General features: G+C 40.7%; 3 protein-coding genes and 1 non-coding gene across 6 annotated transcripts; 2 read left to right on the top strand and 2 right to left on the bottom strand.

Moving 5' to 3' along the window:
* Positions 1 to 23,496: 23,496 nt before the first annotated feature.
* On the bottom strand, positions 23,497 to 133,589 carry Cul4b (cullin 4B). Its single transcript, XM_057760539.1, has 23 exons — positions 133,505 to 133,589; positions 70,902 to 70,976; positions 64,082 to 64,255; positions 62,821 to 63,357; positions 60,458 to 60,573; positions 49,918 to 50,021; positions 49,221 to 49,290; positions 47,935 to 48,008; positions 47,028 to 47,190; positions 46,766 to 46,855; positions 46,384 to 46,466; positions 45,617 to 45,684; positions 44,273 to 44,391; positions 41,866 to 42,058; positions 40,490 to 40,594; positions 39,600 to 39,710; positions 38,555 to 38,640; positions 36,938 to 37,045; positions 35,868 to 35,981; positions 34,813 to 34,918; positions 33,445 to 33,617; positions 31,857 to 32,009; positions 23,497 to 25,673 (listed from the first exon to the last, which is right to left on the bottom strand). The coding sequence occupies exons 2-23, from the start codon at positions 70,960 to 70,962 to the stop codon at positions 25,578 to 25,580; spliced, it is 2,904 nt and encodes a 967-aa protein (XP_057616522.1). The 5' UTR covers positions 70,963 to 70,976; positions 133,505 to 133,589; the 3' UTR covers positions 23,497 to 25,577.
* On the top strand, positions 101,572 to 112,305 carry Mcts1 (MCTS1 re-initiation and release factor). Of its 3 annotated transcripts, none has more exons than XM_057760537.1 (6): positions 101,572 to 101,868; positions 103,013 to 103,165; positions 103,719 to 103,816; positions 104,544 to 104,677; positions 110,366 to 110,433; positions 111,622 to 112,291. In XM_057760537.1, the coding sequence occupies exons 1-6, from the start codon at positions 101,858 to 101,860 to the stop codon at positions 111,701 to 111,703; spliced, it is 546 nt and encodes a 181-aa protein (XP_057616520.1). In that variant the 5' UTR covers positions 101,572 to 101,857; the 3' UTR covers positions 111,704 to 112,291. The 3 variants fall into 3 exon arrangements, with proteins under 3 accessions (XP_057616520.1, XP_057616521.1, XP_057616519.1); XM_057760536.1 differs by lacking the exon at positions 101,572 to 101,868 and adding an exon at positions 102,263 to 102,489 and having other exon boundaries at positions 111,622 to 112,290; XM_057760538.1 differs by lacking the exon at positions 103,013 to 103,165 and having other exon boundaries at positions 111,622 to 112,305.
* LOC130868782 (U6 spliceosomal RNA) lies at positions 123,790 to 123,894 on the top strand. The gene has a single exon (XR_009056583.1). It is a non-coding gene; the product is annotated as a U6 spliceosomal RNA (small nuclear RNA).
* On the bottom strand, positions 129,196 to 133,635 carry C1galt1c1 (C1GALT1 specific chaperone 1). The gene is made up of 2 exons (XM_057760535.1): positions 133,505 to 133,635; positions 129,196 to 130,996 (listed from the first exon to the last, which is right to left on the bottom strand). The coding sequence occupies exon 2, from the start codon at positions 130,989 to 130,991 to the stop codon at positions 130,035 to 130,037; it is 957 nt and encodes a 318-aa protein (XP_057616518.1). The 5' UTR covers positions 130,992 to 130,996; positions 133,505 to 133,635; the 3' UTR covers positions 129,196 to 130,034.
* Positions 133,636 to 144,179: the final 10,544 nt, after the last annotated feature.

Genomic DNA, 144,179 nt, shown 5'->3' with positions numbered 1-144,179 from the left:
AGTGAAAGATGAGAATTTGCAGGTCAGCTGTACATGAAATATGTGTGAGAAACCACAGATGTGCTACAGCCAGCGCAGCCTGGATAGCCAAGGCTGGCGGGGGAGGGTGGGTGCCGGGATTGACACACGGAGGCTTCTTTTCAGGTGGAAGAACAGCAACCTTTATTTTGCCCAGCAACCTTTTATACCTCTACTCCTTCTGTGGAGACCCACTGGCCAGAAAGAACACAAACATCCTTGTCAATTACAGACCACAAGGAAGTTCCGCTGTCAGTCAGGGGGAGTGAGGGCAGCTGGATCGCAACAACATGGACAGGAAGTAGTCTGACCGCTCTTGAAACAGTCAGTGCTTGTGTAATTTATTTATGGTGCAAATGCACACTTAATTGTTTCACTAATTGATGCTTTTTAAATGTTGCAGTAAATCACCTTAGCAGTAATGATCTCGAATAAATGAATGTACATTCCTGCCAGGCTGTGGTGGCACACGCCTTTAATCCCAGCACTCAGGAGGCAGAGACAGATGGATCTCTGAGTTTGAGGCCAGCCTGGTCTACAGAACTAGTTCCAGGACAGTCAGGACTACACGGAGAAGGCGTCTCAAACCACCCCTTCCAAATGAAGCACATTCTTACAGGACTGAATTTGATGATGTGTGTGTAACATAAAATTATCTGTTGATATCTTCCATTCAAGGAAGTCATGGAGATAAAAAAAATGATCACAGAAAACCCAGAACATAAATTTGCTAAAAATAATCAAGATTTATGTCACAAATCAGTGGCTATTTCAAGACTGTGCTCAAGGATGCAGTTGAGATATACGAATTTTCTCCCATCAAACGATTGCTCCAAACTCACCATGCTCTTTTCTTTCTTCCTCACTATGTTTTTTTTTTCTTTCTTCCCTTCCCTCTTACAGAGTCTCATTACATGGCTCAGGTTGGCCTTGGGTTCTTATTTTGGAAGCAAAGCATAACTAAATGTTAAACTAAAGTTAAGCTGACAACCTTCCAATCATTTCATCTACTTCACCTCAATTTTAATTTTTTAGCAATCTTTTTATTCATGACCACATGGATGAAACTGGAGATGGAACTAAGAAACCAAGCCAGGGACAGAAAGACAAAAACTGTCTGATGTCCCACATATGAAGACTCTATAGAGTTGGCCTGGAGTTGGAGACATAGCTCAACTGCTCTTCCAGAGGACCCGGGTTTGATTCTCAGAAGCCATGTGTTGGGTCACAACCACTTGTAACTCCAGTTTTGAGGTACTCAATCCCCTTTTCTGGCATCTCCGGGCACCAGCTCCCACATGGTACAACAGACATACACACAGGCAAAACAGTCATACATACAAAATTAAAAATACTTTTTAAAAATTAATAAATAAGCCGGGCAGTGGTGGCACATGCCTTTAATCCCAGAACTTGGAGGGCAAAAACAGGTGGATCTCTGTGAGTTCGAGGCCAGCCTGGTATACAGAGCTAGTTCCAGGACAGCCAGGACTACACAGAGAAACCCTGTCTCGAAAAAACAAAACAAAACAAAAATTTAAAAAATACTGACTTCAAGGAGGTTGAGAATAGAATGGTGGTTCCCAAAGGCTGATGGGAGCAAGGTATGTGGGTTGGAAGGAGAAATGCAGATAAACGAGTACTAGAAAGGAACAAGAGGTTCAGGTTTTTGCTGTTGATCACCAGGGTGACTGTATGCACCAATAATGCATCATCCATGCCAGAAAGCTAGATAAAAGCATACTGAAATATTCTTCATAAAGAAATTGATAAACATTGAAGGAGACAGATGTGCTTAGCCTGATTTAGATATAATAGCATGTACCACAATATAATACAATGAGCCATAAATGTATATGATTTTATGGTTGTAAATATCATACATATTAAAGATTAATTTTATGCTGGGCAGTGGTGACACATGCCTTTAATCCCAGCACTCGGGAGGCAGAGGCATGTGGATCTCTGTGAGTTTGAGGCCAGCCTTATCTACAGAGAGTTCCAGAACACCTACAGCTAAGGCTGTTAGACAGAGAAACCCTGTTTTGCAAAACCAAACCAAACAAACAAACAAACAACAACAAAAACAAAAAACAACAACAACAAAAAAAAAACCAACATGACCAAAGCAACTTGGGTAAGAAAGTGTTTATTGCATCTTCCAGCTTCTAGTCTATCATGCAGGGAAGTCAGAATAGGAACTCGAGGCAGGAACTGAAGTAGAGGCCATGAAGGAGCAATGCCTACTGGCTTGCTCATCCTGTTTTCTTAGGCCAGCCAGGAGAAACCCACCCAGGGGTAGGTAGCATTGCCCACAGTGAGCTAGGTCTCTCACATCAATCAACAACCAAGAAGACATGCCACAGGATTGTCCACACGCTGATCTGGTGGGGTCTTTTCTCCATTAAGATCTTTCTTCCCAAATGATCCTAGCTTGCATCAAGTTGGCATAAAGAGTAGCCAGCATTAGCCAGGCCATGGTGGCACACACATTTAATCCCAGCACTTGGGAGGGAGAGGCAGGCACATCTCGGCGAGTTCGAGGCCAGCCTGGTCTACAAAATGAGTTCCAGGACAGCCAGGGCTATTATACAGAGAAATCCTGTCTCAAAAAGCCAAAAACCAAACAAATAGCCAGAATGTCTTCATCAAGAGTTGAATTAAGTTCCTGTGGAATCTATTTACACAAGGGAGAGTTCTAGCCGCAAGGAAGATCTAAAATCAGGAAAGCTGCATAGGAACTTGTTCTTTGGACTTCTTTGTTGTTGTTTTTTGAGACAGGGTTTCTCTGTGTAGCTTTGGAGTCTGTCCTGGAACTCCCTCTGTAGACCAGGCCGACCTTGAACTCAAAGAAATGCACGTGCTTCTGCCTCCCGAGTGCTGGGATTAAAGGCGTGCGCCACCAGTACCTGGCTCTTCAGAATTCTTAATAAGTAGGTTGTTTGTATATGTGTATATATGTATGCATGCATGCACATGTGTATGTATTATGTGTGTGTGTATATCGGTGTTAGGGATAGAACCTAGGACTATTTTGGTTTTTTGAGACAGGGTTTCTCAGTGTAACATGTCTGACTGTCCTGGAACTTCCTCTGTAAACCAGGCTGGCCACAAATTCAAAGAGATCCGCCTGCCTCTACCTCCAGAGTGCTGGAATTAAAGGCATGTGCCACCACTACCCAGCTTGGAACCTGTTGTGGAATATTCCTTTACACTGTGTGAAGATGTGTCACTGTGATTGGTTTAATAAAAAGTGAAATGCTCAATAGCCAGGCAGGAGGTATAGCAGGGACTTCTGGACAGAGAGAACTCTGGGAAGAAGAAAGACAAAGTCGCCAGCCAGGAGGAAGCAGGTTGGGGAGCACAGAGTAAAGGTAAGCCACATAAAAGAATGTAGATTTTAAAATATGAATTCATTTAAGGTATAAGAACTAGTTAGTGAGATGGAGAGATGGCTCAGCAGTTAAGAGCACTGTCTACTCTTCCAGAAGTCCTGAGTTCAATTCCCAGCACCCACATGGTGGCTCACAATCATCTATAATGAGATCTGATGCCCTCTCTGGCAGACGGGTATACATAGAGGCAGAACACTGGATAGCTAATAAATAAATAAACAACAACAAAAACCAATGGGACGTGTTTATCAACCCTTCACCTCTAAGTCAGGAAGAGAGGTGGAAAGCTACAAAAGCTGGAGGATGGGGAGAGGCGTTATGAAGGGCTGTCTTCTAGCCATGACACGAACACTGTGCCATGACTTCCCAGCAACTGTGGTGACCTGCACACGATCGAGCCACACAGAATTCCAGACTAATGGTGCATGTGCTCCCCAGGCTCCATTCTTTAAAAAAAAAGAAACAAGAAAAAAAAACTAGTTAGCAACAAGCCTAAGCCAAGGCTGAGCTTTTGTACTTAATAAGTCCCCATGTCATTTTTTTGTGAGCTGGTGGCTCAAAGAAAAATCTGTCTACAGAAACTTAGGATTTCTTACATGCTAGCCAACAACTCTGACACTGAGGAATATCCCAGCTTCAGAACATTATATATAACACAACTTTCTCTGCAAAAATTTGTGTCCATATTACCATTGTGAGAAAGGATCAAGTGATTACATCTTCAAATGAAATATAGAAAGATTTTTTTTGGGGGGGGGCTTTTTTCGAGACAGGGTTTCTCTGTAGCTTTGGATCCTGTCGTGGAACTCACTTTGTAGACCAGGCTGGTCTTTAACTCACAAAGATCTGCCTGCCTCTGCCTCCTGAGTGCTGGGATTAAAGGTGTGCGCCACCACTGCCTGGCCATAGAAAGAATTTTGTCCAGTGAGCTTTATGGAGGGGCGTGTTGCTGGAGAGGTGGTTAAATGGTTAGCAGCACTAGTTCGTCTTACAGTAGATGTGATTTTCCTTCCCAGCACCTACATCTAGGCTCACCACCATTTGTAACTTCACTTCCAGGGAAGAGATGACATATCTCTTTTTGACTCCTATGACCTCCAGGCACACACATGGTGTACATGGATACACGCAGGCACACATGCATGCACATAAAATACTTGAAAATAAGTAAATAAACAGAGTTGCATGAAAATAGTTGTTGAAAGGTGATGCTTTAAATAGCACGTCCCAGTAAGAATATTTGGGATCCCACTCGGGAGACAGAGGCAGGTGGATCTCTGTGAGTTCGAGGCCAGCATGGTCCACAGAGTGAGTTCCAGGACAGCCAGGGATACACAGTGAAACCCTATCTCAAAAAAAAAAACAAATTAAAAAGGACTATTTGGGACCTAATGTTTATACAGTTTAACATTTAAAGACGTAATTGATAACAACTTCTCTTTTACATAATTTACAACTTGTAGGGTACCTCAACACTGTAGACACTGGAACATAGAAACTTTGTGGGCATCTGATGGCTCTTGCCTTCTATGCATGAGGACCTAGGTTCAATCCTCAGCACCAACAGCAAAACAATTAAAGCCCGGTGTGGTGGCCCACAATGCTTGTGCTACATTAAAGCACATTCACAACAAACAAGAGTGCACCGACGGATGAACAGATAAAGGAAATGTGGTACATCTGCCCTGTGGAACATAATTCGGCAATAAAATAATAAAATCCTAGCGTTTGCAGCAATATGGATGGTACTAAAGCGCATTATGGTAATTAAAATAAGTCAAGCATAGAAAGACAAATATTGCACACTCCCATTAATGTAGAGGCTAAAAGTGGAGCTCACGGAATGGAAGGGGTGCAGTTACACCAGCCTGGGTGGGAGGTGGGGAGGGGGAGAATTTGAAGACAATCCACTCCATTCAAGTATGCCGTTTACGTGCTCTGAAATGGCATGTTGTACTCCATAACTATGGCCACTAGTCGTCATTTAAAATGGTAGAATGGATGTTTTAAACGGTACAGTTTACAGATATAAGGCAAGGGAAACTAAATAACTCTGCAGTCATGTGTGTGGCTGCAGGATCAGAGGCAGGACCATGCATACACTGAGCAAGCGTCCATCTTCACCTGCTCCGTTTATTGAGAATGGGTCTCACTATACGGCTCAGGTTGGTTGACCTCAAGCCTGGCAGTCACACATGCACAGGTGCATGTACATGTGCATGCACGTAGAGGCCAGAGACCAACCATGGGTTTTGTCAGGAGCTAACCATGTCATTTCCTTGAGACAGGTTCTCTCACTGAGATGTGGGGCTTGACAATTAGGCCAGGCTGGGCTGGCCGGTGAGCCCCTGAGACCTTTCTGTTTCTCCTTTCCCACACTGGGACGGCACGTGTGCACCACCATGCCCACTCTCTTAAAGTGAAGATCAAACTCAGAGCCCCATGCTCATACATTGGGCACTTCGCTGAGACCCAAAATACCAGGGATACATTATCAAAGATAGGCCTAGGAAGCTGATCAACAATGTATATGCAAGTAATTAGTCCACGTGGCATATCTTTGCTGGGTGTGCTGGCACACACCTGTAGTCCCAGCATTCAGAAAAACTGAGGCATGGGACTGGAAAGATGGCTCAGAGGTTAAGAGCACTGACTGCTCTTCCAGAGGACCTGAGTTCAATTTCCAGCACCCATATGGTGGCTCACAACCATTTATAATAAGATTTGGTGACCTCTTCTGGTATGCAGACATACACAAAGGCACTGCATATATAATAAATAAATAAAATCTTTATAAAAAAACTGAGGCAGAATAATGGGTTCAAGGCTCAGCCTAGGCTGCGTAAGAGGGCCTCCTCCACTCCCGTGTGCATGCGTGCACATGTGAGCACGTGTCCCAGAGCCTAGAGATATTCACAATACACTTCTATTGTAAGATGTCTTTGTCCTCAATCTTTCAAAAGTACCAACACAGCTCATGCTCCATATGTACCCCCACACACACACAAAAGTCGTCATATAAACAGAGACCTTTCCCAAAAGAAAAGTCCCAAGATTTGGAGGCCTGGGATGTACGTCTTTGTCTTCACTATTACCGTGCGGCTTTCTCCTGCCATTTCCAAAGTGCCAGGGCTTACACTGGTTGTTTCATAAAATCATTGCATAGAGTGTTTCATTAATTTGGAAGCATCACACACAAACGAAAGCGGAGAGACTACATATCCAATCACAAATATTTTGCATAATTTGGAGGCTGAGCATTAAGCATCAGCATTGATTGTAGAACTTGTCTGAGATCTTGCAATGCTGATGTGTCATTCTGCATTCCCAAGTGACCCCAGCCTTTCTTTTTAAAAAAAAAAAAAAATTATTATGTACATAGTGTTCCACCTGCATGTATGCCTGCAGGCCAGAAGAGGGCACCAGATCTCATTACAGATGGTTGTGAGTCATTGTGTGGTTGCTGGGAATTGAACTCAGGTCCTCTGGAAGAGCAGCCAGTGTTCTTAACCTCTGAGCCATCTCTCCAGCCCCAACCCTAGCCTTTCAACCCCACTGAACAGAAGAACCATTGCTGGTGGAGCACCTACGATATTCTACAGCACTGCAATATTCTGAAGAAAATACTGTTGAAAAGGATAGCCTGTGGCATAAGTGGATTTGGCGAGTCTTTTTGATCATTCAGTCCCTTTAATGGATAAAGACTGTCAAACAGCCAGTGTGCTGATGTTAGGACAGCTACCTACTGGGAAGGGATTCTGATGAGCATAGTCTTCTAACAGCAGCAGTGATAGTAAGAGACACTGGCTGAGGGCTGCAGATAGTGAGGCCTGGCGCCATGCACCTCATACATCCTTACATTGCATTTCCAAACAACCCATTGAGAGACTCGCTTTTGTTAGCCTCGAGCTGAGTATGAGAGCAATTGAATAGCTAACCTAACATCAAAGAGTTAGAAAGCGGTAGAGTGAGACCAAAGCCCATGATTAGGAGGACTGGGAAAAATCTTGTTCTAACTCAGATACTGTGGAGTGAGGGAAACTCTAACAATAGCTATGGGATTGTAAAACTATTATTATTATTATCTTGGTTTTTCGAAACGGTTTCTCTGTGTTGTAACAGCCCTGGCTGGCTGTCCTGAAACTTACTCTGTAGACCAGTCTGGCCTCGAACTCACAGAGATTCACCTGCCTCTGCCTCCCGAGTGCTGGGATTAAAGGCGTGCGCCACTGCCATCTGGATTACTGTAAAATTATTGGGGGGGGGCGTGTATGCCACAGTGCACATGTGAAGGTCAGAGGGCAATCTGAAGAAGTCGGATCTCGTTCTAGCATGTGGGACCCGGGACTGGTCAAACTCAGGTCGGCAAGCTCAGCAACAAGTGCGTCTACCTCTTGATTTATTTCTCATTGGCCCTTAAATTTTGAAATATTTATTTTGGACCCAGGTTGGATTTTACTATATTGTTATATAAAGCATCTTTTCAAAACGGAAACCTTTTGTTTAAAAATAACATTTATATATATTAAAGATAAGGCTGTCTGCTTAAACACTGTAGTCAGGACTAGGGAGAGCTGGCTTAGCCATTAGGACCGCTGGCTATCCAGAGGACCCAAATGGCAGCCCATAACCATCTATAAATCCAGGCCCAGGAATCCTATATACTCTTCTGGCCTCCACGGGTAACAGACACATGTATACATGCAGGCAAAACTCTCACACACATTTAAAAAAAAAAGAAAAAGCTTTAGGAAGGGACTGCAGAAATGGAAGCATGGTATCTTGCTTGTAGTGACTTGAAATCACCGCCAGAGGGCGCATTTCCCATATTTCGAGTCTGAGCAGAAAGGCACAAGAAATAACAAATTTCAAAGAGATTGGAGAAGAGGGAAGAATGTCTCTGTGGCGGCATGGTAGTGTTTAATGTATTAAAGCCGAGGGTAACAAATGGTGAAGATAAAGCAAGGCCAACTAGGATTATAACAATATATAAAATGTCTCTTTCTTAGCCAACAAACTAATATCAAAAAGAAAAAAATGAAAAAGTCTTAAATGCATAAGAGTAAAAAGGTCAACACAACAGTTAGTGTAGTGGCACATGGTTGTACATAACATGTAAACAATGGTATATTACAATTATATGCATGCATATTATATGTGAGACCAAGTGTCTAACGGTGAAAATGTCAGCTTCATATAAGAAGAAATAAAGTAGAAATAATTACTTGTCGAACACATATGTTAGGTATTTTATGTCCCCTATTTAACAAAAACCTATAATACTGGCATTCTTAGAGTCCAGTCCTCATTTTACTGTAAACTGAGTCTTAAAATCACAGATGATTTGGTTAAGTTCCTACTAGTTCCAAGTAGGAGAGTCAGCCGCAACTGTACAGGACCTTTCCCACTTGTCTTTGGCGTCTGCTCCTCCGGGAAGTCTCAGGGCTGGGTGGACTTCCTTCAAGTGTCCCTAGCTCCCCATCATTGCACCACACTGCCCATCCTCTCATTTGTGCCCCTCTAAGCTGCAAGTTGGAGTGGAGCAGAGACTAGCTCAGACTTCTTCCCACTGTCCTCCCCGACCCTGGCTGTGTAACTGGCATGAATATTCAAATCGTTTTTCTTCTCTCCCTGCCCCAACCTTGTGGTCTAGATCTGGGATAGATTCTAACCCTCTTTGAGACATTTCTTTTTTATTCTCTTGAGACAGGGTCTCACTATGTAGCTTTGGCTAGCCTGGAACTATGTAGACCAGGCTGGCCTTGAACTCTCTTCTGCCTCGGTTCTCAAATTCTGCCTGCTTCTGTGTCCCTGGTGCTGGGATTAAAGGCATGTGCCACCACACCCAGGCAGCAGTCTCTGCAATTGTTTATGCTCACTCTCTGAAGACTGCTACTGGAATATCTTGAATTCGAGAGGCAGGACTAATACTTTTTGATGATCCACATCCTTAACACAACAATAAACTCAGTGAATTCCTCCCAACATGCAGTCCTTGGCCCTATTTACACAGTGCTAATTAAAAAAAATGGCCACAGGTTTTTGTTTTCTGAAGCAGGGTTTCATGGAGGCCAGGCTGGCCTCAAACACTATGTAGCTGAGGATGACTGGCGTGGGAGGTCCTTCTGTCTATGTGTTACTTTTATTGGTTAATGAATAAAGAAGCTGCTTGGCCTCTGACAGGGCAGAATAGAGCAAGGTGGGAATTCCAAGCAGAGATAGAGGAGAAAAGAAGGCAGAGTCAAGGAGACATCATGTACCTGCTGAAGGAGACAGAGGCCTCGGAACCATACCAGTAAACCACAAGCCTTGTGGTAAAATAGAAAATAATAGGAATGGGTTAATTGAGATGTAAGAGACTCCTGAGCTAATAGGCCAAGGAGTGTTTTGATTAATAGTTTCTGTGTGATTATTTAGGGTCTGGGCGGCTGGGAAATGAACAAGCAGTCTCTGCCTACAGATGACCTCATATTCCTGGTTGTCCTTCACCTCCTAAATATTGGGATTACAGTGTATGCCACCATGCTATTCATGCCTTCTCTAAAAATAAAAGTTCTGACATATAACAATGGACTAGAACACACACATACACACATGGGGGAGAAAGGGAGTTAATCAATAAAAAAGTTAGGTGCCTAAAATCAACTCACTTTGATATTTATACTACTTCCAACTTAAGAGCGTCTTGCTACGTTTCAGACTGACTAAGAAACATAAGCTTCTTGTGGCTGGAGAGCTGGCTCCGCAGTTAAAAGCACTGGTTGCTCTTCTGGAGGACCTGAGTTTGAATTCTAGCACCACATGATGACTAACTACTGCCTATAACTCCAGTCCCAGAGAATTTGAAGCCTTCTTCAGGCCTCTGTGGGCACCAGAGGCACCAGGCATGCAGAGTTTACACAAACATACATGCAGGCAGAACACCCTTACACAACATACACATACCATAAACTAAATAAGATAGCTCATAATTGCAAGGCCACCACTCTAGAGGCTGAGGCAAGACTGCTGCAAGTTCAAGGCCAATCTAAGCTACAGAGAGCCTGTCTACACAACAACCAAAAAAATAAAATATTAAACTGTGAGAAAGGTTTTCTCTATATATTAACAGGCACATGATGTATAAAGATATAGTTTGACGGCTAGCTTTGTGGTGCACATCTGTAATTCTAGCACTTGTAAGGTAGATGCAGGTGTGATTATAGGAGTCTAGCCTGGGCAACATCTGGACACAGTTTTAACAAATGTAGTTTGTAAAAATAACTTTAAAGAGGAAGAATGTCTACTAACACAGTCATTGCTGGACTAGCTGGACCACAGCCTGGAAGCCATTCTACTAAATATTCTAAATATAGAATCAATATGCATATCAGTTATGTCCCTCTGGAGAACCCTAATGAATACAATCACCTTTGATACTATCTCCAAGACCTACTACTACTTGATCCCCGATCTCTTGAAAGACTGTATTCAGTAAGTCTCCTTACCAGGAATTCACTGACCATCTTGTGAAAATCCACACCGGAGTCTCAATTCAGAAGTCCCAGGTACCTGCTGTGGCTACCAGGTGTGGGGTTTTTATGCAAGAAAAATAAAGTGAACTAAGCCTCTTTTTTTTAAAAAAAAAAAATAACTAAGATATACACAGGAACATAAATGAATCAAAATTGTATTCTAGAAACAAACCAAGTGAACGAAAAGGGAGGAAAATTTCCTCATCTTTCCCTAGGTATCTCTCCGGTATGCAACAAGCAAGCACTATTACATACCTTTTTCCCTTGCAAGTCAGCCGTTTGTTATAAGAATTCACCCAAATATGAAGTATAAAAGGCAAGCCAGGCATGGGGGTGCACTCCTTTATTCCCAGGCAGAGTGAGGAGGATCACAACTTTCAGTCCAGCATGGTCTACATAGCTTCAGGCTAACCAGGACTGCATAGCAAGGCCTAGTCTATGAAGAATACAGGGAACACTATTTCTATTCCTCTATAGTTTTGGGTGATAACAATGGCATCTTTAGGGCATCCCATTCAGTCTGGAGGTTGCCAGAGCCCTAAAAATACTGGCAGGTGTCAAGAGGTCAAAATTAATACTAAACACTTCCCACTTAAGACTCTGCTTACTGTGATTGCTTAAGAAGCCAAATCAGACTATCATTAGGAATCATTTCAATTGCTCTTTGGCGGGAGAGCAGCCATGATTGGTTTTATCCTGGGTCGCTGAGCTATCCAGACTCTGGTTTCTGGCCATTCAGGCAGTGTCAGGTGTGGGCTCCCTCTGGTCACATCATTGCCTGACCACTCCCGCAAGTGTTCCCAGCACATCTTGCATTCAGGACAATTTGTAGGTCCAAGGTTCTATGACTGGGTTGATGGGGCTCAGAGAGACTGGCATGACAATCATGGACCCTGTCTGGGTCTGAGCTAGGTCCTCTGCATATACCTTATTGTTGTGTAGCTTGGTGTTCTTGCGGGACTCCCAACATGAGAAGTGAGGGTGGTCTCTGACTCTTTTACCCGGACTTGGGACCATTTTCCTTCTACCAGGTTGCTTCTTTCGGCCTTGAAATGAGGGTATCTAGCCATATTGTAACATGTTACGCCATGTTTGCTTGATATCCCTGGGAGGCCTGTTCTTTTTTGAAGGGAAATTGGGGGGTTGGAATGCCATGTACGAGAGAATAATGAGTGAATAAATAGATAAACCAAAGGCCAAAACAGCTACCAGCACTCAGGAAGCAGAGGCAGGTGAATCTCTGATTTTGAGGCTAGTCTGGTGTATATACTAAATTCCAGGCCAGTCAGAGCCACAGTGATACCATTAAAAAAAAAAAAAGCAGCAAAAACATATTGCTTCTTCCTTTCCAATTTTAGATTATCAGGAAAAAAGCATTTGTAAAAGTTAATTCCTTGGTTTGAGAGAAACCATTAGACTAGCCAGTATGTCGTGGCGCACACTTTTAATCCCGGCACTTGGGAGACAGAGACAGGCAGATCTCTGTGACTTTGAGGCCAGCCTGGTCTATAGAGCAAATTCCAGGATGGCCAGGACTGTTACACAGAGACGAAAAAAAGAAAGAGAAACCGTTAGATTAATTGTTGTCCCTCCCACCAAGAAAACCCCAACTATTCCTTTTTTTCTGATTTTTTTGTGTCCTGAGCGCTTACTTGGCTTTGTGTCAGGGCACACAGGTTATCAGGCATGTGTTATTACTAAAAGACCAGTCAGAACTATGAGTCATAACCACTTTCAGCCAGCATCCTATTTACTACTGAGCCTCTAAGTCTCTTTCCTTTTTTGGAAGAAGTGCAAGACGTTTGGCAGGGCTATATTTTTGTACCCTCTGTGGAGAGAGTCCTTTTGTATTCTAAAATGTTTGGTTTACGAGCCAGTTGACAGGTATATCTGTTTTTTTGTTTTTGTTTTCTTTTTTTTATTTTATTTATTATGTATACAATATTCTGTCTCTGTGAATGCCTGCAGGCCAGAAGAGGGCACCAGACCTCATTACTGATGGTTGTGAGCCACCATGTGGTTGCTGGGAATTGAACTCAGGACCTTTGGAAGAGCAGGCAATGCTCTTAACCTCTGAGCCATCTCTCCAGCCCTTGTTTTCTTTTTTTGGTTTTTCAAGACAGAGTTTCTCTGTGTAGCTTTGGAGCCTGTTCTGGAACTCGTTTCGTAGATGAGGCTGGGCTCAAACTCAGAGATCCACCTGCCTCTGCCTCCCAAGTGCTGGGATTAAAAGTGTACACCACCATCACCCAGAGCATAAGGTTTTGTTTTGTTTTGAGACAGGGTTTCTCTGTAGTTGCCTATCTAGTTTAAAACAAGTTCACTATTGCTAGCTATGTTTTTGTTGTTCCTCATTCTGCAGCTTGGGTTGGCACTCACTCCTGAGTTTTTACCTCATTCCCCAAGCACAGAGATTACAGGGGTAATCATGCCTAGCAACTTCATACTCTGAGTGTCCCTCCCCTGAGAAGATTATCAGTTAGCTGAAACCGCCCTCCATACTGGGGATCAAACTCACGTTAAGTACCAGCGAACTCCATATACCCTAGGTTCCCACACTCTTATTGAACTATATACTGTTTGCTCTGCCAACACTGCCACACATTTTGTGGGCACACTTTTATGAGAAACATCAGCAACTCTTTCAGGAAATTTGAGCTCTCTCCAAAATTAATTCCCATAAGAGCTTTTCCTTCAGCCTAATTCCGATTCTCCTCACTCTTTCTGCAAGTCTCAATCTTCAAATCTGTTCAATTGGATCCCCATGGACTCCCCTCTGAATCTCCAATACCTCCTCCATCCCTCTTGCTACTCCTCTCAAAAAGTTTTCCTCCCCAGTCACTTGAACTTTAGGCTCTTTTGCTCATAAAGGACTTGGGTACCACGAAAACTACCTGAAGCTGTAAAGAAAAACCAAATCCGAAACAGACAATACATGCTAATTCACCTGACTGTGTGGAGCCATTCTGACAGCTCTTAGAGCTCCTTGGTCACTCCTGGGAAATCTGGTTCAGATCCTTCCTAAGACTTACCACGAGCAACACACAGCCAGGACCCTAAACTCCTTATAAAGGGATAATACTCCTCAGAAGGGCAATGCATTTTTTTTTTTTGAAAACTGAGCAAGTCATTTCTTACAAACATAGGTAAAAAGCATTAGCCCTGAGCTTCTGTATGCTAGAAGCAATTTAAATTCTGCTATTTTTTCCCTAACTACTATGGAAACCCGTCTGATCTCTGCATCTGCATGTGTTGTATGCATGGATTTTCTACCTTGGATTGGTACTGTCAAAAGTAATTTGTAAATGAATCCTACTCAATTGTCTTAAAGCAAAACAAACATACTATTTTCTCAGAAAACTACAGGAAAGAACCCAAATGCTTTCCAAGTTCACATGGCTTTAGCAGTCCTCATTAAAAATGAATACTGTTGGTTTATTTAGCCCGAGCAATGGAACCCTGTAAGTGTGGCAGGCATGCCTCGGTGCACGGCTGTGTTGAATTTGCTGTAGCGTTATCAGTATCAAAGTGATGCAGATCCCACAACTTTCATTCTACCTGGGTTTACAGGTTGAGTCTAAGTTCTCTGAAGACCTGCAGACTACTTTGTCTGACGACAACACTAGGAGAGCTAACCTCTGGGACCGCCTTCAGTTTCGCTTTATTTGCATGTGCACAATGCATTGCACATATGTCCAAACGCATGTGAAGACTGGTCATCTTAGGTGGTTTTCCTCAGGGGTTACAAACCTTAATGAGACAGAGTCTCTCACTGGACTGGAGTTCACCAAATAGATTAGGCTCGCCACTACTTTACCACCCCAGTGCTGGGAGTGCAACACCATACCCAGTTTTCTAAAGGGGTATTAGGGATCAAATTTGGGATTTGGGTACTCACATTTGCAAGGCAAACACTTTACTGAGTCTCCGCAGCCCATTAAGCGCTTTTAATAGCCATGTACTACCAACCTCCACATGTAACTTAACACTCTAGTGACTACTAAGCAAAACTCTTGGAATGTGTCACTAAGCATAGTGGCCTCTCATTTCATCAACCCTAAAGTTTAGAATGCTGTGGCATCTGAAACCTATTAAAAAGGTGACTTCCCTGCTCAGCTGTAGCCCACCTACTGGATGCCTTCACCAGTGGACTCAGTAAGTGCGTTTATTTATAACATTTCTTTTGTTCAGTGACTGTAAAAGGTCACACAACCTCTTCCACAGTGAAAGAAGTTCCTGGGAATAATATACTCATATCCCTTGGCCATGGTCATTTCTATTTTGCTCAGAATAAACCATTTTCTTACTTCTTATAAAGAACTTATATAGTTACCTCTAGATGTTTAAGATTTAAAGTATACATGCAACCTAAAAACAAATGTATAATGTAAAAATTCAGTATGCATTTCTTCAGTAGTCAGAATCTATTAAATGTCTGTACACGCATACACACACATGAAAGGAACTGCTAAAGGTGTTAATGAACAAAAGACATGACATAAAATGAAAAATGACTGAAGTCCTTATCTTATTGGTAATTATTTTAAATGTAAAATAATTACTTTCATTTGCAAAGGTAGAGACTCTGAAACTGGATTTGAAAATATGATGTAACTATCGACTGTCTACAGACACAAACGTGAACAGAAAGTGTAGGTGCAGAGACAACATATAAACTGTAAACCGACGAGAGCTAGGCTATCTCTAGCAACTTCAGATAAAATATGTGTGAGTGAAAACTCTATACATTATATGACATAAGGAATGACACCATAAGGTGAGGAGTAAATCCATCAAAAGGATGGAATTATTATAAACATAAACATCTATCCCAAAATACACGAAGCAAGAATTGATAGAACTGAAAGGAGAAATGGTATGCACCCACAGCTAAAGATACCCAAGATTTTAATGCCCTACAGATGGAAGAGAACAGGGACAACAGTGAATGTAAATGATTCAAATCTATCTGCCTTACTATTCATAACATAGAACACTCCACCCAAAACAGCACGCTCGCTACTTACGTATCTGCAGAACATTCCCATGCTAGCTCATTTGTTAGGCCATACAAGTTTCAAGGTTACAAAGAATGAAATCAAACATAGTACTTCTTCTGTCACAAGGTAGAATTAGAAATTAAGGCAAGCGGGATGACTCAGAAGATGAATGTTTGCTGCCAAGACTGACAACCTGAATTGGATCCTCAGAATCCACTTGGTGGAGAGAACCAAATCCTGCAAGTTGTCCTCAGACCTCCACATATGGGGCATGGCACATGCATGCCCACACATATACAGATAAAATCAATAATAAATTAATAAAAATGTAATGTAAGGTGATACACACACCTTCAATCCCAGCAATTGGAGGAAGAGGTAGACAGATCTCTGTGAGGTTTTTTTTTTTTTTTTTTTTTTTTGGTTTTTCGAGACAGGGTTTCTCTGTAGCTTTGGTGCCTGTCCTGGAACTAGCTCTTGTAGACCAGGCTGGCCTCGAACTCACAGAGATCCGCCTGCCTCTGCCTCCCGAGTGCTGGGATTAAAGGCGTGCGCCACCACCGCCTGGCTCTCTGTGAGGTTTTAATGCCAGCCTGAACTAGATAATAAGTTCCAAGTCAACCAAGGCTACATACAGACACACTTCCTCTTGCAAAAAAAAAAATTAAGAATTTGAAATTAGAAATAAGTAGAAAATTCACACTATATGGAAATTAAACAATTTTTTCAACCAATGAGCTAATCTAAAAATTAATTTTAAGATAAATGCAAACAAAAACCAATATAGCAAACTGATGGGATGCCCCAAAGAAATGTTGAGAGACATCTGTTAACTGTAAATATCTATACTACACAAAATTTCAAATCAATAAGTTAGTTTTATATAAAATCCAAAACAATGGGGGTGAGGTAGAGATGATTCAGTCAGTAAAGTGCTTACTGCTCAAGCATGAAGACCTGAGTTTGAATCCCCTGAACTCATGTAAAAAGCTAGATACGGCAGAATGCATATAATTCCAGTGCTGGCCAGGTAGAGCCAGGAGGAGCTCTGAAGCTTGCTGGGCAGTCAGTGTTGCTGAATTAGAGAGCTCAAGGTGTAGTGAGACCCTGTCCCAGAAACCAAGAGCAATAGAGGAAGATATCCAACATTGACTTCTGTTTTCCACATGTGAACACACACACACATGACACTGGCACACATAAGAACACATACATGATATGCACACATCAAGAAACAAAAACAGAAGGAACAAATTAAACCCAAAGACAAAGATATAAAATAAATGAAAAATTAATACAGTATAAAATGCAAAGGCTCTAGCTACCAAACCTGATGACCCGTGTATGATGCCCAGAGTCTACATGGTGGAGAACCAACATCGACAAGGTGTCCTTCGATCTCCACAAGCGAAATGTTGCATGCACAAACACGTGTGCATACACACACACACAAAATGAATAAATAAGTGTTAAAGGATTTTTTTTTAATACAGAGTGGCAAGTGGCTGAAGTAAAGCCACAAGCGACTCAATTATGTAACCTCCCTACTGAGGAGGGAGGCAGAGGCTGAACTACCTCAAGTTTGAGGTAAGTCTGGGCTACAGAGTGAGTTCTAGGCTAGCTCTGTGAAACTATAAAGACAAAGAAAAACACTCCTCCGAAAAAAAAATAGAAAAAATATCAATTGAATCTATTTACCAAAAGAAAAGTCCAGAATCACACTGCTTCTCAATGAATTCTATTAAAAGGAAGGTATTGATATTTAATGGCCAATTTTTCTCTTTATCTTCCAAATATTAGAAGAACAGACAGAAGCTCCTATTATGAAGCCAGTATTACCTGGCATCAAGGTTGCAGTAAGCACACTACAGGGCTGGTGAGATGGCTCAGCAGACAAAGGTACAAATCTGGTGAAGTTCAATCCCTGAGACTCTCATATTGGAAGAAGAAAAGGGACTCCTGCAAGCTGTCATCTAAGGTCCATCTAAGCACCCTGGCATACACATAACCCCCACCAAATATTACAAAATACTTTTAAAAATGAATACTACAAATATTTCTTATGAACACTTAGCAAAAATTTCCAACACTAATAAGCAAAACCATACCACCAGAAAAGATTATATATCCTAGGTGGCATTTTACTAAGGCTAGAAGGATTGTCACATATACGAAAAGGAATTCAATGTAGTACACATTAACACGTGAAAGAAAGTACCACAATTATCTCAATTAATACAGAAAGCTAGTTGATAAAGGTCCATGTGGTGTAATGATTAAAAATCAACTCCAGGTTGGGCAGTGGTGGTACACACCTTTAATCCCAGTACTTGGGAGGCAGAGGCAGACAGATCTCTGAGTTCGAGAAATCCTGTCTTGAAAACCCAAAATCAAACTCCACGGGTTGGAGAGATGGTTTGATGGTTAAAAGCACTGACTGCTCTTGCAGAGGACCTTGGGTTCAATTCCCAGTACACACATGGCAGCTCACAACTGTAACTCCAGTTCCAGGAGATCTAATATCCTCCTCCAGCCTCTGCAGGTAAAATGAAAGTACATGGAGCACATGCCAACAAATACACACATAAATATGAATAAATCGTTTATAAAATGAAACTCCAAAAACTAGGACTAAAAAGAAACTTCCTATTCTCATAATGGGTGTTTATGAAGGTCCCGCAAATTTATCCACTTTACACAATTCTATTGAAAGCTGTTTGAGAAGATCCAGTTACACACTAGACTTACATAAACAGGCAAGAGAAAAAAAGCACACCCAAACTAGAAACTTTTTGTAGATGGTTAAGATGCTAGAAATAAAAACCATCAAAATATATTAGCACCAACAAATCAACAAAAAATGGAAGATACAAACTAGTATATAAAAAAAATCAGTTGTAGATGGCTAGATAGATTGGCAATGCATATATAAGTTCAGAAGACATTGCATTCATAAGGCCATTAGAGTAAAATATTTAGGTGTTTAGGGAGTAATACAAAACTTCACATGGGAAGTACAAATCTAACTGAAAATTTAAAGCCCTAAAACATACATCTTATAATCATTAGGAGACTAAAAAAATACTAAGATGACAATACTCTTCAAGACATTCCTACCAAGAGCCTTTTTCAGAAATGGAATCACTCCTGCTAAAGTTCACACAGAATCATCTCGAAAAGAACAGGTGGAACTCATACAACCTGACTAAATCTATTACAGAGCTACAGTAGTCAAAACAGTGTAGTATTAGTATAATAATTCAACAAACATATAGACTCAGCGGCTGTAGTGATGCACCTTTAATCCCAGTACTTGGGCGGCATAGGCAGGTGAGACAGGGTTCCATAGTGAGACTCAAAAAATGAAAAACTTTAGACAAACACCAATCCAAAAACAAAACATCAAAAATAATAAAATAAGATGGGTGGTGGTGGCACATGCCTCTAATCCCGGTATTTGGGAGGCAGAGGCAGGTAGATCTCTTCAGTCCAAGGCTAGCTTGACCTACAGAGAGAGCTCCAGGACAGCCAGGACTACAGAGAAACCCTGTCTCAAAACAAAACAAAATCCTGAATGAGAATTTGCCAGCCATTTTTTTGGGATACCAAAAGCAAAAGCAACAAAAGAATAAAAAAAAATAGCTTAAGTACACTTCATTAACTACTTTTGGAATGGTGAGAGGGCTCAGTAGGCTTAAGGCACTTGCCAAGCCTGATGATGTCAGTCCCATCCCTGCTATCTCCACAGGAAGGATGAGTATGAACTCTTATGTTTTTGTTTTGAGGCAGGACTTCTCTCTTTGTAACAGTCTTAGCTGTCCAGGAGTTTGTTTTGTAGTCCAGGCTGGCCTCAAACTCACAGAGATCCACTTGCCTCTGCCTCCTGAGTGCTGGGATTAAAGGTGTGCAGGCATGTACCACTACTACCTGGTGAGAATCATACGTGCCATGCCACGTGTGCACATGCACACACACACACACACACAAACACAAGTGTAATAAAAAGCTAAATATTTCTGTGCAAAGGATAGAGAAGAAAACTTTTAACTGGACAAAATATTAGTAAACTATTGTATTTGATAAGAATCTAGTATCTGAATACATGAACAAGTCTTATAATTCAGTAACAAAAGAGAGACACCCTATTTGAAAATGGCCAGTGTGGAGACATTTAAGAGAAAAGCTACAGATAACAAACAGAAGGTATGAAAAATTATTAGTTATTAAGGAAATAAAATCCCACCACACACCAACTAGGACGGTCATAAGACAGTAGAAATCGGCATACACTGAAGAGGCTGCAGAGAAACAGGAACTCAGATGCTACTGGCAGCATGGTAATTCGAAGAACAGAATCACCACATATCTCAGCAGTGTCGTTCTGTGTATACTCTCGAAAGATTGTGAAACAAGGAATTAAACAAGTGTGTACACGATCCCAAAAAAGTGAAAACAACCCACTCTTAAGAATTACTTTCTAAGTGAAACCAAAGGAAATCGTATAGTCATCCGCCTGGATAGGGGAAGTAGACAAGATTGCCAGGCAAAAACTGGGAACTTGCGGGTGAGGGGGCTTGGGGCTAAGGGGAAATGGGATGAGAAACGTGAGAAGGGGAGGATGGGAGGAGCTCGGGGGATTGGGATGGTTGGGATATAGGAAGGGTGGATACGGGAGCAGCGAAGTATTTATCCTAACTAAGGGAGCCATCTTAGGGTTGGCAAGAGACTTGACTCTAGAGGGGCTTGCAGGTGTCCAGGGAGATGTCCCCAGCTGGTACCTTGGGCAACTGAGGGAACCTGAAATGATCCTATCCTATACTGATGAATATCTTACATATCACCTTAGAACCTTCATCTGGCGATGGATAGAGATAGAGACAGAGACTCAATTTGGAGCAACGGTCTGAGCTCTTAAGGTCCAAATGAGGAGCAGAAGGAGGGAGAACATGAGCAAGGAAGTCAGGACCACGAGGGGTGCACCCACCCACTGTGACATTGGAACTGATTCATTGGGAGCCCACCAAGGCCAGCTGGACTGGGACTGAATAGGCATGGGTTGAAACTGGACTCTCTGAACATGGCGGACAATGAAGGCTGATGAGAAGCCAAGGACAATGGCACTAGGTTTCGATCCTAATACATGAACTGGCTTTGTGGGAGCCTAGCCTGTTTAGACGCTCACCTTCCTGGACCTAGATAGAAGTGGGAGGACCTTGGTCTTCCCGCAGGGCAGGGAATTTGTACTGCTCTTCGGTATAGAGAGGGAGGGGGAATGGAGTGGGGGGAGGAGAAGAGGAGTGGGGATAAGGGGAGGGGAGTGGGGGGAGGGGGGTAATATGTGGGAGGAGGGGAGGGAAATGGGGAACGGGGAGCAGGTGGAAATTTTAATTAAAAAAGAATAAAAATAATAAAAAAAAACGAAAAAAAAGAATTACTTTCTATAAACAGTATGGTATATATAACATATGTGTATGTACATGTGAATGCCCATACACATATATGTAAAATTCAGTTATAAAAAGGAATACCTGACATGTACATGGATGAACCTTGAAAAACATCATGTTAAATAAAAGAAATCCAACATAAGCAAGTCATAATTCCAGTGGTGTAAGCTATCTAGAGTAGGCAAATCCAGATGAAAGGGGTCAGTGGTTTCTGGGGGCTGTAGAAGATAGTGGAAAATAACAGCTCCATAATGGGTACTGAGCTTCTTCCGGGGTGAGGAAAATGTCCTGAGACTACAGTGATGATAATTGCACAACAGCCAGTACACTAAATGTCCCAGTTGGATATTTCTAAACGGTCAATACGGTAAATTTTAGCACAATACAAAATTAAAAATAGAAAGTTAAGAGAGATCTTATTACAGGAATTAGAGGGTAAAAAGATGGTTTCGTAGCTTGCAAAAAAGTATTAAGTTCCAATATGTCTAATAGCATACATCCTTATATTCTATAGAAAAAAATCTTATAAAATAAGTTGGGTTTTACTGTGCTAGACATTACTTCTAAATATTAGCTCTAAGTGGACAATGTGTCCATTCAAAAGAAGTAATATACTTTATTCTAGTAGTAGGAAGAAAAAAATACTGAGCAAAGTATAATATTTGAACCAGATAACTATTCCAATGTAAAACAGGGGGATTGTTTTTTTTTTCTGTTTTTTTTTTTTTAAACAGTGCTTCACTATGCAGCCCTGGCTGGCCTGGAACTGATAAAGAGATCACCTGCCTCTGCCTTCAAGTGCTGGGGTTACTGGAGGGCATCACCTACACTTGACCTAAACCAAGGTTTTTGTAAGCAACTGGCAAAAATTCTCTAGTGAAGCATTAGAAAAGGACATTTTATAAAGTATAATTACACAAACGTTCCATTACCTTTGGGTCCTTCTTTTTTTTTTTTTTTTTTTTTTGGTTTTTCGAGACAGGGTTTCTCTGTGGCTTTGGAGCCTATCCTGGAACTAGCTCTGTAGACCAGGCTGGTCTCGAACTCACAGAGATCCACCTACCTCTGCCTCCCGAGTGCTGGGATTAAAGGCGTGCGCCACCATCGCCCGGCTTTTTTTGTTCGTTTTTTTTTTTTTTTTTTTTTTTGGTTTTTCGAGACAGGGTTTCTCTGTGGCTTTGGAGCCTATCCTGGAACTAGCTCTGTAGACCAGGCTGGTCTCGAACTCACAGAGATCCACCTACCTCTGCCTCCCGAGTGCTGGGATTAAAGGCATGCGCCACCATCGGGTCCTTCTTAAATGGTTTTGGCAGTTTTATGTAAATGGGACATTGAAATATGCAGCATTTTTGTCATGTGCAATATTAAACAATGTGGTCATTAAAACAAATACAACTAATGATGTGTGAAACAAAACACAGTAGTCCACAGCTGTACTCTTAGCACTTAAGAGCCCAAGGCATGAAGATCATAAATTAAAGGCCAGCCTGGGAAATGCAGGAAGACTGTCTCAAAAAAGAGAATAAGACAAGATTTATCGCTACTAGGATAGAAAATAAACTTGTCAATCCTTTAGATATACATGACTACATGGAATAAACTGTACAAACACACATGTAATAGGAATTTCAAGTCTATGGAAAGATGACATGTTAAGACCATTCAGCAGACTCAGAAACTGAGTTAGGAAAATACTGAGTAATATCTGTGATATGTTGTTTAGAACAGAAACGATTAAAAAAATATCAAGCAAGCACTGTAACAAAATAAGTACCATCTCTTCTTCTCCTTCCAAGTCCCATCTAAATTACCTTCATACTGACATGAAACTGCTCACTTTGACAGTTTGACTGAAAAAAATGTTTATACTTGTGCTTGATTGCCACTAAACTGGCACTAATTGTCTACTTTTAAGAATGCTGAGAATTTTACTATCCTTTGACTACAACCTCCTCCATAGTATCTCAAAACTACTAACAAAATAAAGAGAAAGTATAAAAATAATTGAATGTGAACCGTCAAATGTGAATTAAGGAAGTCCTTAGGAAGACTTTGTTTTCTAGCTTTACAATTTTCTCAATATTTGGAGTTTAAAAATCTTCCCTCAGAAACTTTTTTTTTAAATAAAAGTTTTATTGGAGAAAAATAGAACCACCACATACACAGGGAAAAAAAGCACAAAAATTCAAGTGATACAGAACAACTGAAATTCACAATTATCCAACGTAGTTTGCCATCACTTTTCAGTGTCTTAACCAGCTTCCCTTAATAGTCTGGCTAGTTTTTCAGCTGAGACAGCATCAAATTTTCAAAGAATTAAGAACCTCAGAAAAGGGACCCACCTTCAAGATAATGAAGGTGGTTATCAAGAGCCTCCTAGTAGAAACAACTCCACCTAAAAATTCTGTAAAAGTTAACTAGTGAGTGATGTAATAGTCTCCATACCCCAGAGACCAACAGGGATGAATTACAACACTGATGTTGATGGTCCAGTAAACAGAACAGCCACATTTCCTTGTCAGAAGAGCTCCTGTAAGGAAATCAGGGAGGAGCTGAATAAAAATATACGAAATAGCTGCTCAAAAAGAATTGGGAAGTTAGTTCTAAATACTATATATAGTCAAACAGTGTGCAAGTTGATGCAATAAAGAGAAATGGGCAACTTAAAGTACAGACATCTGGCCACAGGTCTCTGAGAATTCAAGAAAACCATCAATAGTAGACATAAGATCTTGGTTCATAAGATCTGTACCGAGTTGAAGGTTCAGACCTAAGCAGCTCCTGTAATGGCTTCAGAAAGACAAGGACATATGCTGGTGAATGAAGCACTGAAGAAGTTCTCATTTAAAAGCAAACACTAAAACTGTCTGCTTCTCTCCAGTAATCAATTCCCTTCATAGAAATGGAAACCAGAAGGAAAAGCAAAACCCTCTGGTAATGAAGGGAAGTCTTTTACTCACATTTTGAATGTGAAGAACAACACTTTTGTTATTTTGTGTGTGTGAACAATTTGGGGACATTTCCCTGAAAAAGCAGGTGTCTAGTGGCTATGAGAACTCTTCAATTCAAGCAATTAAAAAAAAAAAGAATCCAGGACTTGACATTTTCAAATAGGGAGTGTATAAGGGAGACAAGGGAGAAGCATATATAGAGTTTCTGCAAGTCAGGAGATGGATGAAAGTTAAAGCTTTGTTTACCAACAGAGAGGAGATGCTTCCAAAAAATCCCACTTCAGTAGAAAAAACTGGAATGCAAACCCTAGGAAGCCTCTAATAACTGACAATTGGCCCAAGTTAGAGACAAACAATCCAAACAACATTTAAAGATTGAAGCATGATGAAAAAGTAGCTGGTGATTTTTGTTCCTGTAATCTACAAAACAGGTTGATTTCGGTCTTCTGTGATTTTAATAATGTATTCATTTTTAATAAAAAGAACTGGATTTCCCCCTTTTACTATGCTCTTCTAGTGCAAGGTGGTCAGCAATTTTTCTATTTTATCTATTTAATAAGTACCTGTTAATCAGCTCAGTAAATTTGGGGCTAAGTCACATGTACACATCCCATACTCATAAATGAAAACCTTTAGGATGTGACTATATAAGGTATTATGGAAGTAACTGTCACCCTACTTGAAAAATTTGTTTCCAAATAAGGTTTCTTAACCAATCCCTTCAGTGTAACAGAATGCCAAAGCAACAACAACTTATTTTTCTTTTCAAGGGAAACCACAAAATGGGTGAACAAACAAGTCCAGGGTGGTTTTTCTATTTGATAAATACATCCAGAACTCTGTACAGTAAATAAAGTTTGCATGCAGTTTAAGTATCTTTAAGTGATTTTTAAGCAAATAAACCTTTTGCTTCATTGATGATGTATAAGAATCCCCCTCCCCCCTTTTAATGGCCATAGGGATCTCATCCCCAGTTCCAAAAGGAATCATGAAGACCAGGAACTTTCTTAAAGAGTTTTCTGCACATCATACTAAATAACATGCAAAGAGTTCAACAACATTCTTCTTAAAGATTAAGTATTACTCTTTAAATGGGCATGTTAACCACTGAGAAAAGTCCACGCAACTATTTCCATTACACTGTTTCATTTGGTCATTGGAAGTATAAAAAAAGTCAAATAACATGAGATTCAACAAGTTAGTTTATCCAATGGCTATGGCATATGACAACAAATGTTCCAAGGCCAACATTCTATGCAATATAGTTGTACTGGTTTGGGTTTTCTTTATCTCTTTCCATGTAGTCCCGATCAATTAGGGATTCTATTCTCTTCTTTAGATCTGCAGGCTGTAAGAGAAAACATATTTTCAATTCAAAGATCATAATCACCAGTATAAGCCCATCTACCAACATCCCATCAGAAAAGAGAACAAGGGCTAGGAATAATTGAACAAAGGCAGGCAGATTGCTGTGAGTTTGAGGCCAGTCTGGTCTACAGAGCAAGTTCTAGGACAGCCAGAGCCACACAGAGAAACATGGTCTTTAAAAAAAATGAGGGGGGAGCAAGAACAAAAGCAGGTATGGTGACACCTGCCTATGACCCTGCTCAGGAGGTTGAGGCAGGAGAGTCACAAGCTTGAAGGTGGTCTGGAGTTTGTCAGTCAGATCCTGTCTTAATCCCCCACCAAGATGTTTATTTATACACTATATAAATATTATAATATCATACTTCTATCATATCATTATATAATATTTCCTACTACTTTATTTTCACCATGTTTTTAGATTTATTTTTGTTTTGCTTGCATGTTTGTCTATGCACATGTGTGTAGTATCCATGGAAGCCAGAAGAAGGTGTCAGATCCTCTGAAGATGAGTTAAAAAAGATGTATTGGCCACCATACATACTAGAAATCAAACCCAGGTGCTCTGAAAGTACAATCAGTGCAATCAGTGCTCTTTCTTACTTCCTTTCTTTTTTATTCCTCTGAGTAAGAGCCCTAGCTGTCCTGGAACTCACTCTGTAGACAGGGTGGCCTAGAACTAACGGAAATCTGCCTGTCTTTGCCTCCCGAGTGCTGGGACTAAAGGCATGCACCACCACTGTCTGGCAGTCAGTGTGCTTTACTGCTGAATCACCTCTCCCAGTCCTACTTTTATTGAACCATCTCCAGCCCCCTACTTTTATTTTAAAAATATATTCTGAGAACCAGATAATTTCTATAATAAATACAAAAAACTCAACTCATAATTTCACACAGGAACACATTTTTTTTGTTTGGTTTTTCGAGGCAGGGTTTCTCTGTGGTTTTGGAGCCTGTCCTGGAACTAGCTCTTGTAGACCAGGCTGGTCTCGAACTCCCAGAGATCTGCCTGCCTCTGCCTCCCGAGTGCTGGGATTAAAGGCGTGTGCCACCACCGCCCGGCACAGGAACACATTCTAAGTTAGAGAATGGTGTGGGAAAATTGTCTGTATTCTGTCAACCATGTTTTAAATAAACGCTGATTGGCCAGGCAAGAAGTATAGGCAGGAAAAGCAGAAGTAGAAATGATGCAATGAGAACAGGAAAATTCTGGGAAGGAAGAAGCTGATTCATCCCACTCCTGCCCAGACCACCGAAGCAGCAGGATGTGATCTGCCCCAGCTGAAAAAGGTACCAAGCCATATGGCAAAAATAGATCAGAATAATGGGTTAATATAAGCTACAAGAGCTAGTAAGAAGCTTGACCTAATGGGCCAATTAGCTTTATACTTATTACTTATACTTTATAGTTATAGAGATCTCTGTGTGATTTTCTTTGGGGCTTGCCGGCTGTGGGGTACTGGGTGGGACAGAAACCCCAACAAGCCAGTCCCCTTCATGTTACAGAATGGCACCCACGTGAATAACTGCATTCACAGAAAGCCTGAAAAGGCTTGGGATAAGACTAGAGTAAAGCATTTCAGTTTCAGCAGGAGCAGGAAAAAAGCTGCACTGTTTTAAAATGCCAGCTTTCTGGGCTGTCCTGTCAGGGAAAACGCTGACTCTTTCAAGCAGGTGGTCCCGACTATGGAGCTATGGATACATTGTTGCAGCTTGCTTCCTGGCAAGGACCTTGAAACGTGTTTATGGACACACTGTTGCAGCTTGCTTCCTGGCAAGGACCTTGAAACACCATAGAGTTGTGACAATTAACATGGCTCTGGCCAGAACCTCAGCCATGATTGCTTAGTGAATTAAAGGCTCATGTGGTCAGAAAGAGATATACAGTAAAGAGAGATTCAAAGAGGAAGAAAACCTCTAAATGGTTTACAGTGTGTCAAAAATATATACAGGCTAAAGGTTAAAAGTTCTCAAAGTGAAAGAAAGAAAAGAAAAGAAAAGAAAAGAAAAGAAAAGAAAAGAAAAGAAAAGAAAAGAAAAGAAAAGAAAAGTGTAGCTGGTTGTGGTGGCACAAGTCGGTAGGATTTGCCTGGGAGGCAGAGAAAGACAGATCTCTGTAAATTCAAGGATAGCCTGGTTTATAGAGGGAGTTCCAAGACACAGAGAACCTGTCTCAAAAAGCCAAAAGTTAAAAGTAAAAATAAAGAAATAGAGGTTAAAATAAAACCACGTTAAGATGGAAAATACAGAGAGAATCTTGATACTGTATGCAATTATGCTCTCTTTAAATTGTCTGAATGCTGAGGAAGGAGCAACAGCTGCTAAAAGATATTTGCTTATAAATGCTGAAGAATTAATCTAAGACAGGTGTTTGAAAATATCTTGACTTCAAAATTGAAGTCAAAAGGTATGTTACTTTGGAGAAGAGATTTTGCTTTTGTTTCCACAGAAAATGAGAGGCTGTGGATTTATTTAGAGTTAAGAAAAATCAACTTTGATAAAGGAAGACCACCTGAGAAATCTCTGGCAGGAATAGATGGCCCAGATGTCTGAGTTCTTCATCCAGAACAGGTTCAAGACTGCTGCCTGAGATGATCAAGGCTCACAGGATACTTCAGTCAGGACTTGATCATAATTCTAAATTTTCTTTAGGTCCCCATGAGATTATCAGCGCCCCCAACCAGCTGGAAGTAGCCTGGAATATTATGCCCACATTCCCAAAAAATGGACTATGGATATTTTCCTTTTTTAAAAAAGAGGGGGAAGTGGTGCAGGAGAATTATCTGTATTCTGTCAATCATGTTTTAAATAAACGCTGATTGGCCAGGCAGAAAGTATAGGCAGGAAAACCAGACAGGAAGTAGAAATGATGCAGTGAGAACAGGAGAATTCTGGGGAGGAGGAAGCTGATTCCTCCCACTCCTGCCCAGACCACCGAAGCAGCAGGATGTGAGCTGCCATCTGAAAAAGGTACCAAGCCATATGGCAAAAATAGATCAGAATAATGGATTAATTATTAGAGCTAATAAGTAACCTGACCTAATGGGCCAATCAGCTTTATAACTTATAGAGATCTTTGTGTGATTTTCTTTGGGGCTTGCCGGCTGTGGGGTACCAGGCGGGACAGAAACCCCAACAAGCCGGCCCCCTTCATGTTACAAGAGAAACATTATTTAGTTCAATAAAGATACCTTGAAATGGCGAGTACATCATTAACTCAAGGTAAAAGCTAGTTATCCAGTTTTTATTTTTATAAATTGAAGTTAAAACCATTACTAAGCTTTAAGTCCAAGAACTCAGGAAGCAAACGAAGGTAGACAGATGTGTGTGAGCCTAAGGCCAGCCTGGTCTACATAGTGAATTCTAAGCCAGCCAGAGTATCATACCAAGATCCAAATTAAGACCCAAGTCTCAAATCAAGTTAAATTTAATTAAATGCAGCTGGAACACTGTAGTGTACTTCTATAATCCCAGCAAGTGGGAAGCCAGAAGAAACAGGATTGAGAGTAAGACCTGCTTGGGGTACACAGTAAGACACTGTCTAAAACAGACAAACAACAAAAACACATAAAATTAAGTAACTAAACAATACAAACAAATTTAAAAATGTATAAGAGAATTTATTACATAAACTAAATGAAATACTAGACGTAGAAGCATAGGCCTATAATCCCAGCTACTAGGCTGACTGAGAAATAAAGACTGTGAGTTCAAGAAGGTTGGCAAAAACAAAACAAAAGTGGATGAGACTTTTTCTTGATGGTATATCACTTGTCTAGCATATGCAAGGGTCCTACGTTATATTACCCAGCACCAAACATCCATATAACTACATGAAATTTGATAAAATATCACATTAACTCACACCTATATATTTCTGGCTAACTATAAATTTTAACTACATATACAAGTGATTCGGATTTCTGAATCATGTAGTTAGTTTAAAATTTATGACAATTGGGGCTGGAGAGATGGCTCAGAAGTTAAGAGCACTTAACTTCTTTAAAAAAATTATGACAATTTAGAGCTGGGCATGATGGAGCATGCCTATATTCCTAGCCTCAGCTACAAAGGGAATTTGAGTCTCACCTGGGATGTATCAAATTCTCTCACAAACAACAACAACAACAAAATTATAGGGCTAGAGAAACTGTTTCAGGGAATATTAATGTACACTGTTCTTGAAGAGGACCCAAGTTTGGTTCCAGCACCCATGCCAGGTGGTTCACAACTGCCTGTAACTCCAGCTCCAAATGGAGCTGACACTTCTGTACACAAGTAAATACCCACAGAGACACATAATTGAAAATAAAATCCTTTTAAAAAATTATAACCATGCATTGATAATTATATGCATTGATAATTATACTCATCACTTAAATAAAAAAAGCTACCGTGTGTGTGTGTGTGTGTGTGTGTGTGTGTGTGTGTGTATGGCATTCTTTTGTATGAACAGGTGACTGACTGGTTCTAGAAGCCTGACATATCCAAATTTGCTAATGTTCAGATTTTTGCATATAACTTACTGCTATCATCCAGTACAATTTATAATGCTTTCAGCCAGGTGTACTGACACACACATACAATCCCAGCACTGGAGAAGCTGAGGTAAAAGGATCGTGTTTTTTGAGGTCAGCCTGAGTTACAGTCAGACCCTGATATAAACACACAAATATTTTCACATCACTTACAATATCCAAGATTCAATATAAACATATAGAATTTTCTTATACTGTTATTTATAGTTCAAATACTGAAGAGGAAAATAATGAATATTCAATATTGATGCAACTTTTTCTTAAGATGAGAATCTTATTACATTACTGAGGCTGATCTCAAACTCATGGGCTCAAGTGCTGGGAGTAAAGATGTGCACCACTACCACTTGGCTTAGCTAACGCATTCTTAAAGGATGTTTGTTGAAGTCACAGATATAGAATCAATGGGTATGAAGGTCTGATTTCCAAGTCAGTCTTGGAACACAGTAAGACTCTAACTCAAGAACAAAACAGAAAGCAAATAAGAAAAATAGGTACATAAAATTCCATTTAGTAACACCAAGATTTAAATATCAAATGGCTTTGGCTTAGTTATGACCTAAGTTATAGAGTAAATGATCTCCTCCATTCTAGTATCAGTAAGTGCTCTTGCTGGAGGTAAAATGATTAGGCGAGCATGTAAGTATACTATTGAGGAGGCAGTCTGAGGTTTGAAGCAGCATCCTACCTTCTTAGAAGTAATAGCTATTACATACCTACATGCATACCAAACTTAATACTGACAGTTTTATACTTCCCATCCCATTTAAGCTCAAAGTAATAGTACGAGTTAAGTTTAATTATCAATTCCAAATGAGTTCAGCAATATTAAATGACCTAAGTTGCCAGGAATCTTAATAGCCAGGAGCCTATTATTATTACAAAAGTTTAGAAATGTTTTTTATTTTGCTTTTTGATACAGGGCTTCTCTGTAGCTTTGGAGCCTTTCCTGGAACTTGCTCTGTAGACCAGGCTGGTCTCAAACTCACAGAGATCCTGTCTCTTGCATCCCGAGTGCTGAGGTTAAAGGACTGCACCACCACCACCCAGTTTAGAAATCTTTTAAAATTTGGAAAATAGTACAACACCTCATTGTCTAAACACCTTTATTACTACTGGACATTAGCACTGGAACATACCAGTGTATAGACCAATTTCAGCTTACTAGAACTATTATTAGACATTTTCAAAAGACACTAAAAGTACTTTACCACTAAGATACACCCAGCAGCCTCTTACAAATTTGAGAAAACATTTATATAAGGTAAACTAAACAAGATATAACTCAATCTAATAACCATATATGTCAAATGCCAAGATATCTTCAGAAAAGAAGATTCAAAAGATAGGTAATAAATTAACTTTAAAACTTTCAAAGCCACATTTACTCACTAAACTTTCAAGTACGGGGGGAGGAGGGTTTGTAAATTGTTTCCCCAATTTATCAGTTGTATACATATATCAACAAAAGTTCTTTTGGGAATCACACGCATGGTTATAGAAAATAAATACCTGTCATTCCAAATGGCTTTAAGCTTTTCATCTATATTTGCAAGATTAGGGTCTAGAATCAAATGTATTCTCTTTCATTTATAACAAGTCCACTATGGAGACAGAAAAACACCTACTTTTACTGGAAATTTTAGCTGATTGTAGACTTCTGAAACAAGAAGATTATGGCTAAGTGTTTTCCTCATCTTCATAATTCGGACAATCGCAGCATCAATTTGGTATTGTCTATCTTGAAATACTCTTTCTGTAGTGCTTGCTTGTTCTTCAACCTAAAAAAAATTATCAAATGAAGTCAAACTTAATTATTAACACAAACTGTACATTAGGGACTTAACAGTGTTACTGTTCTAAAGGCACTCTGACTTATCTAAATGAGACCTTATAAATACAGACGCAAGAGGAAAAAAACCTTGACAAATATAGCTCCATTCTGTTCTAATCATATTGCCCTGTACCAATAAAGCAAAGCCTATACAGATTAAGAGAAAAACACCACCTTTGAGAACTGTGGTGATAAAGACTCAGTTGGTCGAGTACCTGCCTACAACCATGAGGACCTGATTTTTAAATTTAGATTTTCATGAACTCATGTAAAACCAGTTCCTTGAACTCAATACCTAGCTGGCCTAGCCTAATTAGTGAGTTACAGGCAAAGAGACCACCACAAGAAACAACAAAGAGGCCAGGCGGTGGTGGCACACGCCTTTAATCCCAGCACTCGGGAGGCAGAGGCAGGCGGATCTCTGGGAGTTTGAGGCCAGCCTGGTCTACAGAGCTAGTTCTGGGATGGGCACCAAAGCTACAGAGAAACCCTGTCTCGAAAAACAAAAATAAAAACAAACAAAAAGAAACAACAAAGATAGTTCCTAAGGAATGATACTGGAAGTATCCTCTGGCCTACCCTAAAATTTAAAATATTCATACCCACTGAGCCAAAAAATTTACTTCCATAAATTTATCTGAAGAAAAAGATCAAAACAAAAAGAAACAAACAAATAAAAGCCAGGCGGTGGTGGCGCACATCTTTATTTCCAGCATTTGGGAGGCAAAGGCAGGGAGATCTCTGAGTTCGAGGTCAGCCTGGTCTACAAGAGCTAGCTCCAGACAGGCTCCAAAGCTACAGAGAAACTGTCTCAAAAAACCAAAGCAAACCAAACCAAACAACAACAACAAAAAAACCCAATTATATCGACTTCCAACCCTATTAAGTTGATTCCCCAATAAAAAGAAACATAGAAGCAAATACTGAAACATATTACTTTAGTTAATAGTAATGGCAGCATTAAAAAATTAAACTGTGGGACTGAGAGATGGCTCAGAGGTTAAGAGCACTGGCCTTAACCATATGGTGGCTCACAATCACTATAAAAAGATCTGGTGCCCTTCTCTGGTGCACAGGCAGAACACTGCACACATAAATAAAGAAATAGATAATCAATCTTAAAAAATTAAACTGTAAATTCTGGGGCTGAAAACATGATTCAAGTAGTTAAGAGGGCCTGCACCATAAATTCCCAGCACCATTAACAGCCATTCCAGCTCCAGTGGATCCAATGCCCTCTTCTGACATATGGGCCCCAGGCCTGATGTGATGCAGAGACATAGACAGGTAAAACACTCAAGCATATAATTTTTCAATCTGTAAATTTCTTCTATAAACAAACATAAACCTAATATAGTAGGATGAGAGCACAAAAGCTTTACCGTTTCTTTCATTTGAATTTGATTGATCTTAATCCTGAATAGTTTGTGTTTGAAATCATCATTACAAATGAATTTGTCACCATCTTCGATATCTTTGCCTTTTGGATTTTTAGCCAGAACTCTAGCTTTGCCACAGGCTAGTGACTGCAGTGTTCTCCTTAATTCTCCATCCTCTGAAGAAATAATGGTTAGTCATTTATTTGTTAGTAGCATGTAGAACACTAGATTCAACATCAATTTAATTTTTACACATTCTTTATTAAACTTTTTCCCTCCCCCAGGTCATCAAAACCTGCTCTTTGTGCTATGCAATAACATTTTTTTCTAGTTGTCTTCTAAAAGCATTTATTGTCACGCTATGAGGACAACTACCACAACTTGTGACGCAACATTTCCCTTCTCTCAGGTAAATGACTAAAATGACACAGCACTTGGCTATTTTATTATCACTCCAGTATGCTGTATTCTCCATTAACTCTCTGTCTCATTGCTAATGATACTACTACTAACCTAACCTAATGAAAACCCTGGAATCATCTTTTAAGTCTTCCTTCTCCTTCATTTCGCTATGGTTCTAGTAATTTCATTTCTGTTAGAATCATTCTAAAAGAAGCCCCTTAGGACTGTATGCCAGAATTATCTCTATAGTTTCTAGACGAGACTCTTTTTTTCTGTTCCAGATGGCTTGCCCTATCAATGCCAGCTAAGTTGCCCAAATAGTTTATTTTTTTTAAGTTATATACTTTGAGTCACTACAGCATAGGCTTTAGCTATATTCATTAGTCTATCTCTACATCTTACCTACTGAGTTTTAGAGCTCACCATTCTAAGCTACAAACTTTTCATCTTTCTACCTACAATGCCCAAGTCTTTCTTACACTATTTCCTTTATTTCATATGTCTTCCTTCCAACCAAAATTTGAAGGCCCAACTCAACTCCCACTGCCTTCCACAATCTTGTTTCTCTTAACACACTTTTTGTTAGCACTACATACTGATACTTACTGGTTTTGAAATTATCAATACAGAGGAGGGAGCTGTAGAGACATCACACCACTGAAGAGTACTTTCTGGTCTTTCAGAAGACCAGATAGATGTCAGCTCCCAGCACCAACACAGTGACTCACAACCACCTACTTCAAGTTCCAGGAGATACAATGCCCCCCCTTCTGGCCTCAACAGGCTCCTGCGCATGTGTATTATACTCACACAGGTTCACAACACACACTTATAGAAATGAATGAATCATTTTAAAAAGGTCTACAGGAGAGGATTACTTCCTGGTATTTCCTTGAGCTCTGAACACAGTGACTACAACACAGAGCAGAGAACTACAATTGCTTGCTACTTGACAGATGCAATACAAACCTATCCCGGTAGCTTGCTTGATCTCTTCTAAACTGAACTCCTCCCCTTCATTAAACATTAGCAGCACCAGGGTTTGAAAAAGAGAGACCTGAAGTTCTTTTTTGCCCTATTAAAAGAAAAGACAGAAGTTAGCCTAGAAATCAAAAAAAATCTTATAGGAAAAGCATTTTTAAGATTTATTTAAAATTTTTTTCATTTTATATACCAACCACAGTTTTCCCTCCCTCCTCTCCCCCTTTCTCCCCACCTTGCCCCACCCAACTCCTCAGAAAGGGCAAGGCTACCCATGGGGAGTCAACAGGAAAAGCATTTTTAATTAGTGAGTTAAAAAGCACAGATTAACAGTACCAAAACCCTGCTTCAGGTAGCAATAAAATGTGCACTTTGAGGTTTAGGTATGATTCCACAGAAAACAAGGTGAAGGATTAGTTTGTCTATTAATGGGTTTTTAAATAATCCTTATTAAAACCAAACAAAGTAATGAAAATAACTCAGTCCTCTGTGTATCATTATGAATATTCACGATAAGCAGCAAGGAATTGCTATTCTAAATGCATTTGTGAGACAAGCTTTCATGTAGCTCACACTAGACTTAATTGCTTTTTAGCCAAATAGTGTTTGAATTCTCAATCTTCCTGCTTCTATCTCCCAAAGATTACAGCCCTGTGCCACTAGGCTCCACTTTCAAATGGATTGTGACTTGGTTAAGATCAATAATGAACAGCCGTAGGAATTTTATTTAAAGATGGACATTGTTTGCTTTAATCTCCCACTCTGTTCTCTAGCATCCAGTAACATAATTTCTGACAAGATAACGTGAACTCTACATCCACAGCTACACAAAGATTATTGCTTTTAATTTTAGAGAAGAGCCAACTCAATTGTTGAAAAGGTGATCATTTTAAAAAACACACAAAGTTATAACAAACTATCACTGTTGCCATGTGGTATCACAGTCACATTTATAAAACAGCAGCCTGAACCTTCCAAACAAGGGACATGACTTCCATATTAAAGATGAAGGCAGAAATTAAGTTTTGGGAATATCCACTTACCTCTTTAAATTCAGCTTTTAGCACACAGTGTCCCAAAGTTGACTGCCACTGGAGTTTCCTGCCACTGTGTTTGCCTAAGTAAAATGTCTTGAAAATTTCCTGAAGCTTTACCATCTAAAGCAAATAAAAATAAGTGTTTCTTTAAGCTGCATCTGCAATACCACCTTCAGTACTTTTTAAAATTTATTATTGTCATAATCATGAAGGTCAGAAGACAACTTTCAGGAGTCAGTTCCCTTCTTCCACTTTGTAGCTCCTGGGGATTGAACTTCAGAGCTGAAGCTTTGGTGGCAAGAAGGTGTCTTCACCCCTGGGCAACTTCAATGACTTTCCTCTCACCTCTCTTAACCCCATCTGAAATAACTTCTCATAGCTTTCATGATTATCCAGTAAGTATCCATCACTTTAACAGGGCTTAGCAATTTTTACACTCTTTTAGCTCTTCTACTCTATTTAACCATTCCTTCACGTCTGGTGACTTGGGCTTCCATTGATTCTACTGATTCCCTTCTCTCGCTTCCGCTTCTGCCCAAGTTTCTTTTGGAGGTCCTCTTCTTACTATCTATTAAATGTGAGCCTTTCTAAAGTTCAAGTTCTGCCCTTTCTCCTCATCTTCACCATGTTCTTCCCTTATTGAGGGAAATCTACTCTCTGGGCCGTCCAAGATACTTTCATAGAGGACTCTCTGTATCTTTCTCTAACCTTCTAGGTTTTGGTCCTGAGTGGGACTGTTTCCAAGGCATTAGGGGATACTCAATTATCCATCATATTCACCAGTCCTGCCTTAAGGTGAAATATGGGCAACATTTTTTAACAGCTAGGAAGATTAAGGGGTCATAACCTAAGAAATAGATGAATTGGGGGAAAATAGCACTAAATTTGGAAACATACTTTCATTAATAATGTGCTCAAGTGAACTTGGAAATTGAAGTAAAAGAATAAATTATTAACACTCATTCTGTTGATATGTTTGCTAATGGAAGTCTTTAAAAGGCACATATTTTCAAATGAAAAGCAGAAAAAAGTGTGATTTCTATACCTACAGCTTAGTCTGAAACAGTTACTCTTACCTCTGGTGGCAAATGGACCTCCATGGGTACATATGTTGGCCAGTAACCCATTGTCAGGATATTCACAGTTAATTCAATATTGCCAGGTACATTCTGGTTCTGCATATACTATAAAAAGATCAATATATACACTGAGATCAACATATATACCAAGAAGTATACATGTCATACCATAATATTGACTTTTTTTTGGTTTTTTCGAGATAGGGTTTCTTTGTAGCTTTGAAGTTTGTCCTGGAACTCACAATGCAGATCAGGTTGTCCTTGAACTCAGAGTTCTCTGCCTCCCAAGTGCTGGGATTAAAGGCGTGTGCCACCACTGCTCAGTTTGATTCATTTAAGAATTTCCTTATTCTAAAAATATGTGTGAATACTAACCATCCTGAAAATAAAGTCAATTAACTATTAAGACTTGAAGGTTACACAAAATGGAGTAGAAAAATCTACAGATGGCTACTTTGATATACTGGCATACAAAAATCCCATGAAAACATCCTAGGCATTATTAACTCAACTTCTCACATATAGCTAGGCTGTTACAGAATCTCTTATCCATTCTTTTCCCCCAAGGCCACCTGTAGTCCCCACCTCTGGAAACCCCTACATGGATTGGAACACCTTGCAGCAACTCCCATTCCTCACCCCCAGCCAGCCCAAGAGTCTGGTTTTTCAGATGTTCCATTCCCTGTTTGAAGGTGGTGACATTAAGTGGGAAAGGAAGAAGAGGAAAGGATAATCCTATTTGGCAGATACTATAAGATCCATGAACCTACTGACTAAACTTTCTTGAGTCCTTCAGTTTTATTTACCACCTTCAATACAATGATCAAGAAGCCATTACCGAAACTCTAAGAGTATAAAATCTAATTTGCCATCAATATTACCTAGTTGTTGCTACTGCTGCTATCTGAGACAGGGTCTCACTCTATTGCCCTTATCTATTTCAGCATTCAAAGCAGCCGAAGCTGCAGTTATAAAAACTACATCTAGCTATGTTCTTAAAATATTTTAAAATAGCCTTCTATCAATTCAATGTCTTCAAAAACTATAGCTTCAGCTTCTCACCCCAAATGTCCCCAGAGGTATTATATACCACCTCCACCTTTTATCACCTCGCCTCTCTCCCATTACAAGCTCTGAACATGCAAATCCTCCAACTGATCAGACATCAAAAAAAGCGCCCAATCTTATAGTCTAGCTACAGTTCTTCTTACGCTAACTTTAGTCTAATACATTATTTTACTTGTATTTCCGTCTGTCTTAATTTTTTTTTTTTTTTTTTTTTTTTTTTTTTTTTTTTTTGGTTTTTCGAGACACGGTTTCTCTATAGCCCAGGCTGACCTGGAACTCACAAAGCTCCATCTGCCTCTGCCTCCCTAGTGCTGGAATTAAAGGCGTGTGCCTCTACTGCCTGGCACTCTAGATATTTATTAAAATTAAATCCTGACTTAGGTCAAACATACTTACATTTTTTGATGGTCTTTTTCTTCTACTGTACTGTTTAAGCTGCTATGAAGTTATATATGTTTCTATTTATCCTCATCAATATGGAGTGCCACAAAAATTTAACTCAAATATCCTTAAGTTCAAGGAATTAAGACTTTAACTCACTTTTACCTGTTTGAACTGAATCATGATGTCTTTTGAAAGTTCCATGTCTTTAAACATCCCTTCAAGCTTGCTGGTGAATGCAGCTCCACATTCTATTGAAGATGTTTGTATAGTTATAATATTTCAAGTTAGTACAAGCAAAAAATTTAAAAACTAGAAAATAAAATGCAAATCTTACTTGGGCATAAAATATGACCTGTAACTTTTGGTAAGAATGAAAATTCTTACCCCCAGCTGGTGCCCTAATTCAGAGGCAAACTCTTTAATCCTATAGCAAGCAACCTTATCCACTTTCAGGTATTTCAGGAACATTTTATACACACATACAGAAGAATAATTCTTTATCTTTAAAAAAAGTCAACAATTTTGGACATTAACAAGAGGCTAGGATCCTCATAAGCTCATTTAAAATTTATGGGTTTGTGGGGGGGGGTCAGGGATGTGTGTACAGGTGCAGGTACCCATTCATGCATGTAGAAGTCAGAGGACTGGCTGTCCTGCTCTACCACACTCTACCTTATTCCTTTGAAACGGAATCTCTCATTGTTTTCTAGGAGCTCAGTTGGTGTCCAAGAAGCCCCAGCGATCCTCGTCTCCCATTCTCACCTAACTCCTAGTCACAGGGGTTACACATATACACATGGCCTTTTTACCTGGGTGCTGGGGAACTATTTATTTCTCAAGACAGGGTTTCTCTGTGTAATAGTCCTAGACATCTTGGAACAAGCTCTCATAGACCAGGCTACTCTCTCAAACTCAGAGATTCATCTGCCTCTGCCTCCTGAGTGCTGGGATTAAAGGTGTGCACTACCACCACCTGGCTTGCTGGGATTTAAACTCAGGTCCTCATGCTTGTGCAGAAAGCATTCTTACCCACTGAGCCACCCTCCCCCTCCCCCGCCCTCTTAGTTTATGTTTTCATCATGTGTATATGAATTGATTAACAAGAAAGCAATCAGTGAAAATAGTACAATTAATCCAGCATTTCCCTCAAATATTAAAGAAAGGAAAAATTGAAATAATAAAAAAGGAAAGAGAATGGCAAACATACCATGTTTCAGTTTAGACAGCATTGATTTTTCAGCATCTACAGATGCACTCTTGCCAACTAATAGGCGTTTGGCTAAATCTTTCTTATAGAAGGCCTCAAAAACATCTTTGCCTATATTAAATAAAAAAAATAACACTTATGATAAGCCAAGTAAAGTTTAACAAACGGGCTTCAAAAAGCTTAATCACAGCACCTCGAGTTATTTTACTTTATACATTTCATTCAAGTTTATTAAACTTAAGAACACTGGAGGTCTATGCCAGACATTTCAAAAGTTATTTACTGTAAAACTATTAATAAAAATATTAACTTTTCTTCAGAAAAAAACTTTAGTACACTGGTACTGGTTAGCACCAAAATTCAAGAGATTTAAAACAAGCAGCAAAATCCCAGTTTTTTAATAGTGCAAAGGTCAAAGCCCAAGGCAATTTAGTCACATTCTTCAACTATTTTTTTCCCTTCAGTTTTTCGAGATAGGGTTTCTCCATGTAAGATGGCTTTCCTGGAACTCACTCTATAGATCAGACTGGCCTCGAACTCAAGAGATCTGCATGCCTCTGCCTCCAGCGAGCTGAGATTAGAGGCTTGTGTCATCACTGTCCAGCTTCCTCAACCCTTCTTAAGGAATTAAAGATATGCAATGAATAAAATGCAACCTCCAGTCCCTAACAATCTAGATCCTCTAGGAATGCTTTATTTATTTTGTTTTTCATTTGTTTTGAGACAAGGCCTTACTATGTTGCCCCAGTTGTCCTGATTCTAACTATGTAATCTATACATCAATGCTTCCTCAGCTTTCTGAATTCTAGACTACAGGTATCTACCACTATGTAGCTCAGAGAACTTTGTTTTAAAAGAAAAACATGAAAGCAGTAATAACCAACACTTACCATAGATAAATCTAAATATAATCATTATTTTATCCAGCATTTTCTCAAGCTCTTCATCTGTAGCTTCTTTATTGCCAGCACGAAGTTTTGAATCTACATACTTAGCTAAAATGGAGAAACAACATTGCTGTTTAGTGACCATGGGTGTCTAAAAGGTGCTGAACACTACAATACCAAATAGGACTATAAAATACTGATGGAGGTGGGTCTTGTATCTATCTGTTGCTTTCATTGGTTAACTAATAAAGAAACTGCTTGGCCCTGATAGGACAGAAAATTAGGTAGGCGGAGTAGACAGAACAGAATGCTGGGAGAAAGAAGCCGAGTCAGACAGTCGCCATGATTCTCCCGCCGGACACAGAGGCAGGTTAAGATCCTCCCTGGTAAGCCACCAGCTTGTGGTGCTACACAAAATAGTAAAAATGGGTTAGATCAATATGTAAGAGCTAGTCAATAAGAGGCTGGAACTAATGGGCCAGGCAGTGTTCAAAAGAATACAGTTTCCGTGTAATTATTTCGGGTGTAAAGGTAACCATGCGGGCGGCTGGGTGCTGGGAACACAGCCCCGCCGTTCCTACAACAAAATACTCTTCAGCTATATGTACATGCATTATATACGTTTCCTATATAAGGGAGATCAAGTTAACTATCAATATCATGGGGCTACTAAATACCACGACCTAATAGCATTAAGTCTGACAATAGACAGAGTATACTTTCTGGTATATGTAGCTCTGTGGTAGAGTACTTGCCTATCATGTACAGGACTCTGGGTTCAAACCCTAGTACAGAAGAGAAGAGAAGAGAAGAGAAGAGAAGAGAAGAGAAGAGAAGAGAAGAGAAGAGAAGAGAAGAGAAGAGAAGAGACAGGAGAGAGGAGAGAAGAAAGAAGAGAGAAGGAGAAGGAGGAAAAGGAGAAGGAGGCAGAGGAGGAGGAGGAGGAGGAAGAGAGAGAGGGAGAGAGGGAGACAGAGAGGGAGACAGAGAGAGAAGAAAAAAAGAAATTTTACACAGATGGTCAGCATTTTTAAACATTACTTAAATTTCAAGCGGCCCTTTTCCTGTAGCTGTAACTAGAGACCTTTGAAAATAGTACTCTGCCCCATTTATAAATCACTATAGGCTTGGAAGCACAGAATCAAGCTTGATCACTAAAAGTAAACAGGGTCCAATGTTCTATCTCACAAAGAAAATATATTTTGTTTAACACGAAGGCTTTGAGAATCTATTTAGTTTGAAGGAATTTATATCTTACACCCATGTCCTTAGAGACAATTTCAGACTTGGTATTACTACCTAAGCAAAATCAAACATGTAAGATATAGGTATAATATGGTTTCACCTCAGAGTAAATGTTCTAAGACTGTGAAACATACCTATCAGTTCAGCTGGTTTATTTGGTCTTTTATTAATGAATGTTTCAAATGCTTCTTTCATAGCATTGATAAATTTTTCATTTTTCAGAAAGCAGGTATCAATTATATGGTCAACTTTATCTTTAAAGTCCAACAATTCTTGAACCATGGTTTTATCTTTTTCAGGATTAATAACAATAGTACTTCCAAAAGCCTGAAAATGAAAATGGAATAATGAGAATAATCACCAAATCATATTCTAAGTTGGCACATGTATTTAACAATCTTAAAAAGGTAGAACTGTCTTTGAAGGAAAAACACCTAAATAGGCAATACTTACTCATAAACACAAAACTAAATAACCATTGGGTACACATGATATCCTAATGGGGTGTCATAAAGACTCTAGAAGCTTTTTCTTATTGTTAAGGAAGTCAGATCTGTACTTTTAAACATAGGAATGTGATGAGGAAGAGAGGGAAGAAAGATGTGTGGTTCAAACTTGTTAGGCCCTAGACTTTATTCTAACCAAATGACTGCAGAATGCTAACAATCCTTTAATTTCCCATATTCACTGATTTAAGTCATAGAGCTAGAAATTCCAACCAATATCACTCAAATTTTATTGCTGATATGTCACACAGCTACATTCCCAGGCTGATATTTCAAATGTTTTATTTTTTAAAATTCCTTCCTTAAAACTGAATAGAAGACCCGGATATCAATCCACACACCTTCAAACAATTGATCTTTGATAAAGAAGCAAAAAATATCAAATGGAAAAAAGAAAACATATTTAACAAGTGTTGCTGCATAACTGGATATCAACCTGCAGAAGAATGAAAATAGACCCATATCTATCACCATGCACAAAACTCAAGTCCAAATGGATCAAAGACCTCAACATAAAGCCAGCCACACTGAACCTTATAGAAGAGAAAGTGGGAAATACACTTGAATGCAATGGCACAGGGAATCACTTCCTAAATAGAACCCCAGCAGCACAGACACTGAGAGAAACAATTAATAAAGGGGGCCTCCTGAAACTGAAAAGCTTCTGTAAAGCAAAGGACACAGTCAACGAGGCAAAACGAAAGCCTACAGAAAGGGAAAAGATCTTCACTAATCCCACATCAGACAGAGGTCTGACCTCCAAAATATACAAAGAACTCAAGAAATTGGTCACCAAAAGAACAAATAATCCGATAAAAGATGAAGTACAGACCTAAACAGAGAATTCTCAACAGAGGAATGTAAAATGACTGAAAGACACATAAGGAAATGTTCAACATCCTTAGTCATCAGAGAAATGCAAATCAAAACAACTCTGAGATTCTATCTTACACCTGTAAGAATAGCCAAGATCAAAAACACTGATGACAATTTATGCTGGAGAGGTTGTGGGGAAAAGGGAACACTTCTGCATTGCTGGTGGGAGTACAAGCTGGTACAACCCTTTTGGATGTCAGTGTGGTGATGTCTCAGAAAATTAGGAAATAACCTTCCTCAAGACCCAGTAATACCACTTTTGGGTATATATCCAAAGGATGCTCAATCGTGCCCCAAGGACATGTGCTCAACTATGTTCATAGCAGTTTTGTTTGTCATGGCCAGAACCTGGAAACAACCTAAATGCCCCCGACCGAAGAATGAATAAGAAAAAAGTGGTACATTTACACAATGGAGTACTACACAGCAGAAAAAAACGACAGCTTGAATTTTGCAGGCAAATGGATGGGGCTAGAAAACATTATTTTGAGTGAGGTAACCCAGACACAGAAAGGCAATTATCACATGTACTCACTCATAGGTGATTTTTAAACATAAAGCAAAAAAAGCCAGCCAGCCGGGCGGTGGTGGCGCACGCCTTTAATCCCAGCACTTGGGAGGCAGAGGCAGGCGGATCTCTGTGAGTTCGAGACCAGCCTGGTCTACAAGAGCTAGTTCCAGGACAGGCTCCAAAACCACAGAGAAACCCTGTCTCGAAAAACCAAAAAAAAAAAAAAAAAAAAAAAAGCCAGCCCACAAACCACAATCCCAGAGAACTTAGACAACAATGCGGACACTAAGAGAGACTTACATAGATCTAGTCTACATGGGAAGTAGAAAGTAGAAAAAGACAAGATCTCCTGAGTAAACTGGGAGCATGGGGACCTTCGGGGAGGACTGAAGGGTAGAGGGGAGAGGCAGGGAGGGGAGCAGAGAAAAATGTAGAGCTCAATAAGTATCAATAAAAAAATAACTCTTCCTCTCCAAGAAACTACCAACTGCCAATAACACATCAGACAGAGGTGGCCTTCATGAGCTTCTTTGAACAAATAAAAAAAAAATCCTTCCTTAAAAATGCATTTAACAAGAAGTGCTGATATTCTTGGTATATAGATTACAAAACATTCAAGAGAAAACTCAACAGGTAAATGGTTAATACCTTGATATACTCAATCCACTGCTGTAAGAGAACCTGAACTCCACCTCGAACTCTACTGAAGAGCTGATACAGAAGAGACAGATCTTGAATTCGATTTTCATCAAGAAGGTTATTTAAACCTGGTTTGAAACATTTTGGCATTAAAATAAGAGAATCAAAAAGTGAATAAAATTGTCATGCATTTTAATGAAATATAAGTTGAAATTACTATTATGATATATTGGTCTAAACTATATTAAGTATATCCTGTAAGAACACTAAGCTTTAGAAGTTCTTGGCTCTACAATGCAAAGAAACACACCACACACACACACACACACACACACACACACACACACACACACCGAGTTTGAAATGCAAGGAATACCTTCCTTTACTGCATTCTTACATGTCCAAATTGCCACTGTTTCTCTTTTTGCTTTGCAGTACTTTGGATGAACTCAGGGCAACTCATATACACTAAAATGTTTTATCACTGACTCAGTCCACCCAGCTCAATTTCTTGACTGGTGTTAGTCAGCAGAACTCTGTTCTCAGTTCCACTTTCAGTCAGGAAACTGGCAACAACAGAAAGTTTAGCACAATGAACAGGGGAAAGACTCATCAGTCTTCAGAAATGAATTACATGCTCATCAAGTTTTAGGTTTTTCTTCATTAAATTCAAAATTCTTTGATAAACTTTTGGTCAAGCTGTTTCCATAAAATGATTTTGAGCACTAAAAACTTAAAACTGCTATACAAAAAACAATTCACAAAACATTCTCCTTTCTTTCTGATGCTTAGTTATTAATAAGCAGTTTTTACTAATAATGGCTAACTGAGACAAACAGTTCTGAGACCATTCTTCCACCACTGATTAAGATTAGGGAGACAGAGGCAGGTGGATCTCTAAGTTGGAGGCCAGTATGGCCTACAAAGTGAGTTCTAGGACAGGGGCCTACAAAGTGAGTTTTAGGACAGACAGAGCTACACAGAGAAAGTCTGTCTCAGAAAAAAAAAAAAGACTAGGGTGTCACATGTTAGGGATAGCATTTATTTGAACTTTCTGAGCAGACTCGATGGTGACCGTATCTAGTTTTTTCATTTAGATTTTATTTTTTTATTTTATATGTTAAGAATTATGCGTTATTTCTTATGTTTTGCCTGAATGCATGTGCAGTGGGAATGCCTGGTGCACAGAGGACAGAAGAGAGTATTGGATCCCCTGAAAACTAGAATTTTGGAGGGTTGTAAGCTGCCATGTGGGTACTGGGAACTGCTAGAGTCCTTTGCAAAAGCAACACATGCCCCTATCCACTGAGCTATCTCTCCAGCCCTAGTAATCTTTTACAAATTGCCAATTACCTTTCTGAAGTATTGCTGTTAAATGTTCACCTAGAAGTTGTTTCTCAACAGAAGCAATTAGTGACTTCCTAAAAGGAGGAAAACAGAATTATTGAGATAGGTTCTTTCTGACACTTCAAACTTCTAGAGAAAAGATGCCAAATATTTCATTTTACATTAATTTTGTCATTTCTATCGTATGTGTCAATTTAATAGTGCTGAAGATTTATTTTGCATTATGCCTAAAGAAAAGTAATGCACATTTCAGAATTTGCTCAAAGTAATGTTTTTCAAGGTCTTGCTGTGCCTAGCTTTTTCCAAGTTTCTCAGCTTTTTACTAAGGTAAAACAGTTATCTATGCTGCTTAATGGAACTACTTGGTTAGTAAGACTGAAAAGTACAGAAGCAGTTTCTCTCGGAACACCCACTTACTGAGTTTTAATCACTAAAAAGATTTTAAAAGCCGGGCATGGTGGTGCATGCCTGTAATCCCAGAACTTGGGAGCTGGCATGGAGGACTGTGAGTTCCAGGGCAGCCTGGGTTTTACTGAAACTCTGCATCAAAAACACCAAAAATTTTAAAGATTAACCCCTAATACTATTTAACACATCCAAACAATAATCAAACCCTTGATTAAGTCTAATTAGTTTAGGTAGATAATAACTTGAAGTTTGCATTATGAAAACAATTGTTAAAGATTAAGTCAGACCTGAAAATTGTTACTAACATGTTTAAGATGCTTAAATTGCTTTACCAACAGTTTTAAGACTAAGTATGTAATACTTACTGGGTGGTCTGATCTAAGTAAGTAATAAGTCTGTCTGCTTCTTCTTCTAGGCGTTTATTAACATGATGAAGATACTCAGGAACCTACAAAGATAGTTTTTTATATTATTGTTTTCCTCCCCTTAAATCACTCAGAAAATGTCAAGTCCAAAAGATCCAGGGATCAGCCCCGTCAAATGTGACAGGGTAGAATCATATGTAAAATTAGAGGTAGAGTTATGATCCAGAATTCTGGCCTTTAAGAAGAGAGAAAAGAAAGGAGCACCTAAGTGAGAGAAGAGCATTACAATGTTGGGAATATAAATACAAAGGGAAGTTTGTGTTCTACAATGTAATATCTAATGTAAGAGGTGGTGGATTTATTAATCATGATTTTTAAATACCTCTCTTTCTTGCATTAACTTTTGACCTTCAGCTGCATAAAGCCGGTTAGTTTCTTCTAAAAATCGTTGTTCAAAAGAGTCTTGGTAAATCTAGGAGGGAAAAAAATCAAAAGTATTTGTTTAGTCATTAAATATGGACTGAATGTCTTCCATCTCATCTGAACTCTATTTGAACAGCACTCTGACTGTAGATTTCAAACTTCAAACTCGGAATAGGAATCAGACTCGCAGGCAGCACAGTTGAGTGCTAAGTGTAACTTACTTGCAAATCAGAAAGCATACTTAAAAGGCTTCGAAGTAAACTTCTATCGATTGCTTCACCATTCCGCTCTCTCTCAATCAAGAGAAGGATGCCATCAATTGTTTTCGTTTGAACTTTTTGATCACTTATAATATGAGCCCGAAATAACTCTAATCCCATGTCCCTAAAATTAAAAGAAAAAAACATCATCTAAACTGGCAATACAATGTCTGAACAGGCTTAGTTAACTTATCTCATGTTAACTGGAGCCCCAGACTTCAAAGCAGTGATTATAAAAGAATAAAATCCACATTTAATTTTGAGCAACATTATGAACGCATACAGGAAGCTCATTTTGTCTTTAATGGGAACTGAAACTGAATTCCTGGCTTCCTCTATAACTTTTTTTAGTGTCTTATTTCCTCTGGTGGCTACCTTTTCTCAGTCAAATCAAAGATAAAACTAGTTCAAAGACATAAAATAATTTTCACTCTACTGGATTTGAGTAATTTATTTGGTCATTTAGTAAGTGGCTTAAGAACTTGAAAGTCAGTGAATTTCAATCATTACTGTAAGTATATGCTAAACACCTGATAAGGGACCAATTCATTCTATTATTTTATTTTCACGAACAGACACACTTTTCAGTATACAGTCACAAGTAAAAACAAACCTTAAATGACCAGCAATAACAAGATTTGGGCACAGAAATTCGATAGTAAACTAATCTTCATACTTTACATATAAATTTCATACTCTATGACTGAAAGTTAGCTTTCTACCATATTAAAACAGGCAAAAAGAAAAGCTAAAACTCAAATGAGAAATTTTAGGAGAATATTCTGAATGCATCTTGATCTCTTTCGTTATAATAATGTTATATAATATATAACAAATTTTTTTCATAGTAATTCTCTGGCATCCTTACCAAATGGAGGGTAGCATGGAATTTTGAAGAACGTAAGTTCTATCCAGAAACAAAAAAATGCTCCTGATCATTATCTGTCAAAAAAAAATCAAGCAATTTTTGAAATTTTGAAACTGTAGCTCTTAATGAGAATTGAAAGATTTTTATACTAAACAGACTATCCAGCATTCAAATAAATACCTCATATATTTATCTTTAAACTATTGTATTAATCTAGACAACAGAAAATTAAGATGGCCCTCTGATGTCTTTGTTACTTAAGAAGTAACTGAAAAGGGAAACAAGAGGTAATATTGGGGTGCATGCCTACAAATCCAGCCCTCAAGAGGCTAAGGCAGGAAGATGTTGAGATTCAGGGCAGCATGGGCTACACAGTGAGAGTCTATCTCAGAAAAAAAAAGAAGGAATCCAAGGTATAGTTAGTTCTTCCTTAGCAGCAGTGCTGGGAGGTAAAACTGTCTTAAACTATACCCATGGCATTCAGGGGGGTAGGAAATGAACTTAAAGACTTCTATTTACATTAATAGAATAATACCAGACTAGGGAAGATGAAGAAATGCATCATCTAAATAAACTAAAATACCAACTTTTATAAGTAGCCAAATAATCTATGGGGATATTACCAATAAGACTAACAGAGGAAGATTAAACTTTAATGAGAAATAATTCGGGGTCAATAATTCAGAAAAAAAGAAAGGAAGTCAGGTGTGATGACTGATGCACATAATTCCCAGCACTCAAGACATTGAGGCAGCGGGACTTGCCATGAATTTGAGACGGGCATAAGCTCCATAGTGAGTTCAAACTTGTCTGGTTACAGAGTAAGACCTAACCTCAACACAAAAACTGCTATCAAGAACAACAAAGACTCTAGAATGGAAATCATTCTGAAATGTTTACCTATAATTTGTAGTTTTAAAGTAAAAATCTAACCCAAATCAGCTTCCAATTTAGAAAAAGAACAATTATGGAGCGCCTCACGGCTACAAAAGTTTTTATTCACCTATTTCTTTGGCAACAGCGTCTTACCATGTAGCCCAGACTGGCCTAGAATGTATAATGCTTCTGTCTCAGCCTCCCAAGTGTTGGAACTCCAATTGTGTGCTAACACTTCTGCCCATAAAGGCTTTTTTCTATTACTATACAGTGCTCAGGATATATGCCAGGGTATCACTTAGGCTAAGCCAGTGCTTTACCACTCAGCTACCCGATAATTCCTTCAACAAAATTGTCGAAACATTCTAGCACTTGAACTTGTTTGCAATGAATTATGTAGTACAACTTACCATTTGCCTACAATGATTTTGCCAGCATTTATCAATCTTTTTTAGAAAAAGAACACTATCCAATGAATCCCTGAGACATATGTTAAGGATACTTTAAAGTGTTTCATACAAGCAATATGTATACCTTTTGTCTTATTTGTTTTAAATATATAATACCCATAGAACAAATGAAATTAAATAAATTATAGAACATAATTCTATTCCTTAAACTCAGGAAATTAGATCCCACTTAACCTGTCTTTAAATCTAGTCATTTTTAAAAAAAAAAAAAAGATTAATAACGTATACATTATTCTGCCTGCATGTATGCCAGCAGGTCAGAAGAAGGCACCAGATCTTATTATAGATGGTTGTGAGGCACCATGTGTGTACTGGTCCTCTGGAAGAGCAGCCAGTGCTCTTAACCACTGAGCCATCTCTCCAGCCTGCTAAATCTAAACTTAAACATTATGTTTTCTGTTTAAGATTTCCCTCAATGGAAATCTGACAGAACAAAAGGTTAACAACAAGAAATTTTTACTTAAATAAATATCACACATGTAGATTTTGACCCTAATTAAAACTGAAATTTCAAAACTTTCCTTTTTTCCTTTAGAAATAAAAGAACAAAAATAGTCTACCAAACATAGGCATTCCACTTCCAATAGAGATATTCGAGAAGAAACAAATTTAAGATATTCTGTTTTGAAAAGGATATTCTCTAAATTGATGAATCTGTGCTTTGATGTGATCTTCACAGATCTGTCTCAGCTGCATATACAAATTTGCAGAAATCTTGTAAGAACAAAGATTTTCTACAGCCTGTAAGATAGAATACATAATTCATTACGACAGGATAGAGGAGGGGAAGGGGTCTCAATAATCACATGAAGTCATTATTTTGTTATATGCTACATCAGCTCATTGAAAATCTTATCCTTTTTTAAAAAACAAAAGTATGATATTAACCCAGGAGGCTGAGGCAGGAGGATCAGAAGTTTGAGGCTAGCCTGAAAAACCTTAGTCACATATACACACACAAGCACATACCCCCTCCAAAATAGATACAAAGTAAAACAAGAGAATATACTAATGTGGGTAAAAAAACCGTTTCACTACCAAGGTACTACCCCAAAATGTCCACATTTGTATGCTTATAATTGTTATACCAAAAGTGAAGGATGAAGGGAATCAAGTCAAGTTCTTCTCCATGAGGATATCCAATTCAGAGTGACTACTACATACAAATGCTCTCTTATTACAAATGATAATAGTTTTCATAAGCAGAGCATCACTAAAATTTAAAAATAATTTTGGCTGTTGTTTATGTATGAGATGGGCCAGAAACAACTACTATAACTCAATCAAAACTTACTTATACTTCCTTGGATTTTCCTGAATATAATAAAGAAGAAATTATTGCTAGGAGGATTAAAATTAGTATGATATAAATACCATGAAATTTTCTCCAGTGTTTCAATTTACAAACCGTTTCAAAATAGGGGCTACAAATTGGGCTTAGTGGTTGAACACCTGCCTACCCAGTTTGAGGCCCAAGAGTTCATACTCTGAACAACAACAAAAAGAATGCATTTTTCCTTCATTAGAGTACTTGAATTTATCCTCAAATCTTAAGAGGACAAGTTCAGATTCTCTGTTTCTTACTATGTGTATCAAATCAAAAGCCTTTCAAGTTTAAAACAACAGGTATGGTAATGGTAACTCTGATGTTACTCCATAGTTGGTAATGTTCAAGAGTACACCAAGATTCCTTTCTCACTATAACACAAGACAAAATTCCATATTAAAAGAGACTTGGAGGGTCCAAGTTCTATTGGTCTGAAGGGAATTTTGTAAATATGTAGCTAAACGTCATACTGGTAGAATTCAAGTCCAGTAATCAAGAAAAAAAAAGAAGAAACTGCCGGGCAGTGTTGGTGCACATCTTTAAATTCTAGCATTTGGGAGGCAGAGGTAAGCAGATCTCTTGAGTTAAAGGCCAGCCTGGTCTACAAAGAAAATTCCAGGATAACCAGAGCCACACAGAAATCCTGTCTCAAAAAACAACAACAAAACAGTTTAAAAAAGAACCTACTTATTCCACTAGAGAGAAATCAGTAAGCCTCTGAAGGAGAGGGTAGACCCATCAGATTTAACAGCTAAGGAGAAACAGGAAAACTGAGTCTTCCCTGAGAACGACTCGGTACAGTCCATGTAAACCTAGGGTTAGGTCACAGATGCCTAAGGGTTCCCTTGCTTCTTTCCTGTGCTCCTCTATTCACACTGGTTCTAGATGGGGTGGGTGTCCTCCTTCTTTCTTTATAGTACTTCTTACTGTATTTAAGCTCTTTATGAATGACTGACTCATTTTCTCAAGCATTTCTCATTCCCTGCTTAGGTTGTCAATATGACATAATATATACTTCATCTTTTCTACTTTCCTTACTTCTGATACTTATTTATTCCACTTCCTTTTGTGTTCTCCTTTATCTCAAAAACCAGTTCTTGACACCTTTATTTATCCTCTCCCATAAGATACCACATTTTCTGTTACTATTCAACTGGGTACTGCTTCTTCAAAATCAGGTTACTCCTTTCACTGCCACAGATTTGCCTAATGCTTCCATCCATCACACTACACTGACCCGCCACTAAATCAATAACTTTCTTTTTAAGCGTATACCCGTCTCCTTGACTTTACTTATCACAGAGTGATCACAGAGTCATAAGTTATTTAATAATTTGAGTTTCAAAGTATGTGTATGTGTTTATTTGAGAGAGATTGCAACAATACAAATACATCCTGCATATTAGAAGGGACATAATCAAAAAACTTTAGTGTGAGCTAAGTGTTGTTACAAGAATAATCAGAGATAAGACTCCCTACAACAGTCTTTAGGAGAGATGATGTGGGAGAGTCTTCTGTTTTGTGTTGATTTCATTGGTTAAATAAAGAAACTGCCTTGGCCCTTTAATAGAACAGAAAATGAGGTAGGCGGAATAAACAGAACAATGCTGGGAGAAAGAAGCCGAGTCAGGCAGTAGCCATGATTCTCCCACCCGACACAGACGTAGGTTAAGATCTTTCCTGGTAAGCCACACATCGTGGTGCTACACAGATTATTAAATATGGGTTAAAGCAAGATATGAGAATTAGCCAATAAGAGGCTGGAACTAATGGGCCAGGCAGTGTTTAAAAGAATACAATTTGTGTGTTGTTATTTCGGGTAAAGCTAGCCTTGGGGGAGCTGGGCGGCAGGAAGCGGCCCGCAGCTCCTTCTACAGAGAGAGACATGAAGAAGTCTCCAGAAAAACGAAGCTGAGCTTTACATGCAGTCTCATTTATGATTAGCTGAAAGGTGGTAGAATAAGTTTCAAGTGGGCTAGGGTAGTATAACTCAGTGGTAGATTGTTTGCTTAGTATTCATGAGGTCCCAGGTTCTCAACCTAGCAACCTAAAAGATGAGGGTGTAAACACAGGGTCTTTGAAGGTAGTCAGGCATAAAAAACAAACATTTAGCAAGCTTTTAACCCTTATTCCTCCAAATCCTAGCCCCTATCCTCCCAAACCCACATATCAAATTAAAAGCACAAAATAACCCACTCCAACCACTTGCTTGAAAATAATATATACACACAGAAAATGAAATGTGCTTCATAAACAAAGACAGTAAGAAAGAGAAAGAATTCCCACCAAGGCGCCGAACTCTTGCCATAGGCCTGTTAAGTTAGGTATTATTTTTCAAACTTTTATATTTAAAGAAAGAAAAACAATTGGCTGGTGAGGTGGCTCAAGCCTATGCCCATGACTTCCACTGATGAACTGACAACGTTATCCTCTGACCTCTCTCTACAAGCATTCTGTGATGTTCCTCCTCCTACGCCATCATACATAGAGGCATAAACAAATTAAAAATTAAAGTTTTTTAAAAAAGACCTGATTGTGGTAATTAAAGTTTTTGAAAAAGACACCCGGTTGTGGTGACACATACCATATCGCTAAGTTTAATAAAACAAGTGACAGCTAGCTAATGCTGGTGTGGATGTGGAGTAAGGGGACAAGTATGTAGGAGGCAGAGGCATGTAGATCTCTAGGAGCTCATGGACAGCCTGATCTATATAGTAAGTTCCAGGCTACCTAAGGCTATACAATGTGATCCTGTCTCAAAACAAAATTAGAAAAAGAGAAGAGGGCTGGAGAAATGGCTCAGTGGTTAAGAGCACTGACTGCTCTTACAAAGGTCCTGAGTTCAATTCCCAGCAACCACATGGTGGCTCACAATCACCTGTAATGAGATCTGGTGCCCTCTTCTGGCCTATAGACAGGATACTATATAAATAAATCTTTAAAAAAAAAAAAAAAGAGGGCCGGGCGGTGGTGGCGCACGCCTTTAATCCCAGCACTTGGGAGGCAGAGGCAGGCAGATCTCTGTGAGTTCGAGACCAGCCTGGTCTACAAGAGCTAGTTCCAGGACAGGCTCCAAAACCACAGAGAAACCCTGTCTCGAAAAACCAAAAAGAAAAAGAAAAAGAAAAAGAGAAGAAACTAGGTATGGTAACAAATACTTGAAGGTCAGCACTCGGGAGCCTGAGGCAGAAAAATCTCAAGTCTGAGTATGAGTACAGCTTTGGCTATACAGAGTAAGATTTTGCCTCAAAAAAAAAAAAAAAAAAGAGAGAGAGAGAGAGAGAGATAATACTGTAAAAGTTTAGCAATATGCAGCAATAAAATGCAAAATATCTTTTATATTTGGTAAAAAAGGGTAAGATACAGAACAAAGTACTAAGAATTTGCAGGAAGAAAATAAACCATAAAATGAAACTTAAGATTGTTTTTGTTTAATCCTTTTTACATTGATGTGTAAGTTTCCCCCAATCCATCCTGCAGGAAGCTCCTTTAAGCAGAAAGGTAAACAACTCAAAATAGCTTCTGGAAGTCCCTGAAACTGACCCAATTTATTAGGCCCTTCCCTGACAAAGTGTACAATAAAAGCTGAGTCTAAGACAGAAGGAAGCTGGGCTGCAAAGACTCTGAGACTAGATCAGCTGGGATTTAAACCAATAGAGGTTTCTGGTAAGGACTCTGCAGGCTGTGAAGTGTGCTCCAGGCTTCCAGCTTTGTGAGTTGTCTGTCACACATGCTGGGCTGGGCTTTGGTGATATGAGTCATTTCTGCTCCTGTAAGTAACCCCAATAAAACTCACTGGTTCAAGCCGGGCGATGGTGGCGCACGCCTTTAATCCCAGCACTCGGGAGGCAGAGGCAGGCGGATCTCTGTGAGTTCGAGACCAGCCTGGTCTACAGAGCTAGTTCCAGGACAGGCTCCAAAGCCACAGAGAAACCCTGTCTCGAAAAACCAAAAAAAAAAAAAAAAAAACTCGCTGGTTCATCAAGCTGGACTTTGGTGGTATTCATACTTTTTTCTATCATGGATTCCTTATCTGGCTCTCCCAGAAAAGTTTTGTCACACAACAGCATGTAGCAAACAGTGCTTTAATAAGATCAAAAATTATCAAGGACCTTCATTTCGTGATTGCACATTTTAAAAATGATCAGTGACTACTAATAATTCATGAAAAGATGGGAGAAATAGGCCAAGCAGTGGTGGAACACACCTTTGATCCCAGCACTCAGGAGGCAGAATTAGGCAGATCTCTGTGAGTGGGAGACCAACCTGGTCTACAAGAGTAAACTCCAGGACAGTCAAGGCTACACAGAGAAACCCTGTCTCCAAAAACAAACAAAAAAATCCAAGGAGAAATATGTAACAGAGTACGATCTTAAAAGTCATTAATGGGGCAAGTCAGATGTGGTGCTCATGCCTGTCATCTTACACTGAAGCAAAAAGATATCATGAGTTCAAGATCATAGTGGGCTGTGGAGTTCTATGTCATCCTGGGTTAGAGGGAATCCCCATCTCAAAAAATCCAAACAGGGCTGGAGAGATGGCTCAGTGGTAAAGAGCACTTGTTGTTCTTGCAGAGGACCCAGGTTCCATTTTCAGCACTCACAAGGCAGCTCACAACTGTCTACAATTCCAGTTCTAAGAAGATCTAATGCCTGTTTCTGGCCTCCAAGGACACTGTAGACATGTGGTACACAGGTAATCAAGAAGATGAAACACCCATATATATTAAATCTTAAAATACAACAAAATAAACAAACAAGTGATAGCAATTAAATTTTGAAAAACAAATAGCTAGCTATCAAAACTGTTAAGAAATTTAACTTTTCTTAGTTTCCAAAAGATCAAAAAAGGAATTTTAACTTTTCTCCTATAATACTGACTGCTTGAAATAACCGCATTTTACAACTAATTATAATCTATACTGAGAGATGCATAATTTGCTTCTAGTCTTCTGGTCCATCTATCTATAGACCAGAATAGAAAAAACATTATATTTAAGATCTTTTTCACAAAAAGTTCACCAGAATTCTTATTAATGTCAGAAACAATCTTCATCAGAAATGAAGTATAGACTAAGCCAGCCCAGTCAAACAGTAAGACCCTAACTAACAGTGGGAGTCTGTCTCAAATAACAACCAATCTTTATTCAAAGACAGGCTAATCAACCCAAACTAGTGCCTTTAAACATAGCCCTATTTATAATAAACCAAGATCAAACAAGCAAACAAAAATCCCACCCAAAGTATAAAGCATAGCTTCACTCTCAAAGGATTTCAAGATTGTTAAGAAAGGCAATTTTAAAATTCAGGGACAATTATCATTTAAAGTATTGCTTTAAAAACACAATAGGCAAAAAAAAAAAAAACAAAAAAAACAATAGGCTAGGAATGTGTTAATCCCAGCATTTGGGAGGCAGAGTTAGGTGGATCTCAGTGAGAACACCTACAAAGTGAGTCTACAAAGTGGTCTACAAAGTGAGTGCCTGGATAGCCAGGTATTTGTCAAATAGTGAGATCCTGTCTTAAAAAAATTAAAAATAAGGGCTGGAGAGATGGCTCAGAGGTTAAGAGCACTGACTGCTCTTCCAGAGGTCCTGAGTTCAATTCCCAGCAACCACATGGTGCCCTCTTCTGGCCTGCAAGCATACATGGAAAGAATGTTGTAGATGTAATAAATAAATCTTTAAAAAAAAAATTAAAAATAAAAAGCCCTGTGTGGTGGTACACATCTTTTATCCCAGCCACCTAACTCTTCATAGTGAGTTAGTTCCAGGACAATCAGGACTATGTAGAGAGACCCCGTCTCAAAAAACCAAATAAATAGTTAAGTTAAAAAACAAGAAGACAATATGTGTTTACTGAAAACATGATGGAAACATTGTGCTAAAAATTAAACAATATCTCAGAATAATCTAAGGAACAGTCACAAAATAAAAACTTAAAAATTGTATTTTGAGGCAAGGTCTCCCTATATAAATCAGTCTTCCTTGCACTTTAAAATCTTCCTGCCTTAGCCTCTGAAGTGCTGAGATTACAGGCATGTCCTACTATTACTATGTACTTGTGACTTCAGGACAAAAAAATGCAACAGCAAGTAAAATTAAATACAAGAAAGCAAAAATAGGGGCTGGAGAAATGGCTCAGAGGTTAAGAGCAGTTATTGTTCTTCCAGAGGTCCTGAGTTCAATTCCCAGCAACCACATGGTGGCTCACAACCATCTGTAATGAGATCTGGTGCCCTCTTCTGGCCTGCAGGCACACATGCAGACAGAACACTGTATACATAATAAATCTTTTAAAAAAAAGAATGCAAAAATGTTGTGATCCAGCTGCCCTCACTCCCCCTGACTGACAGGGGAACTTCCTTGTGGTCTGTAATTGACAAGGATGCTTATGTTCTTTCTGACTCGTGGGTCTCCACAGGAGTAGAAGTATAAAAGGTTGTTGGGCAAAATAAAGGTTGCTGTTCTTTCACCTGAAAAGAAGCCTCCGTGTCTCAATCCCCGCACCCCCCCCCCCCCAGTCTTGGCTATCCAGGCTGCGCTGGTTGCAGCACAAAAATACACACAAAAAAATTAGGTATGTTCTTTAAGCACGCAAGGAATTAAAATCAACATATCAAGGATATCGTCAAATCAAAAACTCAGGGAAAATATTTAAGGTGAATAAGGGCTCATTAATAGCTACAATGAATATATGTCATGAATTGAAATATACAAATACCTTACTGCAATTACACTGGCTCTGCACCAGCATACCCAAATAAAGACTGCATATACAAATGGAAGCACAGGGTGGCTGTTCCGATAGTTTTTTCCCTAAAGCTGTTATGAACACTGCTGTACAGTGGGTATTTAAGGTGCTGTGGTGTTATTAGTGAAGCAGCACAGTAGTGGAAAATCAATTGGAGTTAACAATAAAACATCTTAGTTCGACTTTCCCTGTTCAACAGCCAATAAGTAACTTTGGGTGGGTTATTTAAATTCTGAGACTCAGTCTCCTTGTTGTTAAAGTGGTGCTAAAAACTATTATTTTATATATTTAAGAGTATAATGCTTTAAATGAACTACTAGAAAATGGATCTGCTTTGCAGGTTTTACCATACACAGTATATCGACCCCACAGACTCTTTAAGACCTTTCTCACTCTAATTTCTTAATTCTACTTTTGTTATTTTACAATTTGGGAGGCATGTCTAAAATATGCCCAAAGAGCCAAATGAGGAGGACTTACCCTACTGTCACCACCAGCTGACATTTATACAGCATCTCTACCTGCTGATGACTGCTGTGTTAGGCGTACACTGACTAATTTTCACAGCAACAGAAATCAACGATCTCAATTTAACTTAATGCAGATTTTAAAAAGGTATACTGTGGTTTGTAAAATATGTGACGATAACTAACATCAGATCAATTTGTATATCATAGTGTTTCATTAACGTGTTGTTTTCTTTTACAAATATCTTATTTGATTATTAGATTAGCGACCCAGAAAAAAAAAGACAAGGCAGGTAGTAGCTTGCCTGTTTTATAGTGGAGGAAAGTAAAGCTGAGGGTGCTTATTTACTGCTTTGTCCAAGATTTAAAAGGCAGTCACAGGCCGGGCGGTGGTGGTGCACGCCTTTAATCCCAGCACTTGGGAGGCAGAGGCAGGCGGATCTCTGTGAGTTCGAGGCCAGCCTGGTCTACAAAGGGAGTCCCAGGACAGGCTCCAAAGCTACAGAGAAACCCTGTCTCGAAAAACCAAAAAAAAAAAAAAAAAAAAAAAAAAGGCAGTCACAGTGAAAATTAGATCCAAATGTGGCCTCTAACTCCCATGGCAGAGTTTGTCATCAACAGACTCACACTCTACAACTAAAACACAAAAAATACAAATGCTGAGATATCGAACATTAATTTCTTACAAGGTTACTAAACAGAAGTTATTTTTAAATACAAATGGCTGATGATATAAGGAAAAACAACTTCTTAAATTAGTTGTGTCAAAACTGCAGTGAGGAAAACTCTTGGAAAATCAGGAAAAGCAAATAACCTCAAGTTAAGGTATTGGACTATATATAGTTGCTGCTCATTTCTGAAGTAGACTGACAGATGGAAAAAACTCAAAAAAAGTACAAAAAGCTACTATTAAGAAAGAATGAGACTGGGCGGTGGTGGCGCACGCTTTTAATCCCAGCACTTGGGAGGCAGAGGCAGGTGGATCTCTGTGAGTCCGAGGCCAGCCTGGTCTACAAACTGAGTTCCAGAACAGACTCCAAAGCAAAAGAGAAACTGTCTTAAAAAAACAACAACGATAATAATAATCCCAGGCAGTGGCATCAGACACATTTAATCCTAGCACTCAAGAGGCAGAGGCAGAAAGATCTCTGAGAGTTCAAGGTCAGCCTAGTCTACAGAATGAGTTCCAGGACAGTCAAGGCTATATAGAAAAGGGGAAAAAAAGAATCAGGTAGGCCGGGCGGTGGTGGCGCACGCCTTTAATCCCAGCACTTGGGAGGCAGAGGCAGGCAGATCTCTGTGAGTTCGAGACCAACCTGGTCTACAAGAGCTAGTTCCAGGACAGGCTCCAAAACCACAGAGAAACCCTGTCTCGAAAAACCAAAAAAAAAAAAAAAAAAAAAAAGAATCAGGTAGGACCAAAGAGATGGTTCATCTGGTAAAGGTGCTTACCACCAAACCTGCAAACCTGAGTCTGATACCTAGGACACCCATGGTAGAAGGGTTTAATTTCTGCAAGTTGTCCTCTGACTTCCACGTGTGACGCAGATGTGAACTAACACCCAGTCTCTCTCTCTCTCTCCTCTCTCTCCTTCCCTCCCTCTCTCTCTCTTTCTCTCTCTCATATACACACAATTTTTCTTTAAATTAAGTTCTTTTTTTAAAGATTTCTTTATTTATTATGTATACAGCATTTTGTCTGCATGTATGCCTATGGCCAGAAGAGGGCACCAGATCTTATTATGAATGGTAGTGAGCCACCATATGGTTGCTGGGAAATGAACCCAGGAAACTCAAGACCTCTGGAAGAACACAGTCACTGCTCTTAACAACTAAGCCATCTCTCCAGCCCTAAATTAAGTTCTTTAAAGGAGGTGAGGGGTGGCAAGATGGCTCAGTAGGTAAAGGCACTTACCATCCCTGGGACCCACAGGGACGAAGGAAAGAACTGAATCCCCTAAGTTGTCCTAAGACTTCCACACATGGTTTACCCATACACATATACACACAGAATAAATGTATTTTTTAAAAAAAGAATAAGTCAGAACAAAGGATGTGAGAATGTGAAGAGCTGCATGTCTTGAGGTCGTTCTCAAAGATGGGTAACAGAACTAAGAAAGAATGTCACAACAGAAATGACATCCCACAGAAAATACTTCTAGGATCTCTGCTATAGCGTTATAGTCTAGCTCATACCTTGACTATACCAAAATTTAACTGAGTCTTATCAGAAGTGCCCAATTATGTATCCCCAGTTTAAGTAAGGCTATGTGCTGTGACCATAAAATGGAAGGTAGCAATTAACTAGTAATGGACCAAAGAATCTACTACAGAACATAGTTCAGAAAGTTAAAACACAAGGGTATGGAGAATGGATCGGCAGGTAAGAGCACTCCTCCATGACCCAAGTTTGATTCCCAGCACCCTCTTGTCAGGTAGCTGACAACCACTTAATTCCAGCTCTAGAGGCATCCTAAGCCTCTGGTCATCAAGGGCATCTGCACTCACAGGCACAAGCATGCTTCAGCACGGACACACGGATACACACACAAATCTTTAAAGAAGGAAAATACAAATGCATGCCATCTTGACTGATAGTAGTCAAATCTGGTTTTATACACTAATACATACCTGGTAGAGTTCTTCTAAATTATACTTAATTGAAGTACTATTCTGAATAGCTTCCACGGCTTCTTTCAGCTTCTGCCATGTCTCATCTGTATAGTTTGCTGGTAATTTAGGCTTATCTAAATAATATGCAAAAAAATATTAGAAAAATATTCAGGATACGGTAACTAAAGAACTATAAAATAGAACAGCATTGCTATTTTAGGACCTTTATTATACTTCAATATTAAAGTAATATTGAGTATTTATTATAACTCAATATTAAAAGTTCAGTATAAACAAAATCTAAGATGCCAAAATACTATTTAAGTCATTTTGACTCACCTATGAAAATTGAAGGTAAAGGTTTTTTTTTCTCCTATTGATTGTATTGCTTCAAAAAAATTCAAGAGGCCGGGCGGTGGTGGCGCACGCCTTTAATCCCAGCACTTGGGAGGCAGAGGCAGGCGGATCTCTGTGAGTTCGAGACCAGCCTGGTCTACAGAGCTAGTTCCAGGACAGGCTCCAAAACCACAGAGAAACCCTGTCTCGAAAAACCAAAAAAAAAAAAAAAAAAAAAAAAAAAATTCAAGAATGACAGATAAAAATAGCAGTCCTGATCTTATTTTAGCATGTGTAAAACTGAAGCTGACATAAATCTTGTAGTGAAGATTTAAAACACTGAGTATGTAATATGTGAAAAGTATTTTAGAAACTTCTTAGAAATTCTCCCAATAAAATTCCCACAGTAAATATTAACACCTCTATTTTTGCCTCCCTCCCTCCCTCCCCCCCTCCCCCTCTCCCCTCCCCCTCTCTCCCCTCCCCCCCTCTAAAAAAAAAAAAAAACACCTCTATTTTACAACTTAAGAAACTGAGTCTCGAACTTATTTGGCCACCATAGCTAGTCAGAGGCAAAGCTGGGATTCCAATCTAGGTCTGTTTGACTCCTTAATTATGCAGCAATCACAGAAAAGGAGGGAAATGAATGAAAATTTAAAAACAAACCAGCACCCAAATGGCTCCAGAACCAATAAGGTATTTTCAGACTGAAAAGAAATCTTAATCTAGACTTTAAACTTTATTCACCAACGATAAGTGAAGGAAATTAAAGATTCCAAATGCCTTAATGCCTTCAGGAGAAAGAAAAATAAACTCTGAAATTAATTTGCAAATGCAATTAGGATCAGAGCTCATTTCTTGAAAAAATCCTTCCCTATTAAATCATTTATCTTTAAATGAAGTAATGAATGCATTTGTAGATACAGCCCATATTCACTTTAGAAAGCTCTACTAGTAAATCAAAAAGAATGTAACCCGAGAGCCTGAGGGTGGAAAGAGGGTAATGCAAAAAGAGAAAGGGTTAAAACCAGACAATACTATAAGCCCCTTCGCTAGACAAATAGCACATTGCTGCTCTTTTCCACAGCAACATTTCCAACACAGCCACAAAGTAACCACTTCACCCCGTGCTAATACTTAGTAACAGGACACTTCTGGTAAAACCTAAGTTCATTCATTTACTTCCCCAGCTTTGAGAAACATTCTAGCATCTATTATGTGCTAGCTGAGGATGGTGACAAAAAATAGCAGAAACACAGAGACACATTCAACAGCTAAGAACTTAGCTCAAATACATTTTAAATGGTGACTTTCTATTTTCACGGGTGCCTACACCACACTCCGATTCAGTAATCTCAAACACAGCACGCTCCAATTTCCTAATAGCTGCAGGTCAACCCTTGGAACGCACGTTTTCGTGAGGAAACATGTAGTTAGCTATTTCTAGCTTTCGTGGTCGAGTCCCTGCTGCTGTGTATACACAGCCGTTTTCACTCAGACTTTACCTTTGGGGAGAAATACAGAAAAAAAAAAAAACCAAAGATTTTTCACCAAATACTCCTCCCACAGTGAGTTTCACAAACACAGTACTCTATGCTAAGAACCTAACTATAAATTTCATTCGAACATAAAACTATCAACCTTGTACCTGCATTTTTAGGGGCTGGAGTATGTGGCCTATAAAAATAAAAATCTCAGTAGTACCAAGACTCGCTATGCACCTAAAATGTTCCTCTTTAGACAAGTTTCTCACCTGTAAAATCCGCACCATTCTGTGTTTTAAGGAACAACAGATAAGATATAATGGATTGAAACAGACCTCAAAAACATTGCACGGAAACATCAAAGAGTGTGCTTCAGAGCAAGGACACAAACACCCCAGAAAAGGAACCCGCTACCAAAAATAGGGCCTCCCTTCCACTCACTGATTATGCATAAAACATTAGGCGACCTCTATACTGCTTAATATATTAACATAAACAGCGCACGTGACTGCTCAAGTGTCAAATTCTTAGCAAGTGATTATGGATTTTGGCCTTGGTTACCTTTAAAGTTCTTGATCACTAACTTCTTAGCTGAGCCAGGCTTGCTGTTAGCAAAGCTAGAGACCGTGGTAGATGATTTAGACAGGCCGTTTGCATGGTGCACTGAAGCCACAGAAGAAATTAATAAACTCTTATTTTTAAGTTGCTGCTGCTGCTGTGAGGTTGCAGCAGTGGGCGATGATGAGGAAGATGAGGAAGATTCCTCAGCCATTTTCGTTTCAAACCCTACAAACTCCAGGGTGTCTTCAAAACGCAGCTTCTTCTGTATCGGTACGTGGCTGGAAGTGGCCACTGGAACCCCGAGGCAGCAGGACGAGGTTGAAGGGGACGCCGAATCTTTAGGTTGTGGAGGGGTGGAGGAAGTGGTGGAATCAAAGTCTTCTCTCTCGTTACTACTGTTACTGCTGCTACTGCTGCTGCTGTTTAACTTTCTCTTCTTGGCAGAGGTGGGCGGAGTGGTGCTGGTATTACCATCAGTGGCTGATCTGACCTCCTGAGCAGCAGCAGAAGCAGCAGAGGGATTGGGGGAAGAAAAACCTGTTGGAAACATGAAAATAGCGGGGTCAACAGGCAGAGGAGCATCAAAAACCTACGTTTATGTGCCTGCGTGCGTGGAGGAGAGGTGGCAATGTTGAAGGGGGAAGGGAAGAAAGAGAGGAGAAACACAGAGGACGAGAAGGAAAGTAGAGGGGGAGCACACCGAGGGGAATGGGAGGGCTTGGGAAGGCAGATAGGCTGCCACCGGCAGTGAGAACGAGGAGGGGGAGGGAAGCGGAGGAGGCAGACAGGTAAATGGCTGTGCCGTGCCCCCTCCCCTGCTTGTTGGCCTCTCTCCCCCACTTTCTGCTGGAGAGACTCAGGGAACCAGTGAAGCTTGCAGCTCCTCCTCCTTTTCTCCCTCTCGGGGAGGGGAGACGCCGGGCTGGAGGGGGGAGGGGGAGCGAGCCGAGGCTTGTTATTGTCAATAGCACAAGAGGCTAAAGATGGCGCCACTTCCGATCACGCGGCACCCGTGGAGAGGCGGCGTCACCCTCGCGGAGTGGGGGTGGAGAGGAGGACCCGAGTGGCCCGGGAGGCGGGGGTGCCGGCTCGCCGCGAGGCGGCTAAAGAGCCCGCGGAGCTCGCTCGCTCCGGGCACCTCGCTGGAGCTCCGGCTCCCGCACCCCTTCCCTGCCAGCACCCTCTTCACCGGGGCTCCCTCACCACCAGTCACCCCTTCCTTAACGGTCCCGCGGGGAGCTTCGCGCCACAGCGTCCTTACCGGAAGTGCCTGGGCAGACACTTTTCATAGCTCTCTGATCCAGAAGCCTTGGGGTCCGCTGGACTTGAGGTGGGGGGGGTGGGGGAGGGAGCACTGGGGGTAAAAGAGGTGGATAGGGAGGACGGGGCGGGTCCTGGAGATACCTTCGGCCCTCTTGATTGGAGGTTTCTGAACCTGAGGAGGGCGGGGAGATAGGTGGGGAGGACGGGCGGAGAAGCGGGAAGGCTCCCGTGAGGCAGAGTAGGTGGTGCATGCTAGGGGCGGGCTGAACTAGCTGGGAAAAGGAGAGGGTGGGAAGAAAAAAGTAAGTGGATGGGAAACTTTGAAAGAGAAACGGGACTGAGGAGGAGCCGCAGGGCCACGGGAGGAACCCGAGATCGGGAAAGCCCTAAGTCTGCTAGAGAGGGCTAGCCCTGTGTTCAGAGATCGGAGAAGCCGAGGAGTAAAGTTTCCGACTCGGTGGAGCAACACATGGCTGGGTTTTGTCTGTGACACAACACCCAACAGGGCCCGCATTTTGATTGTCTCTATAATGACACCAGCTGTAAAGCCATGAGCATTTTTAAGATGGCTGGCGAGAGGAGGGGTACATTCTAAGGCCAAGTAACAGCCTCACCCAGCACAATTTCAGGGTTCGTCCTCCCACCCCATAAGTCAGTAACTCGGTAATTTGTAGCCCAAAGCTAAGACTTACTTCCTCCACTTACAAACTCTCATATTGGCAAAAGCCTGTTTCCTGACAAGTGTGTTTAATGAGACCAGGTTTTACATGTGATTTTTGGCAGAAAAAAAAGCAAAACCTCGCGCCAGGCGTGACAGTATGGCTTTAATTCCTGCACTAGGGAGGCAGAGGCATGTTATCTCTGTGAGTTCGAGGCCAGCCTGGTCTACAGAGCAAATTCCAGGACAGGCTCCATAACTACTGAGAAACCCTGTCTCGAAAAACAAAACAAAACAAAATCTCCGAATTTGGTTAAATTGCCAGCAATAAACCTGTCAGAGACCAGCTTAGATAAAAATACCACTTATCCGGGTAGGGGTCTGGGGATTAGAAAATTTGGAAAGTCCTTAGGACCTAACTTAATCTGGGAGGCATTCTTAGCCAGCGCACTGACAAATCCCTGTCTTTACAGCATTCTGGAGGCCAAGGCTAAAACAGAGCTAGTGTGAGGCCAGGCTGGACTATGCAGACTCACAGACAACAAAAGTTAATCTTAGGGTATTCTCAGCAGGAGAGACAAACTCAAAGAAAACTCTAGTTGCCAGTGTATTGTTTCTGCGTTTTAAGTAAGCAGCTTGTATGGAACAGTTCATATGCTCTATGCCGCCCCAGGAACCCACCTTTGAAAAGCCAGGGAAGGAAAAAGCCTCAAACTTCTCTAATATTATTGTTTTTTTTTAAGGGCTAGAAATTACTGTGGGGAAAAGCACGTGTGGAATAGTCAAGACAAGATAAACACAATGTTCACGCTAGATCTCAAAATGGGAGTTGGCAAGAGGAGAGAGGAAGTGCAGTTTTCAGCTGTGAAAGGTTTCTGTTTATCTGATGTAAAGAGCAATGAGACTAGAAGCTAGGATGTCAGGTTGAAATATGGAAAATGAAATTTCAAAAGTGCCCGGGACCTCTGTGGTTCTACATGTTTGTAATCCCAGTATTTTGGAAGAAGAGGCAGGAGGCTTGCCAGTTTGAGTTATATAGCCTAAAACCCTATGCAAAATAAAAAATGTCTGGTACACCAAACATTTTGGTCTATCATATAGGAAACGGTGGGCAACAAGGCGAGGCTTTCATATGGAGAGAACTGGGTAGAGTAAGAACAGCTTCGAGTGGTAATTAAGAATGAACACTGCAAGTAAATCACCTTTCTAACCAGAAGGCCACACGCCTCGGTGTCCTGAAAAGCCCTTACTATGCAAATTCTCCAGAAAGTTGCCATCTTAAGCTGAGTATGACAGCTCACATTTGTATTTCCAGCACTAAAGAGGCTGAGGCAGGAGGACTACTTTGAGTTCAAGCCCAGGCTGAACTAAAGAGAAGATATTTCAATGAAAAACAAAACTGGCCAGCACCTTTGTGCTAGTAGCTGAGGTCCTGCTGAAAAGCTCTAATGGAATTCAGGCCCCAAGGGCCCATGAAAGATGAAAACCAGGCCTGCAAGGTGACTTGGGGAGTGCTTGCTAATTGTCACTCTTTCCCCAGCAACCATTAACTGCCAGCAGGACCCTTGGAGGAGAGGAATCTCACTAGCCCCACCCCCAGCAACTGTGGACAAGGTCTGGCTAAGTCTCTCAGGCCAGACTTGAACATATGTGGTAGCTCAGACTGTATTCCAATTCTCCTGCCTCAGGCTCCCAAGCAGCTTACTTGTGGAAATTCTCCAAGAAATATCCGTGAGTGTTATGAAAAAAAAAATCCTTTTCCTTAAATGACAAATAATTATCTTTCTTTTCACATCTTATAACCTAATAATAACCTTACACATTTAGCATATCTTAATAAGGATATGCAATTTTAATAATTTTTTCTTAAGTGTACATTTTGTCATGCAAATCAACTTAAATAGCACTGTGCCATGAGAGGACTGGGTTTTATTCCTAGACCCTCAGACCAATTTTAAAAAGAGAAAAAATAGTTGGGTGGTGGTAGCGCATGCCTTTAATGCCAGCACTCTGGAGGCAGCTGCAGGTGGATCTCTGAATTCAAGGCCACCCTGGTCTATACAGTGAGTTCTAAGTCAGCCAGGGCTGTATATTATAATAGGCATTAATATGAAATACATTTTACATTGAGTTATGGGGGGACCAGGGAGATCTGCTTTGTCATGGACATCAGATCGTGTGTACCTCCTCAGCCCCTCTCCACTGTCAGGGATAAAATGGTTTCATACCCTCAAATGTGTTTTGAAAAGAATATTTATCAGGATGTGTGTGCACCGGAGTGTGTGCACATATACCACATATGTGCACCTGACACTGATGTCGGAAGAGGACATCAAATCCCCTGTGACTGAAGTTACAGATGTCTGTCAGCCTCCATGTGGGTGCTAGGAACCAAACTCAGATGCTCTTAACTGATAAGCCACCTCTCCAGCCCCCCAAAATACATTTTGAGGTTGAATTCACTAACCACACAGTAGTCAAGATGTGTAACATAGAAAAACATACACTTAAAGAAGCTTGTATCTTGTGAGTTCAACTCATTGCCTTAAAAGCATTCATTAAACTCTACAATGTACACTTATTACAGTGAGGTGCAAATATTATTGGTATTCTTTTAAACAGCCTTTATAAAAGTAACTATATGCATACAGGAAAACATAAACAAAGACTATTTTTCTATTGTTCATTGCCTTATTTCTATAATATATATACACATACACACACATTTTGTTGGCTTTTCGTTTGGTTGGTTGGTTGGTTTTTGTGAGATAAGAGGGTTTCAGTTTGTAACCCAGGCTAGTCTTGTTCACAGCCCTTTGCCAACCTCAGCCTCCTGGAGCCTGGGATTAGAGATGTGAACTACCGCACCTGGCTGGTTCCCTTTTTTGATCATGGAGATTCCCCAGAGTACTTGGTTGTAGGCCCTCACAGACAAATCATACTTGCTATCAGTCAGACACTTGTGGAAATTTTGTTACACACTGAATGGGATTTTTCTTGAAAATAAGAGATTGCTTGGTCAGGAGACGCTGAATGTCCCTGAAGCAAGCCTTAATATGTGAGACACAGTGCTTGGGGTTTACTATGATGATTTGCATAGATGTCTTATCTTGTACTCCCACAGTTTCAGAGTTAAGAATTCAAGACTCAAGCTGGATGCTAGTGATTATAACTAAGGACTTATGCCAAATATTTGGGTGCTGTGCTACTGAGTTACCCAGTGTGGTAGACACTTCATTATCCTGCAAAGTTGAAGGGCTTGTATGGCAACAGTATGAAGTTCTGTGGGGTAGAAGAGTAAGCATCACCAAATTGATGGGTTTTGTTTATAAACATTAAAATATAAATTTCTACCTAAAAAAAAAAAGATATGTGCGTCAGGAGAATCATGTGATTGAGGCCAGTCTAGGCTATATAGGCCTTTGTCTCAAGACACAGAAAGAGACACAGGAGTAGAGGTGAACACTTGTAATTCCAGCATTTGGGAACCAGAGGCAGAAGAATCACGAGTCCAAAGCCAACCTCAGCAATACAGCAAATTTCAAGTCAGCTTGGGCTTTGTGATACTTTGTCCGAAAACAAAATAAGAACTATAAAAATAAAAAGGACAGATAATGAAGGATCATGATCCACTATTTAGGTAAAACCCTTTAGATGATAAATGTAATGCATGCAAACAATAAAACCAGAGACGAAGCACTGAAAACATTTGAACCTTTAGCCTCTCAACTCGAGACTTCATCAGTCACGGCTGTGGACCGCTGGAAAGGCAGATTTATAAACTGAAACAACCAGGCCATTCTCCCTGAGGACTTGATGGAGGGAGCTAGACCAGTCACAGATTAATTCTGCCTATGGTGATGCCAAGCACTCACTTACCATGGAGCTGCTCGGCCCCATTTATACTTCTGCTCACTTCATCAATGATTAGCACAATTCCCCACCCCCTGCTTTAATGTTTGCTCTTATAATGGCTTCAGGGTTTTTGTCTCACAAGCAAGGCCAGTTTAAATTTAAATCAGCTGTTCCCTCTGATTTCACAATAGAATCACCTGGGGGAAGTTTGGGGGTTCTCTGTTGTTTTTTAAATCTTGGGCTGGTAGAGCACTTGCCTAGCATGTATGAAGCACTAGGTTTGATCCCCAGTAGCACAAGAGAAACGTTCTGCCCTGATGATGGACTCAGTCCGAACCAGAACAAACCCTTCCTTCCTTAAGCTGCTGTGTGTGCTGTATGCATTGTCACAGCAATGAGAAAGTAAGTAATGTGAAGACCAAGCTTGCATGCAGTTCCCATCCTTATGAAGAAGGAAGATAGCAAGAAATACACCTATCAGCCAAGAGTGCTATTTTGTTCTGGACAATCAGTTCATTCCCAGGCTAGATCTTCGACCAGAGAGAGGGAGAAATCAGCTCCTCCTCCTCCTCCCCCCCCCCCCCCCCCCCCGGCAAAATCCAGGTAAATGCTGAGTAAACAAAGCTTGCCTGAGAGCCCATTCGAGTCTGGTCACAGAGTACACAGAAACAACCCTTGCTCTCAAACTCTTGTCCGTTGGCCTAGTGGGTGAGGGAGCCAATTACTAGCAGGCAGTCATGAAAGGAATTGTGCCAGAGACTCCTGGCTCTGCCTGAGGCAGAAATGGAGACTGATGGGATGAAGTGGAGAAAAGAGGCAAAACTGAGCATCACCTTCTGAGAAAGAAATTCAGCTGAAAGCATTGGAGCTGACCAGGCAAGAATGAATGGGGGTTGAGAGCATCAAGGAAGAACATAAAAGACACATTTAAATCCTAGAAGAGAGGGAACTCAGCAGGGCCAGATATCAGGAGATGAGTTACTAAGTCCCAACTTTCCATCCTAATTAGATTCTGGATCACTAAAGAGGGGAAGCAAGGCCACATCTCTCGCCTGTGTGCTAGCAATTCCTAGGCCCCTTAGTACTAATGCTTAGTCATAAGTCCTACTTTCTGTTGAAGCTGTGGCCTTACCTAAGTTGCAGTGGTTTAGGAATCAAGCTGAGAACCTCCAAAGGAGAGAAAGGACCCGAGAACATGCAAAATAAGACCCGATAAAACCAGAATACTATGCTACTAATGTATGAGAAATTCAAATGAACAAAATCATCATTTCGAAAACCGTAAGCAGTGGGCCAACTCTGGCTTTTTGCTGTCTGTGTAAATAAAGTTTTATTGAATCATGGCTATACTCATTCCTTTGCATATTTTCTGTGGCTGTATTTGGGTTAAAACAGAGTTCAGAGTTGTACTTTGTTGTTGTTTTGAGACAGGGTTTCTCTGTGTAGTCCTGGCTGCCCTGGAACTCACTCTGGATTAGGATGGCCTCAAACTCACAGATTCGAAAAAAGAAGGTGATTTAAAGCATGCTAAGGATTTTTTTTTATTAGGGATAAACCATTTTAAGGGTTGCATATTTCCATAATATACCACTAACACTTCAGTGTGACACATGCCTATGGACACGGTATTTGAGAAGCAGTGGCAGGAGGATGGCCTGTGAGGTCAGCTTGAGATAAGAGCAAGCTCCTGCCTGAAAACAATTAAACAAATGTTATGCTGTATTTAATCTGGAAAAGATCAGGGCTTATTTAAGCACACTGTTTTAAACATTTTACAACAACCAAAAACACTATCTAATGAATATTACACAGGATATATTTTTTTTATTTATTTATTTACTCATTATGTATACAGTGTTCTGTCTGCCTGTATGGCTGCAGGCCAGAAGAGGTCACCAGACCTCATTACAGATGGTTGTGAGCCACCATATGGTTGCTGGGAATTGAACTCAGGACCTTTGGAAGAGCAGGCAATGCTCTTAACCGCTGAGCCATCTCTCCAGCCCCCCACAGGATATATTTGAAATTGAATTAGATCAAGTGAAATGTGTATTTGAATTCGTGAGAGATTATAATATGACCCCTCAGAAATATGTTGGTATATGACTCCATCTTCTGATGACTGCTGATTGGCTCACACAATAAACAATGCAAAATTTCATTAAACTTTAAATAACAAAAGCCCAAGTGTCCTCTGGAGAAATGCATTCCCGCCCTTTCCTTTTGTCGTTTTACCATTCACTCCCTGCTTAGCCGCTTGGGTAACAACCATAAGGCTGTAACTAGGTTTTACTAGTTCACTCACTGTTATCTTCTGAGTTGGAGTCATTCTCTCTTCTTTCTCTAGACCTAGTTGGACGTGACATCCTCTCTTTGGGAGCTGTGAGAAAACAGAGAACTCACTTGTAAGGCAGTTTTAAGAAAATCCTCAAATTTGGGTAGACTATTCATCCGCTCCCCCTTATTGCCTTCCATTACGTGGGCTTCTCTTACATGCTGGGGCTGAACCCCAGGCCTCATGCCTACATTACGATTCATACAGTTCATTTTCCTCTTCCATGTAAAGATGATCTGAAAGTAAAACATGTTTTTTTTGTTTTTTTTTTTTTTTTTTTGGTTTTTCGAGACAGGGTTTCTCTGTGGTTTTTGGAGCCTGTCCTGGAACTAGCTCTTGTAGACCAGGCTGGCCTTGAACTCACAGAGATCCGCCTGCCTCTGCCTCCCAAGTGCTGGGATTAAAGGCGTGCACCACCACCGCCCGGCTGTAACATGTTTTATTTTTAATATCAGAAATTGGAATTCCAACTCTAGCCTGCTGTTTTAAATTACAATGCCTAGTCAGACTTGTATAACATGCTTTTAATCCCAGCACTTGAGCCTGAGGCAGGCAGATCTCTGAGTTCAAGGCCAGCCTGGTCTACAGACAGCTAGGACTGTTACATGGAGAAACCCTGTCTCAAAAAATAAAATAAGCCGGGCGGTGGTGGCGCACACCTTTAAACCCAGCATTTGGGAGGCAGAGGCAGGCGGATCTCTGTGAGTTCGAGGCCAACCTGGTCTGTAGAGCTAGTTCCAGGACAGGCACCAAAGCTACAGAGAAACCTTGTCTCGAAAAAACGAGAGAGAGGGGCGGGGCGGGGAGGGGAGGGGAGGGGAGGGGAGGGGAGAGGAGAGGAGAGGATAGGAGAGGATACTGTTGAGACTGAGGATCTTTCTGTGCCAGAACCTTGGCTATGGACTTTCCCTCACACAACACACTTAACTGATTCTAAGAAGTTTCTCCCTAACTTCTTCACATACATCACCAGTAAGGCATGACTTCTAACATACCCCTTTTAACATAACATAAACATTTTAACAGAAACATCTGAAACATTTTAAATATTTGATAATGCATTTAGTACGACCGTGAGAATAAAAAGTTCAAAATCAGGCTCCACCCAGAGGCCCTAAATCTGGTCTACCTTCCTAGTTTCTAAAGGAAACATTTTCATTTCTCTCAGAAGGCTTGTTTAACTTACACTGGAGGAACAGCAAAAATTGTTTTGTTCTGTCATTCATGTGATCAAGCTCTCATACCTTGTGGAGGATCACAGAGACCTTCGCAAAGACATCCATAGGTGAATGAAACCTCCGATGGCATGGAGAACAACAGACTGGTGTCAAACCCCATCCACCCACCCACCCATGCACCCACGCTGCGTAATAAGTACTCTCTGATAACTGACAGCAGATCTGACCAATCCATACAGGATCACGTTTCTGAATAACAAAGGGTTTGTGTGCCGGGCGGTGGTGGCGCACGCCTTTAATCCCAGCACTCGGGAGGCAGAGGCAGGCGGATCTCTGTGAGTTCGAGACCAGCCTGGTCTACAAGAGCTAGTTCCAGGACAGGCTCCAAAGCCACAGAGAAACCTTGTCTCGAAAAACCAAAAAAAAAAAAAAAAAAGAAAACCAAAGGGTTTGTGTGATGTCGTAGCCAATCAAAATGAAGCCTTGCCTACGTGTGGTTGAGGTAATCCCAGCATTCAGGGCGAAGCTGAAGCAGGAGGCTGAGTTTGAGGCCAATGTAGAATACAATAGTCCTTGTCTCAAAACCAAAACAAAATAAAAGCCCAGCAAACATAAAAACTCTCAGAATGATGCGATAATTTGATATATTCCCAAAGACTGATTTATACTTGTTCTCACAGTACTGTAACCTTGGGGACACCAAGAGGTCACCAAGCTGTTATGTGCTTTGACAAAGTTCCTAAAGTGACAGACAAGAAGACAGGTGGCTTCATTATCACTGGGAGAGTAATGAGTCTTCATTCTTGGCTAGGTCTCCATTGACACAATGGTAAGCTAGAAGGGAGGGGACACTGGGCTCCTTACAGGGTCTCCACTGAGAGCTAAGGATGGACGAAGACTTCCACGGGTGTGAGTCTAGGGCTCTCCAACTCATCCACAAGTAGATCATGTTTTCCTTGGCATTTGACTGGAGTTTATCAGTTCTAAAATTCTCTGTGTTACTAGGATACTTCTTGCCTGGTCCTTGGTCTACAAGGAGTAGAATTTTCTCAAAGTTTTATCTGTGCCTTTAGCATCTCACATACACTCCTTTCATATGCAAGAATGTGATACATGGTTGGTTATTGCTTGGATAAGGGAAAGATTGCAATAGAATAATAGAATTGTAAGCAAAAATGGTGGTGGTTATATCAGTGTTTGCTCTAATTTAATCTTTTCAGCATGTTTGAAATGTTAGAAACCAAGATAAAGGGGAGATTAATGTCTTAACAATGTTCAGCATCAGACTTGATCCCTCAAATCTGGACCAGAATTAGGAAGGCATTTTATAATGGATAGATAGATAGATAGATAGATAGATAGATAGATAGATAGATAGATAGTTGGGGGGAGGGGGAAAGCCATGAGATTCGGATGATCTCTCAACTAACTTGTATTTGTTGAGACTCTTCTGTCAAGTGCCAGAAATCCAATTTGAATAAGCTTAAGAAGAAAATGAAGTTGATTGATTTATATATCCGGACACCACAAACCTCAGTCTCAATTAGATCCAGGAACTCAAGTACTATCTTGGTTCACACTCCATCTCTTCATCTCTTATCTCAGTTTCTCTCTATATAGCTTTATTCTCTTAAGAGTCTTTGTCTCTTTTGGTTTTTTGAGACAGGATTTCTCTGTATAGCCCTGGCTGTTCTGGAATTAGCTCTACAGACCAGGCTGGCCTCAAACTCACAGAGATCTTGAGATTAAAGGCATGTGCCTCCAAGAGTCTTTGGTAGATATGCCAGGGTTTCTAGCAGGCTTACTTTATAGTTGGAAGCTGAAGAAAAAAGCTGGTGTGATGACGCCTGCCAGAACGTGGGAAGCAGACACAGGAGGATCTGCAGCTCAAGGTCAACCTTGGCCACACAGCTGGACCACACAACACCCTGTCTCAATACAAAGCAAAGAAATTCAAACCCGAGAGAGAAGGACTTCTCTGTTCTGATTTAGAAAAATGCAAAGTCATATCTCTAGTCTGGGTCTTATCTCTACTCTTTGAAGTTGCTACAGGGTCTAGCAGCATTTAATACTGTGGCTATTTCATCCTGGGGTAGCTGACTTGCTGTGAGGTGCAGGATGAGGAAATTGCCTGTCTGAGCAGATTTCCAAAGGCAGCTGGCAAGCAGAAATGCTAAGCAAATCCAAACAATAGACGCCTACTCTGTGGAGTTCAGCCTTAATAAGAGGGAGGTGTGCAGTCTTATTGCTTCTTGATGTGCCCTGTTTGGTTGATATCCATGGGAGGTCTGCCCTTTTCTGTAGAGAAACTAAGGAGTGGGTGGGGGTGGGGGCAGAAGGGAGGAGATGGGGAGGGACTGGGAGGAAAGGAGGGAGGGGAAACTGGGGTCAGAATGTAAAAAAAAAAAACCTTAAATTGCACTTCTTAGATTTTGAATGCATATAATGATATCATTGCAAATAAGTACATTTTTCTTCATTCTTTTATTCATTATTATTGTTATTTATTTTAAGACAGGACAATTTTATGTAGCTCTAGCTGTCCTGAAACTCAACTTTTAGACTAGAGTGCACTTGAACTCACAAAGATTCGCTGGTCTCTACCTCCTAAGTGTTGACATTAAAGGTGTGCACCACCAAGTCTGGCTTCTTCGTTCTTGTAGATGTGTAAGGCTTATTTCATTTTCTTTTCTTTTTTTCTTTAAGATTTATTTATTTATTATATATACAATGGTCTGCCTGCATGTGTCCCTGCAGACAGAAGTTGGCACCAGATCTTATTACTGGTGGTTGTGAGCCACCATATGGTTGCTGGGAATTGAACTCAGGACCTCTGGAAGAGCAGTCAATGCTCTTAACCACTGAGCCATCTCTCCAGCCCCTCATTTTATTTTCTTAATGCATTTCAGGGCCTTCAAGACACAGTGATGCATATCTGTCTGTGTCGCGTCAATCTGTCACTCTTCCTGAATTCTAAGGGAAACAACTTTCTCTTTTTCCCCTTGCCTTTTCCTGAGAGGCTTTTGCTCTGTAGTTCAGGCTATCCTCAAACTTGTGATATTCCTTCCTCAGTCTCCTGACTGGAATTATAGGCATGCCCCACCATTCATAATTAGGGGAAACAACTTGACTATAATACTCGCTGATGGCTATCCCCCACACGACTGCCAATCACCCTTTCACATCACCTGGCCACTCACTGGCTTTTTGATGCTCTTTACTCTTTTGTTTGAAATTCTTTTTTTTTTTTTTGTTTTTTTTTGAGACAGGGTTTCTCTGTGGTTTTGGAGCCTGTCCTGGAACTAGCTCTTGTAGACCAGGCTGGCCTCGAACTCACGGAGATCCACCTGCCTCTGCCTCCCGAGTGCTGGGATTAAAGGCGTGCGCCACCACCGCCCGGCCTTGTTTGAAATTCTTGATGTTTAAGAAATTCCATTCTGGCTGGGCAGTGGAGGCACACACCTTTAATCCCAGCACTCGGGAGGCAGAGGCAGGCAGAGCTCTGTGAGTTTGAGGCCAGCCTGGTCTACAGAGTGAGTTCCAGGACAGGCTCTATAGCTACTGAGAAACCCTGTCTCGAGAAACAAAACAACAACAACAAAAGAAAGAAAAGCAAAAGAAAGAAAGAAACGCAAAAGGAAGGAAGGAAGGAAGGAAGGAAGGAAGGAAGGAAGGAAGGAAGGAAGGAAGGAAGGAAGGAAGGAAGGAAGGAAATCCTTTCTTTTCACTTGGTACCCAGAGCATTGTTTGTTTTACTTGAGATTTAAACTGGAGTTATGGCTCAAAATTAAACAACTGCTTGGTGTGCATAAGGCCATGATTTGATCCTTATCCCCCACAATGATAACTGTTAACAGAATAGTGAACTACAAAAACCACACCCAACACCATAAGGGAAAGGTTCCCTATAGTGGCTTGTGCTTGTTATTCTGGGGGCTGATACCTCTGGTTGATTGCCATGAGTTTGCAGTCAGTCCAGGCTACATAGTGCAACCCTATCTCAGAAAACAAATTAATAAACATAAATAAATAGAAAATGGGGAAAAAAATCGAACATAGAGGCTACCTTCCTTGAAACCAGGAAACAACTCTTGCATTCAAGCACCATTTCTAAAGTTAGGTGACTTAATGAGAGTGCCTAGCACCAGCAGAGTATTCATTATACACCATAGACTACCGGGAGTGCTTTATGTAGGTTGCTCCAGCAAAAGAAGCTTATTACTTGTAGAAACTGGGCCAGAGACATTTGAATGCTCATCATACAGTTGGTTTTGTTTGTAAAAGTTAGTTAAACAATACACTTATGACTTGGTCATTTCTGCAAGTTATTTACCAAAAGCTTTTAAAATAGACTAAAAACAGGTAAGTGAAAATTGAAGAAGGGCTTTATACGGTTCCATCTTTTTCTGTGTAGCCATTGGCAGTTAATGGTTGCTGGGAGAGATTTTTTTTCAGTGGTATAGTTCTTTGTAAGCGGCTCATGCTCCTATGAATAACCCATCACCATGCCCTGGTAAGCAACCCTAATAAACTCATTAGGTCTTGGTCATACAAAAAGGCATGAGGCTGGGCATAGTGGCAAATACTGTTTTTTTCTGGTTTTTCGAAACAGGATTCCTCTGTGTACCCTTTTCTATCCTGGAACTCACTATGTAGACCAGATCAGCCTCAAACTCAGAGACCTCTGCCTGTCTCTGCCTCTCAAGTGTTAGAATTATAGGCATGTGACACAGCGGCAAGCCTGGTCTACATTGCAGGACAGTCAGAGCTACATAGTGAGACCTTGTCTTGCAAAAACCAACTAACCAACCAAACAACAACAAAAGAACATGAAAGTAGAAGAGGGAATATTTGCTTGGAGAGAGGAAGGTGATCAGTAGGAATGGGAAAAGCTGAAGAGAAGTTAAGGGAGTGAGTGCACACAAAGTACATTATATATTCATGTATGTAAATACCATAGTGGAGTCGGGTGGTGGTGGCGCACCCCTTTAATCCCAGCACTCGGGAGGCAGAGGCAGGCGGATCTCTGTGAGTTCGAGACCAGCCTGGTCTACAAGAGCTAGTTCCAGGACAGGCTCCAAAACCACAGAGAAACCCTGTCTCGAAAAAAAAAAAAAGGTGAAAATATCATAAGGTGGCTAGAGCAAGAAGCTGGATGACCATACTTTCAACTGCAAACACAAAGCAAAGTGAACTGGAAGTGGGGCCAGTGACATACTTCCTTCAGCAAGGTTGGATCTCATAAAGATTCCACAACTTCCTCAAACAGCACCATCAGCAGGGAACCAAGTGCAAAAACAAAACAAAACAAAACAAAACAAAACAAAACAAACCTGAGCCAACCTAATTGGTGAGTTTTAGGTCAGAGACAGCCTGTTTCAAAAACAAGGTAGCCAGTAACTGAGGAACTAATTACACCTGAGGGAAGCCCCCAGAAGGCACTCAAGGCAGGAACCTGGTGGGAACTGAAGCAGAAGTTGTGGAGGAGTGCTGCTTATTGGCTTGCTCCCCTATGGCTTGCTTAGCTTCTTTTATTTAAACAATCTTTTTTTATTTTACATACCAATCCCAGGTTCCCCTCTTTGCACTCTTCCTGATCCCCGTACCTTCTCCCCATCCCACCCCCTAAGCAAGGTTTCCCTCCACAGGGAATGGGCTCCAAAAAGCCAGTTCATGCACTAGGGATAAATCCTGGTCCCACTGCCAGGGGCCCCACAGACTGCCCAAGCAACACAACTGTCACCCACATTCTGAGGGCCTGGTTTGGTTCTATGCAGGTTCCCCAGCTATCAGTCCAAAAGTCAGTGAGCTCCCACTAGCTCAGGTCAGCTGTTTCTCTATGTTTCCCCACCATGGTCTTGACCCCTTTTCTCATATTATCACTCCTCCCTCTCCAACGAGACCTCAGAAGCTTGGCCCAGAGCTAGCTGTGGATGACTGCATCTGCTACCATCAGTCGCTAGATGAAGGTTCTATGATGACAATTAAGGTAGTCATCAGTTTAATTACAGGGGAAGGACAGTTCAGGCATCCCACTTAGCTTCTTTTTTAACACAACCATGACCAAGGGTGGCACTGCTTCTCATTCCCTCACCTGCCCCCCATGGGCCGGGCCAACCAACATCAATCACTAATCAAGAACATGCTCTACAGACTTTCCTAAATGAAGGCATTTTCTCATTCAAGGCTTCTCTTTCCAGATAACTCTAGCTTGTGCCATGTTGATAGAAAACTAGACAGCAGAGAGCCTCCTGGCTTACACATGCACACACATGTGTACGTACCCACATATACATGCACGAACATATACACACATATAAACACAATAAGTAACTATCCTTCTCTGGATTACTGGACTATCTTAGAAAAATAGCTACTAATAACTGAATATAAAGGCATCTTTCCCACACCCATGGTTGCAATAGTAGCACAGTTGTTATGGGGATAATCAAGTCCCTTCTGATTGAACTTAAAGACCACTCTATGTAAGATGAGTGGGGGGCTGCTTGTTGTTGTGGTTTCTGTCCTGCCCAGTACCCCACAACTGTTTGGCCCCAAAGAAAATCACACATAGGTCTCCATAAATTATAAGCTGATTGGCCCATTAGCTCTAGCTTCTCACTGGCAAACTCTCACATTTTGATTAACCCATTTTTCTGATCTATGTTAGCCATGTGGCTCAGTACCTTTTTCAGTGGGGCAGATCACATCCAGCTGCTTCGGTTGTCTGGGCAGGAGTGGGAGGAATCAACTTCCTACTTCCCAGAATTCTCCTGTTCTCATTACATCATTTCTACTTCCTGTCTGGTTTTCCTGCCTATATTTCCTGCCTGGCCAATCAGCGTTTATTTATAACATGATTGACAGAATACAGACAATTATCCTGCCCCACTTTCCCCTCTTTTAAAAAAAAAACAAAGAAAAATATTCATAGTCCATTTTTTGGGAATGTGGGCATAGTATTCCAGGCTACTTCCAGCTGGTTGGGGGCGCTGATAACCTTATGGGCACCTAAAGAAAATTTAGAGTTATGATCAAGTCCTGACTGAAGTATCCTGTGAGTCTTGATCATCTCAGGCAGCAGTCTTGAACCTGTTCTGGATGAAGAACTCAGACATCTGGGCCATCTATTCCTGCCAGAGACTTCTCAGGTGGTCTTCCTTTATCAAAGTTGATTTTTATTGACTCTGAATAAATCCACAGCCTCTCATTTTCTGTGGAAACAAAAGCAAAATCTCTTCTCCAAAGTAACATACCATTTGACTTCAATTTTGAAGCCAAGGTATTTTTAAAACACCTGTCTTAGATTAATTCTTCAGCATTTATAAGCAAATATCTTTTAGCAGCTGTTGCTCCTTCCTCAGCATTCAAACAATTTAAAGAGAGCATAATAGCATACAGTATCAAGATTATCTGTGTATTTTCCATCTTTATGTGGCTTTATTTTAACCTCTATTTCTTTTATTTTTACTTTTAACTTTTGGCTTTTTGAGACAGGTTCTCTGTATATCTTTGTCCTGGAATTTCCTCTGTAAACCAGACTATCCTTGAACTCACAGAGATCCATCTGTTTCTGCCTCCCAGGCTTCTTCCTTTTTTTATTTATTTATTTATTTATTTATTTATTTTTTATTTATTTATTTATTTATTTATTTTGGTTTGGTTTTTTCGAGACATGGTTTCTCTGTGGTTTTGGAGCCTGGAACTAGCTCTTGTAGACCAGGCTGGTCTCGAACACACAGAGATCCGCCTGCCTCTGCCTCCCAAGTGCTAGGATTAAAGGTGTGCTCCACCACCGCCTGGCTTTTCTTTCTTTCTTTCTTTCTTTCTTTCTTTCTTTCTTTCTTTCTTTCTTTCTTTCTTTTAGAACTTTAATCTTTAGCCTGTATATATTTTTAACACACTGTAAACCATTTAGAGGTTTTCTTTCCCTTTGAATCTCTCTTTACTGTATATCTCTCTTTTTCTGACCACATGGGTCTTTAATTTGCTAAGGAATATGGAGAAGTTCTTTGCCACAACTCTATGGCGTTTTAAGGTCCTTGCCAGGAAACAAGCTGTAACAGTGTGTAAACACTGAAAAGCTCCTATAGCATTTCAAGGTCCTTGTCAGGAAGCAAGCTGCAACAGTGTGTCCATAAACAACACTGAAAAGCTCCTATAGCATTTCAAGGTCCTTGTCAGGAAGCAAGCTGCAACAGTGTGTCCATAAACAACACTGAAAAGCTCCTATGGCATTTCAAGGTCCTTGTCAGGAAGCAAGCTGCAACAGTGTGTCCATAAACAACACTGAAAAGCTCCTATGGCATTTCAAGGTCCTTGCCAGGATGCAAGCTGCAACAGTGTATCCATAGCTCCCTACTCGGACTGGGGACCGCCTGCTTGAAAGAGTCAGAGTTTTCCCTGGCAGGATGGCCCAGAATGCCTGCACTTTAAAACAGCACAGGTTTTTTCCTGCTACGTCTGAAAACCAAAATGCTTTACTCTAGTCTTTCCCAAGCTTTCTCAGGCTTTCTGTGGATGCAGTAATCCACGTGGGCAACATTCTGTAACATGGAGGGTCCTGTTTGTTGTTGTTTCTGTCCCGCCCCGTACCCCACAACTGTTTAGCCCCAAAGAAAATCACACATAGGTCTTCATAAATTATAAGCTGATTGGCCCATTAGCTCTAGCCTCTCACTGGCTAACTCTCACATCTTGATTAACCCATTTTTCTGATCTATGTTAGCCATGTGGCTCAGTACCCTTTTTCAGTGGGGCAGATCACATCCTGCTGCTTCGGTGATCTGGGCAGGAGTGGGAGGAATCAACTTCCTCCTCTCCAGAATTCTCCTGTTCTCATTACATCATTTCTACTTCCTGTCTGGTTTTCCCACCTATATTTCCTGCCTGGCCAATCAGCATTTATTTAAAATATGATAGACAGAATAGAGACAATTCTCCTGCACCAACTCTATAAGTAAACACATACGTAGTACTATAAATCTAGTCAAGAACCCATAGGAAACTCACAGGTTCCAGAGGAGAACCTATTGCCGGGCGATGGTGGCGCACGCCTTTCATGCCAGCACTCGGGAGGCAGAGACAGGCGGATCTCTGTGAGTTCGAGACCAGCCTGGTCTACAAGAGCTAGTTCCAGGACAGGCTCCAAAACCACAGAGAAACCCTGTCTCGAAAAACCAAAAAAAAAAAAAGAAAAAGAAAAAAAAGAAAAAAAAACAGAGGAGAACCTATTATTATTCTACAAAATGGGCATCATTCCAAACTTTCTCTAAATTCATATGTCTCTGCACATAAATTAATCCTCCTCTCAGACTTCAATAGAGAAATTTCTTTGTGCAGTGAATGATGGTTAACACAGAAACCCACAACTGGGCAAACTTCAAAGAGAGTCAACTGAGTATTCAGCTACGAATGGAACCTAGGTATCACATCCCCAAGGCTGAGGGGCCACTGCAGCAGAGGGGGTTGGTAGAAAAATTTGTAAGAGCCAGAGGTCGAGGAGGACAGGAGTGAAACTGTCTTCTGGACACGAACAGACTGCGTGCGGCACTCGGGAACTCACCATACTCTGGCCACCTGCACAAGACCTGCACAAGATCAATGCAGTCAACATTCAAGAATGAGGTGGGAACAAGCCTGCATCCCAAACTGAGGACCTATAGATAGCTGACAGCTTCTGGGAGAGGAGGTGTCAGGTTTTTTTTATGGGTATGTCCCTTGAAAGGTTGATCAATCCCCAGTGATGGTACCGCATCCAGGAGATTATGGACAGCACAAATTGGAGTTCATGAGTTATTAAAAACATATCAAGAAACAAATAAACAACAGTTGGGGCTGGAGAGTTGGCAAGCAATTAAGAGCACTTGTGGCTCTTGGAGAAGATCTAGGTTTGGTTCCCAGCACATAAATGGCAAGTAGCAACCCTATGTAACTCCAATTCTGGGAGATTTCACACCCTCTTCTGACTATTACGGGAATCTCATGCATGTGGAACACACACATGTGGGAAAAACACTCACATAAAAAATTACAAATATTAAGACAGGCCATAATGTCAGAGTTGGGGAGCTGAGGTGGATCTGGGAGGATTTGGGGGTTAGGGCTTGAGGTGGATATGATCAAAGTATGGTGTATAAAATTATCAAAGAATTAAAAAATAAAAAAGCATCTCTCCGTCCTTCTGTACAACAAAGACCAGTCTCTCTTCCACACAGGCTGAACATCCAGTCAACTTTTTGGGGCCTTATACTAAATATAAATGAATCATCAAGGATTTGAAACAGTTCAAGGACATTTCCAATGTGAAAGCCAGAGGCTAATGTAGCTAAACAGAAAGGGAGAGCACGGAGAAAACAGATACAATGCAGGAGCAAAACCTGTAAATGCACTGGTGGCACACACCCTTAATCCCAGCATTCAGGAGGCAGAGGCAAGTGGATCTCTATGAGTTCGAGGCCAGCCTGGTCTACAGAGCTTGTTCCAGGACAGCCAGGGCTGTTACACAGAGAAACCCTGTCTCAAAAAAGCCACAAAAAAATCCTGTAAACACAGTCACCATCCTTCTACTGTAATTAGCATTCTCAGAGAAATAAGAGAAAAGGCTGTGTCATAAAGTGTGAAATACTTCCATAACAACACAACACTGTGAAATTTCAGAATAACAGAATTAAGTAACAGACCTTAACATGCTTCTAAAAGGGGAAGGGAGTAAAAGCTTTCACACAAAAGATCAGGAGTAAGATCAACATTGAACTTCTAAAATTATCAGTAAAGATGAAAAACAATGAACCCATGCCTTAAAATTTGTAGTGACTATAATTTCTAACACAGAATTCTAGCCGGGCGGTGGTGGCGCACGCCTTTAATCCCAGCACTTGGGAGGCAGAGGCAGGCGGATCTCTGTGAGTTCGAGACCAGCCTGGTCTACAAGAGCTAGTTCCAGGACAGGCTCCAAAACCACAGAGAAACCCTGTCTCGAAAAACCAAAAAAAAAAAAAAAAAAAAAAAAATAGAATTCTGCCTTCAGCCAGAATATCAATTGTTAGGGGAGAATCAATACATTTTCTCTAACACTCTTTATCAGGAAGCAACCAGGGGACATACACCACTAAACTTGGAGACTAAAACAAGAAATAGGAAGATATGATATCCAGGAAGCAGAAAATCTGACTCAGTATATTCAAGTAGGAGGACAGGGCTCTAGGGGAAAAGGACAGTAACAGATTATTTAACTGTGCAAAAAGTAATAGTGAGCTGGGCATGGTAGCTCACGCCTTTAGTTGCAGCACTCCAGGGCAGAGGCAGAGGCAGAGGCAGATTGATCTCTCTGAGTTAGAGTCCAGCAGCCTGGGCTACACAGTTCCAGGCCAGCCTGGGCTATAGGATGAGATGTTGTTTTAGTAATAGAGGAGGGAGGGAGGGAGGGAGGGAGGGAGGGAGAGAGGGAGGGAGAGAGAGAGAAGGGGGGGGAGCCCAGATGTGCTGAGACATGCCTTCAATCTCAGTACTAGTGAGGTAGAGGCAGGTGGATCTGTGTGAGTTCAAGGCCAACCTGGTCTACATATAGGGTTCCAGGACATCCAGAGTTGCATAGTGAGATCCTGTTTCAAAAAACCAAATAAAAAAAAAACAAATAAATAAATAAAAACCTGCAATACAAAATTTCTTGAGTAAATTCAGAGAAAATAAAATCTCAGAATGAAGAGGCACAAAGAGCAAGGGATGCCCATGGATAATTAAATAATTTTATCCACTCAGCTTCAAATGGGACATCTATACTGTTCTCCAAGGTTGAGGGAATGTCTCAGGAGAGAGAAATAATTTAAGAACCAGAACGAGGAAAGACTGGGCAATTGTGGCTGTCTTCTGCCCAGGACAAGGCCACCAGACTAGTGAACTTCCAGCAAATGTGATTACCTGAATAAGACCTGCCTGAGATTGGACCTTCCAGAGGGTGGGGAACTCACAAAGCCCCATCCTTTTCTAAGGAGTTAAAGACAGTTAACAGTTGCCTGGGGGAAGGACTCACTTATCTCACCCCTCCCTGAGGCTCTATAAGCAGTTAATGGTTGCTGGGGAATGGGGAGACATTTTCTTCAGTGGCACAGCCACTGGTGAGTGGATCGTGTTCCCGTAAAGAACTTCTTACCCTTGCTCTTTGTTTTGTAAGTAACCTTCATTAAGCTCTTTGAGTCACCACTATGGATCTCTGCCCACTTGACTTTCTTTACCTGCAGCTGCTCTGAGCAGGAGACCTTGAAGTCAGGCTGAGGAGTCTGCAGCTGAAAGATCCTGAGAGCTGGGCGTGGCTAAGGATCCCTATATAAGCTGCCCCTGAGCAAATAAAGGGGGCAACTGGCATTCTTGTATTAAGGATGACCTGTGTCCGTGTCTCTGTCTCTCTTTGTGTCTCTATGTGTTTTCAAGTCTCAAGCCTGGTTCCCAGCTCACGTCAGTTTTTACAAGACAGGACAGTACAGGACCGCTTCGGCTTTTAACAAGTCACCAAACAAAGCAAAAATTAAATTTAGAAGTAGAGGGACTAGCTGAGAAGAAGGGGTTCGGCAGAAGTGGAAGGGGAACAAGAAAAAGGTAGTGGAAGAGGATGAATATGCTCAAAATACATTATGTACCCAAATGAAAATATCATAATGACATCTATTACTACGCACAATTTATCATGGAAACCAAATGTTAAAAACAGAATTGCCACCTTTAATGCCAGCACTCAGGGAGGCAGAGGCAGGCATAGCTCTGTGAGTTTGAGGCCAGCCTGAACTACAGAGTGAGTCAGAGTTAGATACACAGAGAAACTGTCTCAAAAAAACCAACCAAACAAACAAACAAAACCAGAATTGCATTCAGAAAAGAAAGGCCAGTTGGTGACTCTGTAAGCACCTGACCTGTCCTTCCTCCCCTCAAGTTATTCTAAATTAAAGAAACGGAAGTGCCTGCTCCCAAATGTTGCTAGTATAAGTGTGGCAGCCTAGAAGGACAAAAGCAAGGACTGGGTAGACAGTTCAGTCGCTAATGTGGTTGCCCTCACAAGCAGGAAGTCTTGAGTTTGATCCTCAGAACTGACATAAAAATGTCTACTGTGGTGATCCACAATCCCAGTGCAGGAAGAGGCAACACAAAGATCCCTGGGGCTCTCTGGCCAGCCAGTCCAGCCAAATCGATAAGCTTCAGTCTTATGAAAGAACCTGTCTCAAAGGACACGAACAACATTTTTGGGAATGACATCAGAGGTTGTCCTCTGGCCTCCAGACACATATGCATACATGTGTGCATGCATTCCCCATACAAACATGCATAAAACAGACAGACAGATAGACAAGACAGCAGCAACAACAACAAACCCAGAACCACGGCCAGCAATGGTGCTGCATTGCCTTTACTTCTAGAGCTCCAGAGTCAAAGGCAGGCAGACCTCTATGAGTTCAGCATAGAGAGTTTCAGGCTGGCCAGAGCTGCATAGTGACACATATTTTTTGAAAAAAAAATGTTAAAAAAGTAGAACCTGTAGGATGAGGGGCCCAGTTGGAGTAAGTGGGTCACTGGGAATGATTTTTGTAGCAACTTTGTTCCTGTGGCGTTCTCTCTGCTCCTTGTAATGTGAAAAGCCTCTACCATATGCTACTGTAGCCACGAACTAACTGAGCTGCTTCTGTTCCTTCTCCATGATATGCTGAAAACTTCTGCAATCGTGACTCAAAGTAAAAGAATTCCTGTAAAAACAACAGCTGGGCAGTGGTGGCACACAGCTTTAATCCCAGCACTTGAGAGGCAGAGGCAGGTGCATCTCTGTGAGTTCGAGGCCAGCCTGGTCTACAGAGTGAGTTCCAGGACAGCAAGGACTGTTAGACAGAGAAACCCTGTCTCGAAAAACCAAAAAATAAATAAAAAAGAAAAGTAAAGAAAATGGGGGCACAAAACAAAACAGATATCAATATAACCTGGACCTATAGAAAGTGTAGGAAAAAACAATGCAGTTTTGATCAGAAGAGAAATACATCAAGGTCCTCTACTGCTGGTATAAAAGAAATGAAGGAAAGGCCCACCCAGGCTGTCTGTGTCTTCTCTGCTCATTCACCTTAAGTGAAGCTTAACAGGTCAGTACATGAGTAGTGGTTGATTAGAGTAGTATAGGTTAAATTTTGATGGATTTGACAGTTTCGATGAGTTTGTTGAGATATTTTGTAGAACTTGCTTTTGTCCAAGGTGTTTTCATAATGAGACAGGGGTCATGGTTCCTGTGAGGGGTCTCTGCAAACAGCACAGCCAGCAGAGTATCTAGCAGACTGTTCCATGTGTTAGTATTTAGGCGTCTGTACTGGCACGCCTTTAGGGTCCTCACAGGATACCACCATCCATGCAAGGCAATAAGGAAGTACAGTTCAGCACAACTCAGCGACTGATGTTGGTTCAAACTTCGAGAGTCTGACACTGGGCAGTTTATTTCACACATATTCAAGGACAGCACAATTTGGGAAAAGTTTCAATCCTATGTGTACAACAAAGCTTAAGGCATGATTTCATCAAAACTCTTGAAAGTACAAGTGACAACTTCCATATCTTAGTTAAGGGAGCCACCTTAGGGTTGGCAAGAGACTTGAACCTGGAGTAGCTACCAGGTGCCCAGGGCAATGTCCCCAGTTAGTTCCTTGGGCAGCTGAGGATAGGGAACCTGAAATGGCCCTATCTTATAGCCATACTGATGAATATCTTGCATATCACCTTAGAACCTTCATCTGGCGATGGATGGAGATAGAGACAGAGACCCACATTGGAGCACCGGACTGAGTTCCCAAGGTCCCAATGAGGAACAGAAGGAGGGAGAATATGAGCAAGGAAGTCAGGACCATGAGGGGCGCACCCACCCACTGAGACAGTGGAGCTGATCTATTGGGAGCCCACCAAGACCACCTGGATTGTGACTGAAAAAGAATGGAATAAAACCGGACTCTCTGAACATGGCGGACAATGAGGGCTGATGAGAAGCCAAGGACAATGGCACTGGGTTTTGATCCTACTTCATGTTCTGGCTTTGTGGGAGCCTAGCCAGTTTGGATGCTCACATTCCTAGACCTGGATGGAGGGGGGAGGACCTTGGACTTTCCACAGGGCAGGGAACCCTGACTGCTCTTTGGACTGGAGAGGGAGGGGGAGAGGAGTGGAGGGAGGGAGAGAGGAAGGGGAGGAGGGGGAGGGGGGAGGCTGGGAGGCGGCGGAAATTTTTTTTTTTCAATAAAAAGGAAAAAAAAGCCAAAAAAAAAAGAGGGGTGGGAAGTCAGGGCATGGAGGGATGTGGAGTATGATTTAAATGATAGAATTTAGATAGGACCAAGTTATATTTACTTGGATTCAAAGTCAGGTCCTGGAAATTCCTAGCTAGGGAAAATTGAGCCACGTTCTTCTGTTCTGTACCCACAAAGTGAAGAATGCTGATTAATATCTACTCTGAGGATTAAGTGAGCTAATATATGAAATTACTTGCAACAGTGCCTCACTTAGGGCAATTACTTCAAAAACACTAGCTTTTTCTTTCTGAGTGTGGGGCATATAACCCAGGGCTTTGTATGTTTTAAGCAAGTGCTCTAGTACTAAGCCATATCACCATCTCGAGATGCTAGCTTTATTATTGCTATTATACCTTTGTATTTGTACATTTTATAATATGGAAATAGCCACATATTTTCTTTGAAAAATGCAAAAAAAAAACAGTAGCAAGATTTTAAAAATAACCAGAAGTGAGAAGGCTCTATGTAAAGGTGCCTATGGCCAAGTCTGATGCCCTGAGTGAGTTTGATCCCAGGGCCTCATATGGTAGAAGAACTGACTCCTACAAATTATCCTCTGGCCCCCACTCATACACTATGGCAGTGTGTGCCCACATACATACACTCCCACACACTCCCACATCCACAAATTAATAATTTTAAGATGTAAAAATAATAATAATAAACTACAAAAAGAGAGACAAGGGTGTGATGTCACATGTATGCTGGCACTTGCATATAACCCCAGTACTTGGGAGGTAGAGGCAGGAGGATTTCTGTGAGTTTGAGGCCAGCCAGGGTTACACAGACAGACGCTGCCTCAAAGAGAAGAAAAATAAAATACAAAAAAGAGGGACTAGTAAGTTGAATAAAGCTATTGAGGAGATGCATTCCTGACTGGTGTCTGAAGGAGGGATAGTGTTCATTTCAACGGTAGGAACAAGTGGCTGTGAGTATATGGCTATTTCTAGTTTTCTAGTAGGGATTGAATTTCCATCTGGATATTTCCATCTTATTTTCAGGGGATGAATTATTTTGGGCAGTTGAGGTGAAGTTTTGAGGAGTAAGGAGCAGTGTATGTGAAGTACCATTAGGAAGGAAAGAATTGCGGGAGTATGGCTGTGTGGGAGTGTATGTATGTGAGCACACATTGCCATGGTGTATGAGTGGGGGCCAGGGGACAACTCGTAGGAGTCAGTTCTTCTACCATGTGAGACCCTGGGATCAAAGTCCCTCGGGTCATCAGGTTTGGCTGAAGGCAAGGAATCCACAGGCACATTAGAGGCTGTGCTGGGGGCTGGAGAGATGGCTCAGAGGTTAAGAGCACTGCCTGCTCTTCCAGAGGTCCTGAGTTCAATTCCCAGCAACCACATGGTGGCTCACAGCCATCTATAATGAGATCTGGTGCCCCTTCTGGTCAGCAGAACACTGTATACATAATAAATAAATAAATCTTTAAAAAAAAATAGAGGCTGTGCTGGCTAGTTTTATGTCAACTTGACACAAGTTAGAGTCATCTGAAAAGAGGGAACCTTAATTAAGAAAATGCCTCCATAAGTTCTAGCTGTAGGAGATTTTCTTAATTAATGATTAATGAAGCAGGGCCCTGCCCACTGTGAGTGGTTCCATCCCTGGGCAGGTGGTCCTGGGTTCTATAAGAAAGCAGTCCGAGGCCGGGCGATGGTGGCGCACGCCTTTAATCCCAGCACTCGGGAGGCAGAGGCAGGCGGATCTCTGTGAGTTCGAGACCAGCCTGGTCTACAAGAGCTAGTTCCAGGACAGGCTCCAAAGCCACAGAGAAACCCTGTCTCGAAAAACCAAAAAAAAAAAAAAAAAAAAAAGAAAGCAGTCCGAGTATGCATTTTGGAGCCAGGCAGCCAGCAAGCAGCACTCTTCCATGGCTTCTGCATCATCTCCTGCCTCCAGTTCCTGCTCTGTTAGAGTTCCTGTCCTGACTTCCTTTGAAGATGAACAGTGCTGCAGACATGTAAGGAAAATAAACCTTTTCCTCCCCAATTTGCTTTTGGCTATGGTGTTTTATTGCAGCAATAGTAACTCAGCTAACACAGATGTCTGCACCTGTGGATTCACCGTATCTGTCAGCTTCATTGGGTATTTTTCTCTTGCAGGGCTTCACAAGCCTACAGAGGAGAAGACTGGGCAGCAGTGTCTTTGCTGAGTCAGTTTAGGACAACAAAGAGGGTAGAATCAAGGTGTAGTCAACGATTGTGAAACTCAGCAGAAGAATCAGGGAGAAGGACTCGCTTCACCTGAAGGTGGAGATGAATTGTCTGGATATTACCATGTGCCAGCAAGAAGGAACACACCTACCCACTTGATGACTCCCACTTCCTGACTGCAGGACAGTGGTGGTGCTGTTATAAACCACCTTAGTTGGGAAAGGATATAAGGATGGCAGAAGATGGGGCTGGAGAGATGGCTCAGAGTTTAAAAGAGCTGGCTGTGCTTGTAGAGGACCTAGGTTCGATTTCCAACACTTACATGGCAGTTCACAACCATCTCTAATAGCCTCTGTAAGGACTGCATTCACTTACTGCACATGCAAGCAAACACTCATACTCATAAAATAAAAAGAATTAAAATCCTTTTGTTTGTTTGGGGTTTTTTTGATACAGAGTTTGTCTGTGTAACAGTCCTGTCTGTCCTGGAATTTGCTTTGCAGACCAGGCTGGCCTCGAACTCACTGACATCTGTCTGCCTCTGCCTCTTGAGTGCTGGGATTAAAGGCGTTGTGCCACTACTACCTGGCAAAATAATTAAAATCTTAAAAAAAAAAATAAAAGGATGGCAGAAGAGTTTGCTAGTGGTGGAATGGTATCCCCCCACGTGGGCTCAGTTTTTGTTTCTTCTGAAACCAGGACTCATATATCCCAGGCTGGCCTAGAACTTGCTGTGTAGTTGAGAATGATCTAGCAAAGTTTTAGAATTCATTTAAAGGAAGAGATTAGCAAATCTTTTTAAAAGCCATCATTTCTTAAACCAGTCTAAAAATATCTGAGGCTTATGTGTGTGTTTTTTCAGCTATAAAACTATGACAGAATTTTGTTGTTTCTGGATATGTATGTATGTATGTATTTTTACTTAGGACGATAGTGACAGTCTTTGTTGGCTTCAGCTCTGTAATCCTCTTGCCTCTACCTCTCAAGGACTGGGATTCCAGGAATGTATCTGGCCTGCACTTTTTTAAAAAAATGTGCTGGACGTTGCGCCCTGGGCTTTACGCATGCTAGCCAAACGCTCTCGCACCGAATTACCTTTGCACTCTAGCAGAAACACCTGGAATGAAGGGAGACCTGGGAGATCAAGTACCAGGAAGAGAAGCACAGAGAAGTGTGTTAAAGTGGAAGACAGAACAAGGAAGAAGAGGAACAAAAATCTTAAATAGTTTAACCCCACTCTGAATTATCTTCTTTAGTCCTCTGTAAGGGACACGGGGGCCCTTGTGTTCTCAGACAAGCACTAGGGAAACCAGGAATGTTAAGAATGCAGGGTTGTCTCTTCGAAGACAGAGACTTGTAACCTGTTTTCCCCCCAGATGGTAAATAGCCAGGTGACCTCTGTGCTATCTGTGTGGCCAGGCCACACCAGATACCCCAGACCTTTATCTTGTTTGTCTCAGTCAATCTGCAGTGCTGTCCTCCCCCAGACCTTATCATGAGCTTGTTTTTCTTGAGCCTGTTTTTTCATTTAATCTATAGAACCAACCTTTCTGGAAGGTGTCACTTGTACTTTACTAAGCGTTTCAAAGTAGTAATGTCTTAAGCTTTGGTTTTTTTTTTTTTTTTTTTTTTTTTTTTTTTTTTTTTGGTTTTTCGAGACAGGGTTTCTCTGTGGTTTTGGAGCCTGTCCTGGAACTAGCTCTTGTAGACCAGGCTGGTCTCGAACTCACAGAGATCCGCCTGCCTTAGCCTCCCAAGTGCTGGGATTAAAGGCGTGCACCACCACCGCCCGGCTTGTCTTAAGCTTTGTTGTGCACATGGGTTAGAATTAATTGTCACCAGAAACTTTTTTCCAAATTGTGCTGTGCTTAAATATGCCTAAAATAGTCGAGTGGTGCTGGTGCAGGCCTTTAATCCCAGCACCCAGGAGGCAGAGGAAGGCAAATCTCTGTGAGTTTGAGGTCAGCCTGGTCTATAAAGTGAGTCCCAGGACAGCCAGGGCTGTTATTCATAGAAACCCTGCCTCTGAAAAAAACTAAAACTACTTGGGATCAGACTCTTGAAGTTTGAACCAACACCAGCTACTGAATTGTGCTGAACCGAACTTCCTTCTTATCTCCCACAGATTGACACTCCATAGTTCTCCTAGCATCTTCATTTTAGCCATGAGATCCCATTTTAGAGACGAGAACACAAAGTTTAAGTAACTTCCCATTCTTACAAGTAATTTGTCCCCAAAGAGTTTAATTGAAGTTACGCTACATAGGGGATTATTCTCATCACAGAAGCCATAGGTTGCCAAATAAATATCTCAGTGCCAGTTTTGGGGTAACTCTCCTTGAGGCTATTGTCATTACTCTTGGTTGCCTGTCAAAAGCTGAAGGCAAGACTCTATCACTGAAGAGAACACACACATTGGTCATAGGACATGGAGAAAGCAAGTTGGCACTGACCAGGAAGCTTCCTCACTGCCAGTTAGCTTTCATAGTACTGGAAGATGCTAAGTACACTGGAAGGGGTCATCAACCATTCTACCCAAATGTGAACCTTGTTAACTGCACTACTGACTGGGGTGGTAAGATAGGCCTATATGTGCAACTGTGGCATGGATGTTATAAAGTGCCCTGGCTAGTTTTGTGTCACTTTGACACAAGCTAGAGTCATCTAAAAGGGGGGTACCTCAACTGAGAAAATGCCTCTATATGATCCAGCTATAGGGCATTTTCTTAATTAGTGATTAATGGGGGAGGGCCCAGCACATGGTGGGTGGTGCCATCCCTGAGCTGGTAGTCCTGGGTTCTATAAGAAAGTAGACTGAGCCAGCCATGATGGGCGAGCCAGTAAGCAGCATCCCCACCCTCCAATAGCCTCTGCATTAGCTCCTGAGGCAGCAGTTCCTGCTCTGTCTGAGTTCCTGTTATGGCTTCCTTCAATGATGAACTACAATGTAGAAGTGTAAGCCAAATAAATCCTTCCCCCAAACTTATGATATAAATGATAACCCCCAAAATAAATGATAACCAATCTACAACCCAGAGATTCAGAGAGCTTAGGTATAGAGGAAGGCACTAGGGGATATATTTGTATCTTCCTGGCAGGGGAAGTATAACCTTTTTTGTGGGTAACTGGGGGTGTGGAGGAGGGTTAGGAATGGGAGAAACAGGTGAGGAGGGAAGATAGGGTTGAGGAATGGAATGAAGAGAGAGACAACTGGAACTGAGGAGCATTTGAGGAAGGTCTGGAAGCCTAGTGTAATGGAAACTTTCTAAAATATATGAAGGCGATCCTAATGATGTCACCTAATAATAAGGGAGACCAAGCCCCAACTGACCATTTCTTGTCACCAAAGGAGGCTGCTGGTACTGGGACTGAGTTGCATCTAACTGAGTTGTTGGCCAAGGAATATCCCATGGATATCCCCAAACAACTCAGGTTGTTGCCAAGACAATGGGTCACTGTCCAAAAACTGACTGTGGGGTCCCATTGCTGAGGACAACACCCACACAACTCATTGAACATGGAAAAATTGAGCTGGTGCCTACACAGAATCTTCAGCCATATATCCTAGTGTCTTAGGTATGGGAAGGTACTCTGCAGCCTACAAAAAGAGAAACACAAACACCATACTCAACCACAAACCCTTTGACTTACAATCTGTCTTGCATGCAAGATATGCTGGGCAATAGTGGCTTAGAACTTGTGGGAGTAACCAACCAGTAACTGATTTGACCTAAGGCCCATGAGATGGAACCCATATTGACACTGATTGACCAAGAACCTGAGACTAGATAGCCAGGGACCTAAGGAAAAACCAAATGATACTGGTCTAGAAAACAAAAAGAAGAAGAAAAAGAAAAAAAAGTGTGGTGACTCATAATGATATTCTGCTATCCTCACAGATCAGTACCTTATTCAGTCATCCTCAGAGAAGCTTCCTCCTGCAGCAGATGGGGACAAATACAGAGACACATAGCCAGATATGGAGGGTGCTTGTCTTATATGCCAGCTAGCTTTATGTCAACTTGACACAAGCTAGAGTCATCTGAGAAAAAAGAACCTTGATTGAAAAAATGTCTCCATAAGATTGGACTGTAGGCAAGCCTACAGGGCATTTTCTTGATGGGTGATTGATGTGGGAGAGCCTAGCCCATTGTGGGTGGGGCCACCTCTGAGCTGGTGGTCCTGGGTTCTATAAGAAAGCGACTGAGCAAGCTATGAGGTGCAAGCCAGTAAGCAGCTCCCCTCCATAGTCTCTTTATCAGCTCCTGTCTCCAAGTTCCTACCCTGTTTGAGTTTCTGTCCTGTCTTCCCTCAGTGATAGACTGTTTACCTGGAAGTGTAAACTGAAATAAACCCTTTCCTCCCCAACCTGCTTTCTGGTTATTGTGTTCCATCACAGCAGCAATAGAAACACTAAGACATGGCAATAAGCAATTGTTTTCTTTTTTTTTTTTTTTTTTTGGTTTTTCGAGACAGGGTTTCTCTGTGGTTTTGGAGCCTGTCCTAGAACTAGCTCTTGTAGACCAGGCTGGTCTCGAACTCACAGAGATCCGCCTGCCTCTGCCTCCCGAGTGCTGGGATTAAAGGCGGGCGCCACCACCGCCCGGCTAAGCAATTGCTTTCTAATTGGACTTAAGCCCTATTTCACAGGAGAAAGTACATATCTGGTACTGTAAATCTGGCTAAGAACCTGTAGTTGGAAGGAGGATCAGGGTAACTTGGGCATTCTTAGAAAACAAGAACTGGCCCCTTTAAGAAGAGTTGCTTCTTGTTTTGGGGGTTATCCTATCCTCTCCCCTCAGGAGATTGCAACTGTCCCTATTCCTTAGAACTCTAGATGTCACTTCCTTTCATTGGCCCTTCTCCAATTGTCCCTTCACTTTCCTGCCTCAGTCTTCTTTCCAGGGCATACAGGACAAATTTAGGTGTAACCCCCAGATAACTACCCCATCACCCAAGACCCCCACAACAGCTGGGGAATTCACAGGCCCTAGTGGTGAACCTGCTAAATGGATATAGTATCAAACTGCTCTCTAAATTCAGGTTTTTACTCATAGAATAACGTAGCCCTTAGACTTCATCCATGATGTTTCTTTGGGCAGGGAACAGTGGTTAACATAGACACTTGTAACTGGTATAAGTGTAGAGAATAAGTGCCAGTGGAGTGTTCAGCCACAAAAGGGACATCTATATTAGACTCCTCTCTAGAAGGCTCAGTGAGCATAATGGAAGAGGGGACAGGAAGATTGGAAGGTTGGCAAGGACTGGTGAAAAAAACCAACCAAACAAACAAACAAGCAAACAAAAAACGTGTCTTCTGGATGTGACAGAACCTACTGAACTCAGGACCTCACAGCCTCTGTAGCTGACAAGACCCGAAGAGGATCAAGCTAATCAACATTCTAGGATGGAGTGGGAAGAGGCTCCCGAGTCTTCACACTTGAGGTCTATGGACAATGGATAGCTTCTGGGGAGAAAGATACAGTTTCCTTTAAGGGTGTGACCCGTGGGACAACAACTGTCTTCAGTGGATGGATGGCCCACATCCAAGAGAGCACAAACTAGAGTCAATTAGTTTTGTTTTGCTTTTGTAAAATAGAGGACAGGAAATTGGTGGGGATGGCTGGCAGAGAGGGAGGAGTTTGGAGCAGGAGTGGGGAGTGAAAGTGACCTGAAAGCATTATGAGAAATTCTCTGAGCAAAAGGGGGAAAAGCAACTTGTTCACAGTCCCAACAAGTCAAACTGGGTGCTTTCATGTTTGGTAGTGATAGAAGAAAAGGGGTGTGAGTGAGGCACTGCACGTTTGGCTCCTTACCAGTCTTGCTGTTTGGCGAGTCCTGATAGTGTTCTGATAGATAGGAACTCTCGGGTCTCCAAAAGCAGCTGTGTTTGAGACTGGAGGTGGGACCTGTTTATTTCACTGATGTGACATATGTTGCTTTGTATAGGAAGATATGGACAAGAAGTACTACCATGCTTTCTCACTTATGCTTTTCAGAGTTGGTAGGGGGCACTGGAGAAGTGTTGTGATTCTTAGGTGTGTTTTGATCTACCAGGGATAGAAAGCCAGGCTGCAGCTGCCTCTAAAGTAGAAGGCTGAGAGGCAGTCTGTGGGAAATATGAGCTTACGAGAAGCCTTCACAGGCTATAGATTCTGAGAGACAGGGGGCCCAGCAAGGGTCTGGCAGTGGCTCAGTTCTTTCTTGCAGTAAAAGCAGCTTCTCCACTGTTCAAATTTGTGCCCTGTCTTTTAAGAAAATCTTTCTTTCCTCGACTCTCTAAAGGCTCGGAGTGCTATGCTTATTGCTTAAGTAGTACTTCCCTGGGTTGCACTTAGAGCATAGTATCATGATGAGTCTGTAAAACATGCTCTAAACCCTAAGTGTACAAACACAACTGTGACATGTTTAATGCTTTTACAGCTTTTAGTGAAATACATGACTGGCTTGGGGATTATGTCCTATCCTATGTGGACATTGGGGATCTTGTAAAATAAGATGCAGGGAATATTTATCAATAAACTATAGGACAGAAATCATATATGTCAAAATCATAAAAGAACTTGATAACTGTTTATGACACGAATAAATAAAGATTTCCAGGGTTCGGATTTAGTTGATTTTAGTTAAGGTACTGTGTCTCACTGTATTACCCAGGCTGTCCTTGAACTTGCAAGGGTTTATTCTCTTGAGTTCTGACATTAGAGGCCTACACCACCCCATCTGGCCTGAAGTTCATTTTTCATTTTTCTTTTTGTATTTTTGAGATAGCCTCATAGCTTAGGCTGGCCTTAGACTTCTGATCCTCTTGTGCCTTTCAAGTGTTGCACTTACAGCGCTGAGTCATCATTACTTTAATTTTATTTTTTCAAGACAGGGCTTCTCTGGGTAGCTCTGGCTGTCTTGGAACAAGTTCTGTAGACCAGGCTGGTCTTGAACTCAGAGATTCACCTGTCTCTGCTTCCAGAGTGCTGGGATTAAAGGTGTACGCCACCACCACCCAGCTCAAATTTTCATTTTTGAAGAGAATAATTTTGAAATACATCCTCTGTGACACTGGTTTGTTATAGCAATGATTTACTTAAAGGTGAATGCTGGACCAGCAAGATGGTGCAACAGGTAAAGATGCTTATGCTAAGTTTGATCACATGAGTTTGCTTCCCAGGTTCCAAAGGCAGAAGGGATGAGCTGACTCCTACAAGCTGCTCTCTGCTCACATACACACTATGGTATGCACATGAGCACAATGCACACACAATAAATAAATAAAATAGTTTCTTTCTCAGGATAAAACTCTAAAACATAATCTTGGAAAAGTAGACTCCATTTTGTTATTTTTTTTTTCTGGGGTGATATACAGAAACCCCTATCTATTCCAGACAGAGGAGGCAAGGGCAAAACAAAGAAAGAAACAATTCAAGGCTGGAGAGATGGCTCAGAGGTTACGAGCACTGGCTGCTCTTTCAGAGGTCCTGGGTTCAATTCTCAGCAATCACATGTCAGCTCACAACTGTCTGTATCTCCAGTTCCAGAGGATCTGACACCCTCATACAGACATACATGCAGGAAAAACATCAATGCACATAAAATAAACAAAAATAAATTATTTTTTAAAAAAAGAAAGAAAGAAACAATTCAGGGCTGGAAAGATGGCTCAGTGGTTAAGAGCTCTATTCTAGAGGTCCTGAGTGAGTTCAATTTCCAGCAACCACATGGTGGCTCACAACCATCTCTAGTGGACTCTGATGCCCCCTTCTGGCATAAAGTCATACATGAAGATAGAGCACTCATACATAAAATAAATAAATACATTTTATTTATTTATTTATTTATTTATTTATTTATTTATTTATTTATTTATTTATTTTTTGGTTTTTCGAGACAGGGTTTCTCTGTGGTTTTGGAGCCTATCCTGGAACTAGCTCTTGTAGACCAGGCTGGTCTCGAACTCACAGAGATCCGCCTGCCTCTGCCTCCCAAGTGCTGGGATTAAAGGCGTGCGCCACCACAGCCCGGCAATAAATACATTTTAAAAAGAAAGAATTCTTTCAAGTTCCGTTTGGTAATTAATGATACAGCAGGTGTGTGAGGGTGGGGTGGGTGTGTATGTACGGTACACACTAGGTATGCGCTGTGCCACTGAATTGTATGGCAGTTGATGCCTGTAATTCCAGCACTTGGGAGGCTGAGTAGGAGAACTTCATGTTTGGGGTCAGCCTGAGCTACTTGGTGAATTTCAGGTCAGCCTATGGAGTAAGGGTCTGCCTCAAACAAAAACAGCAACAACACAAAAGAACAATAAAAACTTTAAGCAACTAAGCAGCAACTACCACTCACAGCCTGCTAGCAGTGGCTTGTCATCTCAGATACTCAGGAAGCTGAAGGAGAAAGAGCTCAAATTCAATGCTGACCTGGGCAACATAGTGAGACTCTATCTCAAAACTTAAAAACTAAACTGGTTGGTGGGGGCACATGCCTTTAATCCCAGTACTCAGAAGACAGAGGCAGGAGGATCTCTGTGAATTCAAGGCCAGCCTGGTCTACAAGAGTTAGTTCCAGGACAGCTAGAGCTACACAGAGAAACCCTGTCTCAAAAAATCAAAAGAACAGCCGGGCGGTGGTGGCGCACGCCTTTAATCCCAGCACTTGGGAGGCAGAGGCAGGCGGATCTCTGTGAGTTCGAGACCAGCCTGGTCTACAAGAGCTAGTTCCAGGACAGGCTCCAAAACCACAGAGAAACCCTGTCTCAAAAAACCAAAAAAAAAAAAAAAAAAAATCAAAAGAACAACAAAAATAAACCTAAAAATTAAGATAAGAGGAATGAGAATGTAGCTCAGTGGTGGAGGGCTTGCCCAGTGTGTACAATGCCTTGGGTTCCATACCCAGTACCACGACAATCACATCCAAAAAAAAACAAATCCAAAAACCCAAAGCCCCAAACAAAACAAAAATGTCATAGACTGGGTACTGGCAATACATCGTACCAGCTCTAGCAAGAGACTGAATGCATCAGTAAGAAGTTATTATTCCTACTAATATGAATTTCTGAATAAATATAAGGAGTAGTTTTTAAATTATTATTTTCTTATGTGTATGGGTGTTCTTCCTTCATACACACCTGGTGCTCATGGAGGCAAGAATAGGGCATTGGAGCCCCCAGGAATGGAGTTATTGATGGTTATGTGCGGCTCCATAGGTCCTAGGAAGTAAACCCAGGTCCTCTGGAGGAGCAGCCAGTACTTTTTTTTTTTTTCGAGACAGGGTTTCTCTGTGGTTTTGGAGCCTGTCCTGGAACTAGCTCTTATAGACCAGGCTGGTCTCGAACTCACAGAGATCCGCCTGCCTCTGCCTCCCAAGTGCTGGGATTAAAGGCGTGCGCCACCATCGCCCGGCAGCAGCCAGTACTTTTAACTGGGGAAGCATCGCTCTAATCCCCTTAGTAGATTTCCAAATAAAAAGCACAATAAACTAAAAAAAAAAGCGCAATAAACTAATAAATTTGTCCACTTATTACTAATTTTGTTTTGTTTTTTGAGATAGTGTTTCTCTGTGTAACCCTGGCTGCCCTGGAACTTGCTCTACAAATCAGGCTGACCTGGAACTCAGGGGTCAACCTGATCAACATAAGGAGTTCCAGGCCGGCCTGGGACATACAATGAAGTCCTGTCTCAAAAAAAAAAAAAAAAATCACACAAGCAAAATATATTTCTTCTCTTTTTATTTAGAAATTTATTCTTCCCTCTTATATTACACCCCGGCCACCATTTCCCCCTCCCTCCTCTCCTCCCAACCCACCCTCTCCCCCAGATCCACTCTTCCCTGTTTCCTTTTACAAACTAGCAAGCCTCCCATGGATATCAACCAAACATGGCATAATGCATTACAAAATGACTAGGCACAAACCCTCATACCAAGGCTAGACTAGGCAACGCAGTAGGAGGTAAAGGGTCCCAAAAGCGGGCAAATAGAGTTAGAGACAGCCCCTGCTCCCGTTGTTAAGAGTTCCACAAGAACACCAAGCTACACAGTCATAATACATATGCAGAGGACCAAGGTCAGACTAATGACTCCCTGACTGTTGCTTCATTTACTGTGAGCCCCTATGAGCCCTGGTGAGTTGACTCTGTGGGCTGTGTTCTTTTTTTTTTTTTTTTTTTTTGGTTTTTCGAGACAGGGTTTCTCTGTGGTTTTGGAGCCTGTCCTGGAACTAGCTCTTGTAGACCAGGCTGGTCTCGAACTCACAGAGATCCGCCTGCCTCTGCCTCCCAAGTGCTGGGATTAAAGGCGTGCGCCACCACCGCCCGGCTTGGGCTGTATTCTTGTAGTGTCTTAACCCCTCTGGCTCCTACAATCCTTCCTCCCCCTCTTCTGCAGGATTCCCTAAACTCTGCCTAATGTTTGGCTGTGGGTCTCTGTGTCTGTTTCCATCAGTCTCTGGTTGAAGCCTCTCTGTTGATGATTATGTTAGGCTCCTATCTATGTGTATAGCAGAGTATTATTAGGAATCAGCAAAACGGGTTTCTTTCTTTCTTTCTTCCTTTCTTTTTTCTTTTTTTAATTCGCTCTGTAGACCAGGCTGGCCTTGAACTCACATAGATCCACCTGCCTCTGCCTCCTGAGTGCTGGGATTAAAGGCATGCACCACAAAATGGATTCTTTATCTCTTCATTTAGATTATGACTATTATTACTGGTACAGTGGTCTTTTTATTCTTTAAGGAAATTACCTATTTTTAAATTTCTGTTTTGTTTTCTTTTTGAGATGGGGGTCTCAAGTTTCCTCCTGCCATTCAAGTGCTGTGAATATGGGCATGTGTTAACCATGTCTGACAGGAAATTGTACTTTTTTGATTGTTTCTTTTTATTTTTTGTTCGTTGAAACAAAGTTTCTCTGTGAAACAGTCCTGGCTTTCCTGAAACTCACTCTGTAGACCAGGCTGGCATTCAACTCACAGAGATCCACCTGCAGCTGCCTCCCAAATGCTGGGATTAAAGGTGTGTGCCACCAACTGCCCGGCTGGTTTTTTTTTTGTTTGTTTGTTTGTTTTGAGACGTGGTTTCCCCGTGACCCTGGCTGTCCCTAAACCTAAACTAGTACTGTACAACAGGCTGGCCTTGAACTCAGAGACCCACCTACCTCTGCCTCCCAAATGCTGGGATTAAAGGTGTGTGCCACCACTACCCGGCTGGGTTTTTTGTTTGTTTGTTTGTTTTGTTTTTGTGTTTTTTTTTTTTGAGACGTGGTTTCTCCGTGACCCTGACTGTCCCTAAACCTAAACTAGTGCTGTACAACAGGCTGACCTTGAACTCAGAGACCCACCCACCTCTGCCTCCCAAGTACTGGGATTAAAGGCAGCATTCCCTACTACATTCTATTTATAGTTCAGTTTCTAAGTATCCGAGTGTTTTTTTTTTTTTTTTTTTTTTTTTTTGGTTTTTTGAGACAGGGTTTCTCTGTGGTTTTGGAGCCTGTCCTGGAACTAGCTCTTGTAGACCAGGCTGGTCTCGAACTCACAGAGATCCGCCTGCCTCTGCCTCCCGACTAAGTATCCGAGTGAAGCAGGGGACAGCAACCAGGTGACTTATTTGATAATTCTATGAGAGCACTTCACTCTCTAATGACTAGTGCTGCCAGATTTAAAAAAAAGAGGTTGTTTAATTAAATTCAGATAAACAAGTAGTTCTTAGCATAGGCATGTTCAAAATGTAGATAAGATATGCTTGCAGTAAAAGATGTTCACTTAATTTGTAATTCAAATTTAATTAAGTATCCTGTAATTTGAGGGTCGTCTAGGTTCGTGCTGCTTGGTAAGCACCAATTCCCTAGGTCGCCTCAGACAGAAAACAAAAATTATTGTCATTACAAACTATTTGGTACAGTAATGGGTAGCAACCAAATGACCAAAGAATTTTGACCCTTTGAGGAACCCGTAACTGACGCAACTGCTTAAAATGCTGCTTTGATTGATTCCCGCCCTCCTCCATTCTTCTCTTCCAGCAACCAGAAAGAATTGCTTGATCACTTCTAAAGTCCCGCCCTTTCGGCTATCCCCAATGGAGAGTAAGCTGTTACTCAAAAGGAGGCAACAAAAGCGTCAACGTGGAGTTGAGAGAAGCGGAAGTAGTCAGATTTCGCTGAGGGCCGTAAAGCGGGTAGTATTTTCGCCTTCCGGATAACGACAGCAGCTCCTACTGTCAGTGCCGGCCTTCCTCGTGCCGGACCCTTCCTAATTCAATTTCCTTCCCATTCCGGGCCCTTCCCTATCGTCGCCCCCTTCACCTTGGATCATGTTCAAGAAGTAAGGACACGCTGTGGCCTCCGTCGGCTGCTCACAAAGGGGGTGGGGGTGGGGGTGGGGAAGAGGGCGAGAGCAAAGGTCCTCTTTCTCTCCTCCGCCCCTGCCATCCTGACTCCCTAAGATTTTTTATATATATAGTACTATGCTCTCACTCAGGACTTGGAACACTTCTTTAAGCTTTCCATCTCTAGCCCTCAATCGGGGTTTGGCTCTCCCGCTCCCATTTTCTTTCTCCTTAACCCTGTTCTGCCCCCTCCGGCAGTGCTATCTCCATTCCTAGGTTTCTACCAATCACATCCTTGCATTGTGATTTAGGGGCACATCCTCCTTAGTTGAGAGGAGAGCCCTGCACTCGCTGCCATATGTTTATTAGTTATGAACTGAAAAAGGGAAGGCTTGACTTCCTGGGTCATGGCAGCGAAGGAGTCTGGGTGACAGGAAGCAGGCAGTCTATCAAGCCAATTGCTTAGCTGCCAGATTAACCTTGTCTTGAAAACAACGAGATAGTCCTGTGTGCTAGTCAGTGTAGGAAGACAAAAATTGCTTGGAAACCTACCCAGTGGGTTTATCTTCCAGATTTGATAGACGCGAAAGGCAAAGGGGGAACATGGGAAAAGGAAGGTGGGTTTTGTGCATGAAAATTTGAGCAGATCTTAACGGATCTTAAAATTATCATCAACATTCCTAAAAAAAAAAAAAAAAAAAGTCCGGGGCTCATTCTTTTGTTATACTTGGGTGGTCTTTTGTATCTTAACGTGTGAGGTTTTGTTTAGATAAAAATAAAAAAAAACCCACAAGTTTTTTTTTTATTATGGATGGGAATCTATTTTTTTCTTTGAGCAAAAATTTTTAGTAAAAGGCATTTATGTAGCTAATAATGTATTCTAGCATAACAATTACTCTGCCCTCATTAATTGCAACAGGCATGGCAGTTTATTCTAATATTGTTTTAAAACGTTGGTTTTATATTGTATAAGACAAATGGAAATTGTGGTATTTTAAAAGCAATTTACTTCATAATTATTTTAAGCATGACTACTTGCTTGGGAATAGATGATTAATTAGAACCTTACTTTTAGATTTTCTGATTCTTCTGCTTAGCAATGCCCTCTTTTTTTTTTCTTTGAAAAAAATCATTTGCCAGATTTGATGAAAAAGAAAATGTGTCCAACTGCATCCAGTTGAAAACCTCAGTTATTAAGGGTATTAAAAATCAATTGATAGAGCAATTTCCAGGTATTGAACCATGGCTTAATCAAATCATGCCTAAGAAAGATCCTGTGAAAATTGTCCGATGGTAAGTTCTTGTTTTTCTCCACATAAAGATTAGAGTAGCTGACTATCAAAGGTTAGACTGTTCTCATTCTAAATGGAATTATTTCCACATTAGCTATTGATAGACTAATAACAAAAATGGACAGAATTAACTCTAAACTTGTTAGCTATCCATAGACTAATGATGAGAATGGACAGAATTAACTCTAAACTTGTCAATATTTCTATTTTCAAATCTTATCTACATATATTAAAATGTGTATTGTTTTAGCAAAGACTTGTTTTTATAGTTGAATTTATTTCAGTTTGCTTTTGAAAGATGTATTTTATTACTTGACAATGGAATTACGATAATAAAATGTGGAATGAAATTGGATGTAGCAGGTCATATTTCCTCTCTGTCCTCTATTGTTTTCTCTAGATAGGTATTTTTAGGTCAGGATCTTCACTGGATTAATAAGCTCATGTATCTTTGTATGTGGCTATTTCATGTTATAATTTTATAGGATGTTTGACTTATATTCACTTTGGAAAGAAAATATCTAACTTGGTACTTTGTGACATTTCTCTTACAGCCATGAACATATAGAAATCCTTACAGTAAATGGGGAATTACTGTTTTTTAGACAAAGAGAAGGGCCTTTTTATCCAACCCTAAGATTACTTCATAAATGTAAGTCTTGTTAGAAATATGCATTTGGGAATATAAAAATACACAAAAGGAGTTGAAAACTATAGGAGTGGAAAGTTATTTCTGATAGTTTGTTATTTATTTGTGCTAAGTAACGAGGAATATAAAAATAAAGTGGATTCTCATCTTGTAAGTCTGAAAAATGCAAATTCTCTTATGTATTAGAGAAAGCCCTCCCCCTACAAAAAAAAAATTCATTAGTTCATCCATTCAATAACAGCCCAGTGAGGTGGCTCACAGAGATCTACCTTGCTCTGCCTCCCAAGTGCCGGGATTAAAGTCGTGCGTTACCACAAACTTATACTACTCTTATTGACATATCTTCCCTCTACCATTTGTTAGACATTGTGATCCACCTCAGTTTCTTTTTTTATATGTTAGTGATGGAACACATCTTTCTATTCAACATACTGCACATTCCTCCTTATTATTTAGGACAGACTCAGAAATAGAGTTACTGGGTTAAGAATAGAATTCTTTTCAAGGCTTTTAATCCGTGCTGCTAAATTGTTCTAAAGGAAACTTACACCCATTTGCAAGCTGTTTGGATGTATACTCCTATACTCTTTTCTTGAAAATATTTATCAAATTTGTTAGTAAAGGACAGTGATTTGGCTTTTATTTTGCAACCATAAGAGTATTGTAATTTTGTGTTCTTTGCCATTATCTTGAGTCTTCTAATTTATATAATTTATTTCTTCTCTTGTAGATCCTTTTATCTTGCCACATCAGCAGGTCGATAAAGGAGCCATCAAATTTGTCCTCAGTGGAGCAAATATCATGTGTCCTGGCTTAACTTCTCCTGGAGCTAAGCTTTACCCTGCTGCCGTAGATACTATTGTTGTATCCTTCCCAGGGCTAAACCACTGAAAATTGTTCATTGTGTTCTTGCCATTACTGAAATATCTAGCATCCAGAAGAATATTATATGTGTTTTTAATTTTTATTAGAATATTTTCAGAAATTGGAGTTTCACTCTGTAGCCAAAGCTAGCCTTGAGCTTGTAATTCTGCTGCCTCAGTCTCCCCATCAGTGCTTGGATTGCAGGCATGTGCTACCACACCCTATTGAAGGAGACTTTTAATTTTGACTAAGAGAAATGGGAGATAAACTCAAATCAACTAACGTTGAATATTTTTTCTCTTCTCTCTTCTCTTCTGTTCTATCTCCCTCCCTCCCTCCCTCCTTCCCTCCCTTCCTTTCTTTTTCTGAGATAAGGTCTTACTATGTAGCCTTGGCTGGACCTCAGACTCAGTATGTGGTCCAGGCTGGTTTAGAACTCACCATGGATTCCAAATTGCTCTCAGGTCTCGAAAATCAAAAAAAAAAAAAAATTTGTTCTCAGATTGATCAGAATTCTTCTACCCCTGTTTCCTGAATGTTGGGATCATAGGATTATAAGAAGGCATATTCTTGGCCATGAAAGAAGTGAGAGATGAACTGGAATCAAGCAGACTTTTTATTTATTTTTTTTCTTTTTGAGAAAGTGTCTCATGGTAGCCCCGGGTGGTCTCAGACTTGTAGCCAAGGATGCTCTAGAACTACTCTTCCTGCCTCTACCTTCCCAGTTCTGTAATTATAGGCATGTGCCCCATTCTTCCCTCTCCTCTTTGTTTTCTCGAGGCAGAGTTTGTGTACCCTTGGCTGTCCTGGAACTAGCTCTATAGACCAGGCTGTCTTCGAACTTACATTGATCCACTTGCCTCTGCCTCCTGAGTGCCGAGATTACAAGCATGTGCTACCATCACTCAGCTAGCTCCCCTTTTTCAATTTTTTTCTCAAATTTCTTTAAACCATTTTACACATGTATGCAATGTATTATGATTATATTCACTCCTCTTACCCCCAGTTACATTTTCTGTCTTTTTTTTTTTTTTGAGACAGTCTTATTATGTAGCCTTGGCTGGCCTAGAGCCTGTTATATAAATCAGGCTGGCCTCAAACTCGCAAAGATCTGCTTGCCTCTGTCTCCTGAGTGCTGGTTTTGAAGGGATGTGCCACCATGCCCACTCTCTTGTTTATATTGATTGATTGATTGATTGATTGATTGATTGATTGATTGGAGACAGGATCTCACTATATATCTCTGACTGGCTTAGATTTTACTATGTAGCCCAGACTATCCTTGACCTTTCTGTAACCCTGCTTCTGCCTCTTGAGTGCTGGGATTACAGATGTTTACCACTATTCCCAGTTCCCTTCTTTTTGACAGTCTTTTTTTTTAAAGATTTATTTATTTATTATGTATACAAACATTCTGCCTTGATGTATGCCCGCACGCCAAAGGAGGGAGCCAGATCTCAGTACAGATGGTTGTGAGCCACCATGTGGTTGCTGGGAATTGAACTCAGGACCTCTGGAAGAGCAACCAGTGCTCTTAACCTCTGAGCCATCTCTCCAGCCCTCTTTTTGACAGTCTTAAACTGACCTTGAATTTACTATGTAGCCAACACTATTCTTGAATTCCTTATTCATGGGTCATACCACGGGCATATACTGTCATGCCAGATTCCTTTTTTATTTTTATTTTTAAATTTTCTATTTCTCTCTCTGTGTGTATGTATGTGTATATATGTATATGTATGTGTAGGTAAGAGAACAACTTCAGGAGTCAATTCTCTCTTTTTACTGTAGGATCTTGGGATAGCACTCAGCTTATCAGGTTTGTATCTTAAGCACTTCTACCTTCTGGATCCTCTTGCCTTCCCTTTTTATTTCATGATGATAAATTGTGTTTCATTTTATGTGGATTCATAGAAGGTAATTAAAAAGTTATTAAGGAGTTCCAGTGTCATTGCAGCCTGTTTATAACCTATTATCAGACTCAGGATGCAGTCTGAAACTTGATTATGAATAGGTTATAGGTGATCTGTCTGGATCCTCTTTTGCACATAAATTTGTTACTTTAATGTTTAGTTTGACTCTCCAGATATAGTGTGTAGAAGTTAGCTCGATTCGGGACCTAACTTGGTCCCACCTCTTGAAGATAATTAGTTAACAAAGCTTCCCCATCAATAGTGGAATAAAAGCATTCAAGAAAGAACTGAATTGAGGCAGCAGGTATAGTGTGTGTGTGTGTGGGTGGGGGGGTATTTTGTGTTATGTAGCCTGGATTAGCCTGGAACTCAATAGGTAGCCTAGGGTGGCCGTGAATCTTACTGTCTCAGCCTCCCAGTGCTGGGTTTACAGGCATCTATTAATGTACCAGCCTAAAGATTGACTTTTAGGAGGTTGGTTTAGAACTGAGAACATATTCTTCTCTAAGAGAAATCTGTATTTTTTTTTTTTTTTTTTTTTTTGGTTTTTCGAGACAGGGTTTCTCTGTGGTTTTGGAGCCTGTCCTGGAACTAGCTCTTGTAGACCAGGCTGGTCTCGAACTCACAGAGATCTGCCTGCCTCTGCCTCCCAAGTGCTGGGATTAAAGGCGTGTGCCACCACCGCCCGGCAGAAATGTGTATTTTTATATTTAAAATAATCTTGTTATGCAACACAAGCTAGCCTTGAACTTATGGTGATCTTCTAGTTCAGTTTTCCCAAGTACTAGGATTACGGGTGAACATCACACAATACACTTAGAAAACATTTTAAGATTTTTAACATATTCAACTTGAAAATATATAAGTAGAATTTGTTTCTTTTTGAGAAGGAGTCTAGTCTCATCTTGAATTTTTGGTGATCTGCCTTTATCAGCTTTCAAGTATCAGATCACAGGAATGAGCCATCATGTCTAGCTAGGTCTTTTATTTGTTTTTTTTTTTTTTTTTGAAGCAGGGTCTCTCTTACCTAGTCCTGGGTGTCCTGGAATTTATATACGAACCAGGCTTACCTCATAGAGATCTGCCTGTCTCTGCCCCCAAGTGCTGGGGTTAAAGGCGTGTGCACCTTTAACACCTAGCTAAGAATGAATTTTTGGAAGGACTATATTCCCAAATTGACTGTCTTAGTTTGTGTTCTTACAGGTCTCATTAGTAAAAGAAGGTGGCAGATATTAATAATGAATGTGATAGGTCAAATAAATGCATTTAGAGACATTGCAATGTGCTTTCAAACAAGGAAAAAGTGAGACCTTAAATTACCACAGGCCAGTCAATGGTGGCACATGCATTTAATCCCAGCACTCAGGAAAGCAGAGGCAGGCAGATTGTTCGAGGCCAGCAAGCCTGGTCTATAGAGTGAGTTCCTGGATAGTCAGGGCTACACAGAAACCCTGTTATGAAAAACCAAACCAAACGAACAAAGAGAGAGAGAGAGAGAGAGAGAGAGAGAGAGAGAGAGAGAGAGAGAGAGAGAGAGAGAGAGAGAAAGGAAAGAAAAGAAATAACCACAGGAGCAAAAAGCCAATATAACCTATTCAACTTTTTAAAAGAAATGCACATGGACCTATAAGCAGTGGTGTGTACCTGTATTCCCAGAATCTGGGAAGCTGAGACAGGACAAGTGCCATGAGTTCAAGGCCAGGCTGGAGTACATGAGACTGCCTCAAAAACAAACCAGAAATAGAAGAACTAGTGGTAAACTGAGACAGCTTCAAATCAAGGAATAGTCTTCATGTACAGCACACCTTATTATGTTGGACTTTTTATTTGTTTTGAGACAGCAGTTCACTATGTAGCCCTGGTGGCAAACAAGTTGCTATGTAAACATCAGGCTGGCCTCAAATTCACAGAGATCTTCTTGCCTCTGCCTCTTAAACATTGGAAGTAAGGCTGTGACCACCACATTTGGTCATGATGATCTTTTAAGTCACGATCAGTTAATGATTCCTATTATCCTTTTTGTCTAGGGGTTGCTAGGGAGGAAACTCACTTTTTAAAACTTGTTTTTGAGACAGGGTCTCATGCAGCCCAGGCTGGCCTGGAACTTTTGATGATCTTCCTGTCTACTTCCCAAATGCTGGATTCCAGGTGTGGGCTACCATGTCTCTCTTCTTTCCCCACTCCCCCATTCAGGATCTTACTAGGTAGTTCAGACTGATTTTGAACTCACAATCCTGCTTCAACCTCCCAGGTGCTAATATTCCAGAGGTGCACCATCGCAGCCCTGCTCCATACTGTTTAAAGGATATTGTTTATGCCATGAATAGGAATAAGTGATTCTGCATCACTTCCAATTTGCAGCAATATTTCATTATATTATCTATTATATAGGATTTTGTTCATTAGGACAGGAATCTGTCTTCTGCTTTATCATAGACAGAATGGTCATTTTCCTCAGGCTGAGAAAAGGAATAGTAATTGGTGCGTACAAGGAAATCACTATGAAGTGTGGGTTGCATTTAAAGGTGTGTTTTAACTGGATGTGTTAGCTTAAACTTGTAATCCTAATACTTGGAAGGCTGAGGCAAGAAGACTGCCATTAGCTTGAGGTCAGCCTCAGAAACAAAAATACCAGGGTGTAATGATAGGTACATACTTTTAGCACTCAGGACGTATCTTTGTGAATTTGAGACCATCCTGGTTTACATAGCCCAGATCCGCCTGGGCTACATAGTGTAACACTAACTTTCAAAAAAAGGTGTATTCTGTGTCTTGTGCTCAAAAGAAGGCTTTCTCTTTTGTGGCATTTATACCTAAAGGATAGAATAAGTTGTATAATGATAGACACACATTGTATTGATGTAGATACGAGTCACATACTAGGTGTTCAAATATTTGTGCTATACTGAATGGACCACTGGAAAGTCAATGGAGAAAAGTATTCTTTGAGGACAAGGTTACCTTTTATGTTTATGATTTAAACAATGGTATGTTTTCTGGTCTGTATTTTTCCTTGACTGGAAGATTTTCCTAGTGCCTTAACTTTACCATCACCCCCCACTCCTCTTTTGGAGATGAGTTTCCTCATTTGAAGTAACAGATTTACAGAAATTGCAAAAAATAGTAGAGAGATTCTGTGTGTATTTGAACTCAAACACTGCAGCATAAAACATGGAAGCTTCAAAGGATAGCTAAAATCACTGTTTCAATTGTAGAAAGGCTGAAACTGTTACAGGGGGCTCATCACAATAGAGTGGAAATCTAGTATATTTTTGAGACAAGTCTTGTTATGTAACATAGAGCTGACCTTAAACTAGCTATGTAGCTCAGGGTTTACTAAAATTTATGGTTTTCCTTCCCTAACTTTCTAAGTACAGTGATTATCAGCTTGTACCTTGCCCAGCTGGGAATATAATTATTATTTTATGTGTTATTTATATAAAGCCACCATTTGGTTGTAGAAATAACTAAAGCAGTTGATAAATATTTCACAGATTTTAGTATTTATCTGCAGTGAGTTCTGTCTTCTTTTTGCCTGACTTTCTGGTTTGGTTCATAGGGAGGTGCAGTACTGATATTTGGCTTGAAACTAAAATGATCAATTCATTGAGGATTTATTGGCTATTTACATTGTACCCAAAGACTGCTAGGTTCCTGCTTGTAAGGAATCAATGGTCTAGGAGAGAACAAAGACGGGCTTAAATGGCAAAGCAATCATTGTTTCTCATACTTCCCTTCCCCAAACTGAGAAATAGTTTTCTTAGCTTGTCTTCAGGCAATCATGGCAGAAGGAAAGCAACATGCTTTGTGTGTTGGTGTCATGAAGATGTCTGCAGAAGATATGTAAGTCTCATTTTAGGCTCATATAACTGAAATATGAGTGGTAGCTCAGGAAGCATCAGTTACAGGTGGTGTTTGATGTCATTCATACCACATCTTATAAATATCTAACCAAAGTAGCTCATTTCTTATTTTTCCTAATATTAGGAAGCCATTACAACTCACTTTGTCTTCAGGGTTACATTCTTAAACATTTTGAAATGAAACGTGCTGAAACAGGTGTTATACCTATCTGTGTATGTGATACTTTAGGATTTTCTCTTTGGTGCCTATCTAGGTTTAAATTGGTGCTAGAGGGTGTGTATTTTACTGCTAGTTTTGAAAATACACATACAGCTGGGTCTAACAGCACCTGACTATAATTCTAGCACTTTGTGAGGTGGAGGCAGGGGGATTGTGTGTTTGAGGCTACTTGGGACTACAAAGTGACTGTCTCAAAAATACTATTTTACATTCTAACCTGGTGATAAAAGAAATGTAGCATGTTTTCAACATATATAACCAAAATTCTGTTAATTTTGCTTTGAGATTTAGTGTGTTGATGTTTGCATATTTTGTAGGTATCGTTCTGTTTGTATTCACTTTCTGGGTTGTTCTCCACTCCAGACAGGATTTCTCTGTGTTGCCTTGGCTGTCCTGGAACTCACTCTGTAGAATAGGCTGGCCTCGAACTCATAGAGATCTACCTGCCTCTGGGATGAAAGGCATTGGCCACTAACACCTGGCTATTTTTTGGGTGTTTGAGACAGAGTCTCTTGTAGCCAGATTGATCTTGAACTCACCATGCAATTGAGGATGACTTTGAATTTCTGATCTGCCTCCAGTCTGGGATTATAGGTGTGTCCTACCACACCCAGCTTTAGAATCACTTAAATATGAATTTCAAGAGTGATTATGTGGCTCAATGGTGTAGTGCTTGTATAGCACGCATGAGGCCTGGGGTTTGATTTTGTAGTACTACAAAAAGCAAATAGCCGACTAAAAGAGAAGTCAAATCAACCAAATCCCCAAACCTCACAAATTGCCACAGAGTACTGTAATTTAATGTAGACAATAATATAATGGCAATACATTTCCTACATGGTGCTCACTGATTGTAAAGTAGCACGACACTTTAGACTGTGTTTCTCATGAATGATTAAGCCTATAAAATTCATAAAACCTGCTTATGTATTTTTTTTCTTTCTACAGTGAGAAAGTCAACAAAGGAATTGGCATTGAAAATATCCATTATTTAAATGATGGGCTGTGGCATATGAAGACATATAAATGAGCCTCAAAAGGAATGTGCTTGGGCTAAACATGGCTATTATGCTGTATCTGTGTTTGTGTCTGTGTGTAGCAGCATGAAGACAATGCCTCTATGGTTATGCTGAATAAATTCTGTGGATGCTAAAATTCTGTTAGCTTCAGAAATTATTTTAACTTAAACACAAATTACAATTGGGTAGCAAACTTGAACATTAAAGGGTGTCTGGTAAGTAACTTAGCAGAGAACTCAGTGTTCTATTTAGGTTAATGATAGAAGATGATTTGGTAAATGTGTTTGCCAGTTTATGGTAGATTTCTAGATAGTTTGTCTAGTTATGGAGCTAGAAGCTAGATTTGGAATTTTATTCCATTATTCAGAGGCACCCAGCAGTGTTCTTGTGTGTGTGTCTCTGTGTGTGTGTTTGTTGTTGTTTTAAATTTCATTATGGACTATTCCAAACATACTCTAAAATATTTGTAATAGTATAATAGGCTTTCCTTCATCACCCTGATTCACTTTATGGCTAATCTTCCTTTACCTATGCTTCAGTTTTCTCCCCTATTTCCTAGTTACTGTGAAGCAAATCTTAGCCTATTATTTCTTTTTTTTTTTTTTTTTTTCGAGACAGGGTTTCTCTGTGGTTTTGGAGCCTGTCCTGGAACTAGCTCTGTAGACCAGGCTGGTCTCGAACTCACAGAGATCCGCCTGCCTCTTATTATTTCACCTATAACTATCTTAATATGTATCTTTAAAAAATATAATCACAACACCCTGAAAATGTTTAAAAAGTTATTTTCTAATATGATCAACTATCTGAACTTGTCAGATTCCCTCAATTGTTTCTTCTCAAGTTTTATAAACTGTTAGTTTCCTTGAGTTAGGGACCAGATTCTTATATTGTATATGGTTGATATTTGTTTTTATATTAAATTCATTTTCTTTTATCTTTTTAAATCATTTAAGAAATGTAGTTTTGTCTTAGGAAGTTTCCATGTTCTTTATTTTTTTTTTTTCACTGTATCACTGCCCTTTGTACACAGGAAAATACAGTATACAGTTCTGTAAAAATCAGGTTTCCCCAGATTAAGGTTCATTTATAATGCCTTCTCTTGAGTCAGATTATAACATTTAAACTTTCAGCTTTGTGTTCCACTATATTGCCTTCAAAATGTCTATCTCCTATCCTGAGGGCAATGAGTCACTATTAGAAAGAAGAGTAATTTGTTTTGGAAGTTAAAGAATACTTGCAAGTTTTAGTCATAAAGACCTTTCTTCCCAGTGACCTTGTTATGCTAGTGTCTCAGCCATCTCTCTTTTGGTTATTTACCAATATTGACTGTGATTTTATTTTTCAGATGGATACAGACATTTACAAGATTGTGGTGACCCGTGTTACAGTTAGAAGGTGGTGACAATGGTGAGGGTGGATAGTAAAGAGAGAGAGATCACTCAGCTGGCTGTGTGTTCTAGCTGGGCCTCTCAGGATATAACATAGGTGAATACAGATATAAGATTTGATCCTCAGATTGGCAAACCATTCACCATTGATGGACCATGTAAGACTTGGAGATTTCCCAGTTAGAATATAAATATATTAATTTGTATAATGGACCTTTATAGGACAAATAAAAGGTTAGTACCTTGGGATAATAATATTTTATCTGGGCCAGGTGGTGATGGTGCATACTTTTAATCCCAGCACTTGGGAGGCAGAAGCAGACAGATCTCTGAATTTGAGGCCAGCCTGGTCTACAGAGAGTGAGTTCCAGGACAGGCTCCAAAGCTAAAGAGAAACCCTATCTCAAAAAAACAAAAACAATAACAACAACAACAAAATTTCATCAGGAGTGGGTTAAGGCTTAGAGAATTTGTCCTGCTTCTTCCTGAATTAGAATGTTTATGCCCTGATATTTTACTTCCTATATCCTTTTCAAGTTTTTTATCTATTAATTTCTTCTTGTGACAGTTGTATCTTATAACTTACCATGTTACTTAATTTTGATAGTTATTAATGGTAGATAAAAAAGCCTTGTTGGGTGGGGCATACCCTTTATTCCAGCACTCAGGCAGGAGTCTCGAGTATAGGCAGCCAGGTGTACATAGTAAGATCTTGTCTCAGAACATTTACGCTGACTTACTGATTTCAAATTCATGTCTCTCATTCTGAGGCAGAAGCACCCATTTTGATGCCTATAGCTCCTTATAGTCCTAAAAATAATATATGTGCCACTTGTGCCAAAACCAAGCTTTGAGTTTTTATTTTTACTGCTGAAATGTTAGTTGACTAAGGTCTGCGTGGTGCAAACAATCAAGAGCACAACATACACAAACATAGATTGTAGAAGTTAAAACTTTGTTTTGCCTGGTTTCTAGAATAATTTGTCCTTATACATAGGCACTGTCACAGTGGGTGTAGAGAATACTTTTCCTACTATGCTAAGGTACATTGACAGTTGCCTTGGTGAACTAAGTATGTTGCCTGCCTTTCCTGAGTTTGAGGACTCATCTCATCAGTTTTAACCAGGGATGCCAGCCTACTTGTGCAGGCCTTTTCAGTTTTTTTTTTCCCACTTTTTGTTTGTTTTGAGACAGGGTTTCTCTGTAACAGTCTTAGCTTTCCTGGAACTTGCTTTGTAGACCAGGCTGAACTCAAACTCAGAGGTCTACTTGCCTCTGCCTCCTGAGTGCTGGGATTAAAGGTGTGCATCACCACGCCCAGCTGGCCTTTTCAGTTTTTAAACATGTATGGAAGCCAACTGAGAGATGCTAAACTAGCAGAAAGATGAGCCACTTTATGCGGCATGCTTGAAGGAAAATTTACCTATGTTCCTGAGAATAATACAGAGAGGGCCCGTTATCGTTTGAGCAAACACCAGTTTTAAGTTTCAAAATGAAATCTGTTTCAAAGTTAACTTAAATTCCAGTAATTCTTGTGTAGTTGGCTCATTTTTACTCAGCCCAGGTCAGCTGAGCTCAATAGGGTATTGTTTCTATATAGAATGCCACAAAGGAAAAAATATACAAGTAGGTATAGGAAACTTCATGAAGAAAAAAATAGGCAATGGTGATAGTCCAAGACCAATTTATAAAATCAGTATTCCCAATTTTAAGTCACCGGAATTTGCAAATTAGTGCCGCGTATTGTGGCTCACTGTTTTAACCACAGCACTTTGGAGGCAGAGACAGGTAGATCTCTGAGTTTGAGGCCAGTCTCATCTACATAATGAGTTTTAGGATAGCCAGTGCTACATAGTGACACCCTGTTTCAAAATAATGTACAAAGTACATGTAAACTAACTATAAAAGTATCTCTTACATTGTATCCAGTATGGAATTTTTTTTTTTTTAATCTAAATGTAGGAATGGAGAGAAAGCTCAGTGGTTAAGAGCACAGGCTGCTTGTTGCAGTGATTTCCCCATGTACCAGGCAATGGTACATAGACATACATGCAGGCAAAACACCTAACATACAATAGATTAATTTTTTTAATCCATATACTTTGGGCGGTGGTGGCGCACACCTTTAGTCCCAGCACTTGGGAGGCAGAGGCAGGCGGATCTCTGTGAGTTTGAGGCCAGCCTGGTCTACAGAGCGAGTTCCAGGACAGCCAGAACTGTTAGGCAGTAAAACCCTGTCTCAAAAAACCAAAAAAAAAAAAAAAAAAAAAAAAAAAGAAAAAGAAAAATCCATATTCTTTGGAGTTGTAAGGGTTCCCCACCCCAGTTTGGATGGTTTCCTACAGTTGAGTGCCTCACAGCTGAGCCACCAGTCTTCTAGCAGACTCTGTTATCAGCGCCATCTCAACTCCCCAGTTTCTGCCTCCCTGTAGTAGAGGTTGAACCCAAGACTTTGTAAATGCCAAGCAAGTGCTCTGACATTGGGCTATCTCTCTAGTCTTCTTTTATTTTAAGACAGGGGCTCAATAATTTACCTAAACTAGCCTTGAACTCATTCTATAATCCAAAAGTCCCTGAATTTGCTTCCACCTCCCACAAAGCTAGGATTATGGGCTGTACCACCAGGGCCAGTTCAAGGTTTCTTTTTTATCTCTCTCTCTCTTTTTTTTTAAATGTTACCAACTTCTGGGGCTGGAGAGATGGCTCAGAGGTTAAGAGCACTGGCTGCTCTTCTAGAGGTCCTGAGTTCGATTCCCAGTAACCACATGGTGGCTCACAACCATCTGTAATGGGGTCTGCTGCCCTTTTCTGGCCTGTAGGATACATGCAAGAAGAACCCTATATACAAAATAAATAAAAAAATCTTTAAAAATAAAGTAAAATTTTAAAAAAGTTATCAACTTCAAACAAGACCAGCTGGATTTATTCCAAGGGTAGTCCTGAGCATTTCTTTTTTTTTATTTTTTGGTTTTTCGAGACAGGGTTTCTCTGTGGCTTTGGAGCCTGTTCTGGAACTAGCTTTGTAGACCAGGCTGGTCTCGAACTCACAGAGATCCGCCTGCCTCTGCCTCCCGAGTGCTGGGATTAAAGGCGTGCACCACCATCGCCCGGCTGCAGTCCTGAGCAATTTCCAAATTGAGGGGATTGATATTCCCCAGATAGAGATCATATGCTATTCATTAATAATTCTGTACAAGCATCTAAACACATCGTAACTGAGAATACACTATTTCTAGGTATAGTGCTTTAGAAGAAGGTAAACAAATAGCAATTTGCTAAATTTACAGAGGTATTTCATTTTTTTTTTTTTGGTTGGTCATGGTAACATAAACATAGCAGTTATGTATTAAAATGGAAATATCGGTCTATGCCCAAACAAAATGTAAATATTTTAATTTTGTTTATCTAGATTCCTTAATATTGAGAACATCTCTCTCAGTGTTCTTCAGGAAATTAAAAATGATTCCAATTTCTAAATGAGTATGTACAAAAATTGATTTTGAATGAAAGAAAAAGAGTGAAAATGTAAATCGCATGTCAATATAACACTTCTGAGCTCTCATGCTACCAGAAACTTGCTATAAGGGTAGATCATTAAAATATTGTGGAAACCCTGTAGACAATATACATTAAATATGTTATAATCATATTATCACAGCAAAAATTAATTCCAAATATAACTTTACATTTTTGTTATTTTTTGAGACAGGATTTATCTCTGTAGCTTTGGAGCCTGTCCTAGCATTAGTTTTGTAGACCTGGCTGGCCTCAAACTCACAGATATCTCTGCCTCTGCCTCCTCAGTGCTGGGATTATAGGCATGTGCATCCACTGCCCAACTAAATATAACTTTACTTTTTTTGTTTTTCGAGACAGGGTTTCTCTGTAGCTTTGGAGCCTTTCCTGGAACTAGCTCTTGTAGACCAGGCTGGCCTCGAACTCAGAGATCCGCCTGCCTCTGCCTCCCGAGTGCTGGGATTAAAGGCATGCGCCACTGCCACCCGGCAACTTTACTTTTAATATCATAGTCTTGTAACAGTTTGTAATGAAGCCATGCCAGTCTATGTAAAGACTGATGCATGTAAATGAATGATATATTTTATGTTTCTATGTATATTTTTAGTAAACTTTTTATGGCAGGAATAGTGAGATTTACCAACTATAACATCAGTTTGTTTAGTACTGTATTAAAAGTAATTAATTCAGGCTGGAGAGATGGCTCAGTGGTTAAGAGCATTGACTGCTCTTCCAAAGGTCCTGAGTTCAATTCCCAGCAACCACATGGTGGCTCACAACCATCTGTAATGAGGTCTGGTGCTCTCTTCTGGCCTGCAGGCATACATGTAGACAGAATATTGTATACATAATAAATAAATATTTAAAAAATAAATAAAAGTAATTAATTCCTAGTAAAGAACTACAGTGAAATCAGATTGGGGTGAATGAACAAAACTGAGGGTCAGTTTTAAAATAAGCATTAGAATTAGGAGGCTGAGTGTAGTGGTTCATGTCTGTAGTCCCAGCACTTGGGAGACCTAAGCTGGACTACCATAAATTCAAATCCAACTCTGTTACAGAGAACTGCCTGAAAAACAAATCAAGAAGCCAGCTATGGTTAGTGCACCTCTATAATTGCCTCTTCAGCCATACCTTCCTGGTAGTCCTGCTTCTGAAGGCAGATTGAGGCTTGGAGAACAGTTTATTTCACCTTGTCTCTAAAGCCAACCTTTTAGTGAATAAAGTCTATCATAGAACAGATTAAGGAAGAAACTCTCAGGAGCTTGTTCTGAAATTGTTTATTATGGGCAGTTCATTAATCCCAGATAATTGTGAGGTTTTAGGCTAGCCTGGACTACATAAAACAACAGAACCCTGAAATAAAAGTTACAGGACGGGGGGATTAACATTTGCTTTAGAGTAACATTTGAAGAACACTAAGTTTTATCTTTAAAAACTCTGAGAAATAAAAGACAAACTAATAAAAATAATTCTCACTTAAAACCCTCGTTGGAGAGAATAACATGTCTCACTACTAATGTTCAATTAAAAAAAAATCAGTAGTTAATTACAAATAGAAGTATAGGTGTCAGTTTTATGTGGAAGACTAGTTCAAACGCTTATGATGTGTAGGAGACTTACTGTTACAATTTTTATATGGATGAATGTTTTGCCTGCATGTATGTGCACCACCTGTATGCTTGGTGCTCAGGGAGGTCAGAAGAAAGTATCAGATCCCTGGAACTGGAGTTAAGTGAGGCACCATGTGCATTTGGAGAATGAACTTGGTTCGTAACAATTGCTCTCAACCACTGAGCCATCTCTCTAACCCACTGTAGATTTCTTAATGTCAACATGAACAACATTGATTTTTCTTTTAGGCAAAACCAGAAAGAAAAGTCCATCAAACCATCCAAACATTTTCAGGATTCTTCTCTCCCACCTAAGGAAAGGTCTTGCTATGTATATAATCCAAGCTGCCCCGAACTCCTGATCCTCCTGCCTCAGCCCCTTGAGTACTTGGATTACCAGTATGCACGACCACCCCAGCTTTTCAAATACTTAATTTCAGTCACGGTCAATGGGGAACAATAAACAATAGGGCATAATAAACTATTTACTCTCCTCATGTTCATGTAAGTATTCTTGGAATTTTACCATATGAAAAACATCTAGGTTTACAAGATACAAAGCTTTACCTTTTCCTATTTTAATCTTTAATCATACAGCTTGTCAGTAATAATTGCCATCTATCATTTAGTTTCCTGTACTGTAATAAGTAACTTCAGCTTACGTAGCATGTGGGCAAAAGGACCTGCTTTTCAGCAAGACTGGTTATAACTTAGCTCTTGTTTGGAGAGCCATTTTAACATTAAGCCTTCAACACAAATTCAGTTTCCTTGAGCTGGGTGGTGGTGGTGCACCTCTTTAATCCCAGCACTCTAGAGGCAGACGCATCTCAGTGTGTTGCAGGCCAGCCTGGTCTACAGAATGAGGTGTTGGACAGCCAGGGCTACAAAGAGAAACCCTGTCTGAAAACAACAACAAAAAACCAAATCAAACCAAACTAAAAAAGAAAACAAATTCGTTTTCCTTGTTCATCAAAGGAAACCGACTGGGAAGTCTACAATGTGGCAGTCCGTTTTTCTCCCTACCAATTTCTGTTCTTTTTCTCTCAAGATTAAGGTTGTCTTATGCTGGTGCCCTGAGGCTTGGAAACTTGCAAAGCAGTAAGATGTTTTTGTAACAAAACTGCATAGCTGTTAGGCACTTTGTGTACATGAAAATCCTTGAGCCCTTAAGTTAGAAAGCTTTGCTGTGGTGTTAAGGATCAAATGTAGGGTCTCAACCAGGGCTTCATCCATGCTAGGCAAACACTGTTACAGATGTCACAGACTGGTGGTGGTAGTCAGAGCTGCTATATAGCCTGGGCTAGCCTTGATTTTATAATCTTGCCTGCAGAATTCTGGACAACAGACTGGAGCTAACCTGACTTGTAAAAATTGTTTAATTTTGCGACCTTATTCTTCAGGGCTTAAAGCTTCCGCTTCTGTATATTGACATTCTTAAGTTTCTCATGATGTGAAATATTTTCTGGGTAGAATGCCTTTTACCTATTCAATTGGTGCTTCGGGGGCTGGCAAGATGGCTCAGTAGGTAACGGTACTTTGCTGTCCAGGCTGACAACCTGAGTTCAGTCCCCAGGACCCACTTGGTGGAAGGAGAAAAATGACTCCCTTGAGTTGTCCTTTGACTAGCACATGCAGGTGGTGACATGTGCACATGCACACTAAATAAGTAAACATAAAACATTTTTGAAAACGCTGTTCTATTAAAGTCAAAGTTCACTTCATTTACACATCTGACTTTAATTAATGAGGGTGAGGAGTATTTTTTTTTTTTTTATCCTGTACCTTCTGGGCAGTTTTCTTAAAGTGCACAACATGTTTTAATATGACCAAGTTCTTCCCTGTCTTTCCTCCATTTTCCTTCATCTCCTCCCTTTCCCTTTCCACGGAGCCTCTTGTAGCCCAGGCTAGGATGTAATTTACTTTGTGTTCCGAGGATGACCTTGAACTTCTCAATCTCTGGCCTCCACCTCCAAAGTGCTGGGACCTAAGGCATGCAGTGCTAGGGTTCAAATGCACGACTTCTGTATCCTAGGCGGGCACTGTACCAATTAAGCTTTTTTATGTTTTCTTGCATAGGTATTTAGACTTAAAATTCAGTTTAAAGAATATTATGTTTTGGGGACTGGAGAGATGACTCAGAGGTTGAGAGCACTGTCTGTTCTTCCAAGGGATCTGTTTCAATTCCCAGCACCCACATGGCAGCTCACAACTGTCTGTCTTCAGTTCCAGGGCTTCTTGACATTCTCACATAGACACATGCAGGCAAAACACCAATGAATATAAAAATAAAATTTAAAAGTATTATGTTTTTAAAAAATTAAATATATTTGAATACAGATTTAAAATAGCTTCATTTATCATAATAGCTACATCTACTATATCATTTACTAAATAGCTTTCAAAACATGACTGGAATGTATTTTTTCAGATAACTTCTTTGTTTTTAAAATAGTACAAGATAAAATATATTAGAAACTTTTACTTATGTTGTATTTCACAAGGTTAAAGTTACTTATTTATATGGAGAGAAATTCACAAAGTAGTTGTTTCTTGCTCCTGAATGAGGTCTGAGAAGAGGCGCGTGGCTTACCCTATGTGTGTTACCAACAGTCATCTCCCAAGTACCAGTCGCTCAGAAGCATTTACCAGGATGAAGGAGTCTCATTTATGCAGTATTTTCCCTTCAATATGAAGAGAAACCTCTTGGTTAAAGTGTGAGAAATAAGAACCACATTGATTTAAGGAATTTGGGCTTCAGAAATATCTAATTTACTGCGAAAGGGAAACATAGTCTAAGCTTATGCTTCTAAAAGAATCTATAGCTTACTGCTGAAAATATTTGTCTAAAAGCTTTTAGGAAAAACATCACATAGCACCGGTTAAATGTACAGATGTTATCTTTTTTTATTTGGTTTTTTGAGATAGGGTTTCTCTGTGTAACAGTCCTAGCTGTCCTGGAACTGGCTTTGTAAACCAGGCTGGCCTCAAACTCAGAGATCTGTCTGCTTCGACCTCCTGAATGCTGGGATTAAATGCATGTGCCCCACTGCTTGGTCAGATGTTATCTTAAAACTATTCCCCTATTAGTGTGAATATTCAATACCAGCAGTTATTTAAATCAGTGGTTTAATATTTTACCATCAAGATATTTAATTCTGCCAGGCGGTGGTGGCACAGGCCTTTAATCCCAGCACTTGGGAGGCAGAGGCAGGTGGATCTCTGTGAGTTCGAGACCAGCCTGGTCTACAGAGTGAGTTGCAGGACAGCCTCCAAAACTACAGAGAAACCCTGTCTAAAAAAACCCAAATATATTTAATTCTAAGGATTGATATATGATTAACTATTTAGAGTACTAAATGTGTCCAAATAAGGAAAAGGGAAATAGCATTCCCCAGGTGTCCACCATGCACAAACTCTTCTTACATATTCTCAGTTTTATGATTCTGTGGGGGCAGCTTTTAAGGTTTTTACAAATGAGGACACTAGTACTCCGAGGTTATTTATGCAGAGCTAGTAAACAGCAGGAATGGAATCTGAACCTAAGTCCACCCACCTGCAAAGCTAGAAAACTTTCCCCTGACACTCCTTAAATGTTAATCTCAGCCCACAGTTGAATCATGTTTTTGGGTCATGAGAGGGAAGTGTATATTGGTTATCTGTTATATGGGATAATAGTGTGTAGGGTTTGTATGTGGTGTGTGCAGTGTTCCCGCAATCTTATGCTGCTGACAGGATATTCTTTTCCTCTTCAGTAGCAGGATGTCCTAGGAGAATCCTTTGAAATTGAGCTTAGTTCTGAGAGCTGAGCTGTTCTTACTACTCAATCTTGCCTTGAAGCCAAGTGCTTTATAGCCATTTAAAGGTTATGACATTTAGAGGCTTTTGTTGGATCCTTAAAAAAATGAAATAAGGGAATAGCTAGTTATGTGGGAACAATTCCAACACTCGGGAGGGAGGCTGAGGCCGAGGATCTCTCTGAGACTAGTACACGCTTTGCACTGACTGTCTTTTAAAAAGCATGGCAAAGGCCGGGCGGTGGTGGCGCACGCCTTTAATACCAGCACTTGGGAGGCAGAGGCAGGCAGATCTCTGGGAGTTCGAGACCAGCCTGGTCTACAAGAGCTAGTTCCAGGACAGGCTCCAAAGCTACAGAGAAACCCTGTCTCGAAAAACCAAGAAAAATAAAATAAAAAAAATAAATAAAAAGCATGGCAATTAGAGAAGTGTGCAACGTGCAAGGGCAGGCCTAACAATTGCTTTGAAGATAGGGAAAAATATTAATGGTAATTAAAGTTAATGAGTAGTTTGGGTTCATTTATATAAGGGGGAAAGTTGAGATGTCTAATTGATGTTCTGCTTCAAATACAATGATTTCATTTTGAAGGGGATGGACCTTGGACTGAACTCAATGTAAGGTGATGGCCTGGAGCCTACTAAAAGTCAGGTTCCAGTTTCCATTTCATTCAATACAACCCCAAACAGGACTTTTGGGTGTTTTCTCCCATTCACATTTAAACACTGGCACATTTCTCGAACTTGTAGCCCTCTGCTATGCAGTATGGTGGTGACTAGCCATATGTTGCTACTGAGCACTGGAAATGTAGTAAATGAATTGTTATGTGTTATAACTATCAAATACACACTGCATTTCAAAGACTGAACTAGAAAAGAATGTTACCTGTAATTATTCCTGTAGATTACACGTTGAATTGATAGTACTTTAGATATATTGGGTTAAATAAAATATTACTGAAATGTAATTTTACCTATGTCTTTTTGCTCTTTAATGTGGTTACTAAAATTTTTAAACTGTAGGTATTCTTTTTTTTTTTTTTTCAAATATTTATTTATCATGTATACAATATTCTGTTTTGTATGTATGCCTGCAGGCCAGAAGAGGGCACCAGACCCCATTACAGATGGTTGTGAGCCACCATGTGGTTGCTGGGAATTGAACTCAGGACCTTTGGAAGAACAGGCAATGTTCTTAACCTCTGAGCCATCTCTCCAGCCCCTAAACTGTAGGTATTCATGTCTAATGTATGGACAGCAATGGGCTCATGAAAAGGCTTCCTCCCTTTATACTTTAGATAAATACAGGGAGAAAAATGATCACTACCAGTATTCAGCCGTCTTTGTTCTCACTTATTTAGTACTCAGGGTACCTAGGTGATGTATATTATCAGTATCTAAGAATTAAAAAAATGTATTTATGGGTGTTTTATATGTCCATGCACCACATGTGTGCCTTTGGTACCTGCAGAAGCTATAAGATGGTATTGGATTCCCTGGAACTATTGTTACAGCTGGTTGTGAGTCACCATGTGGATGTTGGGAATTGAACCTGGGTCCTTTGCAAGAGCAGTTAGTGCTCTTAACACACTGAGTCATCTCTCCTGTCCCATTCCCCAAATCAATAAAACCAAAAAACCCAAACCTTTAAGTCCTGCTCGTTCTGCCAGAACTTTTGCCAAAGTAATAATGCAATAGCATAAATGGCACGGCTATTTTTGTGTGAAATCACTAAAAAACACCCCCAAACATGGATATTGTGTGAATTTAAGGAAACAGTATCTCTCATGCTTGCTTCGGCAGCACATATACTAAATTGGAACGATACAGAGAAGATTAGCATGGCTCCTGCGCAGGGATGACACGCAAATTCGCGAAGTGCTGCATATTTTTTCAAAACATGAATATTCCCGCCTTAAATTCTACTGTATTTGTAGTATGTGCATCCCAAATGAACTCCCCTTTTTGTCTTGGAAAAAAAAAAAAGGAAAGAAACTATCTCAAAATCCAGGACTACCATATTCTAATTTTGTGTAACTTTTCTTAAGGAGATGAACAAATGCCTATTTACCTCATATAGGGTACCAAGCATGGTGAACCAGTGAGGTTAATGGGCGTTATTTACAGGAGCATGAACAATTTATGCCTGGGAGGCTTGGGGATTCCTGATTTTTCCCTCAACTCTTAACTGCCTATCCTTGGCAGTAGAGGGGTGTCCTGAGCCCCATTCCCTCCAACTATTAACTGCCTATCCTTGGTGGGGTAGGGAGCTCCTGGGTCTCGTGCTCAGCAACTGTTAACTGCTACCTTCTGGGAGCCATGAGGCCCAAGTTTCTCTTCTAGCAACTGGTAACTGTTTATCTCTCCTTGAGTGTACAGTCCTCCTCAGACACCTCAAGCAACTGTTAACTACCTATATATTCTCAGGGAAGAGTAAGGCCTTGTGAGTTGTCCCCAGTAAGCAACTATTAACTGTCTATGTATCTTTAGGAATAGGTGAGACCTCATGAGCCCCTCCCCTTATGATATAATTAATGGACCAAACTGTGTCTGAGTCTCCTGAGGGTAATTCCAGCTGCTCAGAGTTCAAGAGGGTGATGGCCATGACATGCACAGAGGACAGTGGTAAACAATGTCAACAATGGTTTGTCTTACTGCTCGTGCAAACCTTACATAAACCGATTGAATCCCTGTAATGAATCATGACTTTGGATCCTTGTTGCATTCTTTGAGGCACCAGGCCTAGCATTCAGCTAAAAAATGCTTGGTATGTAAAAGGAAAAATTTGTAAAGATGCTACGTGATACAAGTTAAAATTTTCTTTTTGTAAAATGAAAGACTCCCAGATACATGTTTTATTTTTCACACAAGTCATTCCCCACCACCCATTAAATGTTTTATTATATTTAATTTTTGGTAATGATGCATGATGAATGTGATTATTTTTGTTTGTTATTATTTGAGATAGGGTCCCACTATATAGACCTGACTATCCTGGAACTTGAGGCTGGACCCAGACTCACAAAGATCTGCCTGCTTCTGTCTCCTAAATGCTCGGATTAAAGGATTGCACCACACTTGGCTGATTTTTAATATTTATTTTCCTTATTTTGTTACCTGTAGAGGTTAGGAAACATTTTGTGGGAGCCAGTTCTCTTCTACCACGTGGGTCATGGGAATTGAACTCCCATCATCAGACTTAGTGGCAAATCTTTAGCCAGTAAGCAATCTTGCTTAATATAATGACTATTCCATTTTTGAGACAGGATTTCACTAAAGGTTGGGCTCTAACTTGAGATCTTCCTGCCTGTGCCGTTCAGCTGGGATTATAGGTCTGAGCAACTAGACCCTAGTACATCAATTAATTTTTAAATTTTTGGGAAAAAGAGCAGGTAAACTTTTAAAAAGTGTTCCTATGCTAAAATAAAGCAATTTCTGCTAGATACTATGTGGGCCAAGGGAATCTTGGGGAGGGGTGCAACAACAGAGTAGGCTAGGGAATTACAAAAATCACACATTTTTCTCATGCTTGGAATTCTGATTGTATATGTCATGAAAGCAGAAGGAGGGTTTTGAGGGAAGGAGGAGCAAGAACAAGCAGGCAGGATGAGGAAGTATATTGGGAGGGTGAATATGAGCAAAGTACAATGATATATTCCCATTATTTTAGACTCAACAAAAAATACCTGTGAAAAGCCAGGTATGGGGGCTCATGTCTATAATTGCAACACTTAGGAGGCTGGGGTAGAACAAGCCTCTTGAATCTGAGGTCAGCTTGGGCTAAAGAAAAACAGAAACAATGCTAGTGAGGAGATGATTCAGCGGCTAAAGGTGCTTGCTGCCAAGACTGAGCTTGATTCCCAGGGAACTCACATGGCCAAAGGAGTGAACAGACTTCTAAACGTGCTGTGGCGAATGCCTGTGCATCCCCCCACACAAATGTGATTAAAATATTCACTCTCCCCAAATGGGCTGGAAACACTGTTATGATTTATGGTGCGAGTGACCCTTGCAGATCCCACAGAGGTGTGGGGGACCGCGGTGGGTAAGGGACAGACAGATAAGCTATGCAGAGAGGGAGGGGGGGTCTCGGGTATACAGAAATTATTTAGTGGGTATTGTGAGGGTTTAAAAGTAAGGGGGAATGGGGGTAGAGAGAAAAAGAGAGGGACAGAGAGAGAAAGGGGGAAGGAGGGAAGAAGGGAATTGCCTACTTAGAAGAAGGGAGGCTTTGAGAAGAGGGCATAGATCAGCTCGCCTGGGGGGGGTGTTGTGTGGGGGGTTGGAGTGGGCAGAGCTTGTCTCTTAAAGGGACAGGGTACCCAAGCGATAGGGCAGGCTCAGAGTTGAAGAGCGTGTTCTGTTTGTTCTTTTTGAAAACCAGGACCTGAGTTCAGTTCCCAGCACTCAATCAGGTGGCTCACAACTGCCTAGAACTCCAGCTCCTGGGGATCTAACAGCTTCTCCTGGCCTCCAAGGGCACCTGCTCTTACTTGCACATAGCCACCCATATACACACCATTAAAAAATCCTAGAATACAGGCCAGGTGGTGGTGGCTCACGCCTTTAATCCCAGCACTTGGGAGGCAGAGGCAGGAGGATCTTTGTGAGTTCAAGGCCAGCGTGGTCTACAAGAGCTAGTTCCAGAACAGCTAGGGCTACACAGAGAAACCCTGTCTTGAAAAAAAAAGAAACACAAAAATAAAGAACAACCTAGAAAACAAAAATGCCAACTTCTATAAACACACTCATCATGTAACCACCCATGCATGCATTGAATGCATTGGATTTCTCACCAAGAACACTTAACAAAGGAAGCAGAAATGCATGATATCCTACCACTAGACTGCTTTCTACAATCATTCTAATGTAGGTATGTTCTGTTTTAACAAAACCTGATGGGTTTATTTAAATGCCTTCCAAAAAAACTCTTGGGTCTTATAAACCAGATTTGATACACAATAACTTTTTTTGCCATATCAAAAAGAAAAAGTCAAGAAGTATAATTTCTTTTTTATCCTAGACAATGTTTTCATTTTTGAGGAGGATTCAGTTCATGTAAGGAAATGGTGTGAGGTCTGCTAAAGTTAGATTCCAGTGTCTACTTAAGACAAACAGAAAAATAAATACAAATTTGACTTTTAGAAGACATCTACAAGCCAGGCGGTGGTGTCACACACCTTTGATCCTAGCACTCAGAAAGCAGAGGCAGGCAGATCTCTGAGTTCAAGGCCAGTCTGGTCTACAGAGTTCCAGGAAACCTAGGATTACTCAGAAAAAAACTATCTTGAAAAACAAAAGTTTTCTCTCATTTAAATCTTAGCTGTGGCTGGATGTGGTATCTCGCTTTCTGATAGTTAATAGATAAACCCGTGTATCTATTATGTTAGTCATTAGCCATATGTAAGGATATTCACACTCAGAGTTAATTTGCATCAGACCCCTATTTTTCTTCAACTCACTCCCGAATTCCTGACTGTGGCTAGGGCTGGTTTCTAGCTACTAAATGTGTATTTTTACACATAAAGTAAAATGACATGTATGACAAGTATATCTGTATCTACAACTACAGTATTACAATTTTTTGTTAGTGAGTCACCTTTAACTACAAACCTGGATATGCACAGTAATTTCAAAGAGGCAACATACTATTGGAGACATTTTATATCCAATATCATGTTTAAAAACTCAATTAAGCATAAATTTTATTTTAGGTGCCCATGTTTACCTTGTCATCTATTGACTGGAAAGTCAAAAGGATGCATTCACTGACATTTATTCCAATATTTTTGTTTTGTTTTTGAGATAAGGTCACTCTATGTAGCTCTGGATGTCCTGGAACTCAGTACCTACACCAGGCTGTCCTTGAACTCACAATGATCCCCCTGCCTCTGCCTCCTGAGTGCTAGGGCCTGGCAATTTAAATGTTTTGATAGACTAATGTAATGAAAATTTTATATTTTTGGTTTTGAACCTAGTCTTTAGTGGCTAATATCTTTCCAGCCCAAAGATGAAAAATTTAAATATGCTGGTGCTGGCAAGGTGACACAAAAAAAAATAGAAACAAGTATGTTTTACATGTATATGTGTTTCTGTTGCCGTGTGTGTGCAGGTATCTGCAAGGGTCAGGAGGTGGTGTTGAATCCCTGAGTTACAGGGAGTTGTCAGCCACAATATGGGTACTGGAAACTTAACTTGGGTCGTCTGGAAAAGGGCAAGTGCTCTTAAACACTGAGCCATCTCTCTGGTCTCTAAAATAGAAAATTTTAGGTGGCCTAGTGGGTAATGGTGCTTATTTTGAACACTGACAATACAAGTTCAATCCCCAGGACCCACATGGTGGAAGAACTGACTCTCAAGTTGCCCTCTGACCTCTACATGTGCACTCTGGCTTACATAACACCCCTCCTCTCAATAAAATAAATAATAAAAATGTAAAAATATTAGTGTTGGGGTAATGAGTCATATTCAGAATTTGTATCATTATACTCACACTAAACATGACTTGATCTGTAGAAATTGCACCTGTAACCACATAATAGGGTGCTATTAAATGGGATTTATGATTCTTTGAAATTAATAATGCTTCAGGTTAACTGAAATTCCCAAGGAAGAAGGCCAGAGAGCATTTAAAACAAAGACTTGACACACTACCTTGAGAATCAATAGTCTGAAGCTCAAAGCCTTCCTGAGGAAATTCATCCCGCTTTGCTAGAGCTGAGGCCAATTACAAGGAATACTGTATCTAAAAATAGTCTCTCCTAAAGGGGCTTATGGATCGAATTGAAGAGAGCAGCCTATAGGACAGGTCAGATCCACGCATATTACACATGTATGAGGACAGGAATAACTGTTTCCACAATAGGTAGACATTTCAGGTAGTCACTTGAAATGAAGCAAATAATATGATAATCCACCATTGATGGTGAGGTTAGTGCCTGCCCAGCCACAACGGAAACAAAACAAAACTGGTTATGTGTGATACAATCATGAATCGGGGGAAAACCTCAGAACTTGTACAAGTAACAAAAAAAACAAAACAAAACCCCACATTTAACTTAGGGAAGTGAATCAGCCAAATGAGCAAAAAACAAGTTCTTTTTTCCAAAGGATATCTACATAGAATTCACTGTCCAGTAGGCATGAATAAATCACAGGTCATATATTTAATCCAAGCAGCACCTTAGAGCTTAAGGGTGAAACTAGTTAAATGGCATTACAATTTTCATAGCCGCTATTACAAATGCATGCTCTGAATGCTGACGTATAGAGTAAATGCAAAGTGTGAGTGCTCAGGAATGCCCCTTAATTTACTTTCATGAATATTACTTAACCTACGTAATAACTTGCATGTTATCACGAGGACAGAACTGAAGTCTTAAAAGTGATAACGAACACTTCCTTAATTGCTTTGTTGTTTATTTTAGGAGAGTAAACCTGTTAGCATTGATGTGGCTTAGAGTACAAATCTACATGCAAACAAAGTAAAGGAAACAATTGGGCATAGTGGCACACACCATTAACACGAGCACTCAGGAGGCTAAGGAGAACTGCCAGGCCTAGGCCAGCCTGGACCACACAGTGAGATCCTGCTCCTACCTCCTTCAATCATCCCTGTCCCCACAGAAAAGTAAAGGAAACACAGGGCTAAAAGTATTATTTTAATCACAAATTCACTAGAGATCTCATTTGCATATATTAGGAAGCTAAAAAGATGCATTAAAAATTTAAAACTAATAAGCAAAGATACATCACAGATTTTAATGTCTATAATTTAGTCTTTATCACATAAATATAATATTTATAAATATGTATTTGCAAAATTGCTTTTCTTAAAACATTTATTTCTAACACATTAAAATTTCTCACAAATGCCATTCCATTTGAAAATGTACAAGTAGACGTCAATGTGTGATTATACCAGCGTGACCAGATAAGAAAAAGAAACACACTTCTGTGTTAGATGCCTTATCAATTAGAAACCATGGTAATGTGTCTTAATGTGCTTAGCAAATACATGCTCTTGCTTTTTGTCAGTCATTCTCAGACCCATTTGGAGGTAAGAAAACCAAGGCGTCGTTGAAAACATGTCCAAATGCCCTAAGCCGGTACACCCCATACATCATCACATGCATCTGATTAGGGGACAGTCCGTTAAAAGTAACAGCCATATCAGAACAGCATCCTTCTACTACCTGGTTTGGGTGGTTAGTCATTGCCTCTTTAATGAAAAGTCCAACAGATTTGGTGTTAAATACATCTTTTCCATAGGCGTCTTCCGCATTTTCTGCAAATACTCCGGCATATTTCAGGCAGATTGCTAGCTGCTTATCTTCAGATAGCTTCCAAATCATCCCTCCTTGTTCAGGACACTTTTCAGGAACACTGAGAAGGCTGTTGAGTCTTTTCATTGATTCTATGCTTAAGACAATTCCTCCATCTACACTCACATAATCAAGGTCTCCAGATTTTACAGCGTGTCCTAAATAGAAAGGTTGTGATGGATCCTTTTTTAACAAAAAATATTTTAGATTTTCAATAACAGCAAAAGTAGAGGGGCGTGCAAGGAAAAACCAATTGTATTGGTCTCTGTATTTATCAAAGGCGTATTTGTAAGCTTTCCTCATCATCAACCACATGTCATTCGTGTCCACATTAACTGACTCAAACACTTTAACATTTTCAGAACTGAAGAACTCTGCTTTGTCACAGTGTTTGGTCCAAGTCTCCTTCACTGCAGCCCAAAGACTCACATCTTTGGGTTTTACGAGAACAATACAGTATACCCGGAAGCTCTTACTGAGCTCCATGCGTTCAGCCTCTGAGATTTTCGAGATATCGTCCTTGTTAGGAGCTTGCAGGTGGTGATGCTCATGGTGGTGTGTTCTGTTTCCGTGACCAATCCTAATGTGGCCTAGCATAGTGATCAAGGCACAGAAGATGCTTCCAAGCATCACACCCTTCAAAAATGAACTGCTTTCTGAAAGCATTTTTCCTGTAAAGAAAAAGACTTTTCAAACAGTCTAATAATTTCACTTGGTTATTTCCTACATACTTATGATTTGCCCTTACTGTTTAGAAGCAGGGCCGCATGCTTAAAATCAGGTGAATAGCATATGGGACAACTACTCTTCCTTCCACTGGCATTTGGTCACTGTTAGGTAGAAACCGCAACATTGTAGAAACTCCTCCATGGAGGAGAATTTGAGGTGCAGTGGGACAATTTTTACACATCATCATTTATTTAACCAAGAGGCAAATCAAAGCATTAGCCTAGAAACCAATGTTATATATATTGTTTTTCCATCATTCTCTAAAAACTTTGTATGGCAAACTTGCACTATGTTTTGAAGTACCTCTGGCCATTACAAAGCAACTTTTAGATCAAGATTTTATGTTATTTTTCGTTATTCTTTTTTCAAGACAGGGTTTCTCTTGAACTGGCTGCCCTAGAACTTGCACTGGAGATCAGGATGGCCTCTACCTCAGAGATCTGCTTGTCTCTGCTTCCTGAGTGAAATGCTGGGATTAAAGGCATGCACCACCACCACTACCAGTCTCAAATTTCTCTTTTCAACCTAGTGCTCTATTTAACTGGTGGCTAATGTCCTAAGGTATTTTAAGCAATCTAAATCACATTTCTTGTAGTTAATATCACATGTTATTATCGTTCGGCCCAAGACTAAATGTTTTACAATACAGTATACCAACTACTGATGTAATAAAAGCCCACAATGGAAAGTTGTTTGGAGAAAGAACTCAACATAAGTATATTTGGGGGACATTCATGAATATTTTTATCTCCTCAAAGGATATTTTCTTCCTTGGGGAAGTAAACTGGGGGAAAACTTCTGCATTTTTAATTTCAATTAGAAACTGAAAGAAATGCCAATGTAAATGAAACAGCTGGAAAATATTATGATTTACATTTTTACTAGTAAAGGTTGAACGTTTCCCGATTTCCTCCGCAACTCCCCAAAGTTCCACTGTGCTCCTTAGATTTGCACTTTGTCTCTTAAGGTTGAAAAGGACCTTAGAAGCTACCTAATGACATTTCTCTCATTAAAAACATATGTAGTTATGTATCATTTTTTTTAAAAAAAATCAATGGGGTTGGGGAGCTGGTTCAGGGGATAAAAGCATGGGGACATGAGCTGCACTACCAGTACCCATAGAAAAGGCTGAGCAAGGCAGGGAGCCATCTGTAACCCCAGCACTGTGGGCTTGGAGACAGGTCACTGGGGCCTGCAGGCCTTCAGCATATTCCTGGTTCAGAGAGAATAAGAGGGAGGAGTGACAGAGCGGGTTACCTGAAGTCTGTCTTCCTCTGGCCTAATTCCCAACTCTGCGACACCCCCCACTTCATGCCACACACTCCATTTCCCTTTAGGTAGGGAAATGGAGGACCATAAAGGTGAAGCAACTGACTCAAAGTCACAAAGACCGTCAGTGGCAGAAGCGACCTACAAATGAGAAATGGAGATCCACCAAGCATAACTGATGCCTGCCCCACCTTTCTCTACAAAGCTGGGAGCATTACACTCACAGCTTTCTTCTTTTCTTTTTTTAAGACAGCGTCTCATTTTGTAACTCCAGCTGGCCTTGAACTGGTGATCCTCCCACTTCACTTGCCCATGTGCTGTGCTGGTATTGGTGTGGCACCATTTCTGGCTCCTGCTGCTTTCTTATAGAGGAAATGAACTTTGCCTTCTATCACAAGGACAGCTGTGTGATGGGCAGGTGCAATTCCTGTGTTTGTGTTTGGGGAAGTGGGTGGGGAGAGGCAAGACAGCACTTACTTTCCCTGTGTAATCCAGAGCACTTGGTCAATAAACAATTCCCAGAGGAAAGGAGGAACAACAGAACAGCTATGCCTCAAAGCAGTGTGGTCGGGTGCAACCTAATAGTAATTGTTATAACTGCGGTTCTTATCACACAGTCATTATTTCTGGCCAACACACAACAACCCAGACGAGTCCCTTCGCTTGATTTTGTGTCAGAGTTTTTCCTGTCAAGGATACTCCTGGTGGCAAAAATACTATTAAAACTCAAAACGTCTACGAATCGTACACAAAATTATTTGCACAAACTATCCTAACATAAAAAAAAAGCAACACCAGTGAGCCACATGATAGGGTATTTCCTACAGGGCAGCAGGGAACTCACAACGTCACACACTGTGAAGGCAGAAACTTTCAGACTGACCTTTTTTTTTCTTTTTTTTTTCCTAAGGAGAAAGTGGACGGAGATCAAAATGGAGACTACACTGAGTACCGGGAAGGGCTTGACTATTTCAAGAGCCCCCTGAGGGGCCGCGGGAGCGCCTCGGGAAAGGCTGCTCTCCTCCAGTCCCGGGGTCCTCCCGCAGCACCTGCCAGGGCATCCCGAGTGGGGCATGCTGGGAATGGGCTCCGACCCAGGCCATCCCTAGACGGGGGCGGGGGGCGGGGAGCAGCCGCTCCGGGTGGCGCTTGGTGTGGGGGACCGCGGTTTTGGCACTCACCGCATCTAGAACGGCTCAAGGGCAGGGAAGCACAGCCTGACGCGGCTTTCCTCTCACGTCCACCGGCCACTCAGCTACGTTCCCGAGCAGGCTGCTCTAGACGCAGGGGGTGTCCTCTCGTTGGTTTCATCATAGAGCCGTCGAGACAGGAAGCTGAAAGGGGGAGGCAGGGGGGTGAGGCACGGGCTCGGGGCACAGAAGGGGCCCGCCCCGCGCCGAGTTCAGGCCGGACGTAACTGGCATGCTCAGTTGTTAGCCAATAAGACGCCCCGAGGGGCGTGCTTATGCTAGACACTCCCACACAGTCCTCCTTGCCCGCCTATTGGGCGGGGAAACTGTCAGAGTCCGGAAGCGAGTTGCCCTCTCTTGTAGGTTTCTGACTCATTTCTCAAACCTAGTCCAGTGTGTTGGTGCCCTTGTGGGAACAGGAGGGGGTATTCCTCCCAGATTTCTGGCCTGGAACCCAAATGCAAGTCGCTGAAATAGTAACCACTTTGGAGAGAAAGAAATGGCTCTGGTTTCTGGGCTGGTGGGATTTGAAGCCACATAGCCTAGTAGCTATCTCATCTTGAGCCAAGTCCTTTGATAGCCTGGAGAAGTGACTGCGCTTTGCCTATGCCTCCGTTCCTTCCTTTGTTGTGTTTGGAAAATATCACAGGAGTGCCTCACAGGTTATCAGTTAGTGTACATAACCCCCCTACCAAAAGTTCAAGTGTAAAGTAAGCATTTAGTAAATGTTGGCTCTTTCTATTCCACCCTGTATTGCTAGCACAGTGCCGGCATGCAATAGACAAATATTTGTGGAGTTAATGAATGTTAGAAATACAGGTGAGAAATCAGGCCCAATAGACGATAAGGGTTGCTTGCAAAGGGCTACCCAATAACTTAGATGCGTAGGTGGGTGTAGAATTCAGGTCTAGGTAGGACTACAGAACCAATAAATACAGTCTCTTGAAGTGCTCTTTTGGAGCTGGTGCTGTTGGGGCCACTAGGGAGGCCAAGGCAGGAGGATTGAAAGTTGAAGGCCAGCCTTATAAGCTATTCAAAGTGCACTAGATTTGGCTCAAGTAACATTGACTAGTGACTTGGGCCCAAGTTCTTGAAAACACATATATTTGAGTGGTACCTGGCAATGACTTACGTTAAACGCAATGAACAGTTCAAGAAATACTGTAATGCCTCCTAGATTGCAGGAAATTATCATTCTTCGTCTGGGGGCTGGTTTCCTGCCAAGCCTTGTGTTTTCAGGGGAAGCATGTTTGTGTTTAAGGTAAAGAAGTTCAAAAAGTGCAGTGCTGTTTACAAGGTGAAGGGAAAGCGAGTGCTTTTGGCTTTGTCCTCCACACACTCCACGTGGGCTTGTTTTTCTGCAGAGGTTCTTTCAAGATTGCTTTGCCTTTATGTTATGCATGAAGGACATTTTCTTTCTTCTCTTCACTGCAGATGCCCAATTTATTCATATCCTAAAAAAAGAGAAATCTCTCCAGTCTCTCACCTACCTCATCATCTTCCATCAAGTCTGGCCCACGTCTTCATCATCTTCTGCATCTTTTCTGTCAGCATTTGAATTGCTCTCAATACCTTCTGTTTCTCCAGAGACTTGTGAAAAGCATGAACGGGGAAGTTGTTGAGGTTGCCAGACGACTTTGTTTCAGTCTCTCCAGTAATTTCTTCTTGATGGCATTGCTGTTATTTAATGCCTTTCTTCTCATCTTCCTTTTTTTCCCCTGCCATCTTATTCAAAGGACTAACTGTCCTCTATTACAGTGAAAGTTTTTTGATTTAAATTAGGTACTGGGTTATCTTGCCAAATATTTACTTACAATTGTGTTGAATGAAGTAGAGCTGGCAAATTCAATTTTCTTCTATTTGCTGTTCATTCTATAACTGTCATTTTCTTCTTTAATGGTAGCACACTATTTTTTTTAGGGGACAAGGATGATCAATCAATTTTACAGTCTAATCAGATTGTATTCATTTCTACAAAAGCCCCGAGTGTTGGCTGTTGTTTTTCTCTCTGTGTGATTATGTTTAATTAAATGCTATATTAGAAGTGAGAACAAACACAAGGAGCTGCAAAAGCATGCAGCCTCATAAAGAGTGCAGCAATTGAGGCCTCCTTTGTAGATGAAAGATGGCTCTCCTTGCAGCAAGTGAAAGGCCTACATGCCCAAGGCCGGCGATGGTAAGCTTGCTAATGGGAATTTCCACATCAGTCAGAAGTTGAAAAACAGATTTAGGGCACGTTGTCTACTGCTGATCTCTTAGCCAGTAAGTATGGCTGAAAAGCCATCAGTAAGTGCCTAAAATTAACAAACACACAGGTTTACAAAGCAATCCTAAAACCAAGACTCTCAGTGCTGAAGTTTGCTCTTGAAAGGAGATCCTCACTTTATGATCTTACCACGCACTCATGCTAGAGATGATGGGAGTTTTTTTTTCCTTTTCTTTTTCTTCAAGGATAAGTTTTCATCAGTTCTGATTTGTCAAATTTCCACTTTCCACAAGTTAAGTTTCTCATTCAGATAAAAGGGCTACAAGGTCGAGACCTTGTACAAGGTTGCTCTCACTGTTTGCTCAGAACTGGGTTTCGTTCTTGTTTTAAGGACCTAAATTGCTTGTTTCGTACGGCACTCTGGCCAGCATAACTGGCTGTGTGCTGCCAGCAGGTCAGCATGCAGTGCTGGTGGGATCAGTCTCAAACCTCGTCCGCCTCATTTTATTTGTTCACATTTACACCCATAGCTCTGCTTTAAGGCTTCGAACTGTCTGTGATGATTGAACTTGATTGTTGGCTGGATTGAGAAGCATCTGTGTGTGTGTGTGTGTGTGTGTGTGTGTGTGTGTGTGTGTGTGTGTATGAAGGCATTTCCAGAGAAGATTAAGGGGCAAGGCATGCCTCTAGATGTGAGTGGTGCCATTTGTTCCATAGGCTATGGGCCTAGGTACTAATGTGTGCAAGACCCTAGTTTCAGTGCCCAGTTCTGCCAAGAGAAATAGTAGTGATTAGACTGACAGAATGTAATTACTAAAGGTTAGTCATGAATACTTTGAACTTCACATTACTCTCTATGCTTCTACGTTTATTTAAAAACATTTCATAATTAGGGGGTGCTGTGCTAGTGCAAGCCTTTAATCCCAACACTTAGGAGTCAGAGGCCAGCCATTTGAATTCAGCCAGATCTACACAGTGAGTTTCAGGCCAGCCAGGATTGCATAGTGCGATCCCATATCAATAAATAAATAAGTAAATAAGTAAGTAAATAAATAAATAAACACTTTTGTACACATAACAATGGAGGTCATTCAAGAATTGGGAAGTTTGACTGTTATGTTAGAAAAGCTAGTTGAGGCCGGGCAGTGGTGGCTGCTCAGGCCTTTAATCCCAGCACTCAGAAGGCAGGAGGCGGATCTCTGTGAGTTCAAGGTCAGCCTGGTCTACAAGAGTTAGTTCCAGAGGCCGGGCGGTGGTGGCGCACGCCTTTAATCCCAGCACTTGGGAGGCAGAGACAGGCGGATCTCTGTGAGTTCGAGACCAGCCTGGTCTACAAGAGCTAGTTCCAGGACAGGCTCCAAAACCACAGAGAAACCCTGTCTCAAAAAACCAAAAAAAAAAAAAAAAAAAAAAAAAAGAAAAGCTAGTTGAGAATATCTGAGTTCAAAGAGGCAGTGTAGGAATTATGATGAACTTTATAATGCTTTTCTAATTCATGGGATTTATTAGAAGCATTAAATGGAACATAGTTAAAGCATTTGGTAGCTATAATTTAAAATAACTTCCCAAAGCTTTTTTGTTGTTGTTTCTCTGTGGCTTTGGAGCCTATCCTGGAACTAGCGCTTATAGACCAGGCTGGCCTCGAACTCACAGAGATCCGCCTGCCTCTGCCTCTTAAGTGCTGAAATTAAAGGCGTGCGCCACCACCACCCAGCTTAAAAAGCTTTTGGAGATGTCACAACTAGGTCTCAAATTCCATTATTGAAGGGACATTAGCCCACTTGAACATGTGGTTTTGACAGGCCTTGCCCTCTTCTACATTCCATCCACCTTGCTAAAGGTGACAGTGAGACACGTCTGCTCCTGGAAGCACCAGCTACTTCAAGAAGAAGACGGGCATCGAAGAGGCTCCTTATGGAGTTTGATAGCCATTTGGGCAAGAAACTGCTCTTGCCTGGACTGATGCATGGGCTGGACACAGAGAACCCGCAGAGAGAGGGCTGCTGAACTTGCCTAAAGGTGAGATGGTCCTTCAGGGTTCCTGTTTCATGAAAGAATCTGTGAAACATTCTGAAGGACACAGAAAAATGTGACTGAACTGTCTTTAAAATTTCCTGCTTCATGGAAATGTCTTCTGGACACTATGGGCCTTTAGGCTGAAGGTGGATGCCCCAATAGTACAGAAAAAATTTGGGTGACTGTCCAGGAAGCGAGATGTCTCTGTCATTTCTTGAGTTTTGGAAGTTGCTTTTAATGCACTTCCTGTTTACTTAAGTAATATTATCTCCTTCTGAAGTCTTTGATGGAGTTGAAGAATTTATAGATATAGTTTTCCTTAGTTATGATAAAAGACAAAGTAGATATAAATATTGTAACTGTAATTCTTTCTTGATAACTATTTTGCTATATGTAATTTTATTATGTTAAAGTTAAAGCCTTCCTTTTTTTTTTTTTTTTTTTTTTTTTGTTTTTCGAGACAGGGTTTCTCTGTGGTTTTTGGAGCCTGTCCTGGAACTAGCTCTTGTAGACCAGGCTGGTCTCAAACTCATAGAGATCTGCCCTTCCGTTTTGTTTAAACAGAAAAAGGGGAAATGGTTTAGGAGGTTCTTCTGTCTATGTGTTGCTTTCATTGGTTGAATAAAGAAACTGCCTTGGCCTTTTGATAGGGCAGCACTTAGGTAGGCAGAGTAGACAGAACTGAATTCTGGGAGGAAGAAAGCAGAGAGAGTCAGAGAGAGAGCTGCCATGGAGCTGCCAGGTCAGACATGCTGAATTTTTCCCGGTAAGGCACAACCTCGTGGTGTTATACAAATTAATAGATATGGGTTAAATCAAGATGTGAGAGTTAGACAATAAGAGGCCTGAGCTAATGGGTCAATCAGTTTATAACTTACGAAGATCTCTGTGTGATTTCTTTGGGGCTAAAGGCTGAGGGAACTGGGCAGGATAAAAACCCCACAAAGCAGGCCCATCATGCTACAAAACACCTCATCCTAACACAGGTTTCCCCCTTTACCTTTATAAAACACCATTTGCCTATGTGCCTGGTCTATCTCTTCTCTGTCCAGAGGCAGTCATCCCTGCTTCCTTTCCCTTGTCCCCCTCTCCCTCATCCTCTATCTATTTTACAATGTATCTTAGCACATTCTAACACTGACCTCTTTTTTCCCCTTTTTATCTGCTTAAGAATGATACCTGCACCTGGGGGTGGTGACGCCCACCTTTAAATCTCAGCACTTGGGAGGCAGAAACAGGCAGATCTCTGTGAGTTCGAGCCCAGCCTGGTCTACAGAGCTAGTTCCAGGACAGGCTGAAACCCTGTCTCAAAAATAAAAGGAAGGAAGGAAGGAAGGAAGGAAGGAAGGAAGGAAGGAAGGAGAAGAGGAAAAAGAAGGAGGAGGAGGAGGATACCTGCAAGTACATTTGCTGCTGTTTTTCTGCCTGAGTCAGAAACCAGCCACTTTAACTTTTCTTTGCTGCTTAATAAAGGGTCTCTCTGTGAAAACAGGTGTTTGGGTGTGGTTTGTGCCTAATCCCCAGTCTGAAAAAGAGCCCCCATTGTGAAGGAGTGTCCTTTACTTATAGCTCAGGATTGCCTTGAATTTATAGACCTACTAATCTTAGCCTTCCAAGTGCTGGGATTGCAAGCATGAGCCATGCCTGTCTGAACACTGTTGTTATGTTTTGTGTGTATATATGTGTATACAGAGGTATGTACACAATGCGTGTGGAGGACTGGGGACATCTTTGGGTGTCATTCTCAGGAATGTACCCTCTCTCTTTTGAGGAAGGGTTTCTCATTTGTCTGGATCTCACCAATTAATTTAAACTGACTGGCCAGTGAGCCCCAGGGATCCTTCTGTCTCCACCTCTCAAGGACTGGGATTATAAGCACATGCTACCATGCTGTTGTGTGGCATTACTGGAGAGATGCAGCACATGTGCGTGCGTGCGCATGTGCACACACACATACTCATCTAGTTATACAGACACACACACAGAGATACACACACAGACACATCTAGTTTTCCAGACACACACAAACACACAGACACACAAACACACACACTCATTTAGTTATACAGACACACACAGAGACACAGAGACACATACACGGACACATCTAGTTATCCAGGCACACACACAGACACACACACACAGACACACACACACAGACACAGACACACAGACACACAGACACACACACATCTAGTTATCCAGAAAGGGAACTCATGAGACACAAAAGTAATGGCTGCACCAAAGTCCATCTTGATAAGCCAATGGGCTTTTAGCACAGTTACTAACAGAACATGGGTGAGGGCTTACTTGGAAAGAGCACAGATGTCTCAAAAACAGCTGTGTCACTGCAAAGCCCACTCCTGAACAGGTGATGACTCACGAGAGCTGCAACCCTGGAGTTCTGTAAATGTAACCAACTGCACAGTGGAGAAAGCGCTCCTCCCTGTACGTCAGCTGTTCAGTTTCCTCGCCCGCAGTTGTCGACTCCTTGTCATACTTCTGGGGGTGGTGGCAGATGGGAAGAATCTTCCAGGTTTCTGTTCTCGGGGCATGACCTTTAGTTTACCCCTGGAGTCTCAGGAGCCTCTCTCTCCCTCCTTGGAGGAAATGTTTCTCATTGGAGATAACCGCCATACAACACAAGCTTGGCATTTTTACATGAATTCTAGGCTTTGTCAGGTTCCCACGCTTGTGAGACTATGGAGCCAAAACCTCCAGCATTCCTTTATTTTTGAGGCAGAGTTTCATGTAGCCCAGGCTGGCTTCTCATTCACCATATCATTGAGGCTTGACTTGAAGTTCATCTCTCTGCCTCCACCTCCCAAGTGCTGAGATTACAGGGTTAGGTCACCACACATAACTCTGAGCACTGTTTTGAAGGAAATAGATATACTTTAGGATTTTGACTCCTTTTCCTCTCAATAGATAATGCCTTAGAAATAGGAAACTCCGAATATCCCACCCAAATATTTAAAAAGCAAGAAACGGGAGACAAAGGATAAAGGATGTTATGGAAATTATTTTGACATTTCAAAAGCATGATTTCTTAGGGACACGACGAAGCAAGACACATTTTATAAAATAATAAGTGTTTGCAAAAGATCTAAAGGAAGAAATACACAATGAAATCTCTAAATTGATGACTATATTAATTCTTTGTGAATAATTCAAACCGTATTGACAAGAGGAATAAGCTATAAGGGAGTCTCATGGGGATGGGCTTAGTTATAGTCGCTAGTGGCTATAAATGTTGGCTATAGTTGTTGCTCTGAAACTACTTACAGATATTATGAAGACCTTGCATGGTGAAGCTGAAGACATTAAAGTTCATTGCTAAATATATAGATAACCTACATTTGCAGATTTAATGGCATGTAAATAAAATATGATGGTGGTTGGAGTTTGTTGGAGTAAGAGACCAGGAGAAAAGCATTTTCTCCTCTGGAAATACTAGTAATTGGGAAATATGGGCAAATTACCTAATACCATCCTCTTTCAGCTTTCAGTTGATTTCAGAACTCCTGGCATATATATCCAAATCCGAGGATTCTTAAATCATTTTTATAAAATGATGTAGTATTTGCATATAATCTAGTTGAATTTTTCTGTGAACTTTAAATCATCTCTAGTTTGACTATAGTAAATAATACATTATAAATAGTTCATAGTTCTTGTACTGTTGAGAGACTAATGACAAGAAAAATAGTTGCTGATTTATTCCTTTCTTTCTCTTTTCTTTGAGGCAGAGTTTCAAACTTCCAATGTAGACCAGACTGGCCTCGAATTCACAGAGATCTGCCTTCCCTCTGTTTTCCAAATGCTAGGATTAAAAGAGCCACCACACCTGGTCCTCAGACAACATTTTTTTTTCAAGGTTTTTTTTTTAATTCTTAGTTATATGGATATGGAACCATTTATATAGGGCTGATTGTATGACCACCCATAATCTATCCTGTTAGTGGCTTGGAAAGAGTGTGAAACGTAATTTCAGTGGACAACAAAAGTGATCCACTCTCAGAAGTTTTCCTTCTCTTTTCCAAGGGGACAGATAAAAAAGACTCAGGGTGTGTGTGTGGGGGGGGGGGGAGAGAGAGAGAGAGAGAGAAAGAGAGAGAGAGAGAGAGAGAGAGCGTCTCAATGGGTAAAAGTGCTTCCAGCTCAAACTTAAGGACTTTAATTAGAGTCCCCATCCTGACTCAGATATCCTTTGACCACCACAGACACCCCTTAATAAAAAGATAATTAAAATATGGAAAAATTAAAAAGAAATAAGAAACATAAAAGAGTCAGAAACTACCGACTCTTTAACTTTTGTTAAGAGGGTTCTTTTTTTTCTGTTTGTGTTTGAAGGAAGGAAATGAGAATATCAAGTTCTTGCAGTGGCTCAAACTGAAGAGCTAAGGATATATTGATGGGATTTGCCTGGAATTTTTGGACTCAGCACCAAACAAAAATGCGAAGCCCTTATGAATTGTAAAGTTTCAATGGGTTCCATCGACATCCTGTCATGGGAGGAGATGGGTCTTATAAGACACTGTTCCTTCATAATTTGGTAGTGTGAGATTCAACAAACAGTGATGATAAAAAAGAATCAAATCAGTGACAGGAGAGCATTAAATCAAACAAGAGCTCCTCCAAGAAATGGGCCTCTGTGTGACTGCAAAGACTGTGTGCCTACAAAGTCACCTCCCAGGAAACAGGTGCCATGACGGCAAAATTCCGCAAGGATAATAGAGAAGCATAAAATGCGAGTCCAGATCATCTACAATCCCACCACCTAGAAATAACTGCTGCTCTCATTTTGGTGTATATCTCAGAAAGCTTTCTCTGTGTACACACACGTACAGACATGTTCATATAATTTCTAATGTTATAGAAATGGTGAGTTGTGGAGTATAGCTCAGGGGTCAGACAATTTCCTAGCCTGTGTAGGGTTCTGTGTTCCATACTCAGCATTGCCAAAAAATGGGAGATATACAAATATATATACACACATATCCTCCTTTTTGTCCTTTAAAAAATGTGGTAGTAAATACAGATCATTTCAATCCTGTCGTACAGTGGATCTGTGCTGTTTAACCACATGGATGGGTGGTGGAGGGATCCTGAGGTTAGCATCACTGTCAGTGATGCATATTGAGTAGCAAAATTGAGTGGGGACTGAGGGAGTCAATCAGTCTTATCACACAGTGCTTGGCAAATAGCAGGCTCTTTCTAGAAGTGTTACTTTTATTTTGAGACAAGGTCTTGTTTTCTAGCCCCAGCTAGCCTCACTCTCAGTGTGATCCTGCTTCAGCATCCTGAATACTGAGACTATAGGCATTCGTTATCATACTTAGTTTACACGTGATTTTTTGAATTGTCAGAATTTTCTGCAAGAAGTTTAGTGTGCTTCCCAGCAGCATTCCTTGAATACTTTTTTGTTAATTTTTTTTTGCTAGTTTTTGACTGTGCTGCTGGGGATGGCCCCTGGGCCATGGGCCCACTAGCAATGCCTGAGTATTCCTGTAATCTACTTGCTGGTAAAAAAAAATGCTTTTGTATTTATTTTTCTAGGAAATATTCTGTTTAAGTTTCTGCTAGTTCTACTGGATATCTTATGCCTTAAATGTTTAGTTGATTTATAAACTGAAATCATAAATCATGGGTCTGGAGAGATGGCTCAGCGGTTAACAGCACTGGCTGCTTTTCCACAGGACTCTGGTTCAGGTCCCAGCACCTATATGGTGGCTCACAATTCTCTGAAACTCGGGCTTTAGGGGATCCGACACCCTCTCCTGGCCTCCATGTATACCAAGCACCAGGCAAGCATGTGGGTGCACATACATATATACAGGGAAAGAACTCAGACCCCGAAAACAAAATACACCTAAAACTGTTTCTAAAGCTACCAGTGTTTTGTAATATGAATGTTAACTACTTTAAGAACACAGTCTTTTGTTTGATGTTTAATATTTAGTTATGTAGATGTTATGCCTTGTACACTTAAGTTGGCCCATCTTTTTCTTTAGTTTTCTTAATTTTTTTTTTATTAGAGAGACTGGTTTTTAATCTGGATCATATGGAGGAATAAACATTATTTTTACCAGAAGGGAAGAACATGGTAATCTTGATTAAGAGCAAAATATTGATCATTGTCATTTCAAATATCTCATTTAATCATCACAGAAACCTGTGATTAAAGACAGATTTCTTTTGACACTAAGCAAGTTTAATCTCCACCACATCTCTCTTGTGCCTCTGGGAAGGTTTCTGTCTGGCTTCAAAAGATTTTTTTACACCCCAAATCATTTTCTTTCAGATGAAAATTTATAATAACCAACTCACATTATAGTAATAATAGTAATTTTTGAACTAGACCCCCAGGATTCACCAGAAGACAGATTCTAATTGGATAAAAAAAGTTTTATTTTTCCCACGTCCTTATAATATAGTGTAGAC

Source organism: Chionomys nivalis, chromosome X (genome assembly GCF_950005125.1).
Source record: "Chionomys nivalis chromosome X, mChiNiv1.1, whole genome shotgun sequence".
In the NCBI taxonomy this organism is placed as follows: domain Eukaryota; kingdom Metazoa; phylum Chordata; class Mammalia; order Rodentia; family Cricetidae; genus Chionomys; species Chionomys nivalis.
Note: the sequence above shows the minus strand (reverse complement) of the source record. Positions and strands in the feature narration are given on the sequence as shown.

Bases quoted from the DNA above. Each gene is read 5' to 3' on its own strand.
- Mcts1 (XM_057760536.1), top strand. The intron at 103,166-103,718 runs GTAAGTTCTTGT...TTTCTCTTACAG, and splicing joins CCTGTGAAAATTGTCCGATG to CCATGAACATATAGAAATCC. The intron at 104,678-110,365 runs GTATCCTTCCCA...GCTTGTCTTCAG, and splicing joins CTGCCGTAGATACTATTGTT to GCAATCATGGCAGAAGGAAA.
- Cul4b (XM_057760539.1), bottom strand. From the start codon at position 70,962: ATGTCACGTCCAACTAGGTCTAGAGAAAGAAGAGAGAATGACTCCAAC. The intron at 38,641-39,599 runs GTATGTTTGCCA...CATCTTCAATAG, and splicing joins GCTGTCTAAACTGAAACATG to AATGTGGAGCTGCATTCACC. The intron at 33,618-34,812 runs GTTTGTATTGCA...TTATTTCTTCAG, and splicing joins CAAGCAAGCTACCGGGATAG to AGGATGGAGAATTAAGGAGA.
- C1galt1c1 (XM_057760535.1), bottom strand. From the start codon at position 130,991: ATGCTTTCAGAAAGCAGTTCATTTTTGAAGGGTGTGATGCTTGGAAGC.